Source organism: Rhineura floridana, chromosome 3, assembly GCF_030035675.1.
Source record: "Rhineura floridana isolate rRhiFlo1 chromosome 3, rRhiFlo1.hap2, whole genome shotgun sequence".
In the NCBI taxonomy this organism is placed as follows: domain Eukaryota; kingdom Metazoa; phylum Chordata; class Lepidosauria; order Squamata; family Rhineuridae; genus Rhineura; species Rhineura floridana.
The window spans coordinates 208,038,853-208,158,238 of NC_084482.1; the positions used below are offsets into that span (position 1 = coordinate 208,038,853).

Consider the following 119,386-nt stretch of genomic DNA (forward strand, 5'->3'; position numbering starts at 1 on the left):
GAGGTTCGCCACCACTGTCCTAAAAGGAAATCTTGACACTGACCATTGCGAATGTGAGTTTTTCAACAAGGTTAGACATGCTCAGCTGTCTCCTCTGTTCTCCATCTCAGAGTTCGGGGGCGGATCTGGGAATTTTGGCAAACATGTTTTTCTCCAGCCTTGCACCTGTGCATGGAGCCGCAAAAAGAGTTCAGGATGTTGCAGAGGTGATGCTTCTTCCTCTTTATAATTATCAAAATAATAGTGATTTCTTTCCATCTCCAGGGATTGGTCCAAAGATCCTCTTGGAGTCCACTAAAATAAACATGGATAGCAACATGAGATAAGTGTTTTGCATACAAAAGGGGCTGGTGCATGAACGTCTCCTATACCACCGTAAGCTTGGGCTGAGATTTAGGGCAGGTGAGGAGGACGATGTGGGTGTGTGAAGCTGGCTTACTCCCATCTCCTTCAGATGTGAAGCCATCAGCAGCATTAGGAAAGCCTTGCAAAAAGAGTTTGGCTTCATCTGATTATACTTCTGATGGGTTGAGGGGAGCAGTCCCAAGGGAGGAGGCGGTTTCAGGCCGACATAGAATGGTCCAGCTTCTGCTGGTGCTGCTTCTGCTGCTGCCTTATGCAGACTGTGGGATGCTGAAAGCAAAATGCCTCTTGACTTTGGAGAGGGAACAGGTAGACCCAACCAATTATTACAGGCCAGGAGACCACCTCATTAGCGGGCTCGTCTCTGCCACAAGAGCTTTATTTCATCCACACCTCTTCACTGAGCCTCCGACTACCAACTTCTCTCAGTAAGTTTGTGGGGATGGAGTTGCTGCGGCTTCACTCACTGTTGATTTCATCACCTTCATTTATCTCCAGTTGTCTGGCTCTTTCCTGCTCCTACTAAAACCTTGCCTGGTTTTGCCATTACAAGGAGAGTTTGGGAGTGCATCAGTGCTAAGGCACCACTGAATACTTAGCCTGACTTCTCAGACGCTGCTGCTGGTGATGTAACTTTTCAAAGACTAGTAGTATAGGACAATGTGTTGTCGTTCTGTGCCTTCAGGTCGATTACGACTTATGGCAACCCTATGAATCAGCAACCTCCAAGAGCATCTGTCATGAACCAGCCTGTTCAGATCTTGTAAGTTCAGGTCTGTGGCTTCCATTAGGGAATCAATCCATCTCTTCTTTGGCCTTCCTCTTTTTCTACTCCCTTCTGTTTTTCCCAGCATTATTGTCTTTTCTAGTGAATCAGGTCTTCTCATTATGTGTCCAAAGTATAACCTCAGTTTCATCATTTTCGCTTCTTGTGACAGTTCTGGTTTAATTTGTTCTGACACCCAATTATTTGTCTTTTTCACAGTCCATGGTGTGCACAAAGCTCTCCTCCAACACAACATTTCACATGAGTTGATTTTTCTCCTATCCACTTTTTTCACTATCCAAATCCTATGATGCAACTAGTAAAAATATACAAACATGAAAATGGAAACACTACACAAATGTTGTGTTGATGGCTCTGGTGGAGGCATCTGATTAGCTGCTGAGAGAGCAGGAGGCTGGACTAGATGCCACTCTGGGCTCCTACTGAGAGGAAGGGTGGGATATACATATATATATCAGGGAGAGCTAACCATTGCTAGCAAACTCTGAACATCTTGCTAGAGCCATCAACAAACTTCCTGTTGTAGTATTTCGCCAGCCTCCTCATTTATGCAGACTGTAAGAGAGCTGTACTGAAGCCACCTGTCAGCAACCCTGAGTCTCAACCTTGTCACGCCAAACGCTGTATCACCTGTGTGTACCTCAGGAAGACAGATACTTTCAAAAGCACTAGGACAGGTATATTTTATTTATTTTATTTAGACCATTTATTATACAGCCACAAGAGTGGCTGTATACTATAGCCAGCAGGGATTTTTCACATTCCGCAATGTTAAATTGAAAATACCCCCTGTGCCATTCTGATGCTTCCCATAAGCTCATTTCAAAACAAAACCTTACATAACTTATAGTCCTGAACTCAGAAACGCTTGCTTAACAACCCTCTCAATTTTCATGGCGATACACAAAACAGTCAGAGAGAATAGAGAGTTCAAAGTCTAAAAAGAGAGAAAAAAAACTCAGAGCCCTTTTGGACTTTTTTCTCTGAGAGTTCTCATAATCTGTTGAAATTCATTAAAAATCAGCCATGTTCACAGAGTACCTGTAATCCTAATACTGACCTTGCCCCATACTCAGACCTTCATCTTCTGCAGTTTAAAAGTTAAAAAAATGCCTGGCTGATTTTTAATTAATTTAAGAAATTTTGGCTGGCAGTCCATGATAACATTGGGCATGCTCAGTAAGAACCAACTGTCAGAATTCTAAAAGCCAGACTCACAGCTGCTGGGCTTGGCTAATCAGGGCCCCCCACCCACACCAGACTTTGATTTCACTTGAGACAGTCATGGCTTCCCTCAGAGAATCCTGCGAAGTGTAGTTTATGAAGGGTGCTGAGAGGAGACTCATGTTCCACTGAGAGAGCTTCAGTGGCCAGAGTGGTTTAACAGTCAGCCACTCTGGTTGAAGGTCTGTGAGGGGAACAGGGTGCCTACTAGCAACTCTCAGCACCCTTCACTAACTACACTTCCCAGGATTATTTGAGAGAAGCAATGACTGTCCAAAGTGAAATAAAGGCCTGGAGTGGATGTGGCCAGGGACAGCTTTGGTTTAAATTTGGGTGGGAGGCTACATGTGCCTGCTGTAGAATAAAAAGGTGGGGGAAACGCTGAAAAGCAATGATACTGTTCACAATGTTTTCCTTTTGCTCTCTGCTATCTTTTTGGCGCCTTTTGAAGACTTTTCCTCTTTTAACAAGCCTTTTAAGTTGAGACCTATCCCAGTCTGCCGCTGTGTTAGAATTGCTTTTAATATGTTTTCTTTAATAATGTTTTTAACACTTTTTTAAAAAAACAACATGTTTTTAAAGCTTTTTTTAAAATGTTTTTAACTTTTTGTTTTAATGTATTTTTATGATGTTTTAACGTGTTTTTATCGTTTCTGTTTGCTTTTCTGGGCTACTGCTGGGAGGAAGGGTGGGATATAAATCAAATAATAAATAAGGAGAGGAAAGGGGCTTCCCTTCTGCCCAGTACCCACCCACCCAATCTCCTCCCCCTCCTCCTCCCTGCCCCTCCCCCAGGTCAGTGTTGGACTACGACCTGGGAGACCAGGGTTTGAATCCCCACATAGCCATGAAGCTCACTGGGCAACCTTGGGCCAGTCACTGCCTCAGCCTCAGCCTCAGAGGAAGGCAATGGTAAAACCACATCTGAATACCATTTACCATGAAAACCCTATTCACAGAGTCAACATAAGTCATGATTGACTTGAAAGCAGTCCATTTCCATTTTCAAACATGATTGCACAGAAATAAATCCCACTGAACTCAAAAAGTATGCAAACAATCAAACCCCCCCTCCCTTCTCCTCCCTCCTATTCCCTTCCTCTTGCCCCTTCCCTTCCCCTTCCTTTGCCCCTCCCTCCCCATCCCCAACCCTTTCCAATCCCCTCCTTCCCCTTCTCCCTCCTCCCTCTCCCCCTTCTCCTACCCATGGTCAGTTTTACCTATCTTAAGCATGATTGCATGGAAGTAAATACCATTGAACTCTATAAGCCTGCAAATGATCAAACCTGCCCTCCCCTCCTCCTTCCTTTGCCCCCTCCAATACGTTCCTTCCCCCTCACCCTCCTCCTCCCCCATGGTCAGTTTTTCCTATCCTAACCATGATTGCATAGGAGTAAATCCCATTGAACTCAATAAGCATGCAAATGATGAGACCTGCTTTTTTCCCTCCTTCCCCTTTCCTCTACCTTCCTCCTCCCCTCCCCTCTTCCTTCTTCCTCCTCCCCTGCCCACTCCAGCCCTCCCTCCCTCCCACCGGTCAGTTTTACCTATCCTAAGCATGATTGCACAGCAGTAAATCACACTGAATTCAATAAACATGCAAATGATCAAACCTGTCCTTCTCCCCTCCCCGTCCTGCCTGCTCCCATCCCAGTCCTCCCCTCTGTGTTTCCTCCCCTCATCCCCTGTGGTCAGTTTCTCCTATCCTAAGCATGATTGCAGGGGAATAAATCCCACTGAACCCAATAAGCATGCAAGTGATCAATCCATTATCAGCAAACTTGCACAGGATCCCATTTCTTACCTCCCAGATTAAAAAGGAGGGAAATTCACTAATAGGCAAAAAATCTTGCGGTTTAAGAACATACCTATAGCCCACAGATATTTCTATCAAACTTTAAAAAGCAGGGAATTTTGACTGGAAGGGTAAACTTTTGGATATGCTCTCTGGACACATTGACACCACATGGCTTTCACCTGGAAGACAGTACAACATCACTTCAAGCCCCTCTGAGCATTCCATCCTCAAAGCTCTATAACTGCCACCTTGGTAACAGCATTTGTATGTTAGCAGCTGATGAAGGCGGAAGCCGAAACGTTTTGGTAGAACAATAAAAACCTCTGTGTTGTTGATCACAGTTATGTGCATATATTTTTAGGCGATTAATGGAATCCTTACAGGGATCCACAGCACGTTTGGGTGAAGTTGTTGCTTTCAAAAAACTCTCTCTCTCTCTCTCTCTCTCTGTATCTGACACACACATACATACACATAACTGATTAACAAAACAGGATTTTTGTTTTACTAGCAAAACGTTTTGGCTTCCGCCTTCATCAGCTGCTAACATACAAATCCTGTTACCAAGGGGGCAGTTATAGAGCTTTGAGGATGGAATGCTCAGAGGGGCTTCATAGGCAGAAGTGAAGTGATGCTTGTACTTTCCTTCAGGAAGGCCATGTGGTGCCAATGCGTCCAGAGAGTATATCCAAAAGTTCTCCCTCTCAGTCAGTGCTGTTGGATCTGCTGGCATCTCTATAGGTGTTACAGAAAAGTCCAACAGGCTGTTGCCCTCAGTGTTGAAACCTTTTGCAACTGGTTGCTTTTTCTGTCAAGATTGCTGATTTGTGGTTTCTGAAGCGTGTGCGTAGGTCAGTTGTAGTTTTTCCTATGTATTGGATATGACATCCTGGTCTTTTGCATTCAATGACATAAATTATATTGCAGGACCTGCAGGTGATGTTCTGTTTGATGTATTATGTTCTGTTTAAAAATGTTTTTCTTTATATGCTCTGGATGGCAGGATTTCCAGTTAAGATAGGTGTGGGCATCAGTGGGTTTGCTGTAGAGATCAGTAGCTATTTTGTTGTTTTCAGTGGTGAGAAGGACATCAAGAAAAGGGATGTGTGGGTTACCATTTGTACTTGTAAATGTAAACTTAATAGAGGGATGGATGGAGTTGACGTAATTTTTAAATTCTTCTAAACTCTCTTTACCAATTGTCCAGACCGTAAAGATGTCATCAATGTATCGCCACCATATAAGTGGTTTGTTGCCTTTATAAATATGTTACTCCCGAGTGATTCCTCCATTTTAATCATTCCCACCTTCAAACTAACTCACACAGATAGCAGTAAATGTTTCCCATCAGTTAATTAACCTTTTGACATTTTTGTCTGCTATTCTTCTTTGAAAGGCTGTGCATGTTTAATCCCACCACAAGAATGATCATTTGCCTTCGTTCTGTTTTCAAAAGGATCATTGCTGTCGATTCATGAACAAGGCTATCCGCCCCCCCTCACCCAGACATCATTAAGCAAGGACTGGCTGTTGAGCTTGTGGCTTTGGCTCTGGATCAGTGCCAGCATAAGTTCTAGAAATTAAATGTAGAGCTTTACAGTGTCCATAAAAGCTTCTCAAAAAGCTAGAGTTGAATCTCATGTTCAACAAATGCAGAATGATGGTGCGATATCTATACTTTTGCAGGAAAGCATTCACAAAATACTGGCAGTTCCTCTCCTTCTTGTTTGCCATTCAAGAGATTAACCAGAATCCCAGGCTTTTACCCAACATCACCCTAGGCTACAGCATCCATGAGAACTTTTATGATGGGAGGGTGACGTATGATGCTTTATTAGACCTGCTATCTCCTGGACAGGTGAATGTTCCAAATTACAACTGCAGAGGACAGAATAACTTACTGGCTGTTCTTGAAGGAGCCGACACTCAACACTCCATCCAGGTTTCAAGCTTGTTGGGCCTCTATAAAATCCCACAGGTAAGAATGGGGGGGAGGGCATTTGCTGGCTGAGCCAAATTCCAAAAAACTCAGAAAGGGGATGGGTTGATGTGAAGCGAGACTGGAGACAGACAGCGGTTTTTCAAAATGTATTGCAAGTGATTTTAGAGGTTTCACAAAACTTGGTGGACAGGGACAGCTCATGGTCACCTCTACTCCAATGGATTTCTTTCCTTTTTTTAAGAATGTCAGAACAAGACACAGGATGCTTCCACATGGCAGTTTATGGTGGAGTCAGTGCTACTCGTGCTTGCACTTTTTGTGCGGTGTTTGACACGATGTCATCCTTATCGAAATGAAGACATCAGGGCACTGAATAAAAGTACCAGTTGAAAACAATTCTGGGGGGAACAATTCAGATAGCGGAGCTCTTTCAAAAGAAGCCGATACTGTTTCTTTTGTATTGGAATCACTGACGCAATGACTAGGGATGGGTGAGAATTTCGATTCAGTTCGCATTTCAAGCAGAATGTATCAAATTCACTTTCCAAAACAATATGAGAACCGAAATACAGCCGTCCTTCGAAAGTCATATTTATTAGAATATTGGGATGCAGTTCGCCAACTAAACAATATTTACAAAAATTCAGGGGAAAGAGTGCATAAAAATGAATATATGAATAACATGCAAAAAGGGCATGAAATGATGAGAAACGGCTTGCAAAAATGCCAACCTTTGTCAAAACTGCCTACAAAAATGTGTTTGGTTGGAGAAATTCGCCCAAAAATGGTGGAGAATTTCCATGAGGATTTTTTTTTAAAAAATTCACAGATTGCTACAGAAATGTAGAGGACTGAATTTACCATTAGAAAAGTGGGGAACAGAGAAGCAAAACTGACAGAGCTTGCCATCCCTAGCAATGACTATTAGGGGGGCTGTGCAGCAGATTCGGCCGAGTCCCGAGTCCCAAACTGGGCTAATACGGAGGGATCCGAGCACTGGTTGAGTCAGATTGAAACATCCCCAAAGTTCCTGCAGGTGGGTTGGGTGGCCCAAAGAAATCTGGAGCTACCAAGGGCAGGTCATCAGGAAGAAAGGAGAGGCAGGGAAACCTGCAAAAAAGCTGAGATTTACCTGACCACTGGCTGAGTCTTCTTGGGAGATGGTAGGAGACAGATGCCACGCGACTGCCCTTCCTCCCTGATGTTCTGCTCCTAAAACATCCCATGGGATTGATGCCTGCACTCGACAGCTGTTGCATGGAGGTTTTTATGCTGTAGGGTGCAGGATACTCCTTCGCAAGCAGCTCTCCTGCAGGGAAGCCGTTTGTGAAGCAGCAACCCAAAGGATTAATGTCTCTATGCAGCAGCTGTTACATAAGAACATAAGAAGAGGCAGCTGGATCATTGGCTACTAGCCATGATGGCTGTTGCTCTGTCTCCATAGTCAGAGACAGCATGCTTCTCTGATCTGCTCTGCCTGTGAAACGTGGACCATCTCTGAACGCCACTCCCAACTTCTTGAAAGATTCCACCAGCGCTGCCTCTGGAAAATACTGCAAATTACTGGGAAGACAGACGGACTAATGTTAGCATTTTGGAAGAAGCAAAGACTACCAGTGTTGAAACACTGATCCTTCAACGTCAACTTCGCTGGACCGGCCACAGTCACTTACAGACCCACTGTTAAAGACTTCCATTTTGGAAGACAATCTTACTCGGTCATAAGTGATCGCCAATGAATGAATGTTACTGAAAACCAGTTGCCGGAAACTGCAGGAGGGGAAAGTGAGTTTCCTGGCTGGGTGGGTATTCGAACCCTGGTCTCCCAGGTCATAGTCCAATACTAGGTATTAAAAAGCTCTAAATGGCTTCTAGTGATAGTTCTTGTTTAATTTGTTCTAACACCCAATTATTTGTCTTTTTCACAGTCCATGGTATGCATAAATCTCTCCTCCAACACCACATTTCAAATGAGTGGATTTTTCTCTTATCCACTTTTTTCACCATGCAACTTTCACATCCATACACAGAGATCGGGAATACCATGGTCTGAATGATCCTGACTTTAGTGTTCAGTGATACATCTTTGCATTTGAGGACCTTTTCTAGTTCTCTCATAGCTGCCCTTCCCAGTCCTAGCCTTCTTCTGATTTCTTAACTGTTGTCTCCATTTTGATTAATGACTGTGCCAAGGTATTGATAATCCTTGACAAGTTCAATGTCCTCATTGTCAACTTTAAAGTTACATAAATCTTCTGTTGTCATTACTTTAGACTTTTTGACGTTCAGCTGTAGTCCTACTTTTGTGCTTTCTTCTTTAACTTTCACCAGCATTCGTTTCAAATCATTACTGGTTTCTGCTAGTAGTATGGTATCGTCTGCATATCTTAAATTATTGATATTTTTCCCTGCAATTTTACACCTCCTTCATCTTGGTCCAATCCTGCTTTCTGTATGATATGTTCTGCGTATAGATTAAATAAATAGGGTGATAAAATACACCCCTGTCTCACACCCTTTCCGATGGGGAACCAGTCGGTTTCTCCATATTCTGTCCTGACAGTAGCCTCTTGTCCAGAGTATAGGTTGCGCATCAGGACAATCAGATGCTGTGGCACCCCCATTTCTTTTAAAGCATTCCATAGTTTTTTCATGATCTACACAGTCAAAGGCTTTGCTGTAATCTATAAAGCACAGGATGATTTCCTTCTGAAATTCCTTGGTCCATTCCATTATCCAACATATGTTTGCAATATGATCTCTGGTGCCTCTTCCCTTTCTAAATCCAGCTTGGATGTCTGGCATTTCTCGCTCCATATATGGTAAGAGCCTTTGTTGTAGAATCTTGAGCATTACTTTACTTGCATGGGATATTAAGGCAATAGTTCGATAATCACTGCACTCCTTTGTGATCCCCTTTCTTTGGAATTGGGATGTATATGGAACGCTTCCAGTCTGTGGGCCATTGTTTAGTTTTCCATATCTCTTGACAGATTTTTGCCAAAATTTGGACACATTCAGACTCAGTAGCTTGTAGCAACTCTATTGGTATGTCATCTATTCCTGGTGATTTGTTTCTTCCAAGTATTTTAAGAGCAGCTTTCACCTCGCATTCTAAAATTTCTGGTTCTTCATCATACAGTTCCTCGGTGAATGAATCTGTCATCCTGTCATCTCTTTTATAGTTCTTCAGTGTATTGCTTCCATCTTCCTTTTATTTCATCTCGGTCAGTCAGTGTGTACACCTGTTGATTATTCAACATTCCTACTCGTGGTTTAAATTTCCCTTTCATTTCTCTAATCTTTTGGAATAGGACTCTTGTTTTTCCCATTTTGTTGTCCTCTTCTATTTCTATACAGTAACTATTGTAATAGTTCTCTTTGTCCTGACATACTAGTCGCTGTATTGTTGCATTTAGGGTTCTGACTGTGTTTCTATCATCTTTTGCTTTTGCTTTCCTTCTCTCTTTAACCATTTTAAGAGTTTCTTCAGTCATCCATTAAGGTCTTTCTCTCTTTTTAATTAGAGGTATTGTCTTTTTGCATTCTTTCCTGATAATGTCTCTGACTTCATTCCATAGTTCTTCTGGTTCTCAGTCAACTAAGTTTAAAGCCTCAAACCTGGTCAAAGCTGAAAAACCAGACTAAGATGCATCCAAACTCAGAGGAAGGCAATGGTAAACCACCTCTGAGTATCTCTTACCACAAAAACCCTATGAACAGAATATCTAAAATGCAACATGAGATAGTGCTGGAATATGAGACCCCCAGGTCAGAAGGCACTCACCAAGCTACTGGGGAAGAACAAAGGACAAGTACGAGTAGCGCTGTGACTAATGACGCAGCTGGGTCAAAGCCAAAAGGAAGCCCAGAGGCTGATGCGCACAGATGCAAAAGGAGAGTCCGGAGTTGTACGACGCACACAATAGGAACATGGAATATGAGAAGCATGAACCAGGGAAAGTTAGAAATTGTCAAGCAAGAAATGGAACGCACCAACATTACAATACTTGGTGTGAGCGAACTAAAATGGATGGGAATGGGACATTTTCAATCAGGCAACTACAAAATATTTTATGCAGGAAATGAGAAATTAAGAAGAAATGGGGTTGCTTTAATAGTGAGCAGTGATGTAGCAAGAGTAATTAGGAGCTACAATGCAAGGTCTGAGCGAGTTATATCAATGAGATTAAACGGGAAACCTATTAACATAACCATCATCCAAGTCTATGCCCCAATGGCAAATGCAGAAGAAGAAAAATTGGAGAGATTTTACGCAGAAGTACAGGAAGAAATTGATCACACACTAAAACAAGATGTGCTGATAATCATGGGGGATTGGAATGCAAAAGTAGGGAACAGAGAAGAACTAGGAATTGTGGGGAAATGGGGCCTAGGAGACAGAAATGAAGCAGAAGAAAGACTTATTGAATTCTGTGAAGCCAATCATTTGTTTCTTGCAAACACATTTTTTGAGCAACCGAAAAGACGACTGTACACGTGGACATCACCCAATGGTCAGTATAGGAATCAGATTATATAACTGGTAGCAGAAGATGGAGAAGTTCCATACTTTCTGCGAAAACAAAACAAAAATAAAGCCAGTAAAACAGTAGTATAAAATTGTGTAAATACCAAAATAAAAACAGGGATTCAGGGAATTCATTCTGATAAAAACAGGATCTGATTGATGTATTGTGGAAAGCCTGGGCAAAAAGGTAATGTCTTTAGAAGGCAAACATTTGTTATTTGGGGTAACAAATATTTAGGCTTTGTCCCAACACAAAAGTAGCCACTCATCTTCCCTTCCTTGCCAGGTCAGTTATGCTTTTGTCTCTCGCGTTCTCAGTGATATGGCCCAGTTCCCTTTTTTCTACCGGGTGGTCCCCAAAGAAGAAGCCCAGTACCCCGGGATTGTCCAGCTGCTTCAGCACTTCAGGTGGACATTCATTGCTGTCATTGCTCCAGACACCGACAACGGGGAGAGGTTCATGAAGGCTCTGATGCCTGTTCTCATTGGGAGTGGCATTTGTGTGGCAGTGGCACTAAACTTTCCCCAGCTTAATCTAAATCAAGTGAAGATCCCCTTTCTTCCATTCCAAAAATGGAGACAAGTCAACGTCTTTTTTTACTATGTGGAGAATACTTACGTCTCAGTGGGAATATTTATCTTAGAAAAAATATTCGACAAGCTAATAAAACCCATTGCAGGGAAAATTTTGGTCACAACAGCTATGTGGGACATCTCCTTGGAGTTAATGTACAGTGGCTTATCATTCCAACACTTCCATGGTATTTTTTCCTTCTTTGTCGGGACCACAAAAAGGACAAAATATGATGACGTTGAACCCTTTCTCCTGGCTATCCAGCAGTTTGTGGAGAACGCTTTTCAATGTTCGTATTTCAAGTACGCATTGTCGGCGAAAGGCTGGACAAGATGCACAGAGACAGAAAAACTGGAGACGTTGTCCCAAGACGATCTGGAAAGGATCCACTCTCTAGACAGCTACAGGATTTACAACACTGTTCAAGCTGTGGCACGGGCCTTAAGCATCGCATATTCATCTAGATCTAAGTGGAGGGTGACGGACAGTCTGGAAGTTCAAAGGCTACAGCCATGGCAGGTATTTCCTTTTATTGATTGATTCATTGATTTATTGATTTAATTTATATCCTGCCCTTCCTCCCAGTAGGAGCCCAGGGCAGCAAACAAAAAAACTAAAGCCATGCTTCAAAAGATTGTAAAACATATTAAAACAAAACGTCTTTTAAAACATATTAAAACAAAACATCTTTCAAAACATCTTTTTAAAAAAGCTTTAGAAACATCTGAAAAAGAAATTCTAACACAGATGCAGACCGGGTTAAGGTCTCTACTTAAAAGGCTTGTTGAAAGAGGAAGGTCTTCAGTAGGCACTGAAAAGATAACAGAGATGGCACCTGTCTAATATTTAAGAGGAGGAAATTCCAAAGGGTAGGTGCCGCCACACTAAAGGTCCGCTTCCTATGTTGTGCTGAACGAGCCTCCTGGTAAAATGGTATCTACAGGAGGTCCCCACCTGCAGAGAGCAATGAGGGGTAAGATGATCTTTCAGGTATCCTGGTCCCAAGCTGTATAGGGCTTTAAACACCAAAACCAGAACCTTTTCCGTCATAGACATCTCAGCTGAACATGACAATAGACTACAATTTCCAGAATCATTGTTGTGGAATTTGAATAGGAAAAATGTAGTGAAATTTCACAAACCCAGTTGCGAAATTGTTTGCTGTTCCCTCTGTATGCCCCCTTATGCTGGCCTTGGAGGGGATAGCCCCTTTGGTACTAGTCCCCATCACTGGCATAACTGCGTGCCTGGGGAAAAAAATTAATCAACTTGCACAGTTTGATGCTGAGGCAAGAAATTCAGATGTCTCTCCTGCTTACCTGGGAGTAAGTCCCACTGAACTCTCTATTTGTTATTGTTGTTATGTGCCTTCAAGTCGATTACGACTTATGGTCACCCTATGAATCAGTGACCTCAGCTACCAGCTCTGAGACAGAGGAGAGCCACACATGGAATAGGCAGAATGGGATAGCCAATGCGCAGCAGAAGTCGATGCTTCTTTGTCAGTGGGGCAGTGGAACCCACTACGGGTTTTTCCAGGAGCTGTCCAAGGTGCTGGGAATTGGTTTCAACACCTTGGACAGCTCTGGGAGAAACCCAGAGTAGATCCCACTGCCCCATTGACAAGGACACACCAGCCTCCACTGCCAATATGGTTTCCCATATTCTGAATGCTGCTGTTTCTGTTTAGTTTCATCCTGTCTTGAGAAACTCCCAGTTTTACAATTCAGCTACGGACGGCGTGTACTTGGATCAGAACAGGGAGCTGGCAGCCGACTTGGACGTTGTGAACTGGGTGATGTTTCCCAATAAGTCCATCCTTAGAGTGAAGTTTGGGATCATTGCCAGACAGGGATCCCCAGACCTACAGTTCACCATCGACCAGGATGCCATTGTGTGGCCCAAATTGCTCAACCAGGTAGGGGGGATCAGGTCATTCATTTCAATTTGTTTCCCATCCCTTAAGCTCTAATAAGTATACCATGTTGTGTGTGGAGCTGCCTTCGACTGTCTATCAACTTCAGCATTCAGCATTTCTTCACAATCTAGCAGGGTGTCCTTGTAATTGTTTTCAGCTGTTTTGGGGGCTCAAATTTTCCCCAAATTTCAAGGGGGTTCATAATTTTAGTAACTGATCTTTGAGGATATTTCTTCTTCCCCCACTGTCCTCAGCTCTACCTCAATCAGAGGCTGGGGGACACTTCACCATTCAGGGATTCCTGGATGAAACGGATTATCTGGACCCATTTGAGTCTGGTTTCAGGCCTGGTTGTGGGACGGAGATGGCTTTGGTCGCCTTGGTGGATAACCTACGCAGAGAACTCGACAGGGGGAGTGTGTCCCTGTTGGTTCTGTTGGACCTCTCGGCGGCTTTCAATACCATCAACCATGGTATCCTTCTGGGTCGCCTTGCCGGGATGGGACTTGGGGGCAACGTTTTACGATGGCTGCGTTCCTTCTTGGACGGGCGAACCCAGAAGGTGGTGCTGGGGGATTCCTGTTCAATCCCCTGGCCATTGGCCTGTGGGGTCCCTCAGGGTTCAGTTTTATCCCCCATGCTATTTAATATCTACATGAAACCGTTGGGAGAGGTTGTCTGGAGGTTTGGGGTTCCGTGCCATCAGTATGCAGATGACACCCAACTCTATTTCTCCTTTCCACCTAACTCCAAGGAAACTGTCTCGGTTCTAAACCAGTGTCTGACAGCAGTGGTGGACTGGATAAGGGTGAACAAGCTGAAGCTTAATCCAGACAACACAGAGGTGCTTCTAGTCAGTCAAAAGGCAGATCAGGGAATAGGGATTCAGCCTGTGCTGGACGGGGTTACACTCCCCCTGAAGACGCAGGTTCGCAGTTTGGGTGTGCTCCTGGACTCAGCTTTAAATTTGGAGGCCCAGGTTTCTGCGGTGGCCAGGAGTGCTTTTGCACAGTTAAGGCTAGTGCGCCAACTGCGCCCGTTCCTGGAGTCATCTCTTCTGGCCACGGTGACCCATGCCTTAGTTACATCCCACTTAGACTACTGTAATGCACTCTACATGGAGCTGCCTCTGAAGACTGTTCGGAAACTTCAGTTGGTGCAATGAGCTGCAGCCAGAATGTTAACTGGGGCTGGTTACAGGGATCCTTCCACTCCCCTGCTGCAACAACTCCACTGGCTGCCAGTGTGTTTCCGGACACAATTCAAAGTGCTGGTTATGACCTATAAAGCCCTATATGGCTTAGGTCCAGGCTATCTGTCAGACCGTATCCCCCTATATGAACCTGCCCGGGCCCTGAGATCTTCAGGAGAGACCATTCTTGCAATCCCAACACCTTCGCAAGTGCGACTGGTGGGGACACGAGATAGAGCCTTTTCGGTGGCTGCCCCTAGGCTCTGGAACTCCCTCCCTAGGGAGGCAAGAATGGCCTCCTCTGTGCAGTCCTTCTGCTGACAGCTAAAGACTTTTTTCTTCTGGCAGGCCTTTGGAACTGAAGACTTTAAGGGTAGTGATTGAAGAGGGTGCTGTATGTTATTGTTTACTTGTATGCTCTTAAACTGGGTTGCAGTATTTTAAGTGTATGTCTAATTGGTCTTAACATCTTAATAGTTTAATTCTGTTTTAATGCTGATTTTTATATGTTTATATGTTTTATATGTTTATATGTTCTTAATGATATGTACTTACTTTTATCTGGAAGCCGCCTTGAGTTCCAGTTTGGAAAAAGGGCGGGGTATAAATAAAGATGATGATGATGATGATGATGATGATGATGATAATAAAAACAGCTAGTACAGCTCTTGGGGGATTGGCGAGATGTAATCCCATTTGGCTGTCCCACACTGAACAGCCAAAGAACCACAATCTGCATCAGCTACAGCTTCTCAAGGGTAGCCCTTCATTGAATGTGTAACAATAACACAATCAAGTGATTATCAGAGTATGGAAAACCAAGGCCAGACTATTTCTGTCTAGGAATGACCAGAGCTGGAGATAAGCATTTCATACCACTGAGGCCATCTGGGCCTCAAACACCAATGCAGTGATTTCAGTTTTGCAGGCTAAAGCTTAATTACAAGCTTCAAGCTAAACCATGGTGCTAAAGGTCCAGCTCTAACACATTTCCCTTGATGCTCCTTGTCTTTGTGCTTAGACCCTGCCTCCTTCCAGGTGTGTGGAAAGCTGCCGCCCTGGATCCTTCAAGGTGGTTCAGGAAGGAAAGCCACTTTGCTGCTATGACTGCATTTCCTGTGCGGAAGGAACCATCTCCCCTCAAGAAGGTTGGAGACTCCAGTGGAAAGGGCCACCCTTGGGGAAGAGGGGGAGAGTCCACTCAGATATCTTTAAAATGCACTTCCAAACTTGGAGTCTGTTAGAGCTGATGGACTACCAGGGGCAGAAATAACACATTATTCAAAAGAAAAAAGAAAAATCCTTCTATAGAACGTCCAGTTTCACAATTTGCAAATCTTCCCAGCCCCATACTTCTGCCCCATACAAAAACCAAGCCACTTTGAAACAAAGAGGCCATTGTTCTGTCTCCCACTTACTATAGCGTGGGTGGGGGACTGGCAGGTGGGATCCTGATGTTCCCCAAAACCCCACAGGCCAACCAGGCATCAATGAATCAATAACTGCCTGTCCCGACAGAAGCAGGAATGATTGGTTGCCATTAGGCCACTCCATTTTTCTCACCTTAAACCACCTGATGTGGTCATTGTGAGGTGTGAAAGAGGACAATCTCCATCATGGAGCCTAATATGTGGAATGCCCACTGCCCACTGAGATCAGGGAGGGACCAACTGTGGGGTATTTCCACCGACTGAAAATATATCTGTTCACCCAGGATTTCCTTGACTGTTGATATTATTAATACCAATTCCTGATGTCCATTATCATTGTAATGATTTTATTGGATTGATTGAATATACGTGTGTTTTCTTGTAGTGTGAACCACTTTGTTATTCCTTTCTGTAAATGAAAAATGGTGCACATGGATATAAGGTAGACTTATTATTTCCAGGATTTCCCTGACCTTTAGTATTATTAATACTGATTCCTGATCTACATGGTGATGTGGAATGTTGCTACTAATTTTATTTGTTTTAATTTGGATATAGTCATCTTTTCTTATAGTGGGAACTCCTTTGGTATTTCTTTCAGTAAATGAAAAGTGGTAGAGAACAAATATACGGAAAACATTTCTATTGTTCTTCACAGATGCCGAGCATTGTATCAGGTGTCCAGAAGATCAACATCCAAACAAGGATCGAGATGGATGTATCCCCAAGATTATCACCTTCCTGGGTTATGAAGGACATTTGGGGATCTTCCTGGCTTCCTTTGCCCTTTTCTTGTCTTTAACTACAGGCTTTGTGTTAGGAATCTTCATTCAATTCCTAGAAACTCCGATAGTCAAAGCCAACAACCGGGACCTCTCATTCATCCTCCTCATCTCCCTCTTACTTTCCTTTTTGTCCTCCTTCCTCTTCATTGGCCGGCCACGGAAAGCAACCTGCTTTCTCCAACAAACAGCCTTCAGCATCATCTTCTCAGTTGCCATCTCTTGTGTCTTGGCAAAAACCATCACTGTGGTACTGGCCTTCTTAGCCACAAAGCCAGGGAACAGGATGAGGAGATGGCTGGGGAAAAGTCTGGCCAACTCCATTGTCATTTCCTGTTCCAGTGTCCAAATTGTCATCTGTGCCACCTGGCTGGGGATGTCTCCCCCATTTCCAGAGTCCGACAAGCACTCCCAGCCTGGAGAGATCATCCTGCAGTGCAATGAAGGGTCTGTTGCCATGTTCTATACTGGCCTGGGCTACATGGGCTTCCTGGCTGCCATCTGCTTCACGGTGGCTTTCCTTGCCAGGAAGCTTCCTGGGGCCTTCAATGAAGCCAAGCTGATCACTTTCAGCATGCTGGTCTTCTGCAGTGTCTGGTTCTCCTTTGTGCCCACCTACCTGAGCACGAAGGGGAAATACATGGTAGCTGTGCAGGTCTTCTCTATCTTGGCCTCCAGTGCTGGGCTTCTGGGCTGCATCTTCATGCCCAAGTGCTACATTATTATGCTGAGGCCTGATCTAAACACAAAGGCATTTCTAACAACAAAAACAAAGGCAGAAATCTGATTCTTGTGAAAAAGAGTTTTGTAGGCATCACTTAGCAAGTGGGAGGTGAAACCTCCTTGACGTTTCAGATTATGTGAGGTGATTCCACAAGAATTACTGTATCTCGGGTTACTTTCCTTGTTCCTGGCATCAAGTGTCAGATGCTTCCAATCTAAAAATTCACCTAGAACAATATGTTTTAAAACTGTTTTTAGGTTGTTAAGTTGTGATAAAAATTCGTCAGTCAGTCTTTAGTAAAGCACTGAAACACAAATCAAATAATTGTCTAATAAAAACGAAGGGCTCCCCCAGGCAACCTATTTATGGAGCATTCACTCCCCATATGAGTTTGTCCATCCCTTCAGATCTCTTCAGTGCAAGTCTCACTTCTAGTCAAAGAATTTGTACAGGAAGCAAAGCATAAAGTGTAGCTGGTGGATCCATGGAATGGGGGCCCTTGGTTCAAGACAGTGAAATGCATCCAGACCCATCTCTCTTAACAAGCAAAAAACATACCTTTTAAAAAAAATAATCATCTATATCTGGTATTCCTTTTAAAGTTGTTTCTCTCATTGCAACGTTTTTTCTTCCCATCTTGATGGCTGGTATAGCACAGTGGGGAGGAGAGCCTGGCTGGGACCCACTCAGTCTGTGAGTTCAAATCCCTGCTCGTGTCTCCTGGGTGTCAAGGGCCAGCTAAAGATCATCCCACAGTAAGTGGCTCAGGGGTTACGTGCCCTGCCACCTGTGCAGCCGTGGGCAAGCTGCAGAGTCCCAAGGAGCCCTGTTGCCCCCCAGCTGGCAGTTGCGGACAAGGAAGGGGCTGGCTTGTGTGCAGCTGTGGGAAGCTGAGCGGGCCCAAGCCAATGGGAAACCCCTCTGAATACCGCTTACCATGAAAACCCTATTCATAAGGTAGCCATAAGTCGGGATCAACTTGAAGGCAGTCCATTTCCATTTTGAGTCAACTACTATTTTTAAGCTAAGATTCTTAAGTGGGATTAAAAAATATTGAGAGCAAATAATAAACAGTCAAATTTGTGCTTTTTTCTACATCATAGAAACCACTTGCGTAAATGAATCTCAGAGAAGAGCCATAACTGTCTGCTGTAGCAAAAGCAACAGAGTCCTGATTCTGTCAGGAGCTTTTGGGAGGCCTATTTGACAAAAGCAGCTCTTGCTGATAACACCAAACGTGGATCAACCTTAGTTCTGAGAAACTCCTGCAGACTAAATGATTACATATTTTTTTGCTCTACAGTGTAATCCTATCCATATCTACTTACAAGTAAGTCCTTCTAAGGCTCTGATTTTAAACATGCCTGGGAGGAAGTCTCCTTGAACCCACTAGTGTTTACTTCTGAGTAGTCATATGTCGGATTGCACTGTGAAAGGGACACTGCACAGCAGTATTCTCCACTGCCAACATATTTTGTGAGCCATTTAGTCAGCTGGGTTGTTCAAACATTCTTTGTAAGGATCAGACACATTTTAAAAAATAATAATGATTTAATAAATAATAATCACCGCCATCACAGAATTTTGAGTGGTCAAGTGAGGCTGGATACAGCCAGAGGGTGGAAGGCAGGCCGAGAACGTTTCCCCCATTTCCCACAATCAGTCGTAATTCGGAAAGCATGGATTAGGGCCATTTGCCTTTATATGCGAACCAAAATTGAACTTCTGCCTCATTCCTGTGTGCACATGGGCACAGGTACAAAGACACACACAGCACACTATTTTTATTTATTTATTATTTAATTTATATCCCGCCCTTCCTCCCAGCAGGGGTTGTGCATTCCTCAGATGGGCTTTTCCTCACTTCAAGGTAGCTGAACCTGAACTGTATTTTGTGTCATCTGCCACTGTGGTTGCATGAATTGTGCTAGCCTGGGTCTCCTCTCCAGGCCTTCTCCCACTGTCAGGCAGGGGAGATCAAAGGAACGTATTGAAGCTGAAAGAGGCAGCATTTTTTTTAAAAAGACATGTATCTTATTCTTTTTAGCCAATGTAGTGGTTAGAGTGCTGGACTAGGGCCTGGGAGCCCAGGGTTCAAACCCCCACTCGGCCATGAAGCTCTCTGGGAGACCTTGGGCCAGTCACAGGCTCTCAGCCTAACCTACTTCACAGGGTTGTTGTGAGAATAAAAGTGGGGGGGGGAGAACCATTGTACACCACCTTGAGCTCCTGAGAGGAAATGTAAATGTACTAATATGTCCATCTGGCTCTGTCCTTTACTGTCATCTGCAGCAGCCATTGCATAAAGGTGTAAGACAGCCTTCACCAACCTGGTGCCCTCCAGATGTTTGGACTACAACTTCTATTCAGTCTTGTTGAAAGACCAGCAACTTTTGACTCCTCCTTTCTTTGAACTCTTTCCATTCCACAGTTGCTCATGACAAGGTTCCTGTGCCTGAGTTTGCTTTTTTCTCCCTCATCTCTCTCGATCCCTTTTCCTTTAGTGTCATATCTTTTAGATTGTATTTGTTTATTTAATGTTGCATTTATATCCCACCATGGCTCTTCTCTCCCTCTCCATTTTATCCTCACAACAACCTTGTGAGGTAGGTTTGCCTGAAAGGCAGTGACTGGCCCAAGGTCACCCAGTGAGCTTTATGGCCAAATGAGGATTTGAACTGTGGTCTCCCAGGTCTTAGTCCAACACTCTAACCACTTTGCCACACTTGCTCCCAATTGTAAAGCTGAGGGTAGGACTGTCCTATCACTGACATGTGGGACCCTTCTTTTATCTAAGAACAGAGATAAAAATGAGTCCATCTTTTGGCTGAGGCATAAAAATGAGTAAAATAAACAAGGTATACAATTCCTGTAAGTGGAGATTCTGTCTGACTTGCCAAATGTTATCACACTACGGTAGATGTCATGTTATTCCCTTCTGCCAACACACTCCAAGTTTCAAACAGGACCAGTGATCCACTACTTGACACCAGTACCAACTGATACCAAACCCTCCTTTTCCTCCCCATCCCTCTTAAGTGACAAGCAGGACAACTGATCCAGTACTTGACACCACTCCTTCAGCCTCCAGATAGCCTGCTGTGAAATCCCTTTGGTTCCCCAGCCTGCCCCAAGCTAGACAAATGATCATTTCTTTTTTTAAAAAAATGCCTTCATTCGGGACCAGACAGTGTTGCATATCTGATTCTCTGATGAAGTGAACGTTTGATTCTCTGGTTTTTTAATTGATTTTTAATGCAATTTCATTAAAGAAAAAAGGAATGAAAAAGAAAAAAACCATCAGCTTACACTAACAGTACATTTACGCATCGATACATCCATTTTAGTTTACACAGGGAGATCAGTATATGCCCTCCAAATGTCCAGATGTGGTTCTCTGATGAGTTATGGTGCTCAGTGACTCTGCCGTTGTGATATGCTGCTGGTGTTAATAATGCGGCTCTTACTGTATTCACAACTGCTATGTTCCAGGGTTAGCCAAAGTGTTGCCGAACTTCAACCCGCATTGTCCCTAAGTCTATTGGTCTTGCTGGCTGGGGCTGATGAGAGCTAGAGCCCAACAACATCTGGAGGGCATCCCAGTGGCTACCTTGGCTAGGGATTTCTTTGTACAGGTCAACAGATAGATCAAACTAATAATAATTGTGAAAAAGAGAGGTCTGCATTGTCCTCTGATCATGAAAGAGGAAGGCTATTGAAGGAAATAAAAAGAAACCTGCACATAGGAATTCAGTGTCCTCCACCTTTACTATTTGCTGTCCTACCCCCCTTCCTCGTCATTCTCAACATCAAGGGTGACTGTTTTCTTGCTGTGGTAAAAAAGGAAAAGGACGTGCATTGTGTTATTTTTCACTTGAGGAACCAATGGAGACAAGACACTTGCGGTAGTGAGGCTGACCACGTGCCCTCTCAATCCCTGTCCATCGTGGCTGGTAACAGTCACATTCTGCATTAGCTGCCCGGTCAGACCATGGGCTTATCCACATGGGAGCATAAGTTCATGCTAAAGACGCTGTTTTTACCTCCGTTTTCTGGTTGCACTGTCCACAGTAAGGCCTCAATGCCAGCTGCAAACATGGTATTTTCTAGTCACGCTTGAGGGGAAGCATCAATCATGCAGTTTCCTAAAGACCATGCCCTCTAATTTAACATTTCCTCTGGTTACCTGGCCACCGAGCATGCTCCGTTTGTTCTACCAGTAAGTTTCATTTAAGAAAACAACCACCCGGAAATGCGATTGTTTGTATTTTCATTTTTTTTCCATTAATTTTTATTCAAATTTTCAAAGACAAAAAACAAAACAGAACAAAAACAATCAAACAACAAAATAAAATGTTGACTTCCGATTTGTAGCAGATCAGTTATAGGTCTACAATATATAACAACCCTATCTCTAAAATTATATTATAGAATCACTTTCCTCCAGTAGTTATCTTAATTAATCATCAAATCTCATAAACATTATTTTATTCTTTCTACAAAAAGTCAAAGAGAGGTTTCAATTCCTTGAGAGATATATCTTTCAATTTTTCTCCAAATAAACATGTCGCTTAATTCATCTGATTCAAATCTGTTAGTCCCAATAATTTCAATAGCCATTCTTCCATTATCTATATTAATTCCATCTTCCATCTTCAATAATCCTGTTAAGTCCAGTAATTTCAGTAGCCATTCTTCCATTATCAGTATCCCATAATAATCTTGTTGTCATAGCCATAGTCCAAATAAACATATTGATTAATCCATCTCGTCAAATCTGTTAAGTCCATTAATTTCCATAACCATTCTTCCATTATCAATATTAATTCCATCTTCCATCTTCAATAGTCCTGTTAAATCCAGTAGTTTCAGTGTCCATTCATCCATTATGTTAAATCCAGTGGTTTCAGTATCCATTCATCCATTATCAGTATCCTATGATGATCTTGCTGTCATAGCCATAGTCATATAACAAGAGTCTGATGGGAATTTCCCCCATCACAAATATATCCTTGCCATCAATTCTGAATATGTTGCTGAAATATTGTTGTAAAGTCACATCTCTGCTCTGGGTACATCTCTGCTCTGTCACATATTTGTAGTTAATTCCATAAATTATTGATGGGAGCTTATTGCTATAGGGCGGTCTAAAAATGTAATAAAATAAATAAATAAAAATAATAAATTTCTATGACAAGCCCCATCACATCATTCCAGGAAAGAATTCTGAATATGTTGCTGAAATATTGCTGCAAAGTCATATCTCTGTTCTTCTTTTTTACAAAATGCACTGGCTCATCTCTTAAGAGTTTCTCCACTGTCACATATCTGTAGCCAACTCCATAGATTTTTTCAATGTCAAGCTCCATCACATCATTCCAGTCCAGAAAATTATCCAAGGCATTGATAACTTTACCACCAAAATCTTCATTAATTTCTTCAGAGACAACGTTGAATTCCAAACAGTAAACTTTATTTCTAACATCTATAAACTCCAAATCTTTTTCCAATTTCACACTTGTTCCAATCTCCAGGGCTTGTAACTTCCCTTTAATTTTTCTTTTCTCATCTCTAATCCCATCAAACACCTCTTTCACAGAATCCCCTATTTCTTTAAGGTCCTGTGTCATTTTGTTAAATTCAATTTTCATCTCCTGTCTCAATCTCAATCTTGTTATCTCAATCTCATCCATTATTTTCTGAAACATAATTTCTTTCATGGTCTCAATCACTTTCCTGGTTGCCATTCTTAAAACCACAGAAATAAAAATTATTTCAGCCACAATTGGGTTAATATTCCAGGCTGCTGATATCAGTGTAGGCAGTACAGCCTGCCTTATCTCTATGTGTTCAGGAATACAAAACAAACTTAGTTCCCAACATCAAAACAATTAGTAGCATCTTGAACAAGCAGATTCGTCAAAATGAAATAGACCAAAAAAAATTTTTCCCCCTCCTCGAAATAGAAATCCCTCTTCCGTTAGTATCTTTAGAATGCACCTCCAGGACAGCTTTTTGCAATAAAAACAAAGATAAGCTTTTTCGATTTCTTTCCTCCTTAATTTCGTGAGTGAATGAGAAAAGCCATAACTCACCTAGGAATTCTTCACAGCTGCTTCATTGACAAATCTCTTTTTTACTGCACCAATTTAAACCAAGTGGAAAAAGAAAATAGAAAGGATGCTTATTTGCCTGTTAAAATCCGTTTTTTCTTTAAAGAAAAGATAAACGTGTCGCTATAATCAGCTAGAGCTTGATGAAAGTCCGTCCGACATTGCAGTTTGAACCTTTTCTCATAAATAAATGAAATCCAGTCCTCCCCACAAAAACAGGCTTTGTGGTTAATCTCACGTTTCTCCCTGCCCGGGAGAAAACCTTTACCAGTCAAAAAAGGCGTTCTGACTGATTTTAGAGCTGAAAAAGCTTCATCTGAGACAAGAGCTCAGCTCAGAGGCAGCACAGGCAAAGCAACCCTTCCCGGAAGTCGATCATTTGTATTTTCACTGGTACAACACAGCTAAACTACAAATCTTTGTTTGAGCCGTGATATGCTTTTGTATACAAGTTAGTGGGGGAAAGAAAATAAAGGCACCGTTTGCAGCAACATAGAAAAGCGTTGCAGAACAGGAGCAAGCGGCCCACAGGAAATGAACGAAGGGAGGAGGAAGGAGTAGGCGTGGAGAGGGGAACGACTGACACGCCCACCTAATAGCATCAGAGCAAAGTGTCTGCAAGCCCTAGAGATACGGAGTGAAGACACGGAGAGATGGAAACGTTATCAGAGGATTGGGTTAGTACAGATTTACAGGGGGGAAACTGTGTGATAGCTGCTGGTAACGTCATGTGAATCACGCAAATTAAAAGGGGATGCAAGTAGCACCAGCCACACAGTAAAACCCTGTGTACATGAGCCCCATGTGTCATCGGTCCTGAAAGCTCTGCACTGGCTGCCAGTGAGCTACTGGGCCCAGTTCGAGGTGTTACATATAGTCTTAAATGGCTTGGGACCCAAGTACTTCAAAGAGCACCTTCCACAGAACCATTTCAGATCCTGCAATCAGCAGATGAGACCTTCTTGGTGGTGCTGTTACTGGGGGCTGCCCCGTTGGTGTTCACCCATGATAGAGCCTTTTCAGTCGCATTTCCATTTGAGGAAAGCCCTCCCTGATGAGGGGCATCTGCCTACCCCACCCCAAGGGCCTCAGGGGAAGATACTTGCATGCCAGGAGGAGTAGGTGAGTCCTTTGCCAGAACTCCTGGATTGCTGCAGCCAGTCAGATGGCCCAATGGTCTGACTGGGTAGAAGGCAGCTTCGTGTGTTCCCGTATTCCCAATTGGTTTGTGGGGTGTTCACATGTCTTCCTGTTAAGTCCTATTAACTTATTTTAGGCGTACCCAAGAGGGGAAGACCATGATGGGAAATGATGTTTCATTAGTCCTTTACCCAGTGAAGTGGCATCTCCGTCAGGCTGCTGCTCGATCCACCTGGTGAGCGGCCTCTGTCTGGGCTCAGTCAGGACCTTCCCTGCCTCAGACAACTCTGTGGCCCCTTCAAAGAACAGGCCCTGCAGCTGAAAGATCAGCAAGAATGAGAAAGAGCAGGCTAGGAAAAGAATGGCACAGGATAAGGCCTGGGTGGCCCATCTCCTCCTTGGAGGATTTCCAGATTTTTAAAAGTGGGCAACTGTTGGGTATTTTTACAATATCCTTGGAAATATTCTGAGCCTGGGATCAAACTGTCTCTCACCTGCTGCTCTGTCTTTTTCTCCTCAGCGTGGCTCAGGAGGAAACCTTCGGCCAGGGCCACCGCCTGGGAACTGGTCTCTGCTCCATATTCCCTCACCCAGCTCTCCATCTCCAGGGGAAGGACAGCCAGGAACTGCTCCAGGATCACCAGATCCAGGCTATGAATCCTTGTCTGCTTCTCAGGCTTCAGCTACTGATGGCAGAGATGGTGGCTGCAAAATGGGGTGGTGGTGATGTCTCAGCCTCTTGATCGGGTCACCCTCCCTCTCCCCCTCCCCAAATGGCCTTCCTGTCTAGAACTCCACTCGCTTTTAGTTCATGTAACCCTTTGATGACTAAAGAGCTCAATCTCTACACAGCCAGTATTTACCAACCTGATGCCCTCAAGGTAGGAACCTAGGAGGCTGCCCCAATAGGAGTCAGGCCAGTGGTCCATCTAGCTCAGTGTTGTCTACACTGACTGGCAGCAGCTCTCCAGGATTTCAAAGCAAGGGCATTCCCAGCTGGAGATTGAACCTGGGACCTTCGGCACAGCAGATGCTCTTACCACTGAGCTATGATCCTTCCCCCACAATTCCCATTGGCACCTCCTTCAGGTGTTGAAGGGATATTCAGCCCGCAGAACCTGTCCCAAGAATGGAGAAAAAACTGTGTGAAACGCAATTGACAATTTCATTTTGCCGCCCTGGGCTCCTGCCAGGAGGAAGGGCGGGATATAAATCAAATAATAAATAAATGAATAAATAAATAAACAAACCAATAAATAAATAATGTTTATTTCATAGTATTATATACTATTATTACATGCATATCCCACCTCCAAGGAGCTCAAGCTGGGGTACACAGTTCTCTCAGCAACCCTGTGAGGTAGGTTAGGCTGAGATACACTGCTGGAAGGGTTTGAAGATACATTTGAATGTTACCTTTCTTTGAAACTCGGTTTTGTTTTTGAACCATTGGCTCTCCCCAAGTTGCATCGCTTTCCCCCCTTAATAGAAAGGATGTGATTCTGCTGGGGAGGCCTCTATTGAGGACACTGTGCTAAATCCCAAAAAATCCCGGCAGAGCCATGCATGCATGGGCAGACTCTACCACATGGGTGGACTCTACCACATGGAGCCACTGCTTTGCAAATTCTCCTCCATGTTCTTAATACTTCCAGTAGAGAAGCTTTTTGATGGGAAAAAAATCTCAGCACGGGGAAGATTACAGGAGAATGAACATCATTTGAAGCAATAGCGATATAGAGACAAGAATACCATCTCATATATATCAGGCTTTTATAGCCACTGAGGAAAATTAAGGGAATGAATTCAAACAAAAATGGCAAAAGGTGCTCAAAGTGATAATCACAGAAGAAACACAGGAAAATATATTTTCTAATAGCAATGCCGTCAGGAGAGGCTAGTCTCCTAGCAGGTCACCCAAGGCAGAATGGTCAAAGCTGAGACACCAGACTAATATGCATCCAGACTCAGAAGGCAGCAGTGGTAAACCACCTCTGAATACCTCTTACCACGAAAACCCTATGAACAGGACAGTGAAAAAAGCGGATAAGAGAAAGATCAACTCATTTCAAATGTGGTGTTGGGAGGAGAGCTTTGCAGATACCATGGACTGAGAAAAAGACAAATAATTGGATGTTAGAACAAATTAAACCAGAACTATCATTAGAAGCTAAAATGATGAAACTGAGGTTATCATACTTTGGACACATAATGAGAAGACATGATTCACTAGAAAAGACAATAATGCTGGGAAAAACAGAAGGGAGTAGAAAAAGAGGAAGGCCAAACAAGAGATGGATTGATTCCATACTGGAAGCCACAGACCTAAACTGATAAGATCTGAACAGGGTGGTTTGTAACAGATGCTATTGGGGGTTGCTGATTCATAGGGTCGCCATAAGTCGAAATCGACTTGAAGGCACATAAACAACAACAACAATTTGAAACTAGCATCTTGTGTATAAATATAAAGGAACACATTTTTAAGCTGTTATACTGCTGGTACCTGACTCCAGTTTGCCTAGCAAAAAATTATCCTGTTAGTAACCTAAGCTGGAAATGTGAGACAAGGGAGGCCGATTATACCCATGTATGGTGGACCTCTACAAAAATCAGAAGGGTGGGTTTTTTGGGGTGGCGGAGAAATAGTAATACTATACAAAGTAGGAAGAAATGCAATACGCCACTGATTGTTATGACGTCTTTTAGGTTAGCTTTAAAATAACATGCAAGAACACTGTACAGCAGCCAAATGGCGCACTCAAAACAATTCCAAGTGAACAAGATGTCAACTGCTTCTGGGAACAGGCGCAGCTGGTAGACCAGTATGAGTTTGCCAAAAGCACTCCTGGCAACCACAGCCACTTGATATTCAAGCAGCAGGCAGTACTCCCAAATGCATGTTCAAGGGGAGTGCCACCCCATCCAGAACAGGATGCAGCCCTGTCCCGGGCACAGCTTTTCCTTTGACCAGCAACGTTTCCATCTTGTCTGGATTGTTTCAGTTTGCTAACCCATGTCCAGCCCTTCACAGCCTCCAGGCACCGGTTTAGGATGAGCTCTCCCTCTCTGCAATAGGGTGGGGAACCTCCAGATGTTGTGGGACTACAACTCCCATCAGCCCCTGCTAGCACAGCCATTGGTCAGAGATGATAGTATGTCATAGAATTTATTGCTTTTAGCCATAAGCCATTGCAGAATACAACAAATTTTGCCAATAGAGCATCAACAAGTTATTAAGACAATTAAAACCATGTATAAAATGTTAAAACACTTTATAATCTCGAATATGGGTCGCTCGCAGCTTCCTTGCGGCCAGCGCAAAGTTGGCCACGGGGGCTGTCACCTGTATAAAATTATCACTCAGTAACTCCACTACCAGCTCCTGATGGCATTTGTCTGGTGAAGAGTAAATAAGGGGGTCCAGGAATTTCCATCTAGGATGTCGTACAGTGGACAGTACAGAAGATAATGGGTGATATCTTTGACAGATTCACACCCAAAAATGCATCTCCTTTGTTCTAGTTGGATTCCCATATATCTCCCATCTAGGTAAGCAGAAGGCATCAGTTGGAATTGAAGTTCCGAGAAAGCTCTACGTAAGGGTGCCCACGTAAGGCTCTCTAGATACTATGACATAGCATGATTAAGTTTGAGTTGGGGGTACCAAAGAGAGAAGGGAGCTATTAAGATAGATACTCGGTCTCGGCCCGTGTCCTGATTAAAAACCCAGTTCCTAAGTGCTCGTGGGCTGAGAGTCAGGAGCTCCCCCAGGAGGAGATTGTACCACTCCAGCATTTTTTGGCAATTAGAGGCCCATCCCCCATCCTTCAATTTCTCCATCCAGCAGAGTTTGATGAGGGAAGGATCGACTGTCCTATATAATCTGCGCCAATATCTAGAGGGCCAGATCAATTCTAGCTGACAGTGAGGGTAAGCCAAGCTCCGCTCTGAGGTGTGCCGCAGGGGTTCCCGAGGGGAGTCCTAAGATCTGTCTCAGGAACTTATTTTGTAGGGGTTCCAAGAGATGATAGTAGCTGTAGTCCAACTTCTAGAGAGCCACAGGATGTGCCCCCATCATACAAGCTGGCAGAGTCCAATAGTTTACAATGGAATAAGCTTGTGACAACACTTTAGTGTTTTTTTGCTAGTTGTTGTACTACTTAACTGTAAATATCTAATGAAAGAAAAAAGGGGCCCAGCAGGTTCTTATCTTGGGCCCTAACCAAAATGTGTGAAATAACTTTGCCCCAAGGACACATTCCATTCAAACAAGACTAGATTCAAAGAAGTCTAACAGGAGCTAGTCTCACCCCTTAACACTCAACGTTTCATTGCATATATTTCATAATTAGGCATTGTACAAAGAAATACGATCTTTCTCTCACTCATTAAATATCGCTGATCAGTTTCACTGAGTAAGCCTGAGTTCTGATGAGGAAAAACATTTCCACTGTCCCCTATTTACATACCTTTCATAACTTAGTATGACTCTACCATAGCCCCATTTAGTCATCTCCCCCCTGCCATATTGAGGTATCCCAAATTCCCATATGAATCATCTATCCTCATGTGGGTGGCCCTCTTGGTCACTAGGAGTCATGATTCATTCACAAAAGGCAACCAGACAAATGCCTAATCACAATATTTCACTGATATATTAGATTCATTTATATCTAAACATGTAATCTTATGGATTCTGTGTTGGCTGCTCATGGTCTGCTCGGTCTCTAAAGCTCCAATGTATTTCTTTATATGCCTCCTCTCAGTGTGAGTATTTGTCTTTCACTGACAGTTTCCCCCATGCTCTGCATCTTTCTAGTATTCACCCTTGTATGGATTAGTTGATGCAATGCGATCCTCGTAATCTGGCTGTGATTCTTTCCACACTCCAAGCATTTTTATGTGAACTGATGTTTATCTGAGTTTTCATGGAATGTGTTTCCACATCCCAAGTTTGTATATGATCGTTGCTCTATTTGCAGTCTCTGATTATTTTAAGGCTCCTCCTATGATGTATATATGCTGATGCATATATACAGTTTATCCTTTACATGAGTTGTTGTTGTTATGTGCCTTCAAGTCGATTACGACTTATGGTGACGCTATGAATCAGCGACCTCCAACAACATCTGTCATGAACCACCCTGCTCAGATCTTGTAAGTTCAGGTCTGTGGCTTCCTTTATGGAATCAATCCATCTCTTGTTTGGCCTTCCTCTTTCTCTACTCCCTTCTGTTTTTCCCAGAATTATTGTCTTTTCTAGTGAATCAGGTCTTCTCATGATGTGTCCAAAGTATGATAACCTCAGTTTCATCATTTTAGCTTCTAGTGACAGTTCTGGTTTAATTTGTTCTAACACCCAATTATTGGTCTTTTTCGCAGTCCATGGTATGAGCAAAGCTCTCCTCCAGCACCACATTTCAAATGAGTGGATTTTTCTCTTATCCACCTTTTTCACTGTCCAGCTTTCACATCCATACATACAGATTGGGAATACCATGGTCTGAATGATCCTGACTTTAGTGTTCAGTGATACATCTTTACATTTGAGGACCTTTTCTAGTTCTCTCACAGCTGCCCTACTCAGTCCTAGCCTTCTTCTGATTTCTTGACTATTGTCTCCATTTTGGTTAATGACTGTGCTGAGGTATTGATAATCCTTGACAAGTTCAATGTCCTCATTGTCAACTTTACAGTTACATAAATCTTCTGTTGTCATTACTTTAGTCTTCTTGACGTTCAGCTGTAGTCCTGCTTTTGTGCTTTCCTCTTTAACTTTCATCAGCATTCGTTTCAAATCATTACTGGTTTCTGCTAAGAGTATGGTATCGTCTGCATATCTTAAATTATTGATGTTTCTCCCTCCAATTTTCACACCCTCCTTCATTTTGGTCCAATCCCGCTTTCCGTATGATATGTTCTGCGTACAGATTAAACAAATAGAGTGATAAAATACAACCCTGTCTCACACGCTTTCCGATGGGGAACCAATCGGTTTCTCCATATTCTGTCCTTACAGTAGCCTCTTGTCCAGAGTATAAGTTGCGCATCAGGACAATCAGATGCTGTGGCACCCCCATTTCTTTTAAAGCATCCCATAGTTTTTCATTATCTACACAGTCAAAGGCTTTGCTGTAATCTATAAAGCACAGGGTGATTTTCTTCTGAAATTCCTTGTTCCGTTCCATTATCCAATGTATGTTTACGATATGATCTCTGGTGCCTCTTCCCTTTCTAAATCCAGTTTGGACGTCTGGCATTTCTCGCTCCATATACGGTAAGAGCCTTTGTTGTAGAATCTTGAGCATTACTTTACTTGCATGGGATATTAAGGCAATAGTTCGGTAATTACTGCATTCTCTGGGATCCCCTTTCTTTGGAAGTGGGATATATATTAAACGCTTCCAGTCTGTGGGCCATTGTTTAGTTTTTCATATTTCTTGACACATTTTTGTCAAAATTTGGACCGATTCAGTCTCAGTAGCTTGTAGCAACTCTATTGGTATGCCGTCTATTCCTGGTGATTTGTTTCTTCCAAGAATTTTAAGAGCAGCTTTCACTTCACATTCTAAAATTTCTGGTTCTTCATGAGTTATTTTATGGCTATTAAGATCCCTGATCTTCCTGAAAGTATTTTCACACTCCAGCATTTAAAAGGGTTCTCTCATGTATGAATGCTTTGATGTGAAATGAGAGAGCCTTTGCGAATAAAGCTCTTTCCACACTCCAGGCATTTAAAAGGTTTCTCCCCTGTGTGAATGCTCTGATGTGAAATAAGAGAGTGTTTGCGAATAAAGCTCTTTCCACACTCCAGGCATTTAAAAGGTTTCTCCCCTGTGTGAATGCTCTGATGTGAAATAAGAGAGTGTTTGCGAATAAAGCTCTTTCCACACTCCAGGCATTTAAAAGGTTTCTCCCCTGTGTGAATGCTCTGATGTGAAATAAGAGAGTGTTTGCCAATAAAGCTCTTTCCACACTCCAGGCATTTAAAAGGGTTCTCTTCTGTGTGAATGTTTTGATGTAACATAAGTGAGCGTTTGATAATAAAGCTTTTATCACACTCCAGGCATTTAAAAAGGTTTTCTCCTGTATGAATTTTCTGATGTGAAATAAGGGAGTGTTTGCTAGTGAAACTTTTTCCACACTCCAGGCATTTAAAAGGTTTTTCCCATGTGTGAATGCTCTGATGTGAAATAAGAGAGTGTTTGCGAATAAAGCTCTTTCCACACTCCAGGCATTTAAAAGGGTTCTCTCCTGTGTGAATTCTCTGATGTGAAATAAGGGAGTGCTTGCTAATAAAGCTCTTTCCACACTCCAGGCATTTAAAAAGGTTTTCTCCTGTATGAATTTTCTGATGTGAAATAAGGGAGCGTTTGCTAGTGAAACTTTTTCCACACTCCAGGCATTTAAAAGGTTTCTCCCCTGTGTGAATGCTCTGATGTGAAATAAGAGAGTATTTGCCAATAAAGCTCTTTCCACACTCCAGGCATTTAAAAGGTTTCTCCCCTGTGTGAATGCTCCGATGTGAAATAAGAGAGTGTTTGCGAATAAAGCTCTTTCCACACTCCAGGCATTTAAAAGGTTTCTCCCCTGTGTGAATGCTCTGATGTGAAATAAGAGAGTGTTTGCCAATAAAGCTCTTTCCACACTCCAGGCATTTAAAAGGGTTCTCTTCTGTGTGAATGTTTTGATGTAACATAAGTGAGCGTTTGATAATAAACCTTTTATCACACTCCAGGCATTTAAAAAGGTTTTCTCCTGTATGAATTTTCTGATGTGAAATAAGGGAGCGTTTGCTAGTGAAACTTTTTCCACACTCCAGGCATTTAAAAGGTTTCTCCCCTGTGTGAATGCTCTGATGTGAAATAAGAGAGTGTTTGCGAATAAAGCTCTTTCCACACTCCAGGCATCTAAAAGGGTTCTCTCCTGTGTGAATTCTCTGATGTGAAATAAGGGAGTGCTTGCTAATAAAGCTCTTTCCACACTCCAGGCATTTAAAAAGGTTTTCTCCTGTATGAATTTTCTGATGTGAAATAAGGGAGCGTTTGCTAGTGAAACTTTTTCCACACTCCAGGCATTTAAAAGGTTTCTCCCCTGTGTGAATGCTCTGATGTGAAATAAGAGAGTGTTTGCGAATAAAGCTCTTTCCACACTCCAGGCATTTAAAAGGGTTCTCTCCTGTGTGAATTCTCTGATGTGAAATAAGGGAGGGCTTGCTAATAAAGCTCTTTCCACACTCCAGGCATTTAAAAAGGTTTTCTCCTGTATGAATTTTCTGATGTGAAATAAGGGAGCGTTTGCTAGTGAAACTTTTTCCACACTCCAGGCATTTAAAAGGTTTCTCCCCTGTGTGAATGCTCTGATGTGAAATAAGAGAGTGTTTGCGAATAAAGCTCTTTCCACACTCCAGGCATTTAAAAGGGTTCTCTCCTGTGTGAATTCTCTGATGTGAAATAAGGGAGGGCTTGCTAATAAAGCTCTTTCCACACTCCAGGCATTTAAAAAGGTTTTCTCCTGTATGAATTTTCTGATGTGAAATAAGGGAGCGTTTGCTAGTGAAACTTTTTCCACACTCCAGGCATTTAAAAGGTTTTTCCCCTGTGTGGGTGCTTTGATGTGAGATAAGGGAGTACTTGCCAATAAAGCTCTTTCCACACTCCAGGCATTTAAAAGGGTTCTCTCCTGTGTGAATTCTCTGATGTGAAATAAGGGAGGGCTTGCTAATAAAGCTCTTTCCACACTCCAGGCATTTAAAAAGGTTTTCTCCTGTATGAATTTTCTGATGTGAAATAAGGGAGCGTTTGCTAGTGAAACTTTTTCCACACTCCAGGCATTTAAAAGGTTTCTCCCCTGTGTGGGTGCTTTGATGTGAGATAAGGGAGTATTTGCCAATAAAGCTCTTTCCACACTCCAGGCATTTAAAAGGGTTCTCTCCTGTGTGAATTCTCTGATGTGAAATAAGGGAGTGCTTGCTAATAAAGCTCTTTCCACACTCCAGGCATTTAAAAGGGTTCTCTTCTGTGTGAATGTTTTGATGTAACGTAAGGGAGTGTTTAAAAATAAAGCTCTTTCCACATTCCAGGCATTTAAAAGTGTTCTTGCCTGTATGAATGCTTTGATGTGAAATAAGGGAGCGCTTGCTAGTGAAACTCTTCTCGCACTCCAAACATTTAAATGGTTTCTCCCCAGTGTGCATTCTTTTATGTAATATAAGGGAGTATTTGCGAATCAAGCACTTTCCACACTCCAGACATTTAAAAGGTTTCTCCCTTGTATGAATGCTTTGATGTGAAATAAGAGAGTGTTTGCTAGTGAAGCTCTTTCCACACTCCAAGCATGTAAAAGGTTTCTCCCCTGTATGAATGCTTTGATGTGAAATAAGGGAGTATTTGCCAATAAAGCTCTTTCCACACTCCAGGCATGTAAAAGGTTTCATGCCAGTGTGAATTCTTTGATGTGAAATAAGGGACTGTTTGCTGATAAAGCTCTTTCCACACTCTAGGCATTTAAAAGGACTCTCCCCTGTGTGGATTTTTTCATGAGTAGTGAGATTGCTCTTCTGTCTAAAGCTCTTTCCACACCATTTGCATTTATATGGCTTCTCCCCTGTGTGGATTCTTTGATGAAAAACAAGGGTCCCTTTCCTATTAAAGCTCTTCCCACACTCCAGACATTTAAATGGTTTCACCCCCGTGTGGATTCTTCGATGACTATTGAGGTTTGACTTTTCACTGAAGCTCTTTCCACACTCCAAACATTTAAATGGCTTCTCTCCTGTGTGGACTTTATGGTGAGCATCAAGTCTCGATTTCCATTTGAACCTTTTCCCACACATAGGGCACTGATTCCTTTCTTTTCCTTTGCCCTTCTTTTCTTTGTCTGAGATTTTACAGACGTCACCATCTTGAGAAGCAGAGGATTCCTTCCTCCCCTTCTGTTTAGCTTCAGGTATTGTGCTCTCCTGTTCCTCTTCTTTACATCTGGCTGTTTGGAACAACACCCCGCCTGGTTCTCCTGCATCCTGCCTTTCTCCTCCTGGAAAGAAGAGAGAAACATTTTAAGTGCCTAAGAGAGAAAGGGAGCTTGTAATCAAAGGACAATCGTAGGCAGAACAGAAAAGAAAAGAAAGGCGAGTTGACATGGCACAGATCGATGATGCTGATTAGCATTAACTGAGGACTGGTGTGATATAAAGTCTTGGATTAGGTCTATGGAGACCAGGACTCAGCTCCCAGCTATGAAGCCCATCAGGGTGCCTTATGCTGGTTGGTATCTCTAATCCTAGGCTATGGTCTGAAGGCACGTAAGAGCAGCACCCTGCAGGTCAGGTCTGGTCTAGTGCCTGGATGGGAGACTGCCTGGGAACCATATGTAAGCCGCCTTGGGTTTCTATCATGAAAAGAAAAGCGGGGTATAAATGTAATCAATAAATAAAATAATCCACTGCTACCCTCACAAGGCTGTTTATTTTATATGTATCTTTTCCATGTAAAAATAGCCAAAGTGGTTTGTTGTGCATCTACAGTAAATGGAACCCAGTGTATTTATTTACTTACATTTACAATGTAGTAAATAAGCAGAGAGAAGTTGGTGCATCTGCCCGCATCTGCCCTAATGGACTAGCCTCTACTGCCACCAACTCATACAATATTGAGGTGATGTAGAACCATATACATACAAATACAATGAAACATAAAATCAATTCAAAATAAACATTAAAATGACTGGGTAATTAAGAACATCTAAACAACGGAACAGGCATGTCAACGTAAAAAGGTCTTCAAGAGATGTCTGAAAGCCAGCAGCAAGGAGGATGCCTGTCGACTCCCTTGCTGGCAGAAGGTGCTCTGCAGCATGGGACCGGTAACAAAACATGCCCAAAGGGTTTTAGCTGAAGCCAGTTGGGCTTCTGAAACACGGAGAACAATTCACAGTGCTCCTCCTGATGATCTCAGTGATCGAGCCGGGATATAAGGATTCAGGCAGCCCTTCAGGTATCCCGGACTCAGGTTGTTCAGGGATCTGAATATTAATATAAGAACTCTGAAACTGGCCCAGTGGCATATGGAGAGCCAATGCAGATGTTTTCACAGAGGTTACACATGGTGTCAGCCATCTCCCCACATCAGCAGACTAGCCGGCACACTCCACATTAGGTGGACCTTCTGGACCAGGCCCAAGGGCAGCCCCACATAGAACTGAACTGCAGTGACCAGGCTATCCAGATCCAGACATTGCTGCAGCTGGCAGACCAAACGAAGCTTGTAAAAGGCACTGCCGGTGGCAGAGGTCGCTTGGGCCTCTACCGACAAAGATGTATACTGGAGCACCCCCAAGCTCTGTACCTGCTCCTTTAAAGGGAGTGCAACGCTATCCAGAATAGGGCCTATCTGTCAGAACAGTATGCTGTTCTGCTCAACCTGGAGATGGGGCACAACTCTTAGAATAAAACTTCAAAGGAAGGAACAGGCTCGAAGCAGAGGATGTGCTTTGTGAGCGTAGGGTCCCAGATTCGAATTTCCAGTGAAAAGATAGAATAGAAATAGAACAGATCATCATCGCAGGTCTTTTCTCTGAGACCTTGGAGAGAACTGCCAAACAGAGCAGGCACTACTAGCATGGATAGATCAATGGCAACTTCCATTGTTTATGTCTTTGCAAATCTGTCTGGGTACTGCCTAACCCAGCTTTCTGCAACCTGGTGCCCTCCATATGTTTTGGATTACAACTCCCATTACCCAGCATGGCCAATAGGTGAGGGATGATGGGAGTTGTAGTCTCAAACCTCTGGAGGGCACAGGTTATGGAAGGCTAGACTACACCTTTTCCCCAAAAGAGATTATAATGAGGAACTGAATGGCAAATTTTGATGATCAAGGACCAAATCAGCTTTAAAAAAAATCATTTTACAATACAACCCAATGCCCCTCCAGCTATTTCCAGTGCTATATCCTGCCAATCTTCTTGCAACCTGAGGGCGGAAATGAACATCGTGATCTTATCAGCCTCAAAACATTCTTCCCCAAGAAGAGTTACATGCTCTCAAATAGTCCTCTAGCTGTTGGTGTGTTCAGTCCTGTGACAGAATGGAAGTTACTCCGTGCCCAGCTTGGTTTGAAACGGCAAAAGGAAAGCAGTTATGGATGATAACGCCCGTCGCTCAGCAATAGCACACATGTCCTGTACGCAAGAGGTTCGGTCCTTGGAGTCTCCAGGGAAGGCTGGGAAAAGACCCATCCGAAACCCTGCAGAGCCTCTTCCAGTCAGTAGAAACAAGAATCAGCTAGAAGCAGTGGCAGCTGGAGGCTCCATGTCAGTGGGGCAGTGGAATCGGCTCCGGATTGGACTAAAACCCAGAGCGGATTCTACTGCCCCACTGACATGGAGCCACCAGCCGTCACTGGCTAGAAAGGCCAATGGTCTGACATGGTATAAGGTAGTGGTTCCCAAACTTTTTTCCCCACGAACCACTTGAACAATCCTGATGCTTTTGGCGCACCAACCTAATGATTCTTCTGCCAGTTGTAGCAATTGTAATGCATTGTGCTAAATCCAGAGCTTGGAAGTAACTCGTTATTTTTAACGAGTTACTTGTAATTCGTTACAATTTTAAATAACGAGTGGGTAATTCCATTACATTTGGCAAGTAACGGAACGACTAGTAATTTCCCTACTTTTCAGCCGCAACTTTAACATTTCCACGTTAGGTTGCATGTTACTTGGGGGCGGGAACAAGAGGAAGTCAGCTCCTGGCTGTGATTGGTTAACACAAGACATGTGCCTCACACTGATTGGACCTCTGCGCAGACTCTCTCTTCCCTCGTGATCTGTGTTAGGATGCACGAGGGAAGAGGTGAATAGGCAGGGCCTGCTAGCGTCTGAGAGGACAAAATGGACGCCGGAGGAAAAAGCCAGGGCAAGGACAACGGAGGAGAAAAGGCAGCAGCAGAATGGTGAAGAGCTGTGGAGGTGAGTGACGATGATTTGTGTGTGTGTGTGTGTGTGTGTGTGCCCCCCCGCAGCACCGTTCTGCCTCCCCACCCCTGCAGCACCATTCTGCCCCCCCCACTGCCTCTCTTTGCCTCTGCCACCCCCTCCATCAATCACAAGGCACTTCCGAAACTTCGGCCTACTCAGAGCTTGGAAAAGTTACTTTTTTGAACTACAACTCCCATCAGCCCTAGGCAACATATAGGAGCATTATCTCTTGTTTATTACAGAGATGCCTGTTGCAGGTTTTGCTGCTGAGAGCAGCAGTCAGTTAGTGCGGCCACTTGAGTCACAGCTTGTTGATTCTGAGGAGGCAAAACTAGAAAGTGAGGTTCAGAAAGGAGGCCCTGTGCATGAAGAGGAGGAGGGCATGAAGCAGTGCCAGTTGCCCACAGCCACATCTGCAGAACAGCAAGTACCATGGTTTGGCTTTGAGAAAGCTTGTACATTTGTGAGCCAGAGTGGGAAAAACGTTGTTGTACGATGCAATTACTGCCTTCCAAGGATCAAAAATCTGAGATCAGCTGTTTCCTCCTCATCCAACGTGAAGAAACATTTTGAGGTAAGCCTTTGTCATGCTGGTCCTCAAAGAGTGTCCATTGTCTATTTATGTTTAAATTGTGAAGTTCCTCTTCCATTTTTTCTTGGATTCATGCTTTGTTCTTCTTCCTCAGAGGGCACACCCTGAGAAGCTGAGAGCAATTGAAGAAGCAATAAAGGCAAGGAGACGTGGCCTTCCTGAACCAATGCATGACACCCGTCCTCCCAAAATGCTGAAGCAGCAGCAGACAACCCTTGAGAGGTGGGGATCTGGCAGGGAGCCTGTCACCCAGAGCAATCTCGACAGGAGAACCATTGATTTCATTGTAGAGGAGACATTACCACTTCAGACTGTGGACAAACCATCATTCATTAATCTGGTTCGCATTGGACTCCCCAAAGATCTCACCATCATATGTGCCAAGACTCTGAGAGACAGAATTGAGAAGAGAGCATGCCACATGAGAGAAACTCTTGCAAACCGAATGGGTGCTGTGGCATATATAGCAACCACTGCAGATTGTTGGACCAATGGCAAGAAGAGTTACTTTGGGGTAACAGCCCACTGGATCAACCCAACTACCCTGAAACGTGAGGTCGGGGCCTTGGCTTGTAAGCGTCTGAAGGGGCGCCATACATACAATGTCCTTTCAAAAGCACTGCATGATGTACATGTGCAGTACAGGATCCACAACAAAGTTATGTGCACTACTACAGACAATGGCTCCAACTTTGTGAAAGCGTTCAGAGTTTTCATGGCCAAAGAACCAGTGGAAGCTGCAGGCACCAGTGACGACGATGGTGATAACCAGGAGGAGGAGGAGGCTGAGGTGGAGTTTGTGCCTATCTGTGAGATCCTGGACACAGGACCTGAGGCAGAGGAAGAAGCTGCAGACTCAGGAGAGGATTTTGTGTTACCACCACACCAGAGATGTGCTAGCCACACCCTCAACCTTGTGGAAACACAAGACATAGAGGCCATGCTTTCTGACTCCTCCAAAAGTAGTCTTCTTGGTCCTTTCAAGAAACAGTTTCGTTCCTTGATGGGAAAGTGCAGCAAGTTGTGGTCCAAGCAGAACCAGTCAGCACAGATTGCTGAGTATATCCATGCGCAATGTGGTGTGTATCTGAAGGTACCGAATAAGACCAGGTGGAATTCCACCTTTGATGCGTTGAAGCAACTACATGAGCTCCTGTCAACTGTGCCACTAAAAATGCATGCCATAATGGACCGCTGCTCCTTGTCCAGGATCACAGCTGCTGAGATTGAAGTGGTACAGGAATACACAGAGATTATGGAGCCACTAGCGCAGTCCCTAGATATCCTGCAACGGGAGAACGGCATGTTCATGGGGTATTTGCTACCAATGCTCTGCAATCTGGACTGCAAGTTAGGAGGACTGGAAAACAAACCTGAGAGGTACACATACTGTTTTCAGCTGCTGAGAGGTGTGTGCGAAGCCCTAAGAAAGCGGTTTGCAGCTATCTGGGAGGACAAGAGGCTTCTTCTGGCAGCCTGCCTACACCCTCGCTTCAAACTAGATTGGCTGGAATCGTGTCAGGCCGCCACCCATACCAACAAGTAAGAACATTAGGGAAGCCCTTTGGGTGGATTACTCCAAGGGAAATGTTGTCTCAAGGGAGGCATCAGAGGGCTTAAGGTGGTAGGCAGGGGGTGGGCCTTTTCTTCCTGGGGCTCCTCATCACAACCTTGGGTTGCTGCAGGTAATCCTTAAGGGTCTGCTGTGCTGCCCCATGAGTGTGGTGACTTGGTCACCTTCCTACCTTCCATGTCATCATCCACAGGCTCAGGCTGGACCCTGAACCAGGGGACATGACAAGCATCAGGAAATGAAGAGCAGATGATGGTTTCCTAACATATATGTGTTAACATATCCTCTCTCTTTCTTAGATACACAATGGAAGCCTTGTTGAAAGCTGAAATAAAGGTGTACTTAATGAGGACAGTGATCAGTCTTCAGATAAAGACCAGGAAGGAGATGACTTAGAAGATGACTTCTTTAACTTTCTGCCCCAGGGCAAGAAGTCAGCAGTGGACACTGCTGAGGAGGAACTGGTGAGGGACCAGAGGTCTCCCAGCAGGGAAGTGTCATCACTCCATGGCTTTCCATGTGTGCTGCGGTGTTTTTTGCAGCACAACACAGGCATGCCTTCAAGCGCCGCAGTAGAACGCCTGTTCAGTACTGGTGGCAACGTAATGACTGTAAAAAGACATTCCTTGTCTGACATGCTCTTTGAGCATCTTGTTCTTTTGAGACATAACAGAAACATATTATAAAAGCATTTCAAGTGTAAAATTTGATTTCAAGAATTGGGGTATCTTCATTGCTTGGGGGGATGTGAGATTCTGTTATGCCATTATGTTAATCTTATGGATAATTTTTTTTATTCTACTACCCCCTGTGTGTGTGTGTTTATTTTTAATATTGTTTTAGGCTTCTTAGATGTGCAGCAGCCAAGGCCAGCACCTTGTAGGAGTTTTTTAAAAAAAGTAACTGAAATGTAATTGTAGTGATTACTTTTGAGAAAAAGTAAAGTAATCAGTTACTTTCAGAGCAATTGTAATTGTAACGGTAATTACTACTTTTTGGGCCAAGTAATTGTAACTGTAATTTATTACTTTTTAAAAGTAATCTTCCAAGCTCTGGCTAAATCCTGTATGATTTCTACCCCTATTTTATTTCTTATAGTGTATGGTATCGGAGAACAATCTGCGCTCCACTGCATTCAAACTGCGATACCATAAAACACAATCTAAGAAATAAAGGAAGCAAGAAAAGTACAACTCAAAATCAATATGAGTATTTAATGCAGACATGCAGCAGACCACCTGGATGAAGCCCAGGGACCACCGGTGGTCCACAGACCACTCTGGTATAAGGCACTTTCATCCACGGCAGAGGAGCTTGGGCTCTGCTTTCCATCTCTGATCCAGCACAGAGAAGGGAAGCCCCAAATGGAAGAGGAGAGCACAGCCCTACGCAAGGAAGTCCCATTGAGTTAAAACCTCCGTGAGTATTGTGAGCTGCTTGGAAATAAGAAAGGGAGCGAGGGAGGAATGCCTTCTGCTTCCGCTTGTGGGCTTCTGTGGACAGGAAGACCCTGGACTAGAGGGACCTTTGGCCTGACCAAAGATAGTTAAGTGCCAATAGGAGACTGCAGCCTTACAGTCTCATCCCATTCCCTCCAGATGCAAAGAAGGAGGCGGCCTCTGACTTCCAAACCTGATGCCATCCATTGGCCTGGACAAAGGTCTGCCTCCTAAAGGCTTCCTTGGAAGAGACCCCACATGCCCGCTGGAAAAGGAACACTCATGGTGCTGAGATTCTGCAAGAATGCACAAAATGAGGCTGCAATACTTATTTAGCACCTGTAACCCCATTTTATCAGCCATGCGGAAAAAGGAGAATCTCACCCAGGGCCTTCTGCATAGTCCTTTCCCAGAATTCCTCACTGCTCCCAGCCTGGGTTGCAAGAGGCTCTCTTGATGCCCGTGGGCCAGCCGAGTCTTGCTCTTCCAGGGAGGCCACCATCCTCCAATTCTCCTCCATGACTTCCCTGTGCAGGGCCCTTTGGTCTGGATCCAACAAGCTCCACTCCTCCTCGGTGAAATACACAGCCACATCTTCAAAAGTCACCTGGGGGATAAAAAAAACACCTGTATCTGTGTGCAGGAAATGTTATCAGCTAGAAAAGGGTAATTATATAGCTAATGGGGGCTTGTCAAGCAGGATTTAAACCTTCCAAAGGGGAATAATAATAATAATAATAATAATAATAATAATAATATTTAATTTGTGTGTCGCCTATCTGGCAGATAACCACTCTAGGCGACGTACATTAAAATGGGATAAAATACAATAGTATCAAATGCAGTCACATTAATCTCAATAAATAAAATACTGGACAGTCATCAGTACATTTATAAAAACATTTACATATACAGCATATAATAGATGACAAAATCATGGAGATTAACCCATCCCAAAGATCTCAAAGGCCTGTTGAAATAGCCACGTCTTCAGGGCCTTGCGGAATAGATCAAATAACACCGGCGTAATGTGATCACGGCGGCGGCTGTTGGTAAGTAAGCGCGCCGCTGCATTCTGTATAAGTTGCAATTTCCGGGTCGTTTTCAAGGGTAACCCCACGTAGAGCGCATTACAGTAGTCTAATTGAGAGGTGACCAGGGCATGTATTACGAGTGGGAGCTGTTGAACAGGGAGGTAGGGTTGTAGCCTACATATAAGGTGTAACTGATACCAAGCTGCCCGGCTCATGGCCGAAATCTGAGCCTCCATGGACAGCTTGGAATCAAGAATGACCCCAAGGCTACGGACCTGGTCCTGTAGGGGCAGCCTCATCCCGCCAAACACCAGGTCAACATCTCCCAACCTTCCCTTGTCTCCCACAAGTAGTACCTCGGTCTTGTCAGGGTTCAGCTTCAGCCTGTTCCTGCCCATCCATCCACTCACGGATTCCAGGCACTTGGATACGGTCTCCACAGCCCTCTCTGGTGAAGATTTGAATGACAGATAGAGCTGAGTGTCATCCGCATATTGGTGGCACTGCAGCCCAAATCTCCTGATGATCGCTCCCAGCAGCTTTACATAGATGTTAAATAGCATGGGAGAGAGGATAGAACCCTGTGGCACACCACAATTGAGAGGCCAAGGGTCTGAAACCTCATCACCCAATGCTACCTGTTGACGCCTATCGGAGAGAAAGGAATGGAACCACCATAAAACCGTGCCTCCCAAACTCTCCAGGCGATCTAAAAGGATACCGTGGTCGACGGTATCAAAAGCTGCTGAGAGATCTAGGAGGACAAGGAAGGTGAATTCTCCCCTATCCAATGCCCTCCTCATATCATCTACCAGAGCGACCAAGGCTGTTTCAGTTCCATGTCCAGTCCTGAAACCCGATTGGTATAGATCTAGATAATCCGTTTCATCCAGGATTACAGGTTCCTTAGTGGGCAGCTATGAAGGAAGCAGAGCAAAAAGGGGGAGATTCTTCCAGGTCCAGGAAGACGTGCAAGGCACCAGCAATCCCTCCTCTCACCTGATCCAGCCAAACAGAAGCTGCTTCCACCTCACCACAATGAAAGGATGGAGAACATATTGCTGGAATCCACACTCCATCTCCTGTGAGGGACACAAAAGGTGAAGCGGAAGACTGATCAGTTATTATTTAGACCCTGCCTTTAAACCAAGACTGGCTTACAACACAAGTGTGCAGTATTGGTCACATCCACACCATACATTTAAAACACATTTAATGTACATGGCTTTCCCCAAAGAATCCTGGGAAGTGTAATTTGTTAAGAATGCTGGGAATTACAGTTCTGTGAGAGGTCATCTAGTTCTCAGGATTCCTTGGGTGACGCCATGACTGGCTACGTACCTCCTGTGTGAGGCTGTATGTATGTATGTATGTACAGTAGGGCCCCGCTCATACGGCAGGTTCCGTTCCGGACCGCCGCCATAAAGAAAAATCCGCCATAAAGCGGAACGCATCGACTAACATTGTCTAAAATGGCACCCGACGCCCGAAAAATGCCATAAAAGTGGAACAAGCGCCGCAGGAGCAGGGCCTTTCTGCAATTGACAACCGCTGTATTGGTGGAACTCTGCAAAGCAGAGCGCCGCAAAGCGGGACCCTACTGTATGTATGTATTAGATTTATATCCCGCCCTTTCTCCCAGCAGGAGCCCAGGGCAGCAAACAAAAGCACTAAAAACACTTTAAAACATCAAAAAAAACAGACTTCAAAATATATTAAAATAAAACATCTTTAAAAACATTTTTTTAAAAGCTTAAAAACATTTTTTTAAAAAAGCTTTAAAGCAATTCCAACAGAGACGCAGGCTGGGATAAGTTCTTTACTTAAAAGGCTTGCTGAAGGTCTTCAGTAGACACGGAAAAGATAACAAAGATGGTGCCTGTTTAATATTTAAGGGGAGGCAATTCCACAGGGTAGGTGCCGCCACACTAAAGGTCCACTTCCTATGTTGTGCAGAACGGACCTCCTGATGAGATGGTATCTGCAAGAGGCCCTCACCTGCAGAGCGCAGTGATCAACTGGGTATATAAGGGATAAGTGTGTCTTTGAATACCAGTTGCTGGGAATCACAGCAGGGGAGTGAAGTGCTGTTGCTTGGAAGCTTCCCAGAGGAGGCATCTGATTGGCCGCTGTGAGAACAGGATGCTGGACCAGTTGGGCCTTTGGCCTGATTCAGCAGCCAGGCTCTTGAAATGTTCCAGGCTCTTCCCCTGGGAGCTAGGGAGGGAGCAGGAGCTCTGGGTGGACTCTGGGTCTGGCTGATGTCCACATCCTTTCTATGCATTTTGTATTTTTGTCTATATTTGATATTTCAGTTTTGCCAGAGGGGGAAGACCCAAACCTTCTCTGTCCACATCTGGCTTCGTCAGAGCACCAGTTTGGATATATAAATGGTTGAAATTAAGCATTTGCTGGAGACCAACATCTCCCCTACGTGGGCTTAAAGGAAGAATAGAAGAAGCCTATGTATTTGAGGTGAACTTGAGAGGGGAGATCGTGGACTGGAAAATAATGCCTCATTTATCCTTACCCAATGGAGTGGCATCTGAGTCCTCCTCCTGCTTGATCCATTCTGGGTCTGATGTGACCTTCTCTGGCTCAGGAAAGTCCATGGCCTCTTCTGCAAACACGGCTGAAAGAACAGCGAGGATCTCAGACAGACAGAGAGGTAAGAACGGAATGGTGCAGGAGAAGCCCTAGTTGGACAATCTGTTCCTTGTAGAATTTCCAAATAAAGTTGGGTGATTGGTGGGGATTTTTTTTTTTTATATCCTTGGAAATATTTTGAGCCCCTGGGAACTACCGGAGTGAAACGCTCTCACCTGCAGCTCTGCCTGATTCCTGTCCTCTGCCTAACTCCCTGATCTCAGCATTATGAAGAATCCTCCCACTTTTTGAAGAACCAGGGCCGGAACTGGTTATTATCAAAGGACGTAATCCTAAGTGGGCTTTAAATCATAGGGACTGCCCACCCATTTGATTCCAGGCTCAATTCAATGTGTTGCTGTTTACTTATTTATTATTTGATTTATACCCTGCCCTTCCTCCCAGCAGGACCCCAGGGTGGCAAATAGAAGCACTATAAACACTTTAGAACATCATAAAAACAGACATTAAACTACATTAAAACAAAACAACTTTTAAAACATTTTTTAAAGCTTTGAAGACTTTTTAAAATATATATATATTAAAAAACATATTTTTTTAAAAAAGGGTTAAAAACTTATTAAAAAGCAATTCCAACACAGAAGCAGACTGGGATAAGGTCTCAAGTTAAAAGGCTTGTTGAAAGAGGAAAGTCTTCAATAGATAACAATAATATTTAAAAAGGTAAAGGTGTCCCCGCACTTATAGTGCGAGTCGTTTCCGACTCTTAGGGTGACGTCTTGCGACGTTTACTAGGCAGACCGTATATATGGGGTGGGATTGCCAGTTCCTTCCCCGGCCTTTCTTTACCCCCCAGCATATGCCGGGTACTCATTTTACCGACCGCGGATGGATGGAAGGCTGAGTGGACCTTGACCCCTTTTACCGGAGATTCGACTTCCTCCTTCCGTTGGAATCGAACTCCGGCCGTGAGCAGAGCTTTCGGCTGCGTTACCACCGCTTACCACTCTGCACCACGGAGGATCCTTGCCTAATATTTAAGGGGAGGGAATTCCACAGGGTAGGTGCCACCACACTAAAGGTCCGCTTCCTATGTTGTGCAGAACAGACCTCCTGACAAGATGGTATCTGCAGGAGACCTCACCTGCAGAGTGCAGTGATCGACTGGGTATATAAGGGATAAGACAGTCTTTCAGTTATCCTGGTCCCAAGCTGTATAGGGCTTTGTACACCAAAACTAGAACCTTGAACTGTACACCTTTGAAAGTCCTGAACAGTCTGGGATCAGGATATTTTAAGAACCCCCTCCTCCTGCCCATCCCTTCAAATAATCAACTGAGGTCCGGCTCCATGTTTCAAAGTGCAGGAGGTGGGCACAAAAGACGGAGCGTTTTGTGTGGTGGCACCAAGACTGTGGAGTGCGCTGACAGAGGAAATTTCCCCTAAATCTCTCCTCGGTCAGCAGGGGATGGGAACAGACAGCAAAGGACAGTCTCAACATGTTAACTTCTAGTGATAGTTCTGGTTTAATTTGTTCTAACACCCAATATTTGTCTTTTTTGCAGTCCATGGTATGTGCAAAGCTCTCCTCCAGCACCACATTTCAAATGAGTTGATTTTTCTCTTATCCGCTTTTTTCACTGTCCAGCTTTCATATCCATACATGTTGTTGTTGTTATGTGCCTTCAAGTCGATTACGACTTATGGTGACCCTATGAATCAGCGACCTCCAAGAGCATCTGTCACAAACCACCTTGTTCAGATCTTCTAAGTTCAGGTCTGTGGCTTCCTTTATGGAATCAATCCATCTCTTGTTTGGTCTTCCTCTTTTTCTACTCCCTTCCATCTTTCCCAGCATTATTGTCTTTTCTAGTGAATCATGTCTTCTCATGATATGTCCAAAGTATGATAACCTCAGTTTCATCATTTTAGCTTCAAGTGATAGTTCTGGTTTAATTTGATCTAACACCCAATTATTTGTCTTTTTCGCAGTCCATGGTATGCGCAAAGCTCTCCTCCAGCACCACATTTCAAATGAGTTGATTTTTCTCTTATCTGCCTTTTTCACTGTCCAACTTTCACATCCATACATAGAGATTGGGAATACCATGGTCTGAATGATCCTGACTTTGGTGTTCAGTGATAACATCTTTGCATCTGAGGACCTTTTCTAGTTCTCTCATAGCTGCCCTCCCCAGTCCTAAGCCTTCTTCTGATTTCTTGACTATTGTCTCCATTTTGGTTAATGACTGTGCCAAGGTATTGATAATAGAGCGGGGGAGAACTGCTTAGGCCTCCTTGCACTCTTTGGAGGAAAGGTGGGACATATATGTTGTTGTCATAGTAATCAGAGCTTTCTTTTTTTCAGACAGCACTCACTGGTACAGAGTATGGTAATCAACCTGGATGGCTTTCAAAGAGGACTAGTCAAATTCATGGAGGATAAGGTATCAATGGCTACAAGCCGTGATGCCTAATGCTCTGCCTCCCCAGTTAGAGGCAGGATGCTTCCAAATACCAGTTGCTGGAAACCACAGGAGGGGAGAGTGCTCTTGCGCTCCAGTCCTACTTGAGGGCTTCCCATGGACATCTGGTTGGCCACTGAGAGAACAGGACGCTGGCCTAGATGGGTCACTGCCCGGATCCAGCAGGATCTTCTTAGTCTCTCTCTCTCTCTCTCTCTCTCTCTGCAAACACTCATAGCACTTTTATCAATGTATAAGTACCAAAACAACACAAAAAAAGCGCTTGTGACAATAACACCCAGATGTCATCATCCCTAGTTGGGGGACTGGGAAGTTATGCACCCCACTCAAATACACTCCCCCCACACACACACACACTCCAGTTCACTTATGGATTATTCCAGCTATTTTCTGGCTGTTGGCAGCAATGATCCCCCCCCCCGCAACCTCCCCAGCCCCAGGAATTGGGAGGTTGCTCCAGCACGGGACTCTTCAGGCCTCCACGTCGCCCCCTTAACCCTTTCCGGTCCAAACCCCCGGATGCCTTGCAGCAGCCCGAAGGAAAAATCTGGGACGGCTCCCCTGCGCAGAACATCTCCCCCAGGGGATAAAAAGTGGGGTGGGCGGCGCCTTGGCTTGCTCTTCTCCCAGACCCCTCCCCAAAGAGGCCTCCCCGCCTTTCTCTCCAGGCGCTGGCTGGCCTCTGCGCCTGAGCTGCCCCACCCGGCACCCCCTCCAGGATCCCCTTCGCCCCACAGCTGAAGGAGGTGGGCGAGAGACTCACGTGGGTGGAAAAGGGAAAGGCCACTTTCCCTCCACAGAAGGGGGGGTCTGAGCAGAGGGGGGGGAAGGTTCGCCTCCTGCTCCTCTCCAAGACGCATCCGCGAGGCAAGATGGGAAGGGGGGGTTGCTTTGGAGGACCCTGTCCTCCCCCGTATTTCCTTCCTCTCTAGGAATCCTCCTGCCTTTGCTTCATTTAACCCTTTGAAGACTAAGGAGCAAAAACGACAACAACCACACAGCACATTCCGCATTGCGGAATCCGCAACCTGGTGCCCTCCCGACGGCGTGGCTGTGGCAAGTCCCATCAGACGAGCGTAAGAAGAGCGCGGCTGCCGGATCAGGCCAGTGGCCCATCTAGTCCAGCATCCTGTTCTCGCAGTGGCCATCCAGATGCCCCAATGGGAAGCCCCCAAGCGGGACCTGAGCGTAAACGGCAATGCTCCATGCAATTTCCCGCAACCGGCGTTTGGAAGCATGCTGCCTCCAACCCGGGAAGGCTGAGCATTGCCGTTATGACTGGCACTCGCTGAACGCCTTTTGTCCATGGATTTGTCTGATCTTTTAAAGCCATCCAAGTCGCTGGCCGTCGCTGCCTCCTGTGGGAGCGAATTCCATAGTTTAACTATGCTCTGTGTGAAGAAGTCCTTCCTTTTGTCTGTCTTGAATCTTTCAGCTTCATTGTTGCTGTTGTTATGTGCCTTCAAGTCGATTTTGACTTATGGTGACCCTATGAATCAGTGACCTCCAATAGCATTTGTCATGAACCACCCTGTTCAGATCTTGTCAGTTCAGGTCCATGGCTTCCTTTATGGAATCAGTCCATCTCTTGTTTGGCCTTCCTCTTTTTCTACTCCCTTGAATGTCCACAATTTCTAGTGTTTATGGGAGAGGTACGAGTAGCGCTGTGACTAGCGCTGTGACTAATGGTGCAGCTGGGTCAAAGATTCCATAAAGGAAGCCACAGACCTGAACTTACAAGATCTGAGCAGGGTGGTTCATAATAATAAATAATAATAAATTTTATTTTTCAGCCGCCTATCTGTCCGGGTTAGGGACACTCTAGGCGACGAACAACAAGAATATAAACAATACAGAGATTAAAGCTTTTAATCTTATTTTTTTAGTTTTCTTTCACTTTGTTTATATAATGTTTATATTGTCTGCGCAATACACACTTGCTGTATTTTAAATATTGTGGTTTTATCATGTTGTACACCGCCCTGGGAGCTGCTAGCTATAGGGCGGTTTAGAAATGCAACTAAATAAATAAAATAAATAAATAATAGATCAACATAATCAATTTTAAGCTAAAAAACCATTCATTAATTCAGAACATAAATTAATCTGTCCCAATCTTGTAGGCCTGCCTGAACAGCCAGGTCTTCAAGGCTCGGCGATAGCTGGACAGGGAGGGAGCATGTCTGAGATCGAAAGGGAGAGAGTTCCAGAGGGTGGGGGCCACAACAGAGAATGCCCTCTCTCTGGTCCGTACCAGCCTAGCTGTTCTCACTGGTGGGACCGAGAGAAGGTCTTGCGAGGCTGATCTCATCAGGTGGCACAATCGGTGATTCTGGAGGCGTTCCTTCAGATATACTGGGCCGAAACCGTATAGGGTTTTAAAGGTCAACACCAACACCTTGAATTGGGCCCGGTAGACAACTGGTAGCCAGTGAAGATCTAATAACACTGGGGTGATATGATCCCAGCGACGGCTATGCGTAATCAAGCGTGCCGCCGCGTTCTGTACCAGCTGTAATTTCCGGACCGTTTTCAAAGGTAACCCCACGTAGAGCACATTGCAGTAGTCTACGCGAGAGGAGACCAGGGCATGTATCACCTGAGGGAGCAGGTGAACAGGAAGATGCTCTTGGAGATCACTGATTCATAGGGTTGCCATAAGTCGTAATGACTTGAAGGCACATAACAACAACAACGATAGAGGGAGAAAAACTTTTCTCTATCCACTTTCTTCATGCCATGCCTAATTTTATACACTTCTATCATCTGGCAACCTGAAGATCTCTGGTGAAAGAATGTTTTTAAGCTACGTTTTAGAATGTTTTTAACCGCATTTTACTATCTGTCTGTCTGTCTGTCTATATTGTTTTGGAATGTTTTCAACTGTTTTTAGTATTTTCCAAGGAACAATCGTGAGCACAATTTAAACTCCTGACTGTCCCTTTACTGGCCCCACATCTGACATCACATATTATGTCTGCTGTGGGGCAGGTGGGTGTGGGTTTCGGGAAAACAGCCTTGTGCGCCAAGTTAGGACGCCTGGCGGACTTAATGAGGATTATGAGCAGGAGGTTCCCCACCACTGAGCTAGTTTTTTTTTTTTTAGTGTCAAATTCATATTTTGGTTTCATTGCATTAATTTTTTGTTTTTGTTGTTCGTGTCAGAATAGAAAGACAAAGAATAGATTTCTTTTTCAATTTTATCTCTGGGTTTTATTTATTTATTTAAAATATTTCTATCCCGCCCTTCTGCCCTATAATAGGGCACTCAGGGCGGCTTACAAAATAAAATCAAGCACGTACATGATAAAATTGTAAACAGTAAAATCACAAAAACATTAAAATAAATTAAAATACATAAAGTACAATAAATATTTTCTCCCTTTGCTCCTGCTTTTCCCTCCAATGGGTTCTTAAGGCCACTTATACCCATGAAAGTATTAAATTGAATTAAAAGTTAGGCGGAAGAAACACACACAATGAGAAGCCAAAACTTTAATATAATCAATTGTTTATTAGAACAAATAGGAATGTAGATAGAGCGCCTTGGAAGATGAAAGGCTTGAATAAAATTGGAGGGCTGCTTAGCATGCAGAGTAGCCTTTGCCAACCTGGTGCCCACCATGTGTTTTTGACTACAACACCTATCAGCACAGCCAGTGATCAAGGATGATGGGACTTGTAGTCCAAAACACCTGGAAAGGACCAGCTGGTAAAGGATTGTGTTAGCTGCTAACACACAATCATGGGCTTCCTAAAACTCCCAAGTATTTTGAACATGAAATTAATGAACCTAAGTTAGTAATGTGCATTGACTTCAGTAGGTCTACTCTGAGTAGGGCTAGCACTGGATACAACCCTATGTGAACATCCAGTAATTATGATTCATTTGAAGCTGTTACAAGCCCATTAGTCAGAAAACATCTATTCTCATTATTTAAAGGCTTTCACATATTTGTACTATACCTGACGTTCTTGCTTCAAACACTTCTAGTGTAAATTCCTGCATGGATTCTTTGCTTTGACATTAGGCTTCCTCTGGCCAAAGTTCTTTCCACGCCCCAAGCATTTGTATGGTTTCTCCTGCATGAATTCTTTGATGGGCGTGTAGATTGGAGTTCTGACTGAAACTCTTTCCACACTCCAAGCACACGTATGGTTTCTCCCCTGTGTGAGTTCTTTGATGTCTAGCAAGGTCCCCATTCCTCCGAAAGCTGTTTCCACATTCCAAGCATTTATATGGTTTCTTCCCTGTGTGACTTCTTAGATGCGAAGTTAAGTTAGTGCTATTAGAGTAGTTCTTTCCACACTCCACACATTTATATGGTTGCTCCCCCGTGTGCAGTCTCTGATGGTTTTTAAGCGTCCATTTGTGACGAAAATTCATGCCACACTCTAAGCATGCATATGGTTTCTCTCCAGTGTGAATTCGCTGGTGCCTCGTAAGGTCTGCATTCTTAATGAACCTCTTCCCACACTCAGAACATTTATATGGCTTTTCTCCTGTGTGGATTTTTTGGTGGGAATGGAGGTTTATTTTCTGACTGAAACTCTTTCCACACTCCAAGCACTGAAATGGTTTCTCCCCTATATGGATTCTTTGATGTGTCTTAAGGCTTGAATGACCACTGAGGTTCTTTCCACATTCCAGGCACTGAAATACTTTCTCCCCTTTGTGGATTCTTCGATGTGCCTGAAGGCTCAAATGGCCGCTGAAGCTCTTCCGAAGTGGTTTCTCCCCTATGTGTATTCTCCAATGAACATTAAAGCTTTTCAAATTTAAGCTTTTCTCACACACAGGACACTTATTCCTTTCTTTTCCTTTCTCCATTTTGTCTTGGATCGGGATTTCCCAGAAGTCACTATCTTGATGAGCCACGGATCTTTTTCTTCCCTTCTGTTTTCCTTCATTTTCCCTTCTCCACTCTTTTAGCTCTCTGCATCTGTCTCTTTTCAATGATACCCCACGCGATTCTCGCTCCTTCTCCCTCTCCTTCATGATTCCATCCCATGCTGGAAGAAAGAAGAAGAAACTAAGAAGACCACAAGGGAGTAATGGAGCTAGTGTTGTAATAGGACACACCCGTCATATCCCACTACTTGCTTACAAAAGCCCCGAAGCTGGGGGGAAAACAGATCTAGTTAACAAATAATCTGTGCTCGTTGGCATTAAACAACAGCCAGTGTGGTGTTGCATAAACAGACTTGGATATGGAACAAAGGATACCTGACTTCAGCCGAGTGACAAAGCATCCACTTTGCATTGCTTAAGGTCCCAGGTTCAATCCCCAACATCTCCAGTTAAAGAAGATTGAATGCTAGGCCTTCAGATGAGAACTTGGAGAGCCAATGGCAGGCGGCGCTGCCTGTCATTGGCTCTGGCTCCACCTGCTGCTGGTCTCCCTGCCTTCCACCCCACCAGTCCCAGTGAGCACCAGCCACCGCTGGTGCTGGGAAAGGGTCTATACATTTGTTTTAACAGTAATGATAAGTAAGGATCGTTTTGCATCTAACTACAGTGCCATTCAATGCTGCTCAAAAAAAAGGCGAGCAGGTACAGCTAGGAAGGGGAACCGTCCTGCGGTTCACTTAAGGAGGCTGTGAATGCCACTCATGGAGGCTTAAATGAGGGGTGGGGAACCTGTGGTCCTCCAGATATCGGTAGACTACAACTCCCATAATCCCTGACTATTGGCCATGCTGGCTGAGGGAAGGTGGAGGCCAACCGCTTGTGCTCTTTGGAGGAAAGGAGGGATAGAAATGCAATAAACATCTGGAGGGCCACAAGCGCTCCACCCCTGAGCTAAGGGTCTTCCCCTTCCTAGGAAGCTGCCTTATACCGAGTCAGACTATTGTTCCATCTAGCTCAGTGCTGCCTACCCTAGAGGTAGGGAACAGGATCTGCCTGGAAAGCTGGATCCGGACCTCCCCAACTCGCCACAGGTCATTTGGGGCAGGGCCTCAGGAACACTTGCTTTGCGGGTGCGGCTTGAGCCACACCCGCAGGGGAAGATCCTTTCCACCAGCGCCTTAAATTCAAGCTGGAGATTCAAAGGAAAAACTGGGACTCCTTACAGGGGTTTTGTTTTGGGGCTTTTTTAAAAAAAACAATCAAGCGGTTGTTGTTTTGTTATGTGCCTTCAAGTCGATTACGACTTATGGCGACCCTATGAATCAGCGACCTCCAATAGCATGTTGTAAACCACCCTGTTCAGATCTTGTTTCAGGTCTGTGGCTTCCTTTATGGAATCAATCCATCTCTTGTTTGGTCTTCCTCTTTTTCTGCTCCCTTCTGTTTTTCCCACCATTATTGTCTTTTCTAGTGAATCATGTCTTCTCATTATGTGTCCAAAGTATGATAACCTCAGTTTCATCATTTTAGCTTCTTGTGATAGTTCTGGTTTAATTTGTTCTAATTATTTGTACCAAATTATTTGTCTTTTTTGCAGTCCATGGTATCCGCAAAGCTCACCTCCAACACCACATTCCAAATGAGTTGATTTTTCTCTTATCCGCCTTTTTCACTGTCCAACTTTCACATCCATACATAGAGATCGGGAATACCATGGTCTGAATGATCCTGACTTTGGTGTTCAGTGATACATCTTTGCATTTGAGGACCTTTTCTAATTCTCTCACAGCTGCCCTCCCCAGTCCTAGCCTTCTTATGATTTTTTGACTATTGTCTCCATTTTGGTTAATGACTGCACCAATCAATCAATCCAGCGGTATATGCATTTTATTAAATAAAATAAAATAAAATAAAATAAGGAACAGAGCACACTCTTCATTTTAGCTGCAACTTGAAAGTGTCAAGCTGCAGTTTTCACCTTCTTGCTTCTGATGTCATATGCCTGATATATACGACATCAGACATGGGAAAGGTGGGTGTGGTTTGCCCAAAACAGCCTGGCAGCCCAACCTCCAAGACCTGGTGGGCCTAATTAGGCACAGGGACTGGAGGTTCCCCATCCCTGCTCTGCCATTGGTCCATCTACCTCAGTATTGCCTACACTGACTGGCAGCTGCACTCTAGGCTTTCAAGACAGGGGACATTCCCAGCACTAACTGGAGCTGCTGAGGATCAAACCTGGCAGATTATCTACCACTGAGCTACAGCCCTTCCCAAAGTCCCCGCAGTCTTCATAACCCTGCAGAGAAGAAACTGGGATCCTGACTGCAAGCAGCCTTCGATTCTATGTCCTTGCATCTATCATTCAATTTTAACCCCCGAGGCAAACAGAGGCGGAGCCTTACGCAAAGAGGTCACATTCCAAAAATTCTCCTCCATAACTTCCCTGTGTAGGTCTCTTTGATCCGGGTCCAACACTGCCAGCTCCTCCTCATTGAAATACACAGCCACGTCCTCAAAGGTCACCAGACCCTAGAAGAAGAGAACATTGTTTCCAAACAGAGGATTAGTGATGCTTTGTCCCCTTCCAGGCATATTCTAGTAAAACAGGAAAAGGGGAGCGCCTGGGCAGGGAGTTCTCCAGGAAGATTTAAGCTGGGGGTTGGGAACCTATGGCTGCCATCCAGATGTTGTGGAACTCCCTCACCGAGCCCAGCTAGCGTGGCCGATGGCCAGGGCTGATGGGAGTTTGCCACTTGTCCAGCCTGCCCCATCCGCGTGGGGGAAGCTGGCCTTTCTCCTCCACACCCAGGGGGATCTAGTGAGCCCCCTGCCACACTTGTTCATTTGGGTGCAGGGGCAGAGAGAGATGTGAGGCAGGTTAGAGGGAAGGGGGATGGGGAACTCCCAAGTACAGTTTCCAGCCAGAATCTGGAGGGGAAAGACTGGGGGGGGGGGGAAGTGCTGAGAATATCAATCAAAATCTCCTCCCATTCTCAGTGGGGAGATGTTCTTCACCACTTGTAAAATCCTGGATTGAGGAACATGGGAATCCATCATATATTTATTATTATTATTTAATACATTTCTACCCTGCCTTTCTTTTCATGATAGAAACCCAAGGCGGCTTACATATGGTTCCCAGGCGGTCTCCCATCCAGGCACTGACCAGACCCGACCCTGCTTAGCTTCAGCAGGGAGCTGCTCTTATGGGCCTTCAGACCATAGTCTGGGACCTATATACTGAATCAGACCATTGATCCACCTAGCTCAGTATTGTCCACACTGAGTGGCAGGGGCTCTCCAGCATTTCAGGCAGGGGATGTTCGTGGATCTACCTACAGATGCCAGGAATCGAACCTGGGACCTTATTCATGCAAGGCTGACGCTCTGTCACTGAGCTACGGCCCTTACCCATGTGGAGAGGCCTGCTCACCCTCACCACAGAAGCGGAAAGGACATTGAAGGTCATCTAGTCCAAATATGACACAAATCAGAAAAATAAAAAATGGGGAGCAGCAACCTTAAAACAAATACAGGATTCTTGAAACAATACAGGACCTGCAATTATCAACTCTACTACCTGATCTCGTTTCCTGGACTCTGTTTCCACTTCATCCCAAAGATCAGGCGACCCAGAGATGATCACCGGTGTCATTTCAGTGCCTTAAAGGAGAACAAGATGGCAGGAAGATGTTTCATTCTTTAGACATTTTTTCCTATTTTTATTTATTCAGATCTTTACATCCTTCTCAGACCAAGTTAGAACTTCCATATCCAAAAGCAGCGCACTTCTCGATACCAACTTCTCAGAAACAGGAGGGAGCTTATTTCTTCTCACTCTGCTTAGCAGCTTTTTGGAAGCATCTCGCTGGCCAGCGTAGAAGGCAGGATGGTGAACAAAATGGACCTTTGATCGGACAGAATACAGGGCATGAGTGACGTTCTTCTAAGTGCATATGAAATTGCAGCCTTGGAGCATCATTCCGCTTCCTCCAAGAGGAAGGGAGCAACCTACAACATGCAAACCTGACACTGTCTACTGTGGCTTTCACAAAGGTCTGCCAGCTCAGGGCTTCCTGGGGGGAGACTCTGGACGCCAGTAAGGGTGGAAGACACAGGATGATGAAATGTAACAATAGTGCAAAAAAAATAGGCTCCCATCATCTCTGAGAACTTGTGAACTGATCTGATCAAACGCGAGAAAGAGGTAACCTCACCTAGAGAAGCCATAATCCCACAATTTGCTTCCGTGACTTTCCTGTATGGGGTTCTTTGGTCCGTGTCCAGCAGGCCCCCTTCTCCTTGGCGAAATACACAATCACCTCCTTGAAGGCGAACAGATTCTAGAAGAGACCATTCCCCCCTCACAGTGAATGCAGAAATTCTTCCCCTTTCAAGCTGAATCAGGCAAAGCAATTAAGGTGAGACCGGCGGAGCATTTGGTGGGAGACTTTTATGAAGGCAAGAGATAAATTCTTCCAGGCTCTGGAAGAGGAGCGGGGGACACCGGCACCCAAGATGTCCCTTCCTTGGCTCTCCAGAGATCATCCCCTCCTACCTGATCCAATTTCACTGAAGAGGCTTCCTTTCTGCCACAGAGATGATATTTCTGGCGTCCATGGCACTTTCTCCACCTCAGGGATATCAGTGGCTGCTTCCCGCTCCTGAAACTAGACCAGGATTTTTGGGGAGCAAAGAGAGAGACCGATTGGAAAAGGAATGGGGCAGGACAAGGTTTGGGTGAGGGGTGGGCAATGCCCTCCTTGGAGGATTTCCAGGAAAAAGTGGGCAACTAGAGGGGAATTTTTAGGAGGCCCTCCAAGTTCTCTCAGCAAGGAAAGGATGCTCCATTTTTGGTTGTGGGGCTGCGCCTCCCTTGACAACAGATACATGGCTTGGGACCACAGTACCTGATGAAACGCCTCTCCCGACACGAACCCTCCCATACCCTACGCTCAACATCAAAAGTCCTCCTCCGGGTGCCTTCTCCAAGGGAAGCTCGGAGCATGGCAACAATGGAGAGGACCTTTTCAGTGGCAGCCCCCAAATTATGGAATGATCTCCCCAATGAAGTTCGCCTGGCACCAACATTGTTATCATTTCAGCACCAGATCAAGACTTTCCTTTTCTCCCATGCATTCTAACAACATGTGCTGAGCTCTGATCCCAGGTCTTTTCACTTGTTTATCTGTGCTTCATGGTTTTTAAACTTTGTATGATTTTAAAATTGTATATTTGTTTTAATGTTCAATGTTTTTAATTTTGTAAACCACCCAGAGAGCTTTGGCTTTGGGGGGGATATAAATGTAATAAATAAATACATAGAAGTAAAAGTCTTGGGTTAGGAATCACTACATTATTCAAAGGTTGCCATTTTCCTTTTAAAAAATTACATTTTCAAATAATATACAGATATTACACAATATCTCATACAAATATATTACACAAATCAGAAATAAAAAGGGGGCAGGGAAGCAGTTGACATGGCTTTGATTAGCTGTTACAGTTAACACAATTATCTATTGTGTTTTTTCTTTTGCAAGCCTATAACTTGCACAGCAATCCGACCAGGTCTGTGGAGTCACGTCAAATCTTCGACTCCGACTCCAACTCCAACTCCTTCATAAATGGCAAAGGTATATTAAGTTATTAATATTATAATATTAGTATTAAAACAATAACTTTATCTTGAAGCCGGAGTTGGAGTTGGTACATTTCTACCGACTCCAACTCCGACTCCACCCAAAATTGCTTCCGACTCCACAACTCCCACAGCCCTGAATCCGACACGAGGGAAGCCAGCAGAAGGGGTGCCGGCGGAGGAGGAGCCGGCAGGAAGCTCCACGGCATCCATTCGCCATTCAGGAGCTGCTGGGCTGGTGGAACGTCAGCTCAACCAGGAGCTGTGCAGATAAACAGAAAAGAAAAAGCTGGCTCTCGTGAATACCCCTACCGGAGAGTCAGCGCTCCCCATTGACTGCCATTATAATTCTTTTCTTAGACCAAGCTTCTTCTCAGCAGAACGTTGACCCCGATCGGGACCCGCAGGAACGTTCCGAACGGGAAGTGGATGGTGCATAAGCCCCCATCGTCGGTCCCTCCTCCGACACGCCCCTGGAATGCCCCTATCTCAGGCCTTTTGCTGGCTTCCGCCAGCACCCTTTCTGCCATTGGGCTTCCCTGACTGAGCCAGCAGTGTCCGGGCTCCACCGCAGCTAAGCCAGGACCAAGGGCTTCTGCCAGTGGAGCCTGGCAGAGCCCAGGCCCTGCCGGTGGAAGCAAGGAGCCAGGCGCATCCAACTCCCCTCACCCCAGTGTAAATACATGTTGGAATTGCACTCTACGTTGTTATTTTCCCCGCTGCTCTGCTTCTGCCTTTTGAACCGCAGTGGGAAGGGCCTTGGAGAGACACCAATCCATTTGTAAGGATATTGTGAGCCATTTTCATATTAGCTGTGCAAAATTTGCTCCTGAATCCTCCTTCTCAACTTACACCTGGGCAAGTAGCTAGGGAGAAACAAGGGGAACTGGGGAGTGGGGTTGAAACAGGCCGACATTATTTTAAAACTAGCGCAGGGAAAAAGTGCAGATGGGTGATGAAGTTGTGTTTGAATAATACAGGACACGCAAGCGCCCCCTACTATGGTCACATCAACTCCATAGGTTCACCAGCCGCCACTGTTCTCAGCCTCGAGGGACTATCAACGACAAAACTGTCTCACCATCTGTTCTGCCTGCTTCTCGTCCTCTAACTGACTCAGGAGGAAACCTTCGGCCAGGGCCACTGCCTGAGGAGTGGTCTCTGCTCCACATTCCCTCACCCAGTTCTCTATCTCTGCTGGTAGGACAGCTAGGAACTGCTCCAGGACCACCAGGTCCAGGATCTGATTCTTCGTGCGTCTCTCTGGTTTCAGCCACTGATGGCAGAGATCGTAGAGTCGGGTGCAAACCTCTCGGGGGCCCTCAGCGTCCTGGTAGCAGAACTGCCTGAACCGGTGGCGCTGGGCATCTGAGCAGATGGGGTCCTCCTCACCCAGGATCTTTGTCACATTTCCTTCCCAGAATTCCTCACTACTCCCAGCCTGGATTCTTGGAGGGCTTGTTCTGCCTCAGTGCCAGTTGAGCCTTGTTCTTCCATCTTTGGTTTATGATCCAAGGCAGCCCCCAACATGGTCGAAGGATCACATTCCTCTTCTGCCAGATTCCATCTGGAGGCAAAGAGTGAACAAATGAGTGGGGATATCAAGTGCTGCAAATCCAGCAAGAAAATCTGTGGATGAGGTATTATTTAAACACCCCGAGTTTATTTTACAGTTAAGTTCTGTAAGATACACGTCTAACTCTGTAGGAAAAGCTATGAGCGTGACTCAAAAGAGAAGGCGGAGACAGATGAGATGGGGAGGGTCAGAAGAGACCCTTGCATTGGCTGCCTGTATGTTTATGAGCTCGATTCAAAGTGCTGGTTTTAACCTATAAAGCCTTACACGGCTTGGGACCACATTACTGATGGAACGCCTCTCCCGGCACGAACCCACCTGTACAATATGTTCAACATCAAAGGCCCTCCTCCAGATGCCTGCTCCAAGGGAAGCTGGGAGTCTGGCAACAAGGGAGAGGGCCTTCTCAGTGGTGGCCCCCAAATTATGGAATGATCTCCACTGTTATCTTTGCAGCGCCAGGTCAAGACTTTCCTTGTCTCCCAGGCATTTTAGCATGTGTTTTTAAATTGGTTTTTTAAAAATGTGTTTTTAAATTTGTATATTTGTTTTTAATGTTTTTAATTGTTGTAAACCGGCCAGAGAGTTTCAGCTATGGGGCGGTATACAAATGTAATAAATAATAATAACAATAATAAGAGAGAGAGAGAGACTCCTTTCTGTAGAAGCTGCCATATGCTGAGTCAGACCATTGGTTCCTCCAGCTCAGCATTGCCTACACTGACTAGCAGCAGCTCTGCTGGTTTTAGGCAGGAGTCCCTCTCCCAGCCTACCTGAAGATACCGGGGGTTGAACTTGGGACCTTCAGCATGCAAGACAGATGCTCTACCACTGAGCTATGGCCCTTCTCTGTGTGGGCCACGGAGACTAAAGCCTTCATACAATGTAGCATACCTCCCATGAATTTATCCTTAATCCCCTCCCCTGGTTTTCTTCGATTCCTTCTCCTACAACAGCTGCCTCCACTTCACCCTCCTTCCTCCAACACAATCCCCAGCTAGCCCCCTCCCCATTTCCTCTATCCCTCCTCATCCCAGGATCAATGTAAACTAGCTTGAAACTGGCTTGTATTGAAAATAATGCTCTCCTGGATTTGCAGAGAGGAGGAAGGAAGCTCCACAATCTGGCTGTTGCAGAGAAATCAATCCCTTTCTGTCAAAGAGTGACAGAATTGCCTTGTTTTCCTCTTCCGTCCTCATCCCCACTTCCTTTCACAGCATGTCTCTTAGGTTGTCACTCTGTGGCCAAGGAACGCGTTGCTTTTTAATCGTTGTGCAGGGCCAAGAAACCTTTAGGAGCGGTAGCCATGCTCGGTTGCGAAAACCATAAAAATAACCTTAAAGATGCTGAAAAGCTTCATTATTTTATTTAATTTATTTATTTTTATTTATTTAATTTAATTTATATACTGCCCTAAGCCCGAAGGCTCTCTGGGCGGTGTACATAAAAGGATTACGTAGGATATGCTTCTTCGACTGCAAGAAAACATGAGGCACTTTGTAAATAACAATAATATGTTTAGAGGGGGCGGTAGCTCAGTGGTAGAGCATCTGCTTTGCGTGCAGAAGTTCCTGGGTTCAATCCCTGTCACCTCCAGGTACAGCTGGGAATGACTCCAGATCAGAACTCCTATAGAGTCACTGCCCGTCAATGCAAACAATATTGAGCTACATGGCCCAATGGTCTAACTCGGTATAAGGTAGTTTACTATGCTCCTAAATCCAGGGATTATCACGTGGCCCAGAACATCGCCCCACTGAGGAGGGGAGATTTCGATTGATCTTCTCAGCGCCCCCCTCCCCAAGTCTTTTCCCTCCAGATTCTGGCTGGAAACCCCACTTGGGACTTCCCCGTCCCCTTCTCTCCAACCCGCCTCACCTCTCTCTCTCTCTTTCTGTCCCTTCACCCAAGTGGACAAGCGTGGCTGGGGGCTCAACAGGTCCTCCTGGGCGCGGAGGAGAAAGGCCAGCTTCCCCGCGCGCATGGGGCGGGCTGGACAGAGGCGGAGGTGAAACTTTGCCTCCTATTTCAGGCTGCTCCGGGTTGAAGGAGGAACCTCGCGGTAAGATCGCTTTGCTCCCTCCACGCATCAGCCTCCAAGGATCGTGCAGAAGGCAAGACGGCGAGGAGATCATGCGCTGGAGGATCCAGACGCTCCTTCCCAGATTTCCTGCCTCTCTAGGAATCAATCCCTATAATTTAACCCTTAGAAAGCCAGGCAGGAATCCAAGGCGGCCGCGCTTGCTGTTTTAAAAGGTGGAGTTTTTTTTTTTTTTTAAAAATGTATTTATTTGTGTTTTTGATGATGTTGTAAACCACTTAGAGCAGGCCTTGGTCTGAGCCTCGGAGCTCTCCCCAGGCCTCCCCAAGTGTTTTTGCCTAGCTAGGACTTGTCCTTGAACTCTGATTAATGCCTCTTGCTCGTCTGGATGGAGGACAAAGAGGGTGTAGGAGTGTGTGCGGAAGCCAGCCTGGAGATAACATTTATGTTTACAATATATAGAGAGATAATATTGGCAGTCATTGCTCCGCCCACTTTTGCCTCTGGCCACTGGTATGTGGCCCTCGGAAGGTTGCCCAGAAAGGAATGCGGCCCTCAGGCTGAAAAAGGTTCCCCACCCCTGACTTAAGAGACTTCATCAAAGCATTATACGGCCCTCAAGGGCTGCCTCTCCCCACTTGAGTCGATCCAGACCCTGCAATCGTCATCTGAGGCCCTTCTCTGTGTGCCCTCCACCAGTCCAGAGGGTGTGGCAAGAAGAGAATGGGCCTTTGCAGTGGTGGCTCCCCATTTGTGGAAAGTTCTCCCCAGGAAGGTACGCCTGCCACCATCATTATCTATTTTTAGGGGCCAGGCAAAAACCTTGCTTAGCTCTTAATGTGAAGGGCTAACGGTATTGGCAGTCTCTTTTAGCATGGCACGTTTTGCAAGACCGGTCTTTTATCTGTACACATGTGCTTCTAGGTTTTTTATCAGTTCGTTGGTTACAATTGGTTTTAGTATCTTAGGCTGCAATCCAATACACACTTACCTGGGATTAAGACCCATTGAGTGGGAATGGAAACAGTTGAAGGAAAGGAGCCAAAAGCTTCTGTGGTCTGCACATCTGTCCCTCTCCTTCTCCTATAGCCTGATGGAATAACTACTGCTAGATGACAGTAGAGGGAGAGCTGGATGGAGCTGGACTTTCAAGCCAGGGCCAGCACCAAAGGACGGCCAGGTTGGGCCCTGGCTGAGGGCCCATGAAGGGCCCCTCATTAGGGTGGGAGAGTAACGCTCCCCTTCCGCGATCTGTGGCAGGATTGCAGGGACGGAGCTTCCAGGCCACCCGCCCATTCACTCGCTCCACCTACCTCTCCTGTCTTCTGCTGTTGCATGTGCTGCACATGCAGAGCTACCATCCACGAAGATGGTGGCAGAGGCTTCTTTAAGGGGCTGATGCCCCCACTGCCCTCTTGGTTGATGGCAGGCATGTGTGCACAAGTAGCGTACTGTGCATGCATGCCATCCATGAAGATGGCAGCGGGGGAATCTACCCCTTAGAGAAGCCTCCGCTGCCATCTTGGTTGACGGCAGCCTGCACGCACAGGAGATAGGTGAAACAGGCAGGAGCTGCGTGCCCAGGTCAGGCTGGTGCTCAAGGGCCCAGTCATGCCTGGCTCCAGCCGTTTCAAGCCATTAACTGCGACAACAATTAAGCTAGCTAGTTGTTCATTTAGATTCAAAGTCTAAATCTCTTCTTCCTGTTTTACAAACCCAGGACTATCATGGCAGCAGAATGAAGTCCTGCCTTCTGTTGTGCCCCCTTGCAGGCAGACCTGATCCAAGAGAGCGCCAGCCAGATCAGCAACAAGAGGCTCTTTCATTCCATGCTGCTGATAGACAGGAAACAAAGCATGCACCTTTAGCAAAAGGCCTTGCAGGAATAAAATGTAATTGTACTGCCTTCAAGTCGATTCCGACTTATGGCAACCCTATGAACAGGGTTTTCATGAGGCTGAGAGGCAGTGAGTAGCCCAAGGTCACCCAGTGAGCTTCATGGCTGTGTCGGGATTCAAAGCCTGGGCTCCCAGGTCATAGTCCAACACCTGAACCACTACACCACGCTGGCTCTCAGAACAGTTTACTTTTAAAACATTTGCATGTCACTTTTTCAGAGAAAGGCAGCAGAGTTCTTGAACAAGCAACTGGCTGGGCCATAGCTATGGGGCAGAGCATCTGCCCTGCGTGCAGGTCTCGGGTTCAATCTCCAGCATCTCCAGGTAGGACTAAGAACGCTCCCTGCCTGCAGCCCTGGAGAGCCACTGACGTTCAGGGCAGACAATACTAAGCTCGACTCGGTCTGACTCTATATAAGCTCCCATGTTCCTATGATTGCAGCTATGTGTGAATTCTGCATTCTTTGCCTACCTCCGCCATTCAGTCTGTTTTTGGGGGAAATCAGGCCCTGGAGATGGAAGCCGAAAACCTGAAGGGAAGAAAGGAAATCCCTGAAGAGCAGGTCAACATGCCTGAAGCCAGGTCTCGACGGTGAATTGCTACAAGCACCACAGCAATATTCCATGCTCATTCCCTCTCCTATAGTACCTTTTCCTTTTCCAAGCAAAAAGAATCAGTGTACAATTGAGCCAGTTACTCCATCAATAAGGGGGGGGGGACACCTTTGTAGAAATGCTTTCAGTTGAAACAAAGTAGTATTAAAACACATTTTCTTTTCTTTTTTTAAAGTCTTCAGTGACTTCTTTTAAGAGTTACAGGGCCACATATGCATGGTGTAAATAAGTAGACGTTTTTCTCCTTCTCTCATAATACTAGGCCAACAATGGGGTTATCTAATGAAGCTGAATTCTGAACAATTGAGGACAGAGAAAAGGAGATGGGATTTCACATGGGACTGGCTCTCTGACATCACCTGACTTGAGGACCAAAAGGAAAAATGGAGGGATCCCCTCTTCAAGGCAACTATGAAAAGTCAAGGAGCCAGTCTGCATCTGGTCACCCAACCACCCACCCATCTACTCTTCCAGACAGTCTGATGCTTTTCCCAGACCTGGCTTTTCTTAAAGTTACACTTTATCCCACAATCATGCTGAACAAACACCATTTGTAGGCAAGATCTAAACAGATGCAATTCCACAAATACCAATAGTACAATATTCTGTTGTGGGGAGAGAGAGAGAGAGAGAATTGCATTTCATAGATTCACGGTTGAAAAATGGGTAAGATTTCACTCCTGTAATAATGCATATAATATTATGTTAATATTATGTATTTATTTAATTTTAGTTTATGAATTTCTTCCCATGACATATCCCAAAGCAATCAATAAAAACACACACATAAAAATGAATTTCAAATCCAAAACCAATGTAGACTGGGGTAAGAACCGCCACTTTAAAAAGGACTATATGTTTGATCCTTGCAACTAAGAGGCTCACAAAATATTTATTTATTTATTGTATTTGTACCCCACTCTTAAGCCAAAAAGGCTCCCTGAGTGGCTTACATACCATCAATTAATACAGACAGGCCCTGCCCGCAGGCTTACAATCTAAAAAGCATGACACACAAAGAGAAAGGGCAAGGAGGGAAGAGGAAAACACAAACTCAGCACTAATCAACATGTTACAATAAAAACAGAATAGAGAGCTGTTTATGTGGCCAATGGAGTGTCGACTCAGAAGTAAACCCCAGTAAGTTCAAGGCAAGTATACTTCCAGGTATGTACAGGATTACAGCTTTCTGACCCTCTACACCCCCCCTTGAGTGTTCTCGCCTGGCGGGAATGCGTCCTTCAGCTCTGACAATGTCTCTTGCTTGCTCAGATGGAGGAGAGAGGTGTGTAAGTGTGGTCACCAACCTCCTTGGGCCAGTGAGCGAACGCACTTGGAATGTTGAGAAAGTGTCATGGGCGCCAGTCAGAAAATGCTTCATTCACAAAAGGCGAAGAGGCAACTGTCTAATCACAACAGAACACTGATGCGTAAGACGATGACCCTAATCTTTCCTTTTTCCTCTCTCATTCAGTATCGCTGCTCGGATTCACTCTTCCATTCCAATAAGGTGGGAGAGGAAGTACATTTCTCCTCTATCCTCTCTCTGTGCACGATTCCTAGCTTTGTAAGCCTCTAACATAGCCCCATTTATTCATCTCCCCGCCCTGAAGTATCCCAAATTCCCTTATGAGTCATCAGTCCCCATGGTGGTGGTGACGGTGGCCTTCTCGGTCACTAGGAGTCACGGTTCATTCACAAGGTGACCAGGCAAATGCCTAATCACAACATTGCACCGTGCAAGACAATGGCCCTATTCATTTCCCCAAGTACAATGCAGTCTGCGGGTTCACAGATATCTGAACATTTTGTTGGTTTTAGACCAGCTTCTATAGGATTGTGAAGGCTTTTTAATTACATAGAGGTACTACATTGGATACGGAGACAAGTTAATGATTATGCAGGCATCTGCTATACTAAGGTAGTTACAAGTAGAAGTATTTTAGTATTTTCAAACAGACAATGACCTCATAAAAAAATCTTTAAAACACTGAACTTGTAATGATCATAATCCTACATTGGATCCAACCACAACTTGGCTGAGCCAAAATGCCCCTCCTTCATTTTGCCATCCCATTTTGCCATTTCTGAACTGAGTGGGCAATGTTCTGAAGTCTGATAATTTGGGAGGCTCTGAACAGCCAAGATAACTGAACATTTAAGCCATCAATATCGTGAATGGATAGCACTGACTGCAAGGGTCTGGTAGGTCACTAAAACTCTGTTTTTTTATATGCTCTCATTACTCAATGTGAAGCTCAATGTTCCACTGGCAATTTTCCATGCTCTGTGTATTTCTAAGATTCATCCTGGTGCGGACTAGGTGATGCGATGTGAACCTTGTACTCTGGCTGAAGGTCTTCCCACACTCCAAGCATTTGCATGGTTCCTCCATTTATTGGCGTTTCCATGGTAGGTATTTCTATATTCCAAGTTAGTTCTTCTATGTGCAGTCTCTGATGTTTTTTAAGGCTCTCATTCCTACTGAAGCTTTTCCCACACTCTAAGCAATGATATGGTTTCTCCCCTGTGTGGATTCCTTCATGAGAAGTGAGATTGCTCTTCTGCCTGAAGCTTTTTCCACACTCCAAACACGTGTATGGTTTCTCTCCCGTGTGAATATTTCGATGTGAAATAAAAGAGTCTCTCCTCATAAAGCTCTTTCCACACTCTAAGCATTTAAATGGCTTCTCGCCTGTGTGAATTCTTTCATGTGAAATAAGGGAGCCTCTCCCAAGAAAGCTCTTTCCGCACTCCAGGCATTGAAAAGGTTTCTCCCCTGTGTGAATTCGCTGATGCAAATTCAGGGTGCCTCTCCTAGTGAAGCTCCTTCCACACTCCAAACATTTAAATGGCTTCTCCCCTGTGTGAATGCTCTGATGTGAAAGAAGGTTTGAATTTTTCCGGAAGCACTTTCCACACTCCAGGCATTTAAATGGTTTCTCCTCTGTGTGAACGCTTTGATGTGAACTAAGAGCGCCTTTCCTAATAAAGCTCTTTCCACACTCCAGGCATTTGAAAGGTTTCTCCCCTGTGTGAATTCGCTGGTGTAAATTAAGGTTCCCTTTGCTATTAAAGCTCTGTCCACAATCCAAACATTTAAACGGTTTCTCCCCCGTGTGAGATCCTTGATGAGCAGTGAGACTTTTCTTCTCTCTGAAGCTCTGTCCACACTCCAAGCATTGATACGGTTTCTCCCCCGTGTGGATCCTTTGATGAGAGATAAGGCTCGAGTTTCTACAGTAGCTCTTCCCACACTCCAAGCACTTATACGGTTTGTCCCTTGCATGGATTCTTTGATGAAAGATAAGGCTTCCTTTCCTGTTAAATCTCCGTCCACACTCCAAACATTTATATGGCTTCTCCCCCGTATGTATTCTTTGGTGTGAAATAAGGGAGTCTCTCCTAATAAAGCTCTTTCCACACTCCAAGCATTCATATGGTTTCTCCCCGGTGTGAATTTTTTGGTGCGATGTAACACTTGAGCTGCGACTGAAGCTCTTCCCACACTCCAGGCATTTAAATGGCTTCTCCCCCGTGTGGCGTTTACGATGAACATCGAGGCTCGATTTCCACTTGAACCTTTTCCCACACAAGGGGCATGGAATTCTCTCTTTCTCCTTGTCCTGTTTTTCTTTAGCCGAGATTTCACAGACATCACCACCCTGAGAAGCAGAGGGTTCCTTCCTCCTGGCTCTTTGCAACGACACCCTGTTTGGGTCTCCTTCATCCCGCCTTTCACCTCCTGGAAGGAAGAGCAAAACTTTGTAAGTGCAGAAGACAGAAAGGGAGCCAATAATCAGAGGGTGACCACAGAGCAGAAAAGAAAGGTGAAATGATGCCGATTTTGATAGGTATGAAACAGAGTATGCTGATTTGCATTAACTGAACGTAAGAAGAGCCCTATAGCTGCATCAAGCCAGCAGCCCATCTGGTCCAGAATCCTGTTCCCAACAGTGGCCAGCCAGATACCTATGGGAAGCACATAAGCAGGACTGAGCACAACAGCACTCTCCCCTCCTGCCGTTTCCAGCAATTTGTATTCAGAAGCACACTGCTTCCAACAGTGGAGGAAGAAGATGGCCATCATGGTTAGCAGTTATGGATAGGCTTATCCTCCATGAATTTGTCTTGTTGTACAAGAAAACTGAGAACTAGTGTGATGACGTGTTAGACTGGGTCTATAGAGACCGGGATTCATCTCACAGGCCAGTTGGCATCTAATCCAATGCTATCTCAGTAGGTTGTTTATTTAATTTCTTCTTAAATCTATACAGTACCTCTCCATGTAAAAGCAGCCAAAGGGGCTTGTTCGATATCTTCATGGAACTAGCCCAATATAAGCCGCTCTGATCACCCTGATGATAGGCCAGGATGCAATTCTGATAAGGAAAAGGCTAACAAGGCAGCAGAGCATGTGCTTTGCATGCCTGAGGTCCTAACATTTCCCAGTTAAAGGATCTTGGCAGGAGGCCTTTTCTCTGAGACTTTGGAGAGATGCTAATAATCAGAGCTGACATTACTGGCACAGATAGGCCAAAAGCAAACTTCAAACGTATTTTTGTAAATCAGTCCTGGTATTGGTCTTCCGGGAAGGGTGACTTAGCCTGTGCCTGCTTTTGAGACGGGCTCCTGCCTCAAAAGAAGCTTATTCAGATATATCAGTCAGTTTTTTCTTTTTTTTTTGACTGATTAAACTTCTCCCGGGTAGGGAGAAACGAAGAGATTAACCTCAAAGCCTATTTTTGTTGGGACGACCAGATCTCATTAATTTATGGGACGAGGTCCAGCCGACGAAGGTGGGACGGATTTTTAACAGCAAGCTCTATCTGATAAAGCGAACGTTCACCTTATCTTCTAAGAGAGAACGCACTAACAGGCAAGCACCCTTCTTTCTATATTTTTCTTTTACTTGACTTAAATTGTTGCTGTTTAAAAGAGATTTGCCAGATTGATCAGTTTTTGACATCTCACTGGGGAGCCGTAACTTCTCTCTGCTATGCACTAATTAATAGCTTATCTCTGTTTTTGTTGCAAAAAGCTGTCCTGGATTTGCATTCTAAAGATATACACAGAAGAGGGATTTCTATTCCAGATTTTTATTTTGAAAAATATTATACTGTTTTGAGACTACTCTCTTTTTGGTCTATTTTATTTTGACGAATCTGTTTCTTGACGATTGCCATTAATTGTTTCGATCCTGGGAACTGCATTTTGTTTACTTAACTATTGGAGAGATAAGGCTGTCTGCTCTGTTTATACTGTGATGTCACCAAGTTTGGAGTATTAACCCAATTGTTGCTGAAATAAGAAGTGGTTTTCCTATATTTTTCTTTTAAAATGGCAATTAAGAAAGTGGCTGAAAATCTGGAAATAACTATGTTTCAGAAAATAATGGATGAGATTGAGATAATGAAAATTGAATTGAGTAAAATGAAGCAGGAGATTAAAGATATAAGGGTCCCTGTGAGAGAGGTGACCCTGGAAGGGGTCCCTGTGAGAGAGGAGACCCCGGAGATTGGAACAGGGGTCCCTGTGAGAGAGGTGACCCTGGAGACTGGAATAGGGGTCCCTGTGAGAGAGGAGATCCCGGAGATTGGAACCAACGTGGAACAGGAACAAGATTTGGAGTCTATGGACTTTAGAAATAAAATCTATTGTTTGGAACTCAATGTTATCTCTGAAGAAATGAATGAAGATTCTAGAGATAAAGTTATCAATGGCATGGATAATCTTCTGGACTGGAATGATGTGATGGAGCCCAATATAGAGAAAATCTATGGAATTAACTGCAGCCATGTGACAATGGAAAAACTTTTAAGAGATGACCCAGTGTATTTTGAAAAAAAGAACAGAGATATGATTTTACAGCAGTATTTCAGCAACCTATTCAGAATGGATGGCAAGAAAATATTTGGGATAGAGGTAATCCCCATCAGACTCTTACTATATGACTATGGCTTTGACAGCAAGATTATTATGGAATACTGATAATGGAAGATTGGATATTGAAATTACTGGACTTAACAAGACTACTGAAGATGGAAGATGGAAAATGGAACTAATAGAGATAATAGAACAATGGCTACTGAAATTATTGAACCTAACAGATTCTGATGTGATGGATTAATTGAAATGTTTATTTTGACTATGGTTATGACAATAAGATTATCATAATTAGTAATGAGATGGATTAATCGATATGCTTATCTGGAAAAAAAAATTGATAGATATATTTCTTAAAGAATTGAAACCTCTCTTTGACTTTTTGTGGAAAGAATAAAGTAATGTTTATGAGATTTGATGATTAAGTAAGATAACTACTGGAGGAAAGTGATTTTATAATATGACTTAAGAGACAGGATTGTTATATATTATAGACCTATAACTGATTTGATCTTTGACAAATGGGAAGTCAATATTTTACTCTTTATTTTTTATTTTTGTTTTTTTTTTTCTCTTTTTTTCTTTTTGTTTAACTATTTTTGATTTTGTTTTTTGTCCTTGAATGTTTTATGATTTTGTCTTGTATGTTTTATGAAAATCTGAATAAAAATTATTGGTAAATCAGTCCTGGTATTGTCTACCCCAAACTTTCTTCAACCTGATGCTCTCCAGCTGTTTTGATCTACCACTACCATCAGCACCGCCCAGCTCAGCCAACGAGTGAGGGATTGTGGGAGGTGTAGTCCAACAGCATCTGGAGGGCGGCAGCCTGGGGAAGGCTGGACAACACCTTTTCCCCAAAAGGGATTATAACAAGGAACCAAGTGCCGACCTCTTCCATAGTTTATATGTATTTGTACAGTGGCATTTTGAGGCCCGTCGAGTTAGAACCACCATGATTTTGCCTCTGAATATCAGCTGCTCCGACACAAGGAAAGGATGGGGCTAAGGCCTTTTCATCCGGCTTGTGGGCTTCCGATTGGGGAAATCAGAAGGAGGCTGGGGAAGCAGAAGGCTGCGCTAGACAGGCTTTTCTGCTCCACTTGATTTTGCTCCGGGTTTTTTTTTTTTTAATCTTTTTTAAATATATTTTTATTGGACTTATTTTTAATCTTAGGCCAACCCGGGGCTCATAGAACAGACTTGGAAGGGGCCTATAAGGCCATCAAGTCCAACCCCCTGCTCAATGCAGGAGTGCAAAGCCAGATGGCTGTCCAGCTGCCTCTTGAAGGCCTCCAGTGTCACCCACTACCTCTCTAGGGAATTGGTTCCATTGCCGTATGGCTCTAACAGTTAGGAAGTTTTTCCTGATGTCCAGTCGAAATCTGGCTTCCTGCAACTTGAGCTCTTCTTACAGAAGACAAGATAGACAAAGAAGAAAGAAGCCTCTGACATCCAAACCTGATGCTCTGTCTTTGTATAAGGTTTCTATGTTGCTAAGTAGCTCACAGTCCTCATCTCTTCAGAGTGCAATCCTATGCAACTGAGTTAGAGCCTCCATGTTCAGAGGCAGTCTGCCTCTCATTATCAGCTGGTCAGAAGCAACAACCAGTGAGAGAGAATAACGGCTAGAGTGTCGGGCTGGGACCTGGGAGACCAGGGTTCAAATCTGCACTCAGCCATGAAGCTCACTGGGTGAAGTTGGGCCAGTCACTGTCACTCAGCCTAACCTACGTCACAGGGTTGTTCTGAGGATACAATCAGGAGGAGGGAAGGACCATGTTTGTACGCCACCTTGAGCTCCTTGCAGGAGAGGTGGGATATAAATGTAATAAATAAATCAGTAAGGAAAGCAGCCTGCTAGGCTAGATGTGTCTTCAACCCGATTAAAACAAATCTTAAGTACCCATATGAGATTGCAGCCTTAGAGCATCATCCCCCTCCCCCTCCAGATACTAGGAAGGAGGCAGCCTCTGCCATCTAAGGGCTTCCTTGGAAGAGACACCAGAAGACGATTGAGCTGGCAGAGGTGTAGCGAGATGGCAGAAAAATGAGACTGTAATACTTATTTAGCATCTGTAAACCGATTTTGTCAGCCATGCAGAAAAGGAAGCCTTAGCCAGCGAAAAAGGGAGAGTCTCACCCAGGGCCTTCTGCACAGTCCTTTCCCAGAATTCCTCACTGCTCCCAGCCTGGGTTGCAAGAGGCTCTTTTGATGCCCGTGGGCCAGCCGAGTCTTGCTCTTCCAGGGAGGCCACCATCCTCCAATTCTCCTCCATGACTTCCCTGTGCAGGGCCCTTTGGTCTGGATCCAACAAGCTCCACTCCTCCTCGGTGAAATACACAGCCACATCCTCAAAAGTCACCTGAAAAAAAGTGCGCAGAAAAATGCTAACAGAGAAAACACAATCGGGAAGGGTTGTCTTCTGAGATCTAAACCTTCTGAAGGGGCAATCAAAGCTCCCTCTGGGGGCAACAGAAGAGACACAGTCTTCCAGGCCCAGAAAAACGCACAGGGTGCAGAGGTACCCAGGCTGGGCATTGATCTTTCCCCATACCTGATCCAGATGCACAGACGGCACTTCCGCTGCGTCACAAGAAAGGGACGAGGGTGAACACACCACCATAATCCTCAGTCCGTCTCCTGCAAGGGACACAAAGGAGAAGGGAAGACTGATCCGTTCGTTAGACCCTGCTTTGAAACCCAATTTGGCTTATGACATATAGCAACAGAAATGGACAATATCACTGGGGGGTTGTTGGTGCGCTGTGCAGTCCAGGTATCCCAGGACAAATTCACGGAGGATAAGGCTATCACTGATTACTAGCCACAATGGCTATGTTCTCGCTCCACTGTTGTTGTTACATGCCTTCAAGTCGATTACCACTTATGGCGACCTTATGAAGCTTTTGGATTCATAGGGTTTTCGCGGCAAGAGGTATTCAGCGGTGGTTTCCCATTGCCTGCCTTTAAGCCTACGGCGCCCAGTATTCCCAGGTGGTCTCCCATCCAAGTACTAACCAAGCCTGACCCTGCTTAGCTTCCGAGATCAGACGAGGTTCTCTCCACTGTTGGAGGCAGTCAACGCCTCTGAAGGCAACAACAAAAAGTGGCTAGCATCCAAACCAGGAAAAAGAAGGAGGGGCCAAAGCCAAGATGCTGGAAAAATAGAAGATTATTGTATTGTAAGCCCAACGCGTTTCAGTCTGTTAATTTTCAGGCCTTCATCAGGGGAATGCAGGCTAACGAGAAGTTTGAATGAGCAGACCGCTTACAACAGTATAAACACCTCTGAAGACCAGTTGCTGGGAACGACAAGCGAGATGAGTGCTGTTGCACTCCAGTCCTGCTTGGGAGCTTCCCAGAAGAGGCATCTTGGTTGGCCACTGTGAGATCAGGATGCTGGACCAGATGCACCATTGACCTGATCCAGCAGCCAGGCTCGTGTAATGTCACAGGCTCTTCACACCAGAGCAAGCGAGGGAGCAGGAGGAGCTTCAAGTGGACTCTGGCGTTGACTGGTGACCAAGATACCCACTCAGAGAAGCATCCCTTGCATCCTTTCTATATGCATTTTGCGTTTTAGGAATGATATTTCAGTTCTACAAAAGCAAGACTGCAGCTGAACATAAGAAGACTCAAGTAATGACAACAGAAGATTTATGTAACTTTAAAGTTAACAATGACAATGAGGACATTGAACTTGTCAAGAGTTATCAATACCTCAGCACAGTCATTAACCAAATTGGAGACAAAAGTCAAGAAATCAGAAGAAGGCTAGGACTGGGGAGGGCAGCTATTAGAAAACTAGAAAAGGTCCTCAAATGCAAAGATGTATCACTGAACACTAAAGTCAGGATCATTCATACCATGGTATTCTCGATCTCTGTGTATGGATGTGAAAGTTGGACAGTGAAAAAAGCAGATAAGAGAAAAATCAACTCCTTTGAAATGTGGTGTTGAAAAAGCTTTGTGCATATCATGGACTGCAAAAAAGACAAATAATTGGGTGTTAGAACAAATTAAACAAGAATTGTCACTAGAAGCTAAAATAATGAAACTGAGGTTATCATATTTGGACACATCATGAGAAGACCCGATTCATTAGAAAAGACAATAATGCTGGGAAAAACAGAAGGAAGCAGAAAAAGAGGAAGGCCAAACAAGAGATGGATTGATTCCATAAAGGAAGCCACAGACCTGAACTTACAAGATCTGAACAGGGTGGTTCATGACAGATGCTGTTGGAGGTCACTGATTCATAGGGTCGCCATAAGTTGTAATCGACTTGAAGGCACATAACAACAACAACAATTTCAGTTCTGGCAGAGGGGGGACAATTGCCTCCCTCCACACTGGCGTTTTCAGTGCGCCAGTTTGGATCTATACATTCTTAAATGGGTAAGCCTTTTATTTTATTTCCTTATTTATTTAAAACATTTATATACCGCTTAATCATCTGCATTGCTAGCCAGTGTACATAAAAACAACCCAAGCACAAAACTAACACCAGAACAATAAAATCATCCTAAAACCAAACACAAAACCGCACATGACCTTAAAATGCCTGCTGGAACAACAAGGTGTCAAACACACGCTCAAAGTTCAACAACGATGGCGCCTGTCTAATCTCAAGCCACATCCACACCAGACGTTTATTCCACTTTGAACAGTCATGGCTTCCCCACCCACTCCAAAGAATCCTGGGAAGTATAGTTTGCGAAGGATGCTGAGTGTTACTAGGAAATTCTGGTTCTTCTCACAGAGCTCCAGTGGCCAGAGTGTTTTAACAGTCAGCCCCTCTTCCCAGAGGATTCTGGGAATCAGGAGTCTCCTAACAATTTTCACCACCCTTCAAAAACTACACTTTCCAGGATTCTTTGGGGGAAGCCATGACTATTCAAAGTGGAATAAATGTCTGGCGTGGATGCGGCCTCAGTTAGGAAGGAGTTCCACATGCTTGGGCCCACTACACCAAAAGCACAGCTTCTAGTAGTTATGAGCTGTGCATATATGCTGGAGACTAGCAAATGGGCTCAAGGAAAAATCAAAGAAGGCCATTTATTTCAGGCATACTTGAGAAAGGGAGCCCAGCCCGGGAAACGACACCTCATTCATCCTTACCCAATGAAGCATCATCTCCATCCTCCTCTTGCTTGATCCACCAAGACACCAGGCTCTCTGTGGGATCCGATGGGGCCTGTTCTGCCTCATGAAAGCCCATGGCCTCTTCCGCAAACAGGGCCTGCAAGGGAAAGAACAGCAAGGATCACAAACAGAGAGAGATTAGGAAATGAGCGAGGCTTGACTGGACCACCCCCTCTTTCGGTGATTTTCAGGAAAAAAAGAAGTGGGCAACTAATGGGGATTTTAACAGGATCCTCGGAAATATTCTCAGCCCCTGGGAACTACCAGGATGAAACTCTCTCTCACCTGCCGCTCTTCCTGCTTCTTCTCCTCTGCCTGGCTCAGGAGGAAACCTTCCGCCAAGGCCACCACCTGGGAACTGGTCTCCGCTCCACATTCCCTCACCCAGCTCTCCATTTCCACGGGAAGGACAGCCAGGAACTGCTCCAAGGTCCAGGATCTGATTCTTTCGTGTGTTGCTCCGGTTTCAGCCACTCACGGCAAAGACGGCTGACTCAGCTGCAAACCTCTCAGGGCCTTTCAGCTTCCCTGTAGCAGAGCTGCTTGAAACCCTGGCGATGCGCTTCTGAGCCGGGAGCGACTTTTGTCAGCCAGGATATTCTGCACAGATCTTTCCCCAGAATTCCACACTGCTTCGATGGAACGAGTGGCTTCTCTATGCCGTGTTTTCCTCTGCCATCTGCGCTCCAAGGAGCCTCCAACCAAGCTAAAGGGGACGCCTCCCCATTTTGCCAATTTCTGTCATAAAGCTAAGTTTCCTCAAACGAGTGGGGATCCTGCAAAGCCAACAACAAGAGCTGGATGAGAACCTTTGCACAACAGTCTGATCCTCTTTCAAGTTATGTTTGCACTCTAACCCACAACAACTGCCTCCACTTCACCCTCCTTTCTCCATCACATTCCCCAGCCAGCCCTTTCCCCATCTCCTCTGACCCCTTTTCCCTGCCATTTTCTTCCCAGAGCAAGTTTCTAAAAAAACAAACAAATGTAGCTTGAAACTGGTTGGAACTGATGGAGTCTCCTCTTTGTAGAGAGGAGGAAAGAAGCTCCCTGATCTGGGTGCTGTGCAGAAATCCATCACTTCCCAACCTAGTTGCAGCAGTTGCTTGTTTTCCTCTTCCCTCCCCATCCCTTTTTTCCTTCTGTACTCTGTCTGTTGGATCGTAAATCTCTGGGCAGGGGCATCTTGCTTTTAAAATAAACAAATCTACCAATAACAGAACTGCACTAAGCACAGATCAGTGGCCGCAAATCGACAGCCCCGTATCAGACGCCCACAAAACAGCAGTTCCCAAACCTTTTCCCCTGATGGACCACTTGAGAATTGCTGAGGGGCCTGGCAGAGCATGTAACACTTTTTTCCCCTGCCTTTTGTGGCAATCATAATGTGCTGTGCTAAATGCCGTACGATTGTCAATCGTATCTGTGTCGCTTCTGTTATTCCTTATATTTTATTGCATTACAATTTGAATTCAATAGAATTAATTTGACAGAATTCAAAGTATGTGTTGTTCACAGGCATGCTGTGGTCCACCTGAATGAAGCAAACGGACTATACTTTGGGAACCCCTGCCATAAAGCATCTTGAAAAAGTCTTTGCCAGAGCTTAAGGCTGGATCTCTCTACCTCTGCCCCTGCCTCTTTCTCAGCCTTTCCCTGAGAGAAAGAGAGAGGCCCAGATTACACTACCTTTTGTTCAGGGGGTGATGAGGAATTTACCCCCCCTCCCCAGTTTAGATCATTCATGGGACTATCACAGCACACAGCTGTCTTGCCTGTTTTGAGCCATTGGAAAATGGAAATGGACTGCCTTCAAGTTGATCTCGACTTATGGTGACCCTACAAATAGGGCTTTCATGGTAAGCGGTATTCAGAAGGGTTTCCCACTGCCTCCTTCTGAGGCTGGTCCTCCACAGCTGGCTAGGGCCTGCTCAGCTTGCCATAGCTGCACAAGCCAGCCCCTTCCTTGTCTGCCACTGCCAGCTGAGGGGCAACTGGGCTCCTTGGGACTCTGCAGCCTGCCTACGGCTGCACATATGGCAGGGCACGTAACACCTGAGCCACTCACAGTGGGGTGATCTTTAGCTGGGCCTTGAAACCCAGAAGACACGAGCGGGGATTTGAACTCACAGACTCTGGACTCCCAGCCAGGCTCTCCTCCCCACTGAGCAATTAGCCATCCATAAAGTTAGGATCATTCAGACCATGGTAACACAGCCAAAGCTCTGCTCATGGCCAGAGTTCGATTCCAACGGAAGGAGGAAGTCAAATCTCCGGTAAAAGGGGTCGAGGTCCACTCAGCCTTCCATTCATCCGTGGTCGGTAAAATGAGTACCCGGCATATGCTGGGGGGTAAAGAAAGGTCGGGGAAGGAACTAGCAATCCCATCCCATATATACGGTCTGCCTAGTAAACGTTGCAAGATGTCACCCTAAGAGTCGGCAACGACTCGCACTATAAGTGCGGGGACACCTTTATCTTTTTTATGTATGTGAAAGTTGGACAGTGAAAAAAGCAGATAAGAGAAAAATCAATTCATTTGAAATGTGGCGTTGGAGGAGAGCTTTGTGCATGCCATAGACAGCGAAAAAGACAACTAATTGGGTGTTAGAACAAATTAAACCAGAACTATCACTAGAAGCTAAAATGATGAAACTGAGGCCATCATATTTTGGACACATAATGAGAAGACACGATTCACTAGAAAAGACAATAAAGCTGGGAAAAACAGAAAAAGTAGAAAAAGAGGAAGACCAAACAAGAGATGGATTGATTCCATAAAGGAAGCCACAGACCTGAACTTACAAGACCTGAACAGGGTGGCTCACAACAGATCCTGTTGGAGGTCGCTGATTCATAGCGTCGCCATAAGTCATAGTCGACTTGAACGTACATAACAACAAAGCCTAACAAACGAGATGTGGAGGGGGGTATGTGTTCAGGAAACCACCTTATACCTGAGCCACACCATTGGGGTCCATCTAGCACAGTGCTGTCTACACTGACTGGCAGCACCTCCCAGCCCTACCTTGAGTTGCCACTGAGGATTGAACCCTGGGACATTCTGCAGGCAAAGCAGAGCCACGGGGCCTTCCCTGTTCGCCCAGAATGGAGTCCTGGTGGCCCCTTTCCCGTCCAAACCTCAGAACGCCTTGCAACAACGCGACGGCAAGCCTAGAAATTAATAATAAGAATTAAGATCAGAGGCGCAAGGTGGTGGTGGGGGGGGTGAAGCATCCTTGGCTTGCTCTTTTTAAGCCCCCTCCCGGCAAAGGCTGCCTTTTCTTTCCGGGCTCCGAGCCTGACTTGGGGCGCGCCCCGACAAGCCCTTTGCACAAAAGCCTAAGCCGGGGTGGGGTGGAAGACTCACGTGGGTGGGAAGGACAAAGGGCCTTCCTCCCCCCCCCCCAACAAGAGGGAAAGGCGCTGCGCGGCGGATGCAGGGAAACTTCAGCCCCTTACCCGGGTCGCTGCGGTACGGGGAGACACGCCAGCCTCTTTGCTGCCCCCGGGCCGCCCATCAATCTCCAGCTGTTCTCGAAGGATCATTCACAAAGCAGGTCGGGGAGGGGCCTTTGCTCTGGAGGACTTCCCCCTCCCAAACGTCCTTCCTCTCTAGGAAGCATCTCTCCTTTCTCGTAATCCCTTGTAGTCCAAGGAGCAAAACGTCACCGCGCCCCTGATTCGCTCCCGCAGGTTTGGACGACAGCTGCCAGCAGCGTTTGACTGGGGCTGAAGGGAATTGCAGGCCAATAATGATGATGATGATCGCTGGTTCCCCAATCCATTTGGAGCCGTATCTGGGTCAAGTCGGTGGAGTGAGGGGCGTGCACAGCCCTCGAAAATACATAATTCCTTTTTCATTAGGAAACTACTGTAAAGCATTTGAAACATCCATTTATGTATCTCTTTTTTATTTCTTGTTCTAAGAATTTCTGGGCAACACCGGGTACTTCCTGCTAGTGAATAGAGATGTCTATATCAATGCCTGGCGTGGTTGAGGTGTCTGAATTTTCTACGTTGCAGAGGCAGTAGAGGGTTTGGGATTCTGCAGGTCCCCAGGTGGCCTGCCACCAGTGGTGTAGTCATCCAAGGTTTCAGGGGGTCTTAAACCCCTTACTTGTTTTGGTAACAGGGTCTCATCAGGGTCTCTATGTCTTCAGCATCCTACGAGCCAATCAGCATGAAAGGGGAGTGTGTTAGCCACTGAGAAGGGTCTTCTAACATGCTTTCTTGTCCTTTCCTACAGATTGGCGCCAATCAGAGTAAAAGGAGGTGAGTCAGCCCTGGAGAAGACTCTTCTCAGCAGCTAACTCTTCCCTTTCATGCTTATTGGCTCCTAGGGACGTCTGTTGTTGTGGGAGAAGGCGTTAACAAGGATCTCATTCTCAATCCAACAGTAAAAAAGGGGGAAGGGGCGTGGCTGTGACAATTATGAAGGGTCCCTGCACATCTGAATTTGCCACTAAACTACTGCCTGCCACACCCAGATTCCGCCCCATTTGCACAGCTTTCTGCGAGTGTACTGGGTGCATAGGTGCCACCCACACTAGTGGAAGGGTGCTTTAGTTCCCCCCCTCTTTAGGATTGCTCCACAGGTAGCCACATGAGTTGTTCCTAAATTATGCCCCTGGAATAAGAATGAATCCTTTCCCCCTGCCTGCATGTTGATGTTCAACATTTCCAATTTGATCCTTCCCCCCCTTTTCTTTCTGACCTGTTATTTCATTATCCTTTGCTGTCAAGTGCCAAAGATCAATCTTTTCTCCCTTTTTTCCTGGTACTTCTGCACACATTTGGGTTCCCCCCAAGCCTGCCAATAGCTCTCTTCTTGTGCATTTGTTTGGCTATTAAGGAACAGCACTCCTTAACATCAGAAATAGAAGGAACGGCACTTTGGAGGTTTTGTGGATGCCCGAAAGCTGCCAATAGGCTTGTCCTTCATGGTGTCCTCGGTTCTAAAGAATGGCTGTTCTGTTAGGCTCCCCATCTTTTAAAACTAGCCCCTGCAAGTGACCCCAATCAGAGCAGCTTAATCGGAGAACTTCTTTCCAAGGTGTCACTAGGGTCTTGAAAGGCCTTAGGGCACAGGCTCATGGCTTAAATGTGCATGTGCTCATTGATCTGTACAGATGCCTCTAGACAAATTAAGATGATGGGTGGCTGGAGTCCCACCAGCCTTATGCTTTGTAGGGGTTTCAAGAGGCAACCCAAATACCTGGGTCTTGTGTCTGCTGGGCCATCCATTAATATGCATTACCCACTAATGCATCCAGCAACCACACCTCATTTTGTTGCAAGGGGGCTCATGCAATAGATGGGACTGTGTTTCACATGAGCTCTGGACTCTGACATTGCAGGGCACCCACACGTTTCTTTCTTTCTTTATTATTTGATTTATATTTATTTATTATTCGATTTATATCCCTCCCTTCCAACAGGAGCCCAGGATGGCATTTAAGTCTGATATGTCCGATATATTTAAGTCCAATATGACTATGTTGAACTGTGAATACTTACATCCTCCTTCCCCATTTAGCCATCCTCCACTCTCTCCCCTTCCTCTGCTGTTCCTCTGTGTGGAACAGGGGTGTAGTCGTCCAGGGTCTCAGGGGGTCTTAGGCCCTTTACTTTTTTGGGAGCAGGGTCCCAAAGTCTCCAGAATCCTGCAAGCCAATCAGTATGTAAGGAAGAGTCTTCTAACATGTTTCCTGGTCCTTTCCTGCTGACTGGAGCCAACTAGAGTGAAAGGAGGTAAGTCAGCCGCTGAGAAGACTCTTCTCAGTAGCTAACACTTCCCTTTCATGCTTATTGGCTCCTAGGGACATCTGTTATAAGAGAAGGCATTAACAAGGATCTCGCTGTCAACTCAGCAGCAAAAAAAAAAGCAGGGAGGGGGCATGGCTGGGATTAACATGAAGGGACCCTGCACTTCTGATTTTGCCATTGTACTGCTGGTGAAGATTGTAAGGTTCTTGTGGCAGAAACCCATCTGGTGATGGGTAAAGCAAGCCTCTATGCACCCTGATGGCAAAGTAAACATATGTGTCATAAGGACAATCCAAAACAGAAGGGTAACATTATTAATACAACTAATAATACAAATATTTATTACAGAAGACAATAAATATATATAAAATATTAACAATTATATATGGATTCACATCTTTAAACCAAAGCAAATAGTGAATACGGTTCTATGTCATCCCCAGCTTTCTCTTTCCAAAATAAAAGTTACCCATTTTTAAAAAAAACTCATTTTCATATAGTATCTTTTCTCTTGCTCTAACATAAGTGCATTGTTGCCAAGTACCAAATCCTTAAAAAAAACACTCTGGCAAGGGAAAGGGAATTGTTTTTTTCCCAGTAAGTCAAAACTGACATTCTAGCTGCTGTTAACAAAATAGTGACCATTTTAATGTCCATGTTCTCAACATAGTCTTCTAAATAATTTAAAAGTATATATAACAGGTTCTTTGGGATCTCATACCTGGTTGTTTGTCTGATGTTGTCTAAGACATGATTCCAGAAATTCTTAATTTTACTACAGTCCAAAAGATAACGTGAGTCATCAGGCTGGGGTTCATCACATTTCCAACCATTATCATGTGACTTTTTTTTTCAATTTGTAATTTTTTTTAAATCTGTCACGTGACAGATTTTTAATTTTTTTTAAAAAAAATAATTTTTAATTTTAATTTAATTTGTTAGATGCCACTGATGCAGTACGCTGACGACACACAACTCTTATCTCTCCATTCCACTGGAATCAGGAGAGGCTGTGAAGGTGTTGGGACAGGTGTCTACACGCCGTAACGGACTGGATGGGGACCAATAAACTGAGGCTGAGTCCTGATAAGACGGAAGTGCTGTGGGTGGGCACTTTCCATGTCTGGGCATCACCTGTGCTAGTAGGGGTTGCGCTCCCCCTGAAGGAACAGTATTCTGGAAGTACTCCTGGATTCCAACTCATCACTAGTCTCAAGTGGCTTCTGTGGCTAGTTCTTATGCCCCAGCTTAGGCTGATTTGCCAGCTATGGCCACTTCTAGACCAGGACAGCCAGGCCTCAGTTGACCATGCTTTGGTGATCTCCTGCCTGGACTTCTGTAATTCACTGTAAGTGGGGCTGCCTTGAATGCAGCTGCTAGGCTTGTAAATGGGGCAGCCCAATGGGACCTTGGGTCACTGATCCTGAAAGCGTTGCACTGGCAGCCACTGAGCTACTGGGCCAGATTTAAGGGGTTCATTCTAGCATATAAAGCCATAAATGGCTTTTGGCTCAAGGACCTAAAATTGTCCCTTCCCCACTATCGCCCCTGTGATCCCTATATCCTGGGGGGTGTCTTCCCCATCTCAGACCCTATGATCAGCAGGCAAGACCATGTTGGTGGTGCTGCTACTGGAGGCTGCGTAGTAGTTGGTGTTGACCCGCAACACAGCTTGTTCAGTGGCAGTTCCCCACTTGTGGAATGCCCTCCCTGGTGAAGTGTGTTTGTCTCCCTCAAGTTTGACTTTCAGAGCACTCTAAAAATATTTGCCCCTGCGTGACTTCTCTTCTGAAGATCAAGGCTTGATTGACAGAGGAAGCTGTCCTCACCCACAGGGCACTGACACCTTTCCCTTATCTACTTTCTCTTGGATTGGGAATGCAAAGACATCACAACCTCGAGATGATGAGGATTTGTCCCTCCTCTTCTGTTTTGCATCAGTTTTTGTTCTTTGTTTCCCCGTCTTTACATCTGGCTCTTTCGCCTCCTGGGATTGATAGAGACAATTAAGTAAGAGCTCAAGTGGGAAATGGAGCCTGACATCCAAAACTGGACACAATTAACGGCTACCACAAATGACAGAAAGCAAAAGAAGGAAGGGGGAGAAGCTTGCTAGGGCCTCCTGGAGGATCTCCTGGAAGCATCTGGCTGGCCACTGTTGGAAACCGATGCTGGCTTTGGTCTAAATAAAATTAGGTATTAAATAGACTGTGCTGATTGGGATTAACTCAGCAAAGGAGAGCAGAGGTGGTGGGATAAGAAGAAACTAAGAGGGAGGAGAAAAGGGGGTCTTTTGGAGGGGCGAAAGAAAATGGCGGGGATTGGGAAGGACCCAAGGCCATTTGATGGCTGAAGAGCTGTTCCTGGCAAGACCACTGATGAAAGAATGTTTTTAACGGTAACGGTGTTTTAGAATGTCTTTAACTATCTTTTTAGAATGCTTGTCTTTTTCTTGTTGTTCAGTTGTTTGCGCTGATATATTTGTTACCCTGGGCTCATTGGGGAGGAAGGGTGGGATATAAATTCAATAAATAATAAAAATACATCATAATAGGCAAGTTGGACAGTGAAAAAGGCGGATAAGAGAAAAATCCACTGATTTGAAATGTGGTGTTGGAGGAGAGCTTTGCGCATATCATGGACCGCGAAAAAGACATATAATTGGGTGTTACAACAAATTAAACCAGAACTGTCACTAGAAGCTACAATGATGAAACTGAGGTTATCATACTCTGGACACATAATGAGAAGACATGATTCACTAGAAAAGACAATAATGGTGGGAAAAACATAAGGAAGTAGAAAAAGAGGAAGGCCAAACAAGCGATGGATTGATTCCACAAAGGAAGCCACAGACCTGAACTTACAAGATCTGAGCAGGGTGGTTCATGACAGATGCTCTTGGAGGTCACTGATTCATAGGGTCGCCATAAGTCATAATCGACTTGAAGGCACATAACAACAACAAGGCAAGTGGCAGGGAAGCTTCACCCTTCAGGCCAGATAAAGCCAGGCAGAGATCTTGATTTAGCCTGCGAGGCCATTTTTCCTGAAACTACACCCACCTGCCCCACATCTGACATCATATGTGATGCCAGATGTGGCGCAGGTAAAGACATGGCTGCAATGGAACCTTTGGGAGCATTCAGTTGTGCTTCTCATTGTTCCCTGCCAATCTCAGCTTGCTGTAAGCACCAACCAGATGACTGATGCTGACAGCACTAGGCTGCGCTACCGAGTCCTGCGGGGACTTCTGGACAGCACCAGTCAGCAGAACACATCCAGTTTCTGAACACTTGATTTCAGTTGAGGTTTTGAGTCAGGACACGTGTAGGGTAGTAATTACTTTGTCTTCTCTAAAATGGTTGTTGTGGTAGAACTCACAGAGGATCAATGAGTGGGTTGGGGTTTGAGGATGAGACCTCCCTGTGTGCATCTGGCAGCCTTAGGCAGTACACTGCTCAAAAGCAACAATGGAAAGGGGTAACTGCATTCATGCCCTGCTTGTGGACCTCCTGGAGGCATCTGGCTGGCCACTGTGGAAGCAGATGCTGACTTTGGCCTAATGAAAGTCAGGGCACATCTGATGTTTTTAAGTATGCACATAAGATTACATCCCATTTCCTTCAGGTGCAAGGAAGGAGGAAGAATCTAAGATCCAAGATGGACACTATCTACTGTGGTTTTGACAAAGGTCTGCTGCCTTACATCATCCTGGGAAGAATCATAGAATTATAGAGTTGGAAGGGGCCTATAAGGCCATCGAGTCCAACCCCCTGCTCAGTGCAGGATTCCAAATTAAAACAGACCTGACAAGTGGCTGTCCAGCTGCCTCTTGAATGCCTCCAGTGTTGGAGAGCCCACCACCTCCCTAGGTCATTGGTTCCACTCTAACAGTTGTTAGAGTGGTCATTGTCATACCACTCTGTTAGGAAGTTTTTCCTGATGTTCTGCCGAAATCTGGCTTCCTGTAACTTGAGCCCATTATTCTGTGTCATGCACTCTTGGACGATTGAGAAGAGATCCTGGCCCTCCTCTGTGTGACAACCTTTCAAGTATTTGAAGAATGCTATCATATCTCCCCTCAGTCTTCTCAAGGCTAAACATGCCCAGTTCTTTCAGTCTCTGCTCATAGGGCTTTGTTGTCAGTCCTCTTTGCCCTCCTCTGAACCCATACCAGTTTCTCTGCATCCTTATTAAAGTGCGGTGTCCACAACCGGACACGATACTCAAGATGAGGCCTAACCAGTGCCAAATAGAGGGGAACCAATAGCTCATGCGATTTGGAAACTAAGAGACCCCAGAAGCCAGCCAGGGTGGAAGAGGAGGTCTCAGGGTGATGAAATGTAGCAAGAGAACAAATTAATATATTTCATTTTTTTTATGCAATGGTAGACTGCTTTACCAATCAAGTGGCCTTACCCAGAGTGGCTACAGTCCCCCGAACTTCCTCCATGACTTCCTTGTGCAGTGCCCTTTGTTCCGGATTGAGCAGAACCCACTCCTCCTCAGTGAAATGCACAGCCACATCTTCGAAGGTCACCAGATCCTGAAAGAAAAGAACACATTTCCCACTCAAAAGTTAATGCAACAGTTTTGTCCCTTCTAAACACAATCAGAAAGAACATTTAAGCCGCTTCATCAGGTCTTCAAGGAGTGGTATCCATAACATTTCTACTTGGGAGCTTTAAAGAAGCAAACCGGCAAATGTTTCCAGGCCCAGGGAGAAGCGAAGGGAACAGAGGAAGCCAGAGAATCCTCGGCTTGTCTCTCCAGAGATCCCTCACACATGGGGAAACTTTGGCTCTCCGGATGTTGCTGAACAACAACTACCATCAGCCCTAACAAGCGTGGACAATGGCCCACTCCAGCCTTACCTGATCCAGGTGCCCAGCTGTTGTTACTCCAGCACAAAGAAAAGGTATTTCCTGCATCAGTGAAACCTTCTTTGCCTCATGGATATCAGCAGCCACTTCTGCAAATAGGTCCCGCTAGGATTGTGAGGAGCGAAGAGAGAAGGGGTGGTTAGGAAAAGGAACATTACAGGACAGGGACTAAGTGGGATGTCCTCTCCTTGGAGGATTTCCAGGAAAAACTGGGCAACTGGTGGGGACTTTTTTTCTTAGAAATATTCTCAGCCCCTTTGTATCACCAGGATGAAACCCTCTCACCTGCCGCTCTTCCTGCTGCTTCTCCTCTGCCCAGCTCAGGCAGAAACCTTCGGCCAGGGCCACCGCCTGGGAAGTGGTCTCCGCTCCATATTCTCTGACCCAGCTCTCCATCTCCGGGGGAAGGACAGCCAGAAACTGCTCCAGGATCACCAGGTCCAGGATCTGAGCCTTTGTGTGTCACTCTGGCTTCAGCCACTGATGGCAGAGATTGCAAAGTTGGTTGAAAACGTCTCTGGGCCCTTTGGCTTCCTGGTAGCAGCATTGCCTGAAAAACTGGTACTGTTCACTGAAGCTGAGGATGTCCTGTCAGGATCTGCACGGTCCTTTCCCAGAATTCATCCCTGACTGCAGCCTGGGTGGCATCAAGGCACCTCCCTGCAATCAGGTCACCCACGTCCTGCACTTCCACCTTCAATTCAAGATCCAAGGTGATCAAAGGATCACCTTCCCCTTCTATCAGATGCTCTCTTAGGCCAAGATTGGCCGACTGAAGGAGGATCTTGAGCCCTGCTGCTCTTCCCGCTTCTCGTCCTCTGCCCGGCTCAGGAGGAAACATTCCGCCAGGCCCACACCCTGGGAACTAGTCTCCAGTCCACATTCCCTCACCCAGCTCACCATCTCTGGGGGAGGGACAGCCAGGAACCATTCCAAGATCACCAAGTCCAAGATCTGATTTTTTGTGTGCTGCTCTGGTTTTAGCCAACAGCTGCAGAGATGGTAAGAGTCGACTGCAAACCTCTCGGGGCTGCTCAGTGTCCTGGTAGCAGGACTCGCAAAAGCTCTACATCTAACCGGAGGGTATCCTTTTCACCCATACCCTTTTGCATAGTTTTCTCAGAATTCCTGGTCGTTGGCAGCCTGGAGAGCATCAGGGCACCTCCCTCCCATCAGGCCAGCCAAGTCCGTCTCGTCCGTCTTCGATGCGTGAGCCAAGGCAGCCTCCAACATGGCCGAAGGATCGCTTTCCTTCCTCTTCTGTCGGATGCCGTCTTAAGGCCAAGGCTGGCCCAATGAGGGAATGTACCAAGCCCTGCAAAGCCAAGAAAGAAATCCGTGAATGAACTCCTGTAAGCTCTCTTGAAGCCATTTTTCACCTTCGGGTACGAGCTGGTGACTGGCCATTTTTGCTGTAGAAAAGTCAAAGACTCAAAAAGAAGCGAAAGGCACATGTGGGGATTGGGGGGTGGGGAGAGATTTCTTTCTTGGTCTGCTCCAAGCCCAATGCACATGCAGCCTCACATCCTTCCCATTAGTCCGTATTGCAATCCCTTTCCTTTTTCTCTCTCCACCCCCCCCGAGCCTTCCCTTGCACCTCCCTCCCACAACTGCTCCCACTTCTTTTTCTCACAACGTTCCCCAGACACACCTGCTTCTCCTAGAGCCGCCTCTCCTAAGAAAAATGGAAAGTAGCTTAAAACCAATTTGAACCAGAGAGGGCTCCTGGCTTTGCAGGGAGCAGGAAAGCCCCCTCCTTCCAGCTGGGTGTTATGGGGTAATCTGTCCCGTTCCGATTCTGAAGAACAAGCTGTAGCGTTTGCTTGCTTTCCTCTTCCCTCCCCATCCTTTTTTCCTTTTCTAGCATGCATGTGGGCAGGGAGCATCTTGTTTTCAAATCTCTAGATTTCAGAGCCTAGAAAGACTGATGACGATGATGTTATGTGCACTTCTGTTTCCCCAAGAGGCAAGACATTCCAGGGGAAGCATTTGTGTGGGTCTGGTTTCCTTAGGCATTTGTGTAAAGTCTATTTATAGATATACACACTGAGAGCTTCCTGAAGCACAGAGGGAGGCAATCAGTGCAGTCCTTTTTACAAGCTGCAGTTCCACCGCCTCTCATCAGATCCCCCATAGAGTAGACCCAAAAGGTCTTTTCCAGAGCTCAAGGCTGTATCTCCTCTCCCTGCCTTTTTCTCAGTCTACCTCTGTCAGACTGAAACTGACACTCTTCTGTGGTCCTTTACATGAGAATCAGGTTCTGAATAATGGGAGTAAAGCACCTGACCTGAATCAGCGGGAGGCGATAGACAGAAAAGCAATCTATTCTTCCCCTCTACTGATTCCTCCTCTAAAGTGTTTGTTGTTTTTGCAGGCTTTACTCCTCCCCTTCCTCTCTTCCTTTGTCCTCAGTTGGTTAGTAACCACTCCCTGAGTGCAGGTGGCATCACTGCTTCTGCGTGTGTGACTTAACCTCTTTGTAGTAATGAACCTTATGTTTCTTGGCTCTTTCAATGACCAGTCTTAACAGATCAGCTATTTCTGCACTCCACTGCACACATGAAAACACTTAACACTAAATTCAGACTATATTAATTTGCTCCAGTGAGCCTATGAATAGTGATTAAAGAGCCACAGCCACGCCAAAAAGAAAGTCAATTTAAAATTTATTGAAAATTACTGACAATGTGAGAAAATGTCAATGTCTATTTACCAAAGGAAGAATTAATAAAACAGTAAGTTATATAAAAATGATTACATGAATACATGAAACAATTACAATGGGACTACTACTTGCACTAAATAGAAGACATATAAAGTTGTAAAGCTATTTGCTTTATTTGTTTGTTTGATTGATTGATTGATTGATTGATTGATTGATATCCCGCCCTTCCTCCCAGCAGGAGCCCAGGGCGGCAAACAGAAGTGCTAAAAACACTTTAAAACATCCTAAAAACAGACCTTAAAATACATTAAAACAAAACAATGTTAAAAACATTTTTTAAAAAGCTTTAAAAACATCTTTTAAAAAAGGGTTAAAAACATATTATTTAAAAAAAACATTAACATGCAATTCTAACACAGATGCAGACTGGGATAGGTCTCAACTTAAAAGGCTTGTTGAAAGAGGAAAGTTAGCTACCTAACTTAAAAGCAAAAGCAGTAAGAAGGTAAGAGCATCCTGGGTCAGGCACTTGACCCATCTAGTTCTGCATCCTGTTCTCCGAGTGGCCAACCAGATGCCTCAACAGGATGCCTGCAAGCAGGACCTAAGCACTCTCCCCTCCTGCGGTTTCTAGCAGTTGGTACTCAGAAGCATACTGCCTCCCAGTGGAGGAAGAGAATAGCCATCATGGCTAGTAGACACTGATAGCCTTCCATGAACTTGTCTAATCCCCTGTAAAAGCCATCCAAACTGGTGTCTGTCAATGCCTCTCGTGGGGGTGAATTCCATATTCTGCTATGCACTGTGTGAAGGTTTTACTATATTATAAAGGCATTATAACATAACATGTGAACAGAAGAAGAGCCTGCTGGATCAGGCAATGGCCCATCTAGTCCAGGGTCCTCACGGTGGCCAACCAGATGTCTAAGGGAATCCTGCAAGCAGGACCTGAGTGCAAGAACACTCTCCCCTCCTGAGTGCACAAAAGCACTCTCCATTCCTGCAGTTTCCAGCAACTGGTATTCAGAAGCACACTGCCTCTGACTATGGAGACAAAGCACAGCCATCATGGCTAGTAGCCATTGATAGCCTAATCCTCCATAAAATTGTCTAATCCTCTTTTGAAGCCAACCAAGCTGGTGGCCATCACTGCCTCATGTGGGAGCGAATTCCATAGTTTAACTATACAGTGTGTGAAGAAATGCTTTCTTTTATCTATCCTGAATTTTCCAACATTCACCTTACTTACTTACTTACATTTATGTCCTCTCCTTCCTCCTAGAAGGAGCCCAGGGTGGCAAAGGAAAACACTAAAAGCTCTCTAAAACATCTCAAAAACAAAACATCTTTCAAGACACATTAAAACATTGCTGTAAACCACCCAGAGAGCTTCGGCTATGGGGCGGTATATAAATGCAATCAATCAATCTTTAAAGACATATTAAAACAAAACACCTTAAAAACATCTTTAAAATATTTAAAAACATCTTAAAAACCAATTCCAACACAGACGCAGACTGGGATAAGGTCTCTACTTAAAAGGCTTGTTGAAAGAGGAAGGTCTTCAGTAGGCGCCAAAAAGATAACAGAGATGGTGCCTGTCTAATATTTAAGGGAAGAGAATTGTGAAGTGTCAGTGCCACAACACTACAGGTTTGCTTCCAATATTGTGTGGAAGAGACCTCCTGATAAGATGATACCTGCAGGAGACCCTCACCTGCAGAGCGCAATGATCGACTGGGTATATAAGGCACCTGGTTGGCCACTGTGAGAACAGGATGCTGGACTAGATGGGCCACTGGCCTGATCCAGCTGGCTCTTCTTATGTTCTTATGTTCTTATGTTCTTAAGATGGTCTTTCAGGTATCCTAGTCCCAAGCTGTATAGGGCTTTGTACACCAAAACCAGAAGTTTGAACTTGGCCCGGTAGCTAATGGGCAGCCAGTGCAATTCTTTCAGCCGCTTGCACAGCCTCTCCCAATTCAGATGTTACAGAGAAATAGAGCTGGGTATCATCAGCGTACTGCTGACACCTCGCCTCAAATCTCCTGATGATATCTCCCAAGGGCTTTATATAGATGTTAAACAGCATGGGGGACAAGATGGTACCCTGCGGCACCCCACAGCACAACTGCCAGGGGGCCGAAAGACAGTCACCCAATGCTATTCTGTGAGAACGACCCTGGATATAGGATTGGAACCACTGTAAAACAGTGTCTCCGATACCCATCTCACCACGTCAGTCCAGGATACCATGGTCAATGGTATCAAAAGTCACCAAGAGATCAAGTAAGAATAACAGGGTCGCACTCCCCCTGTCCTTCTCCCAATAAAGGTCATCCATCAGGGCGCCCAAAGCTGATTCAGTCCCATAACCAGGCCTGAACCCAGGCTGAAATAGGTCAAGATAATCTGTTTCATCCAAGAGGATTTGCAATTGCCACACCACAACCCTCTCAATCACCTTCCCTAAGAAGGAAGTATTTGCAACTGGATGGTAGTTGTCACAAACTAATGCGTCCAGGGTGGGCTTTTTCAGGAGTGGTTGAATCATTGCCCCTTTCAAGGTGGCTGGGACCACTCCCTCCCACAAAGACGAGTTGACCACACCCTGGATCCACTCGGTCAGACCCCCTAGGCAAACTTTAATAATGCTACCGGTTCCACGCGCAGGACCAGCCAGACAGGCCCAGCTTTGCAGTCTCAATGCGTGGATGAGACAATGGTGTCGGGTGGAAGGGTTTGGATTTGTTAGGCACTGGGGAACATTTTGGGACAAGCTAGGCCTGTACAAAAGGGACGGGCTCCACTTGAACCAGAATGGAACCAGACTGCTGGCACTTAAAATTAAAAAGGTAGCAGAGCAGCTTTTAAACTGACTGAGGGGGGAAACCCGACAGGAGCTGAGAAAGGTCCAGTTCGGAATAAACCTCCCCCCTGGGATAAAAACCAAAGAGATGATGAAATTTTAAAAGGGGTAGGCCTAGAAGTAGGCATTGTGAGGGCAGGGGCACAGGATATAAATTCAGAAGAGCAAAATTACCACAGGCCAAACCACAAGTGCCAAAGACACTTGAAGAGAGACACTGCTTACAAGTGCCTGTACGCTAATGCTAGGAGCCTGCGAACCAAGATGGGAGAACTGGAGTGCTTGGTCTTAGAGGAGAGCACTGATATAGTGAGCATAACCGAGACCTGGTGGAATGGAGAAAACCAGTGGGATACGGTTATCCCTGGATATAAACTATATCGGAAGGACAGGGAAGGACGTATTGGTGGTGGAGTCGCTCTATACGTGAAAGAAGGCATTGAATCCAGCAAGCTGGAAACCCCAAAAGAGGCAGACTCCCCCACAGAATCATTGTGGGTGGTGATACCATGCCCCAGGAGGGATTTAATACTGGGAACAATCTATCGTCCCCCTGATCAAAATGCTCAGGGAGACCTTGAGATGAGATATGAAACTGAGGAAGCATCCAAACTAGGAAATGTGGTAGTAATGGGTGACTTCAACTACCCGGACATAGACTGGCCGCATATGTGTTCCAGTCATGACAAACAAGCAAAGTTTCTAGATATTCTAAATGACTATTCCCTAGACCAGTTGGTCATGGAACTGACCAGAGGGACGGCAACCCTGGACTTAATCCTCAGTGGGAACCGGGACCTGGTGCGAGATGTAAGTGTTGTTGAACCGATTGGGAGCAGTGACCACAGTGCTATTAAATTAAACATACATGTAAATGGCCAATTGCCAAGAAAATCCAACACGGTCACATTTGACTTCAAAAGAGGAAACTTCACAAAAATGAGGGGATTGGTAAAAAGAAAGCTGAAAAACAAAGTCCAGAGGGTCACATCACTCGAAAATGCTTGGAAGTTGTTTAAAAACACTATATTAGAAGCTCAACTGGAGTGCATACCGCAGATCAGAAAAGGTACCGCCAGGGCCAAGAAGATGCCAGCATGGTTAACGAGCAAAGTCAAGGAAGTTCTTAGAGGCAAAAAGTCTTCCTTCAGAAAATGGAAGTCTTGTCCGAATGAAGAAAATAAAAAAGAACACAAACTCTGGCAAAAGAAATGCAAGAAGACAATAAGGGATGCTAAAAAAGAATTTGAGGAGCACATTGCTAAGAATATAAAAACCAACAACAAAAAATTCTATAAATACATTCAAAGCAGGAGACCATCTAGGGAGGCAATTGGACCCTCGGATGATAAGGGAGTCAAAGGTGTACTAAAGAACGATAAGGAGATTGCAGAGAAGCTAAATGAATTCTTTGCATCTGTCTTCACAGTGGAAGATATAGGGCAGATCCCTGAACCTGAACTAACATTTGCAGGAAGGGATTCTGAGGAACTGAGACAAATAGTGGTAACGAGAGAGGAAGTTCTAAGCTTAATGGACAATATAAAAACTGACAAATCACCGGGCCCGGATGGCATCCACCCGAGAGTTCTCAAAGAACTCAAATGTGAAATTGCTGATCTGCTAACTAAAATATGTAACTTGTCCCTCGGGTCCTCCTCCGTGCCTGAGGACTGGAAAGTGGCAAATGTAACACCAATCTTCAAAAAGGGATCCAGAGGGGATCCCGGAAATTACAGGCCAGTTAGCTTAACTTCTGTCCCTGGAAAACTGGTAGAAAGTATTATTAAAGCTAGATTAACTAAGCACATAGAAGAACAAGCCTTGCTGAAGCAGAGCCAGCATGGCTTCTGCAAGGGAAAGTCCTGTCTCAGTAACCTATTAGAATTCTTTGAGAGTGTCAACAAGCATATAGATAGAGGTGATCCAGTGGACATAGTGTACTTAGACTTTCAAAAAGCGTTTGACAAGGTACCTCACCAAAGACTTCTGAGGAAGCTTAGCAGTCATGGAATAAGAGGAGAGGTCCTCTTGTGGATAAGGAATTGGTTAAGAAGCAGAAAGCAGAGAGTAGGAATAAATGGACAGTTCTCCCAATGGAGGGCTGTAGAAAGTGGAGTCCCTCAAGGATCGGTATTGGGACCTGTACTTTTCAACTTGTTCATTAATGACCTAGAATTAGGAGTGAGCAGTGAAGGGGCCAAGTTTGCTGATGACACTAAATTGTTCAGGGTTGTTAAAACAAAAAGGGATTGCTGAGAGCTCCAAAAAGACCTCTCCAAACTGAGTGAATGGGCAGAAAAATGGCAAATGCAATTCAATATAAACAAGCGTAAAATTATGCATATTGGAGCAAAAAATCTGAATTTCACATATACGCTCATGGGGTCTGAACTGGCGGTGACCGACCAGGAGAGAGACCTCGGGGTTGTAGTGGACAGCACGATGAAAATGTCGACCCAGTGTGCGGCAGCTGTGAAAAAGGCAAATTCCATGCTAGCGATAATTAGGAAAGGGATTGAAAATAAAACAGCCGATATCATAATGCCGTTGTATAAATCTATGGTGCGGCCACATTTGGAATACTGTGTACAGTTCTGGTCGCCTCATCTCAAAAAGGATATTATAGAGTTGGAAGAGGTTCAGAAGAGGGCAACCAGAATGATCAAGGGGATGGAGCGACTCCCTTACGAGGAAAGGTTGCAGCATTTGGGGCTTTTTAGTTTAGAGAAAAGGCAGGTCAGAGGAGACATGATAGAAGTGTATAAAATTATGCATGGCATTGAGAAAGTGGATAGAGAAAAGTTCTTCTCCCTCTCTCATAATACTAGAACTCGTGGACATTCAAAGAAGCTGAATGTTGGAAGATTCAGGACAGACAAAAGGAAGTACTTCTTTACTCAGTGCATAGTTAAACTGTGGAATTTGCTCCCACAAGATGCAGTAATGGCCACCAGCTTGGATGGCTTTAAAAGATTAGACAAATTCATGGAGGACAGGGCTATCAATGGCTACTAGCTGTGATGGCTGTGCTGTGCAACCCTAGTCAGAGGCAGCATGCTTCTGAAAACCAGTTGCCGGAAGCCTCAGGAGGGGAGAGTGTTCTTGCACTCGGGTCCTGCTTGCGAGCTTCCCCCAGGCACCTGGTTGGCCACTGTGAGAACAGGATGCTGGACTAGATGGGCCACTGGCCTGATCCAGCAGGCTCTTCTTATGTTCTTAAGCCAAACTTCACTGGATGTCCACAAGTTCTAGTGTCATGTGAGAGGGAGAGAAACATTTCCCTGTTCACTTTTTCCACGCCGTGCATCATTTTATACACTTCCTATCATTTCATGTCTTACCTTTTCTCTAAACTAAAAAGCCCCAAATGCTGCAATCTTTTCTCACAGGGGTGTCGCTCCATCCCCTTGATCATATCATCCTACAGCAATGTAAGAAAGGTTACTTAACATTTTAAAGCAAGAGACAGACTTTAATAATAAGTCAAAGGCCCACATCCACCAGACTTCCTGCGGTGAGGTCTACTGATTTCCACTGGAAGACTCCCGAGCAAAAATAATCCATGGGGATATGGGGAAAATCGAAAAATAGCATGGAAAAGGAAAAACCCTGAGAAAAATCTAGCCCCCAGGAGACCTGTCCTGCAAGTACAAGTCTCCTCTTAGCAAAAACACAAACCTGCACAAAGAAATGCAAAGAGCAGAGGCCAATTCTCCATCTCCTTACGGGGAGACCTTGGGATTAATTGGCTACTATATTATATTGGCTACTATATTATATTGGCTGGTATAGCACAGTGGGGAGGAGAGCCTGGCTGGGAGTCCAGAGTCTGTGAGTTCAAATCCCCGCCCATGTCTCCTGGGGGTCAAGGGCCAGCTAAAGATCACCCCCACAGTGAGTGGCTCAGGGGTTACGTGGGCAAGCTGCAGAGTCCCAGTTGCCCCCCAGCTGGCAGTTGTGGACAAGGAAGGGGCTGGCTTGTGCAGCTGGGGCAAGCTGAGCAGGCCCTAGCCAGCTGGGGAGGACTAGCCTCAGAGGGAGGCAATGGGAAACCCCCTCTGAATACCGCTTACCATGAAAACCCTATTTATTGGGTCGCCATAAGTCGGGATCGACTTGAAGGCAGTCCATTTCCATTTTTTTTCCATATCTCAGTATTGTTCAAATATTAGTTGGGGGGAGACTATACAATGAAGTAATACATGGAATCTTTGTTCCGTGACTATTACACTGTGTATTTGTAACGGGGGGGGGAAGTATGTTAAAAAGGCCAGGGGAGCCTGGTCGCTTTCCGACACAGGTGTCAAAATAAGGCTCGTAGCCTCTCAAAGCATCCCTTTGGAAATAAAACACCTTTCCTGCCACTCATAAAAGTTGCTTCGCTGGTCACTGGCCCCCCAAATGACTGACATCTAGATCTCTCTGGAGGCTTCAGTTCTCTGTTAAATGGCTAGATACGAAGTGCAATCTGGGCCACCTGTTACAGGTCCCCTGGGATCTGTCACACCAGAATCTGGCTCGTACTTCTCAGCCCCTTCCCCACAGATGCCTCCCAGCCAGGGGTGTAGTCATCCAGGGTCTCGGGGGACTCTTAGACCCCTTACTTTTTTGGGAGCAAGGTCCCTATGTCTCCCGCATCCTGTGAGCAAACCGGCATGAAAAGAAGACAGAGAAGTCTTCTACAGTAACATGCTTCCTTGACCTTTCCTGTATTTTGGAGCCAATCAGAGTGAAAGGAGGTGAGTCAGCCACTGAGAAGACTCTTCTCAGTAGCTAACACTCTCCCTTTAAAAACTTACTGGCTCCTAGGGACCACTGTTGTTGCTAGAGAAGGCATTAACACGGACCTCATTCTCAACCCAGCAGCAAAAAAAGGTGGGGGGTGGCTGTGACTATCATGAAGAGACCCTGAACTTCTGGATTTCCCACTACACTGCCCAGCCTTTTCTCTCCGGTCGCTAGGCTTCTCTCCACTTGACGGACGGGGGGGGGGCGGCTTCTTTCCCTCCCTCCTCACTTTCCTCCCTTGCGTCTTCCACTCACCCACCCCTACAATTCTGTAGCCAGCTGAGCAAAAGTTGGCAACATTTCAGCTCCTTTTTCAATAGCTGCTCGGGGTAGAAGCGGACGCCAGCCTTGCAATAACCTCCACGCTTCCTGCGCGCATCAGCCTTCTCTGTAAGGAACACTCACAAAGCAGACCTTTGCTCTGGAGGACACCCCCTCCTTTCCAGTTTTTCCTTCCCCTCTAGGAAATCCATCGCTGTGATTTAACCCTTACAGAGAGCCAAGGAGCAAGTTCTCGGCAAACTCAAGACTGCCTGCAATCAAATGCTCGCTCCTGCCCCAGAATTGTAGGAACAGAGGAAGCTGCCTTATACGGAATAAGAATTCTGGTCCATCCAGTCTCGTGTACTCTGACTGGCAGCAGCTCTCAAAGATCAGACAAAGTTCAGGCATATTGTGGTTGGACTAAAAACAAAATATCAAAGACATTTTAGATTGAAATCATAAGGAAGACAGAGTCTGATACAACTGAGATTGCTAAAATCAGTCATTGTGATCTCAACGATACAGAACGATGACTTAACATCAAGCAGATGTGACAAACAACGATAGAATTAATGATCTGCACCAAACACTTTTGACGCCCCCAGGGGATCTTTCTCAGTGGTCAATTAGTGTGCAACACATAATGTCATCACCAGAAGTTAAGTCATTTGGTTGATCTGTATGGAAGATAAAATGAGCTGACCTGCAATGGAGGCATGTTTTTGATGTATGCCTTCAAGTCGATTACAACTTATGAATCAGTGACCTCCAATAGCATCTGTTATAAACCACCCTGTTTAGATCTTCTAAATTCAGGTCTGTGGCTTCCTTTGTGGAATCAATCCATCTCGTTTGGCCTTTCTCTTTTTCTACTCCCCTCTGTTTTTCCCAGCATTATTGTCTTTTCTAGTGAATCATGTCTTCTCATTATGTGTCCAAAGTATGATAACCTCAGTTTCATCATTTTGGCTTTTAGTGACAGTTCTGGTTTAATTTGTGCTAACACCCAATTATTTGTCAAATGGAGGCATAGTGCATGATTAGTGTACCTTTGTAACTGAAAATCTTAGTCTAATTTATAAAAAGAAAATCTCTTTTAGGAAACTCACCAATGACTGTGCACATCTGATAAACATAGAGATGTATAAGTTGTTATGAAAAGCTGGTATTTTTCTACTAGTGGTTAATCTGCTGATATGAATAATGCCAGATTCAAACAAATTGAATCTTAAGCAATATAAGAACATAATACCATAGGGGCACTTGCCATATATGTTTTGAGGACATCCTCCAGCTCACCTCATTGACCACTGAGGAAGACCCTTCAGAGGTGGACATGTGTGTGGTCTTTTAGCATTAATCTTATCGTTGCTTGTCACATCAGCTTGATGTTAAGGCATCATTCTCTACTGCTGAGACCATTACGATTCGTTTTAGAAATTCCATTTGTATGTTCAATATATGTCCTTACTTTTTGTAAGACTGAAGTTGAATTTTATTTTCTTGTACTCATTTCAGTCGCAATTTGTATACATTTTTTCCTCCCACACAATCTTCTGTCTAAGTCTACCTTTTGGGGTTGGGTTTTGCATTTCCTTTTTTGGTGTCTGGGAGTAAACCTCTTTCAGTTCCCTCTTTTACACAAACAAGTTGACCTTGATGCAAACCAAATGGAGGTCAGCTTGCATGCATCTCCTGTCCTCCGGTTCTTCTCCTTCAGTGGGCCTCTGTGCAGAAGCGTCCCCCAACACGGACAGATAAATTGCTGAAAGCAAAAGATCTCTGTCTCCCTCCCTTCTTTGTGAATGAGTCTCTCTTTAATAATAATAATAAAATTTAATTTGTTAGTCGCCTATCTGTCCAATTTTTGGACACTCTAGGCGACTTACAGCAGCAACAAAATACAATATACAATACAATAAATACACTACATAATACAATAAATATAACCACAGTCATCAATTAAAACTAACATCAAAAACATCAGTTAAACATTACAAACTAATCTAGCTCGAAGTTCCTGTAGGCCTGCCTGAAGAGCCAGGTCTTTAAAGCTCGTCGAAAACTCATCAGGGAGGAGGCATGTCGAAGATCGTAGGGGAGGGAATTCCAGAGGGTGGGAGCCACTACCGAGAACGCCCTCTCTCTGGTCCGCACCAGCCGAGCTGTTTTGGCCGGCGGGACCGAGAGGAAATTCTGCTGGGCTGATCTTGTAAGGCAGCTCAATTGGTGATACTGGAGGCGGTCCTTTAGATAAACTGGGCCGAAACCGTATAGGGTTTTAAAGGTCAATACCAACACCTTGAATTGGGCCCGGTAAACAACTGGTAGCCAGTGAAGATCTATGAACACCGGGGTGATGTGTTCCCTGCGACGGCTATGCGTAATCAAGCGTGCCGCAGCATTCTGCACCAGCTGGAGTTTCCGGACCGTCTTCAAGGGTAATCCCACGTAGAGCACATTACAATAGTCTAAGCGAGAGGAGACCAGGGCATGTATCACTCCCGGGAGAAGCTGTACAGGAAGGTAGGGTCGCAGCCTCTGTATCAGATGTAATTGATACCAAGCTGCCCGGCTCACTGCCGAAACTTGAGCTTCCATGGACAGCTGGGAGTCAAGAATGACCCCGAGGCTGCGGACCTGATCCTTCAGGGGTAATCTCACCCCGTTAAACACCAAGTCGATGTCTCCCAACCTTCTCTTATCACCCACGAGTAACACCTCGGTCTTATCAGGATTTAGCTTCAGCCTCTTCTTGCCCATCCATCCACTAACGGACTCCAGGCACTTGGACATGGTCTCCACAGCCACCTCTGGTGAGGACTTAAATGAGAGATAGAGCTGAGTGTCATCCGCATATTGGTGACACTGCAGCCCAAAACTCCTGATGATGGCTCCCAGCGGCTTCACATAGATGTTAAATAGCATGGGGGAGAGGATAGAACCCTGTGGCACTCCACAAGTGAGAGGCCAAGGGTCTGAAACCTCATCCCCCAATGCTACCCGTTGGTACCTGCCTGAGAGATAGGAATGGAACCACCGTAAAACAGTGCCCCCTATCCCTAATCCCTCTAGGCGGCTTAACAAGATACCGTGGTCGACGGTATCAATTATGATTCATGGAGGGTAAGCCAGTGTTGTGTAGTGGTTCAGGTGTTGGACTACGACCTGGGAGACCAGGGTTTGAATCCCCACACAGCCATGAAGCTCACTGGTTGACCTTGGGCCAGTCACTGCCTCTCAGCCTCAGAGGAAGGCAATGGTAAACCCCCTCTGAATACTGCTTACCATGAAAACCCGATTGGTAGGGTCGCCATAAGTCGGGATCGACTTGAAGGCAGGCCATTTCCATTTCAAGCCTATCAAAGACCACTATGCGCAGTGGCTATGCTCTGCCTCCCCGGGCAGAGGCAGTGTGCTTCTGAATACCCATTGCTGGAAACTGCAGGAGGGGGCAGGAGTGCTCTTGCGCTCAGGTCCTGCTTGCAGGTTTCCCATTGTGGCATCTGGCTGGGCACTGTGAGAATAGGATGCTGGACTGGATAGGCCACTGGCCTGATTCCACAACCGGGCTCTTATGTTCGTATGTTCTTATGTTAGGAGGCCGTTGCTGTTTTGGCCCCCAGGATGCCAATTCTGCGAGGAGTCCTTGAGAGATTAACAAGGGAGAAAAGTGGGCACTTACCTAGTGGGTTCCCCTTACCATAGTTGCTGGCTGGCTGGCAATGGAAAATGTGTTGAGAGTTTTTGGCAGATATACACTGCAGCAGAGTGTAGAAATAACTGGTCTGTTAAGCCTGGTCGTTGAAAGAATAAAGAAGTTTAAGGTTTATTACTACAAAGAGGTGAGGCCATACATGCTGAAGCAGCCATGCGGCTTGTACTCAGGGAGCCCTTACTAAGCTACTGAGAATAAAGGCAGAAAGAAAAGGAAGGGGAGGAGCAAAGCCTGCAAAAACAACAAACATTTCAGAGGCGGAATCAGCAGAGGGAAGAATAGATTGCCTTTCTGTCTATCACGCCCCCCCCCCCCGTTCAAGACACTTGTAATATGTGTTGGTTCTTTACTCCCAACAGAAGTTCCCTCTAACAGAGGCTGCAGGACTGTGGACTCAATTGACTGCAAAAAGTAGGAGCAGAGTGCTGCATGTGGGAAGCTTGGAGAGGCCTCCTAGCTATCCCACGGCAGAAGCTCAGTGGAAGAGCATCTTCCACTTGCAAGTTCAATCTCTGGAATTTCAAGTAGCTCTGGGAGAGAATCCTGCCCGAACCCTTAGAGAGCCACTGCCATACTGAGCTAGGACCCGGTGGTCTGATTCGGTGCAAGGCATTCCCCTATGTTCCTATATGAGTACTGTATGGCATTGCTTGGCAAGGTCTCCTCGCTACCCCAGGCAGCTTTCGCCCCTCCCTGACGGAGCAGAGTGCTGTCCACAGGAAACTCAGAGATCACCTCCTTGCTAACACAAGCAGCTGACACGAGAACCACCAGCATCCTCATTTCTCACTCAGTGGTTCCCAACCTTCCCCCCCCCGACCACTTGAAAATGGCTGAGGGTCTTGGCGGACCACTTAAATGTTTTTTTCGGCCTGTTGGAGGCTTTGTAATGCCCTGCGCAAGGTACATTTTGTTGCTCCTTTTATTTCTTACGAGCAATGAAAATGCAATTAGAAATCAGTATGAATATTTCATTCAGACATGCCGTGGACCACCTGAATGCAGCTCGCAGACCCCTGGTGGTCTATGGATCACAGTTTGGGAGCCTGTAAGCGACAACACAGCAGTAGCTCAGGAGGAACTGAACTATACACCACTCTTCTCTAGAAGGTGCAGCCAAACCCTGATTTTTCCACTCTAGAAAGGGGCAGATTTATTCTGATTGGCCCTGCCTTCTTCCCAGAAAAGAAGTTAACTCTTTGCTCTCTGCTGCACTACCTTTTGTGACTCTCTGGGAAGCTCTTTGTTACTTAGGGTTGCCAGGCTCCTGGCCTGAGACTGATCCTGTAGCTTTAAGAGAAAAGAAAGTCAGCCAAGTGCAGGTGTTCTTGCAACACTATAATGAGAAAAACCACAAGGTGGAATTCTCCCTTCCCCCTGCACAACTTTTAAAGATACAGAAGACCTCTTGGTTGCCAGGCCCAGCCTGTATTTTTAAAAGTTGTGCAGGGGAAGGGAGAATTCCACCTTGGGGTTTTTCTCATTATAGTGTTGCAAGAACACCTGCACTTGGCTGACTTTCTCTTCTCCTATTGTTACTTAAGATTTGGTACCCCCACCCATCAATGTACACTCAAACAGGGGTGTAGTCATCTGAGGTCTTGGGGGGGTCTTAGACCCCTTACATTTTTGGGAGCAGGGTCCCACAAGCCAATCAAAACAAAAGGGGAGTGTGTTAGCCACTGAGAAGACCCTTCTAACATGCTTCCTTGTCCTTTCCTGCTGATTGAAGCCAGAATGAAAGGTGAGTCAGTCACTGAGAAGACTCTTCTCAGCAGCTAACATTTGCCTTTCACGCTGATTGGCTCCTAGGGACATCTGCTGTTGTGGGAGAAGGTCAAAAAGAAGAGAGAGAGGCTCTGGTGCTGAGTGTAGATTTATTGAAATGCTGTACTTTCCTTCTTCAGGAGCTAAAAACTTTCAAACAAACTCAAATCAGTGTCATGGAGACAACACAGTGGTCCTAAACATAACATTTTTAAAGACCACATTCAATATGAATCATTTGAAAAACATTTTAATTTTTTTTTAATAATTCACAATGAGACATCCCTGATCACTGACGATAAACTAACATATTATACAAGCCTAATACATGGCTTAACTTGCTTCCTTGTCCTTTCCTGTTGATTGAAGCCGATTAGAGTGAAAGGAGGTGAGTGAGCTACTGAGAAGATTCTTCTCAGTAGCTAACACACTCCCCTATTATGCTAATTGGCTCCTAGGGACGTCTGTTGTTGTGGGAGAAGGCACACGAGGAAGGACTGAGGAGTGTGGAAATGGCAATGGAGAGCATGCGAGTGAGGGGGTGTGGCTGTAGGGGTGTGTGTGGTGACTATCATGAAGGGACCCTGCACTTCTGGATTTGCCGCTACACTACAGCACTCAAACTCTGGTGAGGGAACCTCAATATCTATGTGTTGTTTACTTGGGAAGGGACAACTCAGCAAATCCTCCCAGTCGCCCCTGACTAGAAAGAGATTCAGGCTGCTGTTCCTTTCACTCTTTAGCCAGACGTGGAGTATGGAAAGAAGAACATGGCACACTGGGGGGGGGGAATTAATCTTCAGATGTCAAAGCAAGCAATCCATCCCCAAGGTCCAAATTTAAAAGATTTATTAAGATTAAGGAAAAGGGAAGAGAGAGAGAGAGCAAACAGATTGCATTCAAAAGTTTTTTAAAAAAACACGCTCTAAATAACTGTACACTGGACAGCCCTAGAGCAGAGTTCCAAAATTTACGTGCAGGCCACACAGACTAATCTTGCGCTCTACGATGGCAGAGGGATGTCCAAAGGGATGACAGATTTCATAGGGGAACAGCCCTACTTTTATCTCTAACTCTAGGGCAGGCCTTTGGATTACCCTGAGCAGCACGGCCTTTTGGCTACGCAAAGAACAACTTTGATCCGAGATGTGATGTCGTATTTTAGCTCCTGGTAAAAAGCATTTCAGGTTTGGGGGAGGGCTCCACCCAGTGACATTTGATATGGTACAGGGGGAAAAACTTACAGAAGAGATTCGAGTTCATCAGCCAGGCCACTTTTGAGAGAAAGGCATTTTTTTCCACAAGCTTCTCCGTAACTCATGCAACAATCTGGTCATACGTATGGTTTTTCCCATTCGTATTTTCCATTCTGAGTAAACCTGTTTCCGTGATCCAGGAATTTGTGGTTTTCCCCCTGGGTGACTTCCTTGATGGGAAGTGAGGCTTTCTCTCCAAGTGAAGGTCTTTCCTCATGCCAAGCATTTATCTGGCTTCTCCCCTGTATGGCTTCTTTGATGTCTGTTGAGGTCGGTTCTCCAAATGAAGCTCTTTCCACACTCCGAACATTGATATGGTTTCTCCCCTGTATGAAGTTGCCGATGTGAAGTGAAGCTTTTTCTCCAAGCGAAGCTTTTCCCACACTCCAAACACTGATATGGCTTCTCCCCTGTATGAATCCTTTGATGTTTGTTACAGGCTTTCCTCTGGCTAAAGCTCTTTCCACACTCCAAGCATTTATGTGGCTTCTCCCCTCTGTGAGTCGTTTGATGTATGGCGAGGTAATTTTTCTGAGTAAAGCTTTTTCCACACTCCAGGCATTCATATGGTTTCTCCCCTCTGTGATTCATTTGATGTGTACTGAGGCTCCTCTTCTGAGAAAAGCTTTTTCCACACTCCAGGCATTCATATGGTTTCTCCCCTGTATGAATTCTTTGATGTCTGATGAGGTCTGATCTCTGTAAGAAGCTCTTTCCACATTCCAAGCAGTCAAAAGGTTTTTCCCCTGTATGGGTTTTTTGATGGCAAATGAGGTGTGTTTTTTGACTGAAGCTCTTTCCGCACTCTGGGCATTTAAATGGTTTCTCCCCTGTGTGAATTCTGAGATGTCGTTTAAGGTACGAGTTTGCAGAAAAGGTCTTGTTACACTTGATGCATTTAAAGAGCTTTCCTCCTGTGTGTCTTCTCTGATGAAAATCAAGGCTTGATTGACAGATGAAGCTGTCCCCACACACAGGGCACTGGCTCCTTTCCTTTCCGTTGTCTATTTTTTCTTGGATTGGGAATTCAGGGACGTCACCACCTTGAGAAGGAGAGGATTTCTCCCTGCTCTTCTGTTTTGCTTCTGCTTTTTCCTTTCCCTCTGCTTTATATCTGGCTCTTTCATCTCCTGAGAAGAGACACAATTGGAACATAGGAAGAGGCCTTATACTGAGTCAGACCCACTGGTCTATCTAGGTCAGTGCTGTCTACATTAACTAGCAGGAACTCTCCTGGGTTTCAGACAGAATCTCTCCCAGCCCTCCCTGGAGAGGTCAGGGATTGAACCTGGGACCTTCTGCACAGATAATTGGGTGTTACAACAAATTAAACCAGAACTATCACTAGAAGCCAAAATGATGAAACTGAGGTTATCCTACTTTGGACACATCATGAGAAGACAGGAGTCACTAGAAAAGACAATAATGCTGGGAAAAACAGAAGGGAGTAGAAAAAGAGGAAGGCCAAACAAGAGATGGGTTGATTCTATAAAGGAAGCCACAGACCTGAACTTACAAGATCTGAACAGGGTGATTCGTGGCAGACGCTCTTGGTGGTCACTGATTCATAGGGTTGCCATAAGTTGCAGTCAACTTGGAGGCACGTAACAACAACAACAATTTTTATTTCTTCCTACATACATAAAAATGTAATTGTCACACTGCAGTTTGCTTGGCCAGAGACAGGTGGTGCTGCCAGCTATAGGGAGATTAACTGCAGCATTCCATAGTTGCAGCTATCTATAGATGTAGCAGGCTGCCTATATTTAAGATCTGTTTGTTTTGCGCTGATCTTGACCCCTTCACCATGAACCTTCTGCTCCTTCCTCACAAGAAAGCCAAGGCTGCACTCCTGTACCCACTTACCTGGGAGTAAACGCCATTAAACACAAACAGACTTACTGCTGAGTAGACATAGAGACATTGTACTGTAAGCTAACGATACCGTGAATTCTTAATGAACTCCTGGACTTCAGCTACTTTCTGTATCATAATATTTGCAGAAAGTAACTGGTAGGGAGTAACTTATCTCAGATGAAACCACCAGAGGAATGATGCATTGTGGTTGTTAGGAAGAAAGGAAGGGCAAAGGGGGGATCTAGTAGGTCTCGAGAACTATGGAGATTCCAAGGACTAAAAAATACAGGTAGATGAAAGGTTGCCACACAGAGGAGGGCCGGGATCTCTTCTCGATCATCCGAGTTCAGGACATGGAATAATGGGCTCAAGTTGCAGGAAGCCAGATTTCAACTGAACATCAGGAAAAGCTTCCTAACTGTTAGAGCCACACGACAATGGAACCAATTGCCTAGGGAGGTGGTGGGCTCTCCAACACTGGAGGCATTCAAGAGGCAGCTGGACAGCCACCTGTTGGGAATGCTTTGATTTGGATTCCTGCATTGAGCAGGGGGTTGGACTTGATGGCCTTATAGGCCCCTTCCAACTCTACTATTCTATGATTCTATGATAAATGCAACTGAAGCAGGAGAGAAAAGTGTAACAAGAGGAAGGGGGAACAGAAGCTCTTTAGTATTCCTATAGTCTGGTGTCCAAATAACTCACTCATTAATTGCACTTCTGACTTCACTCATTGGCTAAAAAGACTGAGAGGTGGGAGCAGCCAGGCTGGCTTATCTCACAGAGATCAACGAGAAGGGTTCCTGCAGTTTGCTTTACAACTTTCCTTCTACTAGGGCTAGAGAATTTTATACTTTTAAAAAGAAACGAATCCTTGCAGGCATGGGCCTTCCTTGGTGCAATTGCACCATTATAAATCCACCCGTGTTGTCATATATTAAATAGACTAGGCTGAGTGGCGTAAACTGTAGTGATGTGTACAGCATCAGACTGGGGCCTTGGAGACCAGAGTGCAGCTTCTAGCTATAAAGCTCATTGGGTGGCTTTAGGTCAACCAGGATCTTTCATATTCTACCTAAATCCTTGAAGGTAGGTCGGGATTCAACTGTCATTTAAAGATTTACTTTAATGCATGTTGTGTATTTTTTCTAAATCGCTTGGAGATGTGGTTCCCAAGCTTTTTTCCCCCTACTGACCACTTGAAGACGGCTGATGATCTTGGCAGGCCACTTAAATGATTTTTCTACCTGTTGTAGCAATTGCAATGCACTGTGGTAGATGCTGTGCTTCTTTGATTTCTTACACTGTATTTTGCTGCATCACAATTTGCAGACCACTTAATGATTTGTTATTCCTGCATAGCAATTGTGCTGTGGCAGATTATATGACTGCAGACCACCTAAATGAAGCTCATGGACCACCATTTGGGAACCCCTGCCATGGGCCAATATGGACCTTGGCCTAAAAAAGGTCTGCTGCCCTGGTCTAAACCTTGCCTAGAATGTTTTCCTACTTAAACCAAGCCATAGCAATAAAGCAATTTGTTTTAGCTGACTCTAGTACATTGGGAGTACAGCTGCCAGCCTTCATGCTTTTGGCTCAACTTCTTTTATTCCTGGAGTCCGGGTCCTCTGCAACACTCACCATTCTGGCTTCTTTCTTCTTATTTCCACCTCTAGAACTCTCCAATTATTGACCCCTTCACTTATATACTGTATTATAACTCTGCCTCCACATCCATTACCCATTCAGAAGCACAATAAATTTTCTAGATCCCATAGTAATGAGACCAGCGGTAGCCAACATGGTGCCTTCCAGATGTTGTTAAGATGACAACTCCATCCTCCCTGACCATTGACGATGCTGGCTCGGGCTGATGGGAGTTGGAGTCCAACAACATCTGCACTACACCTGTTTTAGATTTACACCCCATTTTAGAAATCCATTGGCCACATCTTTATAAAACTTTTTTCACTTACCTGTATTCCATCAGCCAACGCCAAGACTCCCTGCCCACCTTCTTGTAAATGATTAAAAGACAAATGTACACTAATATCTTATCAGTCCCAAACCAAAGGCAAGTGGGAGCCTTACCAAGGAGGGCCACGATCCCCCAATTCTCCTCCATGACTTCCTTGTGCATTGCCCTTTGGTCCGGGTCCAGCAGAGCCCACTCCTCCTGGGTGAAATGCACAGCCACCTCCTCAAACATCACAAGTTCCTGAAAGAGAGAAGGAAACATTTCCGGCTTACAGTTAATGCGACAGATCTGCCCTTGCAAATAGGGTTGATCCTGTATCTTTAGGAGAAGAGAAAGTCAGCCAAGTGCAGGTATTATTGCAACATTGTAATGAGAAAAACCACAAGGTGGAATCCTCCCTTCCCCCTGCACAACTTTTAAAGATACAGAACCTCTTGGTTGCCAGGCCCAGCCTCCAAGAGGTCTTCTTTATCTTTAAAAGTTGTGCAGGGGGAAGGGAGAGTTCCACCTTGTGGTTTTTCCCATTACAGGGTTGCAAGAACACCTGCACTTGGCTGACTTTCTCTTCTCCTAAAGATGCAGGATCAGTCTCAGGCCATGAACCTGGCAACCCTACTTGCACAGCACAAGCAAAAAGTGCAATTACGCAGAGTTGTCAGAGGATCTTATAGAGGTCTCAGGCATGAGTGGCATCCTCAGTATCTCGAATCAGCAGCTATGAAAGAAGGAAAGGGAGCTTTCAGATTCAAGGAAATATCCCAGGGACAGAGGAACCCAGAGAATCTCCAGCTGTATCTCCAGAGATGCCTCCACTTGCCTGATCCAGATGCTCAGAGGCAGTTTCGACTCCAGCACAAAGAGATATTTCTGGCAACTGTGGAGTCTTCTTTGCCTCAGGAATATCAGCAGCCACTTTTGCAAACAGGCCCTGCAGGGAGCAGAGAGGGGGGGGGTTAGGGAAAGGAATGGTACAGGCAGGAAGGATCCTGGGAGGATTTCCAGGAAAAGTCAGTCAACGGGTGGGGATTTTTTTACAATATTCTTGGAAATAACCTCAGCCCTTTTGTACTTAGCAGGTTGAAAAGCTCTCACCTGCGGCTCTTCCTGCTTCTCCTCCTCTGCCTGGCTCAGGAGGAAACCTTCGGCCAGGGCCACCGCCTGGGAACTGGTCTCTGCTCCACATTCCCTCACCCAGCTCTCCATCTCCGGGGGAAGGACAGCCAGAAACTGCTCCAGGATCACCAGGTCCAGGATCTGGTTCTTTGTGTGCCGCTCTGGCTTCAGCCACCAATGGCAGAGATGGTGGAGTCGGCTGCAAACCTCTCGGGGTCCCTCGGCCTCCTGGTAGCGGAAATGCCTGAAGCGTTGGCACTGGACATCCGAGCTGAGGCTGTCCTCCTGGCCCAGGAACTTCTGCATGGTTCTTTCCCAGAATTCTTTGTCATTTGCAGCCTGGATTCCATTGGGGCACCTCCCTGCCATCAGGCCAGCCAAGTCTGGCTGGTCTACCTTTGTTGCGTGACCCAAGGCAGCCTCCGATGTGGCCGAAGGATCGCTTTCCTTTCTCTTCTGTCAGATGACGTCTTAAGGCCAAGGCTGGCCCAATGAGGGAAGGTACCAAGCCCTGCAAAGCCAAGTAAGAGATCTGTGAAGGAATTCCGATAACCCCTCTTGAAATGGGTTTTAACCCGCAAATTCCAGGAAAAGTGTGGCTTATCTTTTTTTTTTTCATTAATTTTTATTCAAATTTTCAAAAACAAAACAAAACAAAAAGAACAAATCAATAACCATTACAATAAAAACTATCGACTTCCGATTTGTCGTAGATCAGCTATAGGTCTATGCTATATAACAAACCTGTCTCTTAACAAAATTATACAATCACCTTCCTCCAGTGGTTATCTTAATTAGTATCAAATCTCATTAACATCATTTTATTCTTTCCACAAAAAGTCAAAGAGAAGTTTCTAATCCTTGAGATATATATCCATCAATTTTTCTCCAAATAGACATGTCAATTAATCCATCTCTTCAGGTCAACTAGGTCCAGTAATTTCAATAGCTCTTCTCCCATTCTCCCATTATCAGTGTTGATTCCATCTTCCATCTTTGCACACCCAATAATCTTGCTGCCATAGTGATATAATAAGAGTCTGATAGGAATTTCTTTCATCACAAATATTTCCTTGCCATCAATTCTGAATGTATTACTGAAATGTTGTTGTAAAGTTGTATCTCTGTTCCTCTTTTTTACAGAATGCACTAGCACATCTCTTGAGAGTTTTTCCATTGTCACATATCTGGAATTAATTCTATAAACTTTCTCTATTTCAAGTTCCATCGAATCCTTCCAATCCAGAAATTTTTTCGAGCCGTTGATATCTTTATCTCTAATCTCTTCACCAATTCCTTCAGGGACAGCGCTGAATTCCAAACAGTAATATTTGTCTTTAGGATCCATCACAACCATAAAATCCAAATCTTTTTCCAGGTCCATATTTGATAAATCTATTCCAATCTCCAGGGCTTGAACCTTCCCTTTGATCTTTCTTTCATCTTCTTTTTCTTGTCCAGTTATAGAATCCTGAATTTCTTTCAGCTCCTGTCTCATTTTGCCAAATCCAATTTTCATCTCTTGTCTGTTCTGTCCCAGCTCTTGTTTGGTTAGCTTAATCTCATTCATTATTTTCTGAAACATATTTAGAGAGAGAACCCCTTCCTGAACATCCAGGGTCTCAGCCATCTTCTTGATTGTCATTCTTAAAACCAAAAGAACAAAACCCCTTCAATTCCAATATAGTCACTATTGTCAAGCAAAGAACAGTTTATTTCTTTTTCCAGTCACAAATGAGTTAATCTTCCAAGCCAGATGACATCACCCTCTAGACAGCACAAACTGCCTTATCTCTTATATGTCCAAAACAAATTTAGTTCACAGCGTCCAAATGATTAGTGGCATAAAGAATAAGCAGATTCGCCAAAAAAAAAAAAGTAGACCAGAAAAAATAGTCCCAAACATATAATATTCAAATATCAAATAAATCAATTTTTTTCTCTTTAGATTAGATGCCTCTCATCCGTTTATATCTTTATAATGCCAATTCTATGCCAGCTTTTTGCAATCAAAAACAAAGATAGGCTATTTCGATTTCTTCCTCCTTAATTTCTGTATATGAAAGAGAAAGTTATAACTCACCCAGGATTTCTTTGTTGCTAATTCTTTGACAAATCTCTTTTTGCTTTAACGATGACAAACTGATAAGAAGTAGACAGGAGGATGCTTGCCTGTTAATTTCCGTTTTTCTTTGAAGAAAAAAAAACGGCTCGCTTAATCAGTTAGAGCTTTGTTTGTAGTCCCTAGCTCCGTCCGGCGCTGCTGGCTTCCTTCTTTCATAGGCAATCCTAATGAATTCCAGTCCCCAACAAACACAGCTTCTGTGGGTGATCTCTACGTTTCTCCCTTGCCTGGGGGAAAATTTTTCCCAGTCAAAAAATCTTCTGACTGGTTTTAAAACTGAAAAAGCTTCCTCTGAGACGGGAGTTCGTCGCAGAGGCAGCACAGGCGGAGCGATTCCTCCTGGGAAGTCCCAAAAAGTGTGGCTTATCAATGCATCAATAAATAAATAATTAAAACCCCTATAAACTCTCTCCCAGCTATTTTCAAATTCCAGCTGGTGACTGGCTATTTTTGCTGTACAAAAGGCAATGGCCATGACTCCAATAATAATAATAATAATAATAAAATTTTATTTCTGAGTCGCCTATCTGGCCGAGTTAACAAAAGAATGCTACAGGCAGGTACGGGGGTGGGGGAGGGAAGAGATTCCTTTCTCTGCACACCAGAGACCGCATCTGCATGCAATGCCACATCCTTCCCCTTCACCTGTGTAGCAATTCCTTCCTTTCTGTCTCTCTCTCTCTCTCCACCTCTCCCTATGCCTTTTCTCTTACACCTCACTTCCTACACTAGCACCCTAATCTCTTACGGTCTCTCTCTCTCTCTCTCTCTCTCTCTCTCTCTCTCTCTCTCTCTCTCTCTCTCTCTCACACACACACACACACACACACACACACACACACACACACACACACACACACACACACACACACACACACACACACACACACACACACACACACACACACACACACACACACACACACACACACACACACACACACACACACACACACCTTTGTTTCTCCTTTAGATGCCAGTCAGGGACGTAGTCGTGCGGGATCTCAGGAGGTCTTAGACTCTACTTTTTGGGGAGCAGGGTCCCAGCAAGGTCTGTCTCCAGCATTCTATGAGCCAATGAGCATGAAAGGGAAGTGTTAGCCTCTGAGAAGAGTCTTCTAACATGCTTCCTTGTCCTTTCCTGCTGACTGGAGCCAATCAGAGTGAAAGGAGAGTCAAACACCGAGAAGACTCTTCTCAGTAGCTAACACTCTCCTCTTTCAAGCTGATTGGCTCCTAGACATTAACAAGGATCTAATTCTCAACCCCATAGCAAAAAGAAAAAAGAAAGCAGGGAGGGGGCATGGCTGTGATTAACATGCAGGGACCCTGCACTTCTGAATTTGCCGCTACACTACCGATAACAGTTATTCCAAACTTTTAAAATGCTTAACAGCGGTTTAACTTGAAGGGGCCTTGTTGAAGGGGCTCTGCAAAGAGGAGAAAAGAAGTGCCCTCCCCCCGCCCCAGCATCTGATTGTTATGGAGAAATCTCTCCCTTTCCAGTGCCAGAGCTTGCTTTTTTCCTCTCCCCTCCCCAGCAGATTTTCCTTTTCACCCTAAGTATGTGGGCAGGGAGCACCTTGTTTTGAAATCTTGATACCGAGTCAATAAAACTTTCACACATGCCTTCCTTTTCTTTGAAAAGCAGGGGTCGCGGTAAGGCGTTTCTCTAACATCTGTGTTTATTTATCCATATACAAACAGGGGTCTTGGGGGGGGGTTAGACCTTTACTTTTTTTGGAGCAGGGTCCCCATGTTTTTAGCATACTAGAAGACAATTAGCATGAAAAAGTAGTGTGTTAGCCACAGAGAAGAGCGGAAGGCTGCTTGTCTCTCTCTTCTTGCCTCTGTCTGTCTCTTCCGGACTCCGTTTTTCTTTATTCCTTCATACATAGACAGTCTCATGTTACATCAGCCTTAGTGGGGGGGGGGAGGCAAGTAACGCTCGCCACTCCAATGGTTCCCCCGTTCAGATCTTCCAGGTGTTTCCTGGCTATTTGGACCAGTGCCCAACAATCTCCCTCTAGCAGGGATGGCGGACAACCGGGGACCCTCTGACTGGTGCTGGGCTACCACTCCCGTCTGCTTGACCATTGGTCCTGCTGGCTACTGGGGTTGATGGAAGCTGGAATCCAGTAACATTTGGAGCCCGCCTCCGCCTCAAAGGAAAGGAGGTCTGGCCGGACTGGGACAGCAGATCTCTCCCTATACGAAGCCGCCCTTGCAGGCCCGTCAAGGCTTTCCTGTCCAAACCCCGGGACTGGCCTTGACTCCTCTCAGCCCCCTTTCTCTGGACTTCTCTTTACTTGCGAGGTGTGTGTGTCTTCTTCTCACCCACCCCCTCCTCACTTTCCTCAATCTTCCCTTGCGGCTCTCTGGATCGCCTTCATCCAAATGCAAGAGGAGGGACTCGCCGGATCCCCCCCCCCCCGTAGGAAAGACCAAGGCCAGTTTCCCCACCTCTGTCTCAGCTCCGGATTCAGCGGCCGGCTCCAGCCTCGCAATCGAGCTTGCCTCCCTCCGTGCATCAACCTCCAACTTGTCTCTCGGGTGGATTCGCGAGGCAGGATGGGGCGGGGCCTTGGCTCTGGAGGACGTCCCCTCCCCCTTCCCCAATTTCATTCCTTTCTAGGAGATCTTGTCTCCGTTCCGCTCTTTGATGACCAAAGAAAACGATCTCTACCCGGGAACATGCACCTTCCTACAATCTTGTACTTGTTTCTTTCATAGAGAAAAGAGGAATCGGCCTTGTACGAGTCACACACTCCACTCCAGGTCGCTCAGTACTGTCTACCGCACTGACCCGCAGCCAGTAGTGTAGTGGCAAATTCAGAAGTGCAGGGTCCCTTCATCGTGCTCACAGCCACGCCCTTCCTCTTTTTTTGTTGCTTTAGAATGATCCTTGTTAATGTCTTCTCCCAAAACAGCAGACGTCCCTATGAGCCAACCAGCGTGAAAGGGGAGTGTGTTAGCTACTGAAAAGAGTCTTCTCAGTGGCCGACTCGCCTCCTTTCACTCCAATTGGCTCCAATCAGCAGGAAAGGACAAGGAGCATGTTAGAAGACTAACACCTTCCTCTTTCACAGTGATTGGCTCGTAGGATGCTGGAGACATAGGGACCCTGCTCCCCAAAAAGTAAGGGGTCAGACCTCCCAAGACCTCACACAACTACACCTCTGCCTGCATCAGAGCTCCAGGATTTCTCAGGGGTGTAGTCCTCCAGGGTCTCAGACCCCTTCCTTTTGGGGGGCAGGGTTCCTATATCTCCAGCACCCTATAAGCCAATCAGCATGAAAGGGGAGTGTGTTAGCCACTGAGAAGAGTCTTAACATGCTTCTTTGGCCTTCCCTGCTTAGAGCCAATCTGAGTGAAAAGAGGTGAGTAACCTGCTGAGAAGACTCTTCCCAGTAGCTAACACTCTCCCCTTTCATGCTTATTGGCTCCTAGGGATGCCTGTTGTCGTGGGAGAAGGCATTAACAAGGATCTCATTCTCAATCCTGCTGCAAAAAAGGGGGAGAGGCGTGGCTGTGACTAACATGCAGGTGAGGGCCTCCTGCAGATACCACTTTATCAGGAGGTTCGTTCTGCACAATATAGGAAACGGACCTTTAGTGTGGCGGCACCTACCCTGTGGAATTCCCTCCCCTTAATTATTAGGCAGGCACCACCTCTGATATCTTTTCAGCACCTTTTGAAGACTTTTCTCTTTCAACAAGCCTTTTAAGTTGAGACCTATCACAGTCTGCATCTGTGTTAGAATTGCTTATTCATATGTTTTTTTAATAATGTTTTTAACCCTTTTTAAACGTTTTAAAGCTTTTTTAAAAATGTTTTTAACGTTTTGTTTGAATGTATTTTAAGACATTTTTATGATGTTTTGAAGTGTTTTAGCGCTTCTGTTTGCCACCCTGGGCTCCTGCTGGGAGGGTGGAATATAATTAAGAAAGAAAGAAAGAAAGAAAGAAAGAAAGAAAGAAAGAAAGAAAGAAAGAAAGAACATGAAGGTGCCCTGCACTTCTGAATTGGCCACCGCCCTACTGTTTCATACATGGGATGTCCCCAGCCCTACCTGGAGATGTGGGGAGATGTTAACCTGACAGCACCCAGGACAGCCTGCATGCAAAGTACATACCTTATAGCCAAACACAGAGATTTGTAGACATTCTGTTCAGCGTGGGTGGGTGAAATGGATCCATGAGAGGTTGAAAAAGATGGCAAAACATAGCCATCCTGTGGGATAATATTCACTCCTAACCAATGTGTGTAAACAGTGTGGGTGCTTCTGTATGAAATTTCATTTCACGGTGGGGATTTATGTCCCCAAACTAAGAACCCAAAACATCCTCAAGGGATTGGCCTGTTCATCCATCTGTAAAGCAGTGTACAGTGTGCAGAAAAGCTGAAAAGGTTGTAACTTTTCCTGCTAGTGCAATTGATCCAACCCTTTGATGATTTTATCCCTTCCGCCCCCCTTGTAGGTGGCTACCAGCCTGCCCCCTGAAGCTAACCTAACATGTTAAGATCTTTACAAGACATCTGGCAGATTTTTAAAAAATTTAATTCTCCCATCCTTTTAAAACTGTGTTTTAAACCCAGTCCATAAATCAATCTATGCTGCCTATACACAAGGAAACATAATTTTGGCTGCCTTTTATAATTTATTCTTAGGTTTTTAAATCATGACCATATACTGTACTGCATTTTTAATATCTTTGTTTTATTTAACCTCCTGGGCGAATGTTTATTTAATGGGTGTCTGTACACCTCAAATAAATCAATCTACACCAGTTCCAGGGCTGGCATAGTTGGGGGGGGAAGGTCTGCTTTTTGGTGCTTCGGAGGGATGAGAGTGGTTTACGATTCCGCAGATCCCCCAGATGCCATCACACACCTTGTTTGCAGTCCCATAATGGTGGTGCAACATCTACGTGTGCAGAACATACAGTGTTTGCATCAGGGTGTCTCCATAAGTGACATCCAGGCTGGCCCTTCAGCCACCTGCTTTAGGACTGCACCCTAAGTATCCAAACGGGCTGTTCTTAAATTATGCCCTGTAATAACACCTAGTTCTTCTTTCCCCCTTGGCCTGCATGTTGATGTGCAACGTTTCCAGTTTGATCCCTTTCCCCCAACCCCCCACTTTTTTTTCTAAACTGAGATTTTGTGATACTTTTCAATGAGGCGCAACTGAGGCGTGCACCTCCAGCCAAGCTGCAAGCTTAAGCACCTGTGAGGTGGAATACAGCCGGACAAACACTTAAAGGCTCATAAACACCTTTTCTGAAAGCAGTTCCTCCCCTGCACCTTGCACCAACCCTAATTATTTCAAGGAGGCGTGTGTAAAAGATTGCACTGTGTCCCATAGGATTCTGGCATTACACTGCACCCACAGATAACCTTTATGTCCATCAACAGTATGTGGAACTGTGAGTAATTGCGTCCTCTCTCTCAGTTTACCTCTCCCCCACTCCCTCCTCTTCCTCTGTGGTTCCCCTTTGTCAAGCTTACGATTGCAAGCTCCTTGCGGCGGAGACCTGTCTTGTCCTCTGCAAGTGCTGAAATGGCATGCAATATAAACCTGCAGTGATGCTCCCAGTCACCTGCTCATGAGATCCTTGACCATCCTGGCTTATTAAAGCTAGCCGGAGTGGGGGGAACTGAATGGGTCAGAGGTGTCGTAAATGCATCTTTGCGTGATGGTGTGATGGCCACTGCCTTTAAAGAGGCGGTGGTGCGTCCACTTCTTTAAAAGCCCACACTGGACCCAACGGAGTGTGACAACTATAAGCCAGTCAACGACACCCCTTTCTTGGCAAAGGTGGTGGTGAAGGTGGTTGTAGAGCAACTGCAGGTATTCCCGGACGAGACTGATTATCTAGATCCATCACAGTCTGGATTTAGACCTGGTTTCGGAACAGATTCAGCCTTGGTTGCCCTGACGGATGACCTGTATCGTGAGAGAGATGGGAGCATGACCCTGCTACTTCTGATCAATCTCTCAGCAGCATCTGATATCATTGACTGTGGTATCCTCCTGGTCCAACTCAGTGGGATGGGTTCCAGAGGTACTATATTACAGTGGTTCTGCTCTTACCTTAAGGGCCATGCCCAGAGAGTAGCACTGGGTGAGTATTCCTCGGCTCCTTGGCACTTGTCCTATGGAGTTCTGCAGGGTTCTATTCTCTCCCTAGCACTATTTGACATCTATGTGAAGCCTTTCGGAGCGGTCATCGGGAGTTTTGGAGCAAGGTGTCCGCAGAATGCTGATGACACACAGCTCTGTTTCTGCATAACATCTGAATCAGGAGAGGCTGGTGAACACTGGATCAGTGTCTAAATGCTGTAGTGGACTGGATGAGAGCCAATAAACTGTGCTTGAATCCAGGGAAGACAGAGGCTCTTTGGGTAGGTGGTTCACATGTCTGGCAGGTTAACTGTTCTGGACGAGTTTGGATGACCAGGGTTGTAGTCGTGGGGTCTCAGGGACCCTTTACTTTTTTGGGAGCAGGGTCCCAGTAGGGTCCCTATGTCTCCAACACCCTACAAGCCAATCAGCATGAAAGAGGAGTGTATTAGCCACTGAGAAGAGTCTTCTAACATGCTTCCTGGTCCTTTCCTGCTGATTGGAGCCAATCAAGAGTGAAACGTGGCAAGTCAGCCACTGAGAAGTCTCTTCTCAGTGCTAACACTCTCCTCTTTCATGTTTATTGGTTCCTAGGCATTAACAAGGATCTCATTCAAAATCCCACCGCAAAAAAAAGTGAGGAGGGGCATGGCTGTGATGGCCACTACACTACTGTCTCTGAAGCAGCAGGTCCGTAGCTTAGGGGTGCTCCTGGATTCATCTTTGTCACTAGAGGCCCAAGTATCTTCTGTGGCTAGGAGTGCCTGTTACCAGCTTGTGACGGATTTTCTCTGTTCGAGGTAAAAGACTAAACAGGGCATCTGGCTGTGAGCCTGGCAGTTAAGCTGCCCCTTAGCTCTCCCTGAAACAGATGCCATGTCAAAAAAAGAAAGAGAATTAGTCCCTGTTATGAGTGTTTGGGCTTACCCCCACTTTGGTTCATTTGGTGTCGGCAGCAAGACCCTGGAGCATTCTGGACTACATTTCCCACCCCAAAGTTTTCTGACTCGTCGTGCCTTCCTAAATACTGTGAAATGAGGACAAGAAGCAAGGGCCATCTTTTGGCACTTTTGGAGGAACGTCAAGACCTTGAATTAAATGTTATCTCATTTTTGGGCCGATTTCCCTCATGTCCAGCAGAACAATCCCATTGTTCAAAGACAGCATTTGAAACTAGTTTTTCTGAGTGTCAGCAAGAAATACACACACAACATGAGATCACCTCATACCCAGACCCCCCCCTTTCATGTTGATTTGTAAGAGAGAAAGTGTTTTTAAGAGCAGGGTTTGAGACCCAAGATGGGCATCTGAGCTCCAGCATGTGCAACTACGCTCTCAAGGAACGCAGCGCAGGACTGCAGGACTGTGTCTCAGCGCAAACTTTGAGGCAAAGAGATTCCTTCCTGCATTTTGGTCAGAGCTCCTTCACATCACTTCAGCTGTATTCCAGTGCCCATTCCTTGACTTAGGATAGGTAATCTCTGCTACATGTCATTCCTTATAGCAATGTTGTTGTTATGTGACTTCAAGTCGATTATGACTTATGGCGACCCTATGAATAAGTGACCTCCAAGAGCATGTTCAGATCTTGTAAGTTCAAGTCTGTGGCTTCCTTTATGGAATCAATCCATCTCCTGTTTGGCCTTCCTCTTTTTCTACTCCCTTCTGTTTTTCCCAGCATTATTGTCTTTTCTACTGAATCAGGTCTTCTCATGATGTGTCCAAAGTATGATAACCTCCGTTTCATCATTTTAGCTTCTAGTGACAGTTCTGGTTTAATTTGTTCTAACACCCAATTATTTGTCTTTTTCGCAGTCCATGGTATGAACAAAGCTCTCCTCCAACACCACATTTCGAAGCAGTTGCTTTTTCTCTTAATCCGCTTTTTTCACTGTCCAACTTTCACATCCATACATAGAGATCGGGAATACCATGGTCTGAATGATCCTGACTTTAGTGTTCAGTGATATCTTTGCATTTGAGGACCTTTTCTAGTTCTCTCACAGCTGCCCTCCCCAGTCCTAGCCTTCTTCTGATTTCTTAACTATTGTCTCCATTTTGGTTCATGATGGTGCCAAGATACTGATAATCCTTGACAAGTTCAATGTCCTCATTGTCAACTCTAAAGTTGCATAAATCTTCTGTTGTCATTACTTTAGTCTTTTTGACGTTCAGTTGTAGTCCTGCTTTTGTGCTTTCCTCTTTAACTTTCATCAGCATTCGTTTCAAATCATTACTGGTTTCTGCTAGTAGTATGGTATCGTCTGCATATCTTAAATTATGGATATTTCTCCCTCCAATTTTCACACCTCCTTCTTCTTGGTCCAATCCTGCTTTCCGTATGATATGTTCTGCATATAGATTAAATAAATAGGGTGATAAAATACATCCCTGTCTCACACCCTATCCGATGGGGAACCAATCGGTTTCTCCATATTCTGTCCTTACAGTAGCCTCTTGTCCAGAGTATAGGTTGCGCATCAGGACAATCAGATGCTGTGGCACCCCCATTTCTTTTAAAGCATTCCATAGTTTTTTCATGATCTACACAGTCAAAGGCTTTGCTGTAATCTATAAAGCACAGGGTGATTTTCTTCTGTAATTCCTTGCTCCGTTCCATTATCCAATGTATGTTTACGATATGATCTCTGGTGCCTCTTCCCTTTCTAAATCCAGCTTTGACGTCTGGCATTTCTCGCTCCATACATGGCAAAAGCCTTTGTTGTAGAATCTTGAGCATTACTTTACTTGCATGGAATATTAAGGCAATAGTTCGAGAATTACTGCATTCCCTCAGATCCCCTTTCTTTGGAATTGGGATATATATTCAACGCTTCCAGTTTTCCATATTTCTTGACAAATTTTTGTCAAAATTTGGACAGATTCAGTCTCAGTAGCTTGTAGCAACTCTATCGCTTTGCCATCTGTTCCTGGTAATTTGTTTCTTCCAAGTATTTTAAGAGCAGCTTTTACTTCACATTCTAAAATTTCTGGTTCTTCATCATATGGTTCCTCCATGAATGAATCTGTCATCCTGGCATCTCTTTTATAAAGTAATTCAGTGTGTTGCTTCCATCTTCCTTTTATTTCATCTCGGTCAGTCAGTGTGTTCCCCTGTTGATTATTCAACATCCCTACTTTTGGTTTAAATTTCCCTTTAATTTCTCTAATCTTTTGGAATAGGGCTCTTGTTCTACCCTTTTTGTTGTCCTCTTCTATTTCTATACAATAACTATTGTAATAGCAATAGGGACCTTTTATTTCTGTAGTTTAAAGTTATGAATGGGTTAGGATATTAATGATTAA

The 119,386-nt window shown here is 45.0% G+C and overlaps 5 protein-coding genes across 8 annotated transcripts; 1 reads left to right on the forward strand and 4 right to left on the reverse strand.

Annotated features, from left to right (window-relative positions):
- The first annotated feature begins 10,967 nt into the window (after positions 1–10,967).
- LOC133378908 (vomeronasal type-2 receptor 26-like) lies at positions 10,968–17,328 on the forward strand. Its single transcript, XM_061613522.1, has 4 exons — positions 10,968–11,145; positions 12,950–13,137; positions 15,351–15,477; positions 16,418–17,328. The coding sequence occupies exons 1-4, from the start codon at positions 10,968–10,970 to the stop codon at positions 17,326–17,328; spliced, it is 1,404 nt and encodes a 467-aa protein (XP_061469506.1).
- Positions 17,329–30,649: 13,321 nt separating this feature from the next.
- Positions 30,650–48,072, reverse strand: LOC133381350 (zinc finger protein 850-like). Its single transcript, XM_061620364.1, has 5 exons — positions 47,994–48,072; positions 44,668–44,769; positions 43,137–43,219; positions 41,488–41,710; positions 30,650–34,556 (listed from the first exon to the last, which is right to left on the reverse strand). The coding sequence occupies exons 2-5, from the start codon at positions 44,747–44,749 to the stop codon at positions 31,186–31,188; spliced, it is 3,759 nt and encodes a 1,252-aa protein (XP_061476348.1). The 5' UTR covers positions 44,750–44,769; positions 47,994–48,072; the 3' UTR covers positions 30,650–31,185.
- Positions 48,073–50,441: 2,369 nt separating this feature from the next.
- On the reverse strand, positions 50,442–78,577 carry LOC133378909 (zinc finger protein with KRAB and SCAN domains 7-like). The gene is made up of 15 exons (XM_061613523.1): positions 78,354–78,577; positions 77,920–78,065; positions 75,177–75,667; positions 74,868–74,988; positions 72,301–72,386; positions 71,886–72,108; positions 66,157–67,601; positions 63,714–63,771; positions 61,181–61,294; positions 58,808–59,094; positions 56,644–56,755; positions 56,303–56,428; positions 55,666–55,748; positions 54,488–54,614; positions 50,442–52,243 (listed from the first exon to the last, which is right to left on the reverse strand). Exons 3-15 carry the CDS (start codon positions 75,285–75,287, stop codon positions 51,258–51,260), a joined length of 3,879 nt encoding a protein of 1,292 aa, XP_061469507.1. The 5' UTR covers positions 75,288–75,667; positions 77,920–78,065; positions 78,354–78,577; the 3' UTR covers positions 50,442–51,257.
- A 2,514-nt stretch (positions 78,578–81,091) lies between these two features.
- On the reverse strand, positions 81,092–96,253 carry LOC133381399 (zinc finger protein 560-like). 2 transcript variants are annotated; one of them, XM_061620487.1, is made up of 5 exons: positions 96,131–96,253; positions 85,832–86,861; positions 85,538–85,651; positions 85,083–85,209; positions 81,092–82,647 (listed from the first exon to the last, which is right to left on the reverse strand). In XM_061620487.1, exons 2-5 carry the CDS (start codon positions 85,940–85,942, stop codon positions 82,598–82,600), a joined length of 402 nt encoding a protein of 133 aa, XP_061476471.1. In that variant the 5' UTR covers positions 85,943–86,861; positions 96,131–96,253; the 3' UTR covers positions 81,092–82,597. The 2 variants fall into 2 exon arrangements, with proteins under 2 accessions (XP_061476471.1, XP_061476472.1); XM_061620488.1 differs by having other exon boundaries at positions 96,127–96,253.
- A 5,505-nt stretch (positions 96,254–101,758) lies between these two features.
- Positions 101,759–112,756, reverse strand: LOC133381392 (zinc finger protein OZF-like). 3 transcript variants are annotated; one of them, XM_061620474.1, is made up of 6 exons: positions 112,416–112,497; positions 110,909–111,019; positions 107,807–108,338; positions 107,532–107,642; positions 106,828–106,954; positions 101,760–104,006 (listed from the first exon to the last, which is right to left on the reverse strand). In XM_061620474.1, exons 3-6 carry the CDS (start codon positions 108,194–108,196, stop codon positions 103,090–103,092), a joined length of 1,545 nt encoding a protein of 514 aa, XP_061476458.1. In that variant the 5' UTR covers positions 108,197–108,338; positions 110,909–111,019; positions 112,416–112,497; the 3' UTR covers positions 101,760–103,089. The 3 variants fall into 3 exon arrangements, with proteins under 3 accessions (XP_061476460.1, XP_061476458.1, XP_061476459.1); XM_061620475.1 differs by lacking the exon at positions 110,909–111,019 and having other exon boundaries at positions 112,416–112,505; XM_061620476.1 differs by lacking the exons at positions 107,807–108,338; positions 110,909–111,019 and having other exon boundaries at positions 101,759–104,006; positions 112,416–112,756.
- Between the last annotated feature and the right edge of the window lie 6,630 nt (positions 112,757–119,386).

Bases quoted from the DNA above. Each gene is read 5' to 3' on its own strand.
- LOC133378909 (XM_061613523.1), bottom strand. From the start codon at position 75,287: ATGGAGAGCTGGGTGAGGGAATGTGGAGCGGAGACCAGTTCCCAGGTG. The intron at 72,387-74,867 runs GTAAGGATGAAT...TGTCCCTTGCAG, and splicing joins TGGAGATGATGCTTCATTGG to GAGACGGACTGAGGATTATG. The intron at 56,429-56,643 runs GTAGGAGGGGAT...GGTCTCTTCTAG, and splicing joins CTTCAGTGAAATTGGATCAG to AATCTGTTCGCCTTCAAGGA.
- LOC133381392 (XM_061620475.1), bottom strand. From the start codon at position 108,196: ATGGCAGGGAGGTGCCCCAATGGAATCCAGGCTGCAAATGACAAAGAA. The intron at 107,643-107,806 runs GTGAGAGCTTTT...TGCTCCCTGCAG, and splicing joins AGAAGCAGGAAGAGCCGCAG to GGCCTGTTTGCAAAAGTGGC. The intron at 106,955-107,531 runs GCAAGTGGAGGC...TCTCTCTTTCAG, and splicing joins CCTCTGAGCATCTGGATCAG to GAACTTGTGATGTTTGAGGA.
- LOC133381399 (XM_061620487.1), bottom strand. From the start codon at position 85,942: ATGGAGAGCTGGGTCAGAGAATATGGAGCGGAGACCACTTCCCAGGCG. The intron at 85,652-85,831 runs GTGAGAGGGTTT...TCACAATCCTAG, and splicing joins AGCAGCAGGAAGAGCGGCAG to CGGGACCTATTTGCAGAAGT. The intron at 82,648-85,082 runs GTAAGGCCACTT...TATCAATCCCAG, and splicing joins GGGGACTGTAGCCACTCTGG to GAGGCGAAAGAGCCAGATGT.
- LOC133378908 (XM_061613522.1), top strand. From the start codon at position 10,968: ATGGCCCAGTTCCCTTTTTTCTACCGGGTGGTCCCCAAAGAAGAAGCC. The intron at 11,146-12,949 runs GTGTGGCAGTGG...TTTACAATTCAG, and splicing joins TCTCATTGGGAGTGGCATTT to CTACGGACGGCGTGTACTTG. The intron at 15,478-16,417 runs GTTGGAGACTCC...TGTTCTTCACAG, and splicing joins AACCATCTCCCCTCAAGAAG to ATGCCGAGCATTGTATCAGG.
- LOC133381350 (XM_061620364.1), bottom strand. From the start codon at position 44,749: ATGGACTTTCCTGAGCCAGAGAAGGTCACATCAGACCCAGAATGGATC. The intron at 41,711-43,136 runs GTGAGAGGAGGG...TTTATCCCCCAG, and splicing joins CTTCTGTTTGGCTGGATCAG to GTGACTTTTGAAGATGTGGC. The intron at 34,557-41,487 runs GTGAGATTCTCC...TCTTCTTTCCAG, and splicing joins GACTATGCAGAAGGCCCTGG to GAGGAGAAAGGCAGGATGCA.